General features: G+C 44.8%; 3 protein-coding genes across 6 annotated transcripts; all 3 read right to left on the bottom strand.

The window, feature by feature from the left end:
- Positions 1-33,692: 33,692 nt before the first annotated feature.
- LOC106574445 (augurin-B-like) lies at positions 33,693-40,882 on the bottom strand. Of its 2 annotated transcripts, none has more exons than XM_014150343.3 (4): positions 40,614-40,878; positions 37,787-37,834; positions 37,040-37,200; positions 33,693-34,272 (listed from the first exon to the last, which is right to left on the bottom strand). In XM_014150343.3, exons 1-4 carry the CDS (start codon positions 40,801-40,803, stop codon positions 34,123-34,125), a joined length of 549 nt encoding a protein of 182 aa, XP_014005818.1. In that variant the 5' UTR covers positions 40,804-40,878; the 3' UTR covers positions 33,693-34,122. The 2 variants fall into 2 exon arrangements, with proteins under 2 accessions (XP_014005818.1, XP_014005819.1); XM_014150344.3 differs by having other exon boundaries at positions 34,148-34,272; positions 36,973-37,200; positions 40,614-40,882.
- Positions 40,883-54,638: 13,756 nt separating this feature from the next.
- On the bottom strand, positions 54,639-117,299 carry LOC106574449 (cytoplasmic protein NCK2). 3 transcript variants are annotated; one of them, XM_014150346.3, is made up of 4 exons: positions 116,918-117,299; positions 75,046-75,287; positions 56,258-57,012; positions 54,639-55,976 (listed from the first exon to the last, which is right to left on the bottom strand). In XM_014150346.3, the coding sequence occupies exons 2-4, from the start codon at positions 75,269-75,271 to the stop codon at positions 55,782-55,784; spliced, it is 1,176 nt and encodes a 391-aa protein (XP_014005821.1). In that variant the 5' UTR covers positions 75,272-75,287; positions 116,918-117,299; the 3' UTR covers positions 54,639-55,781. The 3 variants fall into 3 exon arrangements, with proteins under 3 accessions (XP_014005821.1, XP_014005822.1, XP_014005823.1); XM_014150347.3 differs by lacking the exon at positions 116,918-117,299 and adding an exon at positions 102,544-102,776; XM_014150348.3 differs by lacking the exon at positions 116,918-117,299 and adding an exon at positions 95,321-95,700.
- A 1,324-nt stretch (positions 117,300-118,623) lies between these two features.
- LOC106574460 (diphthamide biosynthesis protein 3) lies at positions 118,624-119,572 on the bottom strand. The gene is made up of 3 exons (XM_014150355.3): positions 119,361-119,572; positions 119,199-119,273; positions 118,624-118,986 (listed from the first exon to the last, which is right to left on the bottom strand). The coding sequence occupies exons 1-3, from the start codon at positions 119,466-119,468 to the stop codon at positions 118,912-118,914; spliced, it is 258 nt and encodes an 85-aa protein (XP_014005830.1). The 5' UTR covers positions 119,469-119,572; the 3' UTR covers positions 118,624-118,911.
- Positions 119,573-144,179: the final 24,607 nt, after the last annotated feature.

Genomic DNA, 144,179 nt, shown 5'->3' with positions numbered 1-144,179 from the left:
TCACAAGGTTAAGATTTGTATGAAAGATACTTACAATTCACAGCAGACAGTATTTGCTGTAAAAACAGTTATCTTTGTGGGGTCATCTCTCCCTGGTACCTTATAGAACAGAAACATTAACTCTTGCTCTGGAATGTGGTCTCTTTAGGTTTTATCACCCAAAAGACATTGTAAATCTCATGTCCGTATTATCTCCCAGAGGCCCATCCTCAGTAAAACACACACAGATGAGAGTTCTAACAATCCCTTATTCTGTTGCATAAAACAACCATTTGATGCAATAAAAGTATTATAACATAATCTTGTAATTTCCACCATAATGTTGAGGAGTGTGAGTAGGTGTGGGCTGATGTAGGTGGGCGTCTATTTGAATAAATCCATTGAATATACACCATCACAAAGAAATTCATTAGTTTAGGCAGGTCCTAAGAAACAAGACAAATAAAATGTACTTTCAGAAGAATATAATGGCAAATTTTGAGTTGAATTATGTTATTTGTCTGTGCAGCCTATGGGGCTGCATGGCTGCGCCATCGAAATGAAATCAATAGTTTGTTATTTTGTTCATTAAACAGTCAAGACACACTTACATTCCCCTGCCCTGATCACAGTCAACAAATGTTCTATAGTAAGAATATAACGGAATATGACAATAAAATATTTATATTTTTCCCACACAACTTGAATGTCATGGAAATGTGTGGAACCGCTGTCATATAACAAAATTGGGATATTTGGAAACAGAACCCTTGCCCACATTTTGCTGAGTTTGTAGGTGCTTGTATGTGCCTTAGAATCCGCTCTTTCAGCTCATGTAAAGAAATTAAAAACCTAGATGATCCTTTGTTGGCTGATTTTGAAAAAGTTTATTTTTTTTAAATCCATGTTTAACCTTTGTTTCCTACCCTCACTCCTCTTTGTTAGATATCATGCACATTGATTGCCAACTCCTCGCCAACTGCTTTTTGTTATAGTAGCAGCAGACAGCTATCTAAATAGGACTCTAATCATAGCAAGACACGCTCAACATTAATGTCTAACAAGACATTGTAGCCTCTCGCTTTTTGCCACTCCAGGAGAAGAGGCACAGCGGAGCGGCATGTGTAGTTGCTCATGGGCTCATCTGGAAAAGAGTGGCTGTATGGTGTGTGTGTAGCTGAAGATGCTCATTCACATTAAGCCATCATTCGTTGGCTAAATATTAGGCCTAATAATGCAGTAGTTTAAAGGGACAATCAGCAATTGAAACAATAACAAAGCGTTTGGTAAAGAGCTGAGGGATGAGGCTCGAGAAATGTAATCGCTCTCAAATTCATAGATAGAGCTATGGCTCCAAGGACTGACCATCCATGATATCACAATTATAGCTGAAGCGATAAAATGGAAAGGTTATTTCCGATTGATCTGATCTCTGCAGCGTTTGCCGTGAATGCAGTCTCCGCTAACATGGGAACATTGCCTTTAACTTAAATTAAATCACGCTATAACGCTAAACTTCCGCAATACGGAATGAATAGAGCACCATGCTTTACAGTGTTTAACATTTAATTTGTTTACAAACATTGGAGTTAAACAAGCTTATATTTAGGGTTCTGATAGGGATATGACAGTTGAGCTAAACTCATGCGGCATTTATAAATTATATTCTGTAAGAGCCAATGGGTACAAAAATGGATATAGCAGCTGCTGATTGCCCCTTTAAGTTAGAAACATATGCATATTAACCCATCAATAAATATAAGGGCCTTTAAATATTTACCTGTCAAAGTCAAGAACAAATATGAGATTCCTGTGACAACAGACAAGAACAGCTCAAGGACAGAACTACATACATTGAAAGGAGAGAATAAATGCATTACAAGCATTTCTGTGACACTGTGATTGATAAGGACAAGTTTGATGTCGGACAACAATTAATTGTTCATGATTTAATGCGTACCAAAGCCGGTAAAATGAAAGGGGACGTTTTATTCTGAGGCGTTGGCGGGACTTGTAAACATAATACAGCAATCATTACTACCTCAGTTGGCGGAAAAAAAGTACAGGCTTTGTTACAGACAATACCTTTCAGATACAGTACCAGTCAAAAGTCAGACACCTACTCATTCAAGGGTTTTTCAAAAAAAAAATACTATTTTCTACATTGTAGAATAATAGTTAAGACCTCGAAAAACGATGAAATAACACATATGGAATCATATAGTAACCAAAAAAGTGGTAAACAAGTTCTATATTTTATATTCTTTAAAGTAGCCACCATTTGCCTTGATGACAGCATTGCAAACTCTTGGCATTCTCTCAACCAGCTTCACCTGCAATGCTTTTTCCAGCAGTCTTGAAGGAGTTCCCACGTACGATGAGCACTTGTTGACTGCTTTTCCTTCACTCTGTGGTGAAACTCATCTCAAACCATCTCAATTGGGTTGAGGTCGGGTGATTGTGGAGGCCAGGTCATCTGATGCAGCACTCCCTCACTCTCCTTCTTGGTCAAATAACCCTTACACAGCCTTGAGGTGTGTTGGGCCATTGTCCAGTTGAAAAACAAATGATAGTCCCACTAAGCCCAAACCAGATGGGATGGCGTATCGCTGCAGAATGCTGAGGTAGCCATGCTGGTTAAGTGTGCCTTGAATTCTAAATAAATCACTGACAGTGTCACCAGCAAAGCACCCCCACACCATCACACCTCCTCTCATGCTTCACGGTGGGAACCACACATGCCAAGATCATCCGTTTATCTACTCTGTGTCTCACAAAGGCACGGCGGTTGGAACCGAAAATCTCAAATTTGGATTCATCAGACCAAAGGACAGATTTCCACCGGTCTAATGTCCATTGCTCATGTTTCTTGGCCCAAGCAAGTCTCTTCTTATTATTGGTGTCCTTTAGTAGTGGTTTCTTTGCAGAAATTTGACCATGAAGGCCTGATTCACGCAGTCTCCTTTGAACAGTTAATGTTGAGATGTGTCTGCTACCTCTGTGAAGCATTTATTTGGGCCATTTCTGAGGATGGTAACTCTAATGAACTTATCCTCTGTAGCAGAAGGAACTCTGGGTCTTTCTTTCCTGTGGCGGTCCTCATGAGAGCCATTTTCATCATAGCGTTTGATGGTTTTTGCGACTGCATTTGAAGCAATACGGAAAAGTTCTTGACATTTTCCGTATTGACTGACCTTCATGTCTTAAAGTAATGATGGTCAAATTTACTTTTAACAAGGCACACCTGTTAATTGAAATGCATTCCAGGTGACTACTGTCAAGACACGACACTACCTTTATGAAGCTGGTAGAGAGAATTCGAAGAGTGTGCAAAGCTGCCATCAAGGCAAAAGGTGGCTACTTTGAAGAATCTCAAATATAAGATATACACTACTGTTCAAAGTTTGGGGTCACATAGAAAAGCACATTATTTCTGATCAAATTGAACAGAAATACAGTGTAGACATTGTTATTTCTTATCAATCTGATGTTATTTTAATAGGTAAAAATGTGCTTTTCTTTCAAAAACAAGGACATTTCTAAGCGACCCCAAACTTTTGAACGGTAATGTATTTTGATTTGTTTAACACTTTTTTTTGGTTACTACATGATTCCATATGTGTTATTTCATAGATTTGATTTCTTCACTATTATTCTACAATGTAGAAAATAGTACAAATAAAGAAAAACCCTGGAATATGTAGGTGTGTCCAAACTTTTGACTGGTACTGTATATAAGGTCGGCAAACAGTTGGCGGCATGCTAAATTTGTCAGGTTTTAGTCTTGGTATGAATGGGATACTATTGAAAAACCTGAAAATGTCAATCTGACAGAATGAATATTATCTATTCTACTGCTGCAGACAGAAGAAAACTGCTAGCCAGCGCTGACATATACAATCTGAACTCATCTTTCCAGCGTAGCATAATATACAACGCCTCTACCCACATTTAACTTCAGTATATAATCCTAATCCTGAGCTGAAGGTCCCAGGTCCTAAGTGCAGAAACAGAACATGTCTTGAAACTAATGAGTGATGTGATGAGAGTCAATCTGCCTACTCTCCATGGAGAAAGATCAAGAAGCATTACCCATCCCTTTACATACCACTCTCTCTTTTTAGCCAGTTATGTCTCCTACCCACTGGGCACAGATGTCAGTTCAACATCTGATTGACATTTGGTTGAGATGTCAGCTTAAGTGGCTTCAATATGAAATCAACGACATCTCACAATGTCATTGAATTTAGGTACAAATTTGGGTAAAAAAATGATGAAATGCCCTTACGTTGATGACTTTTTGCAAATCCTATCAGTTTTCCAAGTTGATTCAATGTCATCACATAGATTTTTTTTGCTTGAAATTACGTGGAAACAAAGTTGATTCGAACAGTGTTTGCCAGTGGGTAGTTAATGTTATTTACACTGTGACTGATTGGCAACTAGTGACATATGACTAGTTTTAACAGAAACCTTTGCTGTACTTCTGTCATTTACAACAGTGTTGATGGTGGCACCTTTGGAGGTAACATGCAATACATTGAGGACAGATATAACATCATGGCCAAAAAAGACACAGAAGTTAGCTGTATCTCAGATAGGCCTACACAAATGATGTACAGGTCTGTGCAGATTATTAGATCCTTCCGGAGAAGTGTTTATCATCTCAGGAACCACATCAATATCACAATCAAATCATCTGTGCAGAGCAGCTGAGTCCGTAGCCTATATCTAGAACGCACCCAGGAACATTGGTTATGCCCAGCATAGAACACTATTCTAGTAGTCGCTAGGATGTCAAACAATGAGATGTTGTCCTCATTTGTGTGTTATCCATACACCGTAGATCCATGACTCCTATCTCGTCACAGGATGTGGCCGATTGAAATAGAACGCCATTAAAACTGTAGTTCTATGATGTGACAGTCGATCATAGAGCCTCATAGAGATGCTGGATACACATCCCTTCAAATCTCTCTGAAGAGCTCCTTCCTGTCCATTTGCAGCCGATCTCCAGCACTAACCTGTCATCTTCACTGGCAATATATCAAACATGGACAGGCGCAGCTCTAATGATTTGACTGGTATACATTCCAACAACACTTAGCCAACCTACTCTTTTTCCTGGAAATGTATTTATTAGAGCATTATATAAGAGGAGGCAGGCCGGCGTTAATTGAAGGTGTTAGATGGATGATCTGCTGTGTTTGGATGAGATCAGTCAATGCAAGTGTCATGTATTGAGCCGACAGTATAATACTTGTTTTGTGTCAGAGTGTGGAGGAACAAAACCTTATCAACCGAGAGTAAAGAGAGAAAAACAGGGAGATGTTAAAGTAATTGGATGATTATGTAATCAGACAGTGGGTGTTCCGTTCCATGGCTGGGGAGAGGACAGGACGATGCCTCCACCAGACTGTTTAGAAAGTGTGTGTGTGTGTGTGTGTGTTGGTTCTTCTATCCTTGTGGGGACCTAAAATCCCGAAAGGTTCCCACAAGGATAGTGAAACAAAGAAAATTCTCCCTCGACAAAAGGCTATTTTAAGCTTAGGGGTTGGGTTTAGTGTTATAATTAGAGTTAGTGTAAGGGTTAGGGTTAGGGAAAATAAGATTTTGAATGGATATTAATTTTAGGTCCCCATGACAATAACATAATGTGTGTGCTTGTTTGCTTTTCCACCATGCTGCTCCAAGACACTCGTACAGTAATCAACATGGATTAGTTATGACAGGGCTGAAGAGAATGCAGCCAGGAGCCTATTATAGCTCATTTGACCACCTGCTCTGATTGTACACTACATAACCAAAAGTATGTGGACACCTGCTTGTCGAACATCTCATTCCAAAATCATGGGCATTAATAAGGAGTTGGTTCCCCCTTTGCTGCTATAACAGCCTCCACTCTTCTGGGAAGGATTTCCACTAGATGTTGGAACATTGCTGCAGGGACTTGCTTCCATTCAGCCACAAGAGCATTAGTGAGGTCGGGCACAAATGTTGGCCAATTAGACCTGGCTCGCAGTCAGCGTTCAGGGCTCTGTGCAGGCCAGTTAAGTTCTTCCACACTGATCTCAACAAACCATTTCTGTATGGACCTCGCTTTGTGCACGGGGCAATTGTCATGCTGAAACAGGAAAGGGCCTTCCCCAAACTGCTGCCACAAAGTTGGAAGTACAAAATTGTCTAGAATGTCATTGTATGCTGTAGCGTTAAGATTTCCCTTCACTGGAACTAAGGGGCCTTGCCCAAACCATAAGAAACAGCCCCAGACCATTATTCCTCCTCCACCAAACTTTACAGTCGGCATTATGTATTGGGGCAGGTAAAGTTCTCCTGGCATCCGCCAAACCCAGATTCGTCTGTCGGACTGCCAGATGGGGAAGCGTGATTCATCACTCCAGAAAGCGCATTTCCACTGTTCCACTGATTTTTATGCGCTACATGCTTCAGCACTCGGCAGTCACGTTCTGTGAGCTTGTGTGGCCTACCACTTTGTGGCTGAGCCGTTGTTGCTCCAAGACGTTTCCACTTCACAATAATAGCATTTACAGTTGACCGGGGCAGCACAAATTTGACGAACTGACTTGTTGGAAAGGTGGCATCATATGTCGGTGCCACGTTGAAAGTCACTGAGCTCTTCAGTAAGGCCATTCTACTGCCAATGTTTCTCTATGGAGATGGCATGGCTGTGTATTCGATTTTAAACATGTAGCTGAAATAGCTGAATCCACTCATTTGAAGGTGTTTTGACATACTTTTGTATACTGTATATAGTGTAGCTAGCTACAATAACCTAATGAGGGGATAGTTACTCAGTGTACTGAACTTCATGATCAACCCTGTCCAATCGCATGAGTATCTGGGGGTTATTTTGTTACTTTTAAACGTGGTAAATGCAACAGCTGTTGTTTCTGAAGAAAATACTACATATGGGCTGCAGCGGGTCTCGGGGGCCCATCCGTGTACCTGTCTGTTTACCTTAGGCGATCCCTCCGCACACAGCATGTTTGGGTGACTCTTCAGTCTGTCTCTCTAGGCTCATCTAGACACCCATGCTTGCTGCCATGTTTCTTGACCCCTAGAGACCTCAGGCCCAGAACTCTCCATTGGGAGACTTCCTTCCAGTGCTAGACTGACACTGCACAAAGTACCCCTGTATCAATATCAAAATAATTATTTTAAGCAAAGCCTCTTGTGAAGATGCAACAATTGATATGGTCGGTGGTCAAAATTCTGAATGATTTCTTATGAAGAGCCCTCCTGGCAAAGACAAAAGGAGTATGGATTTCAGTAAATCTGTGGAACAGTAGTGTACTAAGTTTATCATTCAATGAGACTCCTTTCCTGAATTCCACCGGTTTGGCCACAAATGTAATGAATAAACAATCACTATCAGGTATGAAGGTAAGACCCAGATACGTCAAATTAGCAATGGTTTAATGTTCCAACAGGGGCAGGCAATAGACAAGTCAAGGCAGGCAGGGGTCAGTAAACCAGAGGAGGCAACGGTACCGGACGTCAGGCAGGCTCAGGGTAGGCAGAGGTCAATAATCCAGAGGTGGGACAAAGGTACAGGACGACAGGCAGGCTCAGGCAGAGTGGTCAGGCAGGCAGGTTCAGAGACGGGACAGGCAAGGTTCAAAACCAGGAGGGCAAGAAAATGAAAGACTGGAAAAAGCAGGAGCTGAGAACAAAAGCGCTGGTTGACTTGACAAACAAGAACTGGCAACAGACAAACAGAGAACACAGGTATAAATACACAGGGGATAATGGGCGACACCTGGAGGGGGGTGGAGACAACCACAAAAACAGGTGAAACCAATCAGGGTGTGAATCACACATACACAGAAACCAAAACAAATACTTTCAAAGGAATGCACAGAAACACAGTCACAGAAGAAGTGATCAAACAATTCTCTGGCCTACTTTACAATCCTGTAGTGCAAAACTGCCATTCTTGAAACAATTGCATATGGATTGCATTGTCTTGCAATCAGTGTGGCTCAAGTTGGCTTGTGTCCACTGTCAATCAACAACAGATTCCTCAATCTTTGCTTCTCTTTGACCACGTCTTAAACTTATTCGTCTTTAGATCTTTGTATGAGTAGTTTCTCAACATTCACCTATAAGTTCATTTAGGGTGACTTCTCAAACTGTGGAATGTTTCTACCATAAACGTGAGATTCTAGAGCCATATAGGCCTTCTTCTTCAGTCTTGTGTTGTCCTTGAATAGGGTTTATTCTCCCATTTTCGTAACACGTTGCTGGTCGAGACACTGTTCAGTGGGGCATTAGTCAAAATGACAAGATTACAGCGCAATGAGGAGTCGATATTAAAGCAAAGTCTTCTCTGAAGGTGAGCTGCTGCTTTGCAAGTCAAGTTAAGAACGCTTCCAGTTGGATACAGTAAAAAATATAGGACAGACAAGATAGGAGGAATTAATTTGGATTGAATTCATCCCTCATAATTTTGACTGAAGCTTTATATAAGGACTGCCTGTTTTGATCGAGGTAGGGTGTTAGTGATACAAAATGTCCTGGGAAAGGTGATAAAACACACCAAAAGGCTTATGGTACACAGACTGTTACCCTCAAAAGGGTAATCACATTTAGGTTCAGAAAGGCCAGTGAACAGCATCCAGACTGTCCACATGGTGTCTGGACAGGTGCTGTCCCAAACCATAGACATTAAGCACAGTGGTGTGAACACCATATCATCTAATCCTCATTGTCCTGGAGAGGTGAAGGATTACGTTGCCTTTTAATGAGGTGATCTTCTGATTTGGTGCCAGAAAATATTGAAAAGTATTTTAAAGAGCGGTAATTCCTGGATTAAAACGGTAACCCATGAGAGGTCTTGGGCCTGCTCCAAAACGTAGCCTAGGTTAACAAGGTAACGGCTGGGTTTGTTCAAGATCTGGTTGACAGAACATAACACTAATGTGACAGGGGAGGATAATCTCTGAGGGTACGTGTCTGAGGCTGCATCAGTGTTCCCTATCACATTGTTAACCATAATTCCTTATATTCCTAACACTCATCCGAACACAAAATACATCAGTAAATAAAGGTTGAGACTCAATGGTTGTAACATCATCCCTACAACATTATTCATAGACACGTGCTTCAACCTTTGTTTTAAGGGCACAAGGCAAGACCCAGATGCAGGCACGGGAGGCAGATGGTTTGAGTCTGATATTTATTATAATCCAAGGGGTAGGCAAGAGAATGGTCGTGGACAGGCAAAAGATCAAAAACAGGTCAGTCCAGGAGGTACAGAGTGGCAGGCAGGCAGAAAGGTCAGGCAGGCGGGTTCAGAGTCCAGACAGGCAAGGGTCACACACACGGGAGGACTAGCAAAAACAAAGCAAAGGAAAAAGCAGGAGAACAGAATAACACACTGGTTGACTTGACCAGAAGGGAACACAGGAATAAGTACCCAGTGAGGAAAACAGGTGACACCTGGAGGTGGGCGGAGACAATCACAAAGACAGGTGAAACAGATCAGGGCGTGACATTTGTAATGTATTCCAGGGCAGTGAACAGACGTTTTGGGGGGTATGTGCTCCAAAAATAGAAGGTCCCCCCCCCCCCCCCCCCCAAAAAAAAAACACGGCCACAGACTCGTTGAGTAATTAATACTTTGATTATTTAGTAGAAGTATTGAGGAGCAGTGAGGTTAAAGGTCACTTCAGGGATACAGATGCTCCTCTACACTATCCCTAAATAAGACAGTAATGAGGGCAAATGAATAGAATACTGTGAGAAATACTGTAGCATTCAATCACTATACCCTATATTAATATAATGTTGTTAGCAAGCAGCCTCACTAGGCTATCATATGCTACAGCTAACAAAATGGCTAGCTAGATTACTGGATTAGTCCCAAAAAAATTACACATTGTGATTTATCACCAATGCTATTAAATAATAACTTCATAATCTAATATCCATAATCTTTTAACTTCACTAGTATAATTTTTGAATAATATAATTAGTAATAACTCTAGCTATAGTTATGTAGCACGTTGGTTGATTTGCTTAACATAATTAGAATATTTATTGTGTAGGCAAATTATTATTTGTCATATAAACATGATGATGATGATCATACACTATTTCATATTCATGATATATAGAGCTGGCTGGCAAGTGGCTTGTGTGGTTATTTTTAGGGATGCACGATACATCGGTGAACATATCGGAATCAGACGATATTAGCTAAAAATGCCAACATCAGTATTGGTCGACGCAAAACCGATGTCAAAGCTGATGTGCATACCTATATAACGAAGGTACATGACGTAATGACGCCACGTAAAACTGTGTGCTATACGTGCAACACAGCGTTCATAACCTAGCCCACAATGTCTGCTGTGTGGATCGAGCAGTCAACAAGTCAAGCAGTCATTTGAAAGAGTAACAACATTTCAGCGAGACAACTCAAAGGCGAAATTCATTAAAGCCAAGAAAATGGAATTCATTGCCCTTGACAATCAACCGTTCTCTGTCGTGGGTGATGTTGGCTTTCGCCGACTGGTCGAGCACCGGTTAACACTACCAAATACGCTTTTTTTCCGATGTTGCCCTACCAGAGTTACACAGTAATAGCGTCACTGCTATTATCTTCACGACATACTATGGAACGCTGTTTGGGTCTTTGCGTGTTAAAAAGATACCATAGCACTGTCAAAGCTGTCCAAAAAAGTCAGCAAACAAACACCGGCCACGATTGATGTGTTTACAATACCGCGCTGGTAGTAAAGCATCATTTGTTCGACCACAACTTCTGGGGTAGCTAGCTTTAGCTTGGTACCTTGCTAGCACCAACACAACCAGCCTGAAAACAATGACCAGTAGAAACTGCAGTCATTTTCATTATTCTTAGCAATGATTTAGGAATCCTTGTGAGTAAGTATTAGCTGGGTTGACACTTGTTGTTTGCCTATTGAAATTGAATTTCAGTTAATGAAAATAAATAGCTAGCCAGCTACTTAACCCTGTTCCCCAAAGCAAACATTATAAGCAGCCAGCTAGCTTCATCTGGCTAGTGAGGCTCGACCGGACCGGGTTATGTGTTGTGAAACTAGTCACAATAAGGATTAGTCACAATAGTAGAATTTGCTTTTTGCCTTCAAAATAAAAGTATGTCACTGACAGTGATGCAAATGAATACAAATAGTAGAATTATGCCATACTTTTATTTTGAAGGCTAACCGCAAATTCCAAATAGTGTTATTTGACACGTCAAATAGTGTTAAATAGTATATTTTTTTTGTCACGCAACGACCCAAACGGCGTTCCATAGAAATCCTGGTTGAGAATGAAATGACTGAACAAATGAACAACGAAACAGCACTGCAAGTAAGTGAAAGAAATAGGTTTTGATTATGTTTTACTGGTAATAGGGACATACATAAATGCCAACAAAAGAACTTTTTGGTCAGTGTGGTGTGTGTGTGTGTGTGTGTGTGTGTAACCTTTATTTAACTAGGCAAGTCAGTTAAGAACAAATTCTTATTTACAATGACGGCCTACCCCGGCCAAGCCCGGACGACGCTGGGCCAATTGTGCGCCGCCCTATGGGACTCCCAATCACGGGCTGATGTGATACAGCCTGGATTCGAACCAGAGACTGTAGTGACTCCTCTTGCACTGAGATGCAGTGCCTTAGACCGCTGCGTCCATGTGTGTGTGTGTTAACTATTTAACTGTACTAGAATGCTTAACCTCTATGGGCTAGGTGGGACGCTTGCGTCCCACCTACGTAACAGCCACTGGCAGCCTGTGGCGCGATTTTCAAAACCTTAAAAATCCTATTACTTCAATTTCTCAAACATATGACTATTTTACAGCTATTTAAAGACAAGACTCTCGTTAATCTAACCACACTGTCCGATTTCAAAAAGGCTTTACAACGAAAGCAAAACATTAGATTATGTCAGCAGAGTACCAAGCCAGAAATAATCAGACACCCATTTTTCAAGCCAGCATATAATGTCACCAAAACCCAGAAGACAGCTAAATGCAGCACTCACCTTTGATGATCTTCATCAGATGACAACCCTAGGACATTATGTTATACAATACATGCATGTTTTGTTCAATCAAGTTCATATTTATATCAAAAACCAGCTTTTTACTTTAGCATGTGACATTCAGAACTAGCATACCCCCCGCAAACTTCCGGGGAATTCGCTAACATTTTACTAAATTACTCACGATAAACGTTCACAAAAAGCATAACAATTATTTTAAGAATTATAGATACAGACCTCCTCTATGCACTCGATATGTCCGATTTTAAAATAGCTTTTTGGTGAAAGCACATTTTGCAATATTCTAAGTACATAGCCCAGGCATCACGGGCTCGCTATTTAGACACCCGGCAAGTTTAGCACTCACCATAATCATATTTACTATTATAAAAGTTTGATTACCTTTTGTTGTCTTCGTCAGAATGCACACCCAGGACTGCTACTTCAATAACAAATGTTGGTTTGGTCCAAAATAATCCATCGTTATATCCGAATAGCGGCGTTTTGTTCTTGCGTTCCAGACACTATCCGAAATAGTAAAGAAGTGTCGCGCGCATGGCGCAATTCGTGACAATAAAATTCTAAATATTCCATTACCGTACTTCGAAGCATGTCAACCGCTGTTTAAAATCAATTTTTACGCCATTTTTCTCGTAGAAAAGCGATAATATTCCGACAGGGAATCTCCTTTTCGGCAAACAGAGGAAAAAATCCCAAAGGCGGGGGCGGTCGGGTCACGCGCATAAGCCCAGTGTCCCTTGATCGGCCACTTGAGAAAGGCGATAATGTGTTTCAGCCTGGGGCTGGAATGACGACATTCTGTTTTTTCCCGGGCTCTGAGCGCCTATGGACGACGTGGGAAGTGTCACGTTAGAGCAGAGATCCTTAGTAAATGATAGAGATGGAAAAGAAGTTCAAGAAATGGTCAGACAGGCCACTTCCTGTAAAGGAATCTCTCAGGTTTTGACCTGCCATTTGAGTTCTGTTATACTCACAGACACCATTCAAACAGTTTTAGAAAATTTAGGGTGTTTTCTATCCATATGTAATAAGTATATGCATATTCTAGTTACTGGGTAGGAGTGGTAACCAGATTAAATCGGGTATGTTTTTTATCCAGCCGTGTCAATACTGCCCCCTAGCCCTAACAGGTTTTAAAAGGCCACAACATTTTTTATATCGGTATCGGTATAATTTCTTTTGGCAAGGAAAATATTGGATATCGGTCAAAAATGTAATATCAGTGCATCACCAGTTATTTTAGTAGGCTAATGTATGGTGGCTAAGCTAGCTATAGACTACCTGTGTTGCTGCTTCCCTTACACGTGCTACTCTTGGCTGAAGGGATGGAGTTGAGTCTGAGGGTCGGTGATGTCTTTCTGCTGCGAGTAGGCCTCTCAGCCAACCAGACCGGATATTGATGATGTAAATCAGCAAGTTAGCAGGTCACTTACCTTATGCTACTGTGGCAGTGGTGTTGATATTTAAACTAGCTACACAGCTAGTAGCTAGCTATACACTCGACCGGTGACCGCCTTTCAAATCGTACATGTTTGAATACCGGGCGCGGGGGAACCACAATGACAAAAGATGTTTACCAACAAACAAAAGAAATTGGAGTGGAAATTATACCACCGTCCAAAAGGGCACTTTGGAGACAGGAAGGGCAAAGGGACATGTGGTCTACACAGGTAGAGCCCTATCTGTGCGTGTGCCTGCTGTATTCGTTAGTAATGTAGATGCATTGAACTGTGTATATATAACACGATTCTGATGACAATTATTATTCGGACACAGAAGGCAAAGCTCAATGCAGATGACGAGGGCTCTCTATTGCATAAGATTGAATCACTAACTGGAGCCTCACAGAAGGAATAGAGATTCTACTGACCCATAGTTACTGTCTAGTTACCTCTAATATGTGGCTGTGGATATGAAACGGTGGCAGACAAAGAGCTCAAGATAAGGGTGCTGTTAATGGAATGGGTGTAATACTTTGGTAGCGGCACAATATCAGTCAGAGCCTGAAAAGATATCAGAGCTTTGTCTCCATGATAAGAGCAATCTGGATCTATTATATGATATCTAGTCTGAATCCTCTGGGTCATCATTATTAGTTAAATACAGAGGGTGTGAGCTGAGGGTGTATGTGCTTGCACTGAATGCACATGGAGATGAAGACAGTATGGGGAATGCGCTAGTGTATAAACTAATCATTAGTCTTAGCTTATACTCGTCACATTCTCCAATGTAATGTATTAGTACAAGAGGGGAAACAACACTTTCATAATCAGTCTTCCCCAGTAATATCAGCCGACAGAGGAGCCAGGGTTTGATTTGCTTTGCATTTAATGCAGAGTGATATAATTCATAATTCTGTTAATTGGTGGATAAAGAGTATGGATGGAGGGACACATCAGGGTTAAAGGTGATTCATCTTTATTTTTAAAGTGGATCCAACAGTGTTTTAGCAACATGAAATCTTATTAAAAATCTGTTCACACACAACCCCAGGAAGAATATGACACCTACATTATCTGACAAGCGAGCGCTTAAGATATGGTAGTTTTCGTGAATTCATAGAATCTTTGGGAATGACGTATAGTAAGGCATTTGTGAAAATTCTATAGCAATATAGAGTGGGAAAGCGCCCGTGCATTTGGACAATTAATAGACACTGCAGTAAATAAAACCTAATAAAAAACATCTGTCTTGTCCAGGACAGGAGTCTAACCAATCAGAGCTACAGTAGGCCTATATGCAAATAAGCCATTTTGAACTGGACTGTGTGTTTACAGGCAGTAGCAACAGCACGACTTTAGATCACTAAAATGTATTTGCTAAAAGCCACAAAATACACCTGAATGGATTTCTGCAAATATGCAAATACCTCTGGAGTCCTCTTACATTTGGGAACTTTGCGGTCCTACTGATCAAACGACCATGAAAAGGTAGGCTCTCCGACTCAGCACATCAACAAAATCAACAACTAATGCTCGACAGAGCAAGATGAGCTAAAATCTAACGAGGGAACATTAGATTCACCCTCTCAAACTTTTTCAGCTAGTTGGCCTTCTGCAGCTTGCCTCCCACATATTTACAACTGAATGGAAACTTGCCAGCCTGCCCGCCCATTTGATCAATGCCAAATACATTTAATTGTCAACTAAGAGACATGCTAAGTGTGGATAACAGTCATTCAAGTTCAGCTAGCTAACCAAATGACACCTGCACCACCAGCTGTAGCACCGAAAAATGATGAGGGTAAAAGGTCGGTCACTCACACACTCCTCCAGTGACATGACAGGCTCCATGTTTTTAGCTTGCTAAATAAATAGCAAGCTACATAAATAGATACGTTAGCTCAGGGGTGTCAAACTCAATCAGTGCATGGGCCATATTGAAAAAACGACATTATTCGTGGTCCAGACGTAGCCTATTTGTTTTTACAAAAAGAACTTGCAACTGTGACCCAAACTGGCCATTGTTGTATTAGAAAAAATATGTCCCTTTTATAATGTCTACTTAAGTACATAGGTAGCTGTATAGCATTTGAACATATTGAAACAAAAGAAGAGATAGATAATGTGTTCAGCCTTTGCTGCTATGCTTGCAGAGATACATCATATGCTGCGACCCTAAACAAAAAAACATTTAATAACTCTAAATAACAAAAAAGTAGTTATAGGTTGTTGTAACATTTATACATGTTTTACATTTTTTGTTATTTAGCATTGTTATTTAGCATTTTGTTATTTAGCATTGCTGTATGGTGCACTCAAAATGTATTGTAGTTGAGTAGCCAGCCTAGGTTATTGCTCAAATGTTGCTGTAATAGACCAACATGTTTCTCCTTTGCTTGATGTTTTGTTGCAGGTTTTTTTTATATATAATTAATGTCAAGCTTTAAAAGCCGAAGCCAGACTGCAACATTTTAGTAGCCTAGCTAGGACTGTGGCATGTGTCTGTACACATTCCCCCCGCTGCACGCTGTAAACCGGACACACAAAAGCAGCGCAATTGAAGTTGAATTGCAAGTGTGTCAGGCTGTATATTCATGAAGTAGATGACTCAACTGTTGACTCATTTATACTCACTTGTGTGTCCTATTCGGCCCGCTGGCCTTGTTTGAAACATGTGCGCTAGCCTATTAGCCATTACTGTATGACTGACTTGTGATCATTGCCCTTGCTAGTTTGAGTGTATAGGCATTCCTCGCCTTAGTTGTACAGTTGAAGTCGGAAGTTTACATACACTGAGGTTGGAGTCATTAAAACTTGTTTTTCAACCACTCCACAAATTTCTTGTTAACAAACTATAGTTTTGGCAAGTCGGTTAGGACATCTACTTTGTGCATGACACAAGTCATTTTTCCAACAATTGTTTACAGACAGATTATTTCACTTAGAATTCACTGTATCACAATTCCAATGGGTCAGAAGTTTACATACACTAAGTTGACTGTGCCTTTAAACAGCTTGGAAAATTCCAGAAAATTATGTCATGGCTTTAGAAGCTTATGATGGGCTAATTGACATCATTTGAGTCAATTGGAGGTGTACCTGTGGATGTATTTCAAGGCCTACCTTCAAACTCAGTGCCTCTTTGCTTGACATCATGGGAAAATCAAAAGAAATCAGCCAAGACCTCAGAAAAAGAATTGTAGACCTCCACAAGTTTGGTTCATCCTTGGGAGCAATTTCCAAATGCCTGAAGGTACCACGTTCATCTGTACAAACAATAGTAAGCAAGTATAAACACCATGGGACTACGCAGCCGTCATACCGCTCAGGAAGGAGACACGATCTGTCTCCTAGAGATGAACATACTTTGTGCGAAAAGTGCAAATCAATCCCAGTACAACAGCAAAGGACCTTGTGAAGATGCTGGAGGAAACAGGTATAAAATAATCTATATCCACAGTAAAACGAGTCCTATATCGACATAACCTGAAAGGCCGCTCAGCAAGGAAGAAGCCCCTGCTCCAAAACTGCCATAAAAAAGCCAGACTACGGTTTGCAACTGCACATGGGGACAAAGATCGTACTTTTTGGAGAAATGTCCTCTGGTCGGATGAAACAAAAATAGAACTGTTTGGCCATAATGACCATCGTTATGTTTGGAGGAAAAAGGGGGAGACTTGCACGCTGAAGTACACCATCCCAACCGTGAAGCACGGGGGTGGCAGCATCATGTTGTGGGGTTGCTTTGCTGCAGGAGGGACTGGTGCACTTCACAAAATAGATGGCATCATGAGGCAGGAAAATGATGTGGATATATTGAAGCAACATCTCAAGACATCAGTCAGGAAGTTAAAGCTTGGTCGCAAATGGGTCTTCCAAACGGACAATGACCCCAAGCATACTTCCGCAGTTGTGCAAAATGGCTTAACGACAACAAAGTCAAGGTATTGGAGTGGCCAACACAAAGCCCTGACCTCAATCCTATAGAAAATGTGTGGGCAGAACTGAAAAAGAGTGTGCGTGCAAGGAGGCCAACAAACCTGACTCAGTTACACCAGCTCTGTCAGGAGGAATGGGCCAAAATTCACCCAACTTATTGTGGGAAGCTTGTGGAAGGCTACCCGAAACGTTTGACCCAAATTAAACAATTGAAAGGCAATACTACCAAATACTAATTGAGTGTATGTAAACTTCTGACCCACTGGGAATGTGGTGAAAGAAATAAAAGTTGAATAAATCATTCTCTCTACTATTATTCTGACATTTGACATTCTTAAAATAAAGTGGTGATCCTAACTGACCTAAAACAGGGAATTTTCCCTAGGATTAAATGTCAGGAATTGTGAAAAACTGAGTTTAAATGTATTTGGCTAAGGTGTATGTAAACTTCCGACTTCAACTGTATGTACCAGTGTACCAGGCCAGCTGTGATGTACAACCTGATATAAATTTTTTGGGGACCATCAGCAAATGTATTGATGAATTATATTAATCATGCATTGAACTGCGTCCATCTATTCTGCCAACAATGCCTTACTGAATGTCAGTGAATTTTGACTCGGTCACAGAAGACTGGGGATGTGTCCCAAATGGCACCCTATACCCTTATATTGCACTACTTTCCCACGGGGCTCTAGTCAAAAGTAGTGCACTACATATATACAGAATAGGGTGCCATTTAGGACGTGACCTCTAACATTATGCATTGTGGGAAAACATGATCAAACCCTCCTGCTAAATGCAGTCTTTTAGTTTCACCTCAAAAAGTCTTAATTCATATCCACATGGTAAATGCTAACTAAAATTGTTGACTGTAGTTTCTGACCACGTTACTGTGCAAACCAATTTCAAGGTGAGAAAAGATAGCACTAAAGCTGTGTTTCTATCCATTCAGACTAAAGGATGGAAGTAGAAAGGACAGTAGGAAAGAGAAGGAAGAGGGTTCATCTTTAGAAGAAAACTGAGAACATCAGATCTCCATTACATAGAGAAGGTAGGTGAGGAGATGCTATGATTTTGGGAATCAGTCTTTTTTTGTGTTTTTTTTTCTGGTTTTCATATAATCATTTTCAATTGAAACACTTTTATTTTGCTTTAGGTATTCTACAAATAGATGCAGTATTTGTATTTGTTCTTCACCCCCGAATGACTGGAGTTATATTTCAAATTAATATTTCTCACATTCTTAATACAAATAAAAATAAAGCCAGAGATAATGTATTATAATCTATTTATTCCAATATAATGAGGTCAGGGCTCACTAGATATCCCTAACAGAGATACAGTATCAATCTCACAGTGACAGTGGCTAAATAAATGATAAAAACTATAAATGAACAGAGGGGGGGATGGCAACACACCAGATATTGCACTGCGGTTGAGAGAGTTGGGCCAGTAACTGAATGGCCACTGGTTCGAGTCACTGAGCCGACTAGGTGAAAAATATTCTGATGTGCCCTTGAGCAAGGCACTTAACCCTCATTGCTCCTGTACGTCACTCTGGATAAGACCGTCTGCTAAATGACTCAAATGTAAATGTAAATTAATCACTAGACGCTGTTAAAGATGTGTGACAGGAGGAAAAGATAACTGTTAATAATTGTTTAATCTTTCAGCAAACAAGTCAGAGATAATAGACATAACATTGTTTTGGTGCACAGGGGAAGCAGGACGCTGGCAAGATGCCAGAACAGCCAAGGTTGGGTCTAGCAAAATATTTCAGAATTCGTCATTTATGTCCATTCTGTGTCAACTTCATTGATTTTGATTGCTGACAACTGTCTGGTAACCACTACCACTACATTCAAGCTGTCTTCCCGATAAACTGAATGTTTTCTCAGAAGTGGGATTCTGTTGAATATCATATCAAGATAAAATAACGTGTATTCAACACAAGGGTAACACTGATTTCCATGGAAATGACCACTCAGAGCCTTATAATATGACACCTGATTGCAGGGGTTCACATTTAAAGGTCATTTCCGATTGAGCCGACATATGCAGCGTTTACCGTGAATGCAGTCACTGCGACCCCGGGAACATTGCCTTTAATTGTCAGTCGCGCTATAAAGTGGATTAAATTGAGCCTGAAGTCATCAATCGGACCTCCCCTGTCATGAGACGTCTTATAATTCGGCATCAATAATAACTGAAAATGAGATCAATTCAGCGTACTGCAGGCCCTCTCAACTAACTAGCTCTACAAACCTTTGAGTCCCCTCTGAATGGCTCTCTCTTCTGAGTTTCACACATTTAGTCACACTGTTGCTGTAGGACAAGGCAGATGAGGTTTCTCCCCTCTCTCCACTTCTTCCAAATCCCCCTCATATCGCTATGTGACTATTGGTGCATATTCTCAGAGCAGGAGAGGGGATAGTTTAGAGATTCAGATTGTAAGTGGATTGGCTGTTAGTTAACTTAATAAGCCACTGTTCTTCCAGCAATAACAACACATTGTCCAAATTGTCCTGTTTTCTAACTGTTTGCTTGGCTATGCCCTTAGATTTCTTTCACAGGAAACAGTTTTTTTTCCATGGGTTTGTGCTGCATGAGAGTTTACGACGTTGTTCTGTTCCCTTAGCCTCTCTTTGTTTTTGCTTCTTCTTATAATTGTGTGTCTCTCCCATCATCTCTGTCTGCTATTTCCTGTATTCCTTTGGTAATCCTCTAACACTTTGTAACACTGCCGACATCATGGAATTCCTATTCGATTTTTAAAAATATATCGAGGCATTGTTGAGAATGTAAGGGCTATTAGTCAAGGGCCATGACCTTATCATGCTGTACCAGTGGAGATAAACCCCTGGTGGGTACATGTGGCGCATGGGGGAATCGTGTAACATAATACATAATACCTTTACACCTTATTTGCCACGGAAAGAAAATGCCACGCCAAAATGCCACGCCATGCCATAAGTTCAACATTCTAAATATGTCTGAAAAGGAAAAGTTTGGGCTGGTACACCTGGTGTTTGACTGAGAGTGTTCCTCTCTTTATCTCCTATAGGTGTCACACCTGCTCCCACTCTTCCCCCCCCGTCGCTCGAGGGTGCCAGGCTCCCTAGCATTGCGCACTCCTGCCATCATCATTACGCACACCTGCCATCATCATTACGCACACCTGCCTTCCCCCCTTCACGCGCATCAGCGATTATTGGACTCACCTGGACTCAATCACCTCTGTCATTACCTTCCCTATATCTGTCTGGTTCCCCTGTTCCCTGCTTCTGCATTGATTGTCACATGTCCTTGTTCACCCGTGTGCTGACGCTGTTATTGTTACCTGTCTGTACCTCATTAGATGTTCAACTCCCCGTACCTGCTTCTCATCTCCAGCGTCGGTCCTTACAATAGGGACAGCTCTTCTCCTATAGAAACAGCTCTGCTCTAACACATTCTCTCATGTTGCTCTACACCTCTCCACAGATTGGCTATTACCACCCCCCCCCCCCCACACACACACACACACACACACACACACACACTGCGGTACTCTATCACGACTATCTCCATGGAGCATTAGGAACATCATGAGACTGCTGGGCGTAACCTTATCACATTAACACCTATGGAGATGTGGTGAAGGGTACGAAGACACAGATTGCCAAGATATGAATGCATACACATCCTTGCTGCTGCAGCAATGCTAACCTAACCTCTCCAGAGTTGAGAGTCTGAAAGCAATAAGACCTGAAACATTACTTTCTTATTTCTTCTGGGTTTTGAAACAGTTTCAGGGTCCAAGCGGCATTAGCAGCATGTGGTTGAACACATGAAGACTGACAGTCTCGCATTAAGACTAGTTGGTCCAGCAGCAGTGAGAGAGGAACACAGGCTGGGGAGTTGTGTGGGTCTTATTACCATCAGGGGGAAGGCTAGTCCATGTCTTGTCTGCCAGTTATCTGTAATAAAGCTGAAGGAGCCTTGTTCAATGTGTGGTGGTGCCACTGAGGAGTGAGAAGAAGAAGAGGGTCAGTCTCATAATACAGTGCATTCGGAAAGTATTCAGACCCCTTCACTTTTTCTACATCTTGTAACGTTATAGCCGTATTCTAAAATGGAACAAATTAATGTTTTCCTCATCAATCTAAACACAATACACCATAATGACAAAGTGAAAACAGTTTAGTAGAAATGTTTGCAAATGTATAAAAAACTGAAATGCCTTATTTACCTAAATATTCAGACCCTTTGCTATGAGACTCGTAATTGAGCTCAGGCGCATCCTGCTTCAATTGATCATCCATGAGATGTTTCTAAATTCAAATCAACTTTTATTGGTCACATACGCATATTTAGCAGATGTTGTAGCGAAATGCTTGTGTTCCTAGCTCCAACAGTACAGTAGTATCTAACAATACATACAAATCTAAAAGTAAAAGAATTGAATTAAGAAATATATAAATATTAGGACGAGCAATGTCGGAGTGGCATTGACTAAAATACAGCAGAATAGAATACAGTATATACATATGAGATAAATAAAGCAGTATAAAAATTATTAAAGTGACTAGTGTTCCATTATTAAAGTGGCAAGTGATTCCATGTCTATGTACAGTTGAAGTCCGAAGTTTACACACACCTTAGCCAAATACATTGAAACTCAGTTTTTCACAATTCCTGACATTTAATCCTAGTAAGAATTCCCTGCCTTGGGTCAGTTAGGATCACCACTTTATTTTAAGAATGTGAAAGAATAATAGAATAATAGTAGAGAGAATGATTTCTTTCAGCTTTTATTTATTTCATCACATTCCCAGTGGGTCAGAAGTTTACATACACTCAATTAGTATTTGGTAGCATTGCCTTTAAATTGTTTATCTTGGGTCAAATGTTTCGGGTAGCCTTCCACAAGCTTCCCACATTAAGTTCAATGAATTTTGGCCCATTCCTCCTGACAGAGTTGGTGTAACTGAGTCAGGTTTGTTGGCCTCCTTGCTCGCGCACACTTTTTCAGTTCTGCCGACAAATGTTCCATAGGATTGAGGTCAGGGCTTTGTGATGGCCACTCCAATACCTTGATTTTGTTGTCGTTAAGCCATTTTGCCACAACTTTGGAAGTCTCTGTGGGGTCATTGTCCATTTCGAAGACCCATTTGCGACCAAGCTTTAACTTCCTGACTGATGTGGGAAGAAAGATGCATATGCAGAAAATAAACCCATACAGTATGTTACCATACCGTATTTGTCACGCTCTGACCTAAGAGAGATGTTTTTTCTCTGTTTAGTTAGGTCAGGGTGTGATAGGGGGTGGGCATTCTATGTTGTTTTGTTTGTATGTTTTGGCCGGGTATGGTGTCCAATCAGAGGCAGCTGTCTATCGTTGTCTCTGATTGGAAGCCCTACTTAGGCAGCCTTTTTCCCCCTTGGTTTTCATGGGTAGTTGTTTTCTGTTTCGTTGTATTTACCTGACAGAACTGTTGGCTGTCATTTTCTTTATTTTGTCTAGTGTTCGTTTTCATTAAAATATAACGATGAGTACTCAACACGCTGCCCCTCTATATGACGCCCGTTACAGAACTACCCACCACGATTGGATCAAGCGGCGTGCCCGGGCAGAGATGGATACCAGGTCGACGGAGGATTGGATGGAAAGGACAAACTGGACTTGGGGCCCGGTAATAGACAGGTATCGTAGCCTACCGGGGAAGAACGAGAGGCAGCCCCCCAACATTTTTTTGGGGGGGCACACGGGTAGTTTGGCGGGGTCAGGGGTGAGACCTGAGCCAACTCCCCGTGCTTATTGTGGTGAGCATGTGCCTGCCCCTCGCACTCTCCCTCCAGTGCGCCTCCATAGCCCAGTACGTCCTGTGCCTGCTCCTCGCACTCTCCCTCCATTGCGCCTCCATAGCCCAGTACGTCCTGTGCCTGCTCCTCGCACTCTCCCTCCAGTGCGCCTCCATAGCCCAGTACGGCCGGTGCCTGCTCTGAGCACCCGGTCCTCAGTGCATCTCTCCAGTCCGGTGAGATCTGTTCCAGCTCCACGAGAAAAACCTCCAGTGATAATCTATGGTCCGAAACCTGTAGAGATGATCCATGGCACGAAGCCTCCAGAGGTAATCCATGGCCCGGAGCCTGTAGGGATAATCCATGGCAAGAAGCCTGTAGGGATTATCCATGGTCCGGAGCCTGTAGGGATAATCCATGGCAAGAAGCCTGTATTGATGATCCATGGCAGAGAGCCTGCAGCAACGGTCCCTAGTCCGGAACCTACAACGACGCTCTCCAGTCCGGAGCCTCCGGCGACGCTCCTCAGTCCAAAGCCTCCGGCGACGCTACCCAGTCCGGAGCCTCCGGCGACGCTACCCAGTCCGGAGCCTCCGGCGACGCTCCTCAGTCCGGAGCCTCCGGCGAAGCTACCCAGTCCAGATCCTCCGGCGAAGCTACCTGTCCAGATCCTCCGGCGAAGCTACCTGTCCGGAGCCTCCAGCGACGCTCCTCAGTCCGGAGCCTCCAGCGACGCTCCCCAGTCCGGAGCCTCCAGCGACGCTCCCCAGTCCGGAGCCTCCAGCGACGCTCCCCAGCCCGGAGTCTTCAGCGGCAGGTATTTACCTGACAGAACTGTTGGCTGTCATTTTGTTTATTTTGTAAAGTGTTTGATTTTTCATTAAACTTCAAGATGAGCACTCAACACGCTGCGCCTTGGTCCCCTTTATATGACGCCCGGTACAGTATTTTAGGGTATCCGATAGTGTCACTGTGATATTTTTTTTACCATAAAACAACAGTACAGTCCATTATTGTAATCATATTATGGTAATTGTAAAGAATGGATGAATTAAACTCAATAAGGGCAGATGGGGTTTGTATTTTACCGTAATTGCATGGAATTGGTGAAAGCAGGTTGGCTGCTAGGTAATGTGTTTACATATTACAGAATATCAATGAATGCCAGTTTGGAAGCCTTTGCTAAGGCCTCTAAAACGGCAAGTGCTATAAAATACCACATTTTGGTATTCCAAATTGGAGGTGACTACAGGGCAAAGGACATGGCAAATACTCAACCATTAAAGGTTTGAGACTTGCTGCCACTTCAATCTGTCCCCAATACACATTTAATTGTTGGGGCAGTTCTACCGCATATCAGTTAAATTGGTACAGCACTCTCACTAATGGGTAGCACAAATGTAGCTTCTTTCTGGCTCATTAAAAAAGGTTAATGAGCCAGAAACAACCACAAAATTACTTATTATAGTCACAAAATAACTTATCTTAAACCAATTTCTTTGGAATTAACGGTAACAGTAACTAACAGGCTGCCAATAAGTTACCGTAAAAACAAGTTACAGTTTTTACAGTGTGGTCAAACGGTTTTTGGCGCTCCAAAAATATGGTACAGTACTGTATTCTGTGGAGTAGAATTAAAGTACCCTTTTGAAATACAGCAATTATTTCCCTGCCCACAACATTTTCCCACAATGCATCATCACTCACAGTATGCTAGAGTATACTGTAGTGCTTCACAGTATTTTACTGTTGATAAATGTAAAAATGTACCATGTAGATCACAGTTTTTCATTACAGTGTAATATTCAGATGTCTTTCAATCCTATCACTCAGAATAGTTTGAAAAAGTAGCCAGTTTCCAATCCAACAATGCCGTGCAGATACTGTAATGTACTGTTAAACCAAAGTTTCTTTGGAATTTACGTTATCATTTACTGTTTACGCCTAAAATCACCCAGAGTGCATTGTCATTTACGGCAATTTACTGAACATTATTAATATGATACTTTATTGATAGTTTTATTGTATAATACTGTCAAAACAACAAGACAGTTTTACAGTGTGGTGGAGAGAGAGGTGGTGCGGTAGGGTGTTAGAAGTGTTGGGGGAAGTGTTGCACTTTGCATGTAAAGTGGGGGAGTGCTGCAGGGACCTGTATAGAGACTGAAAGAGAATAATGATGGCGATAGGAAAGGTAGTTGAGGACACGGGTAATCGAAGGGCAACTATTTGAACGTACTGTGACCTGGAATGACTTATGATCCAATCTATGACGTCTCAGACAAAGCGGAAAGGGTTAATTTCTGCTGGGAGGTGATGAGAGCACTTTGTACACTCCACCAAGACCTGAAGTGTGAGGATTATTTCACCCTGTCAGTCCCGAGACCCCAGCAAAAACCACATTTATCTGCATGTCCAGCCCTTATATTTAGACTCACAATGAAATGTTTTACCATTCTATTTTCAAGACAACCAGGGCTACAAGTAGGACATAAAACTAGTTGACATAAACAGTTGGAATCATGAGTTTTATTGACAAATGTCAATAACAAACCCTGATAAAAAGGAATTGATGAATGCTGTAAGTACAGAAATTGTTTTAATATCCAACTAGTCATTTACAACTGTGTTGAGTTGAGTTTGTGACAGCATCAATGTACGCTAAATTACAGTATTATAGATACTATGTCCTGGGATTTACTATTATCTTCTAGGTAAAAGTGTCATAGAGCAAATGTGTGCGTGTTCGTGAGAGTCTCAGCTTTTCATAGATAGCCTTTAATAGTTTGTAGCTCAAACCATTCAGACTCTATAGACGTTTTTGTAAAAAAGCATCAAGCATCTGCCCTTGTCTCACAAACACAGCTCTAGCTCAGCCCCTGTTAATCACACAGACTAATGGTACCAACGGATGCGGAAGAAACAGACAAATCAAATGTTACAACCCAGAAGTCTGCTCAAACGCACAATGTTTAAAATGAGTTACAAGTCAAAAATGTGCTGGCATCGTGGGGGGACTCATTGGGTTAAGGACAATTTAATATTTTATTTAACTAGGCAAGTCAGTTAAGAACAAATGTATTATTTACAATGACGGCCTGCCCTGGCCAAACCCTAACCCGGACAACGCTGGGCCAATTGTGCGCCTCCCTATGGGACTCCCAATCACGGCCAGTTGTGATACAGCCTGGAATCGAACCAGGGTCTGTAGTGATACCTCTAGCCCTGAGATGCAGTGCCTTAGACCGCTGCACCACTCAGGATCTCAATGTAGTGTTTGAACATCTCTTGTAATTTGAGGTTTGCTAGTGCATTAAAAAGGTATTTGGTGAAGCAGAAAGAAAGTTCACAAACAGTGAAGGTGCTGTCAAAAGGTTTCCAGACAAATATGTCTATTGTTTAATAGTTGGTTTTAAATTCTCATAGTTTGGATACAAACGAGTGACAGACTCTGTCTCATCAAGATGACTCAATCGATTTTGTGCCACAATCATGAGATTACCTTTCTGAAACAAAAAAACATCAGGACTTCAAATTTGTTTGGTTTTCCTGAAATTCAAAACATCAATCCCTTTTTTGTGAAATGAGTCTGATGCCTAATTTTAAAGGTCACCACTGTTATTGTCTTTATGATCGACTGAACAAGACTATAACATAAGATATCACAAATCATGCAAAAGACAACTTTGTTGGGACAAACTTCATATTGCTTCTGATAAATTACATTTTATATTGTTGGGACAAACTTCATATTGCTTCTGATAAATGATATTTTATATGGTATTTTTTTAAGAGATACTATAAATACAATATTTTATTTAAAGAATAAATGACTAAAGAAAAACGTTCATGTCACTTGAATAGAGGTATGCCTCATATTCCTGTTACCTCTGGTTTCCATGTCTGTATTCCGCCCAGAGCATCTAAGTGAATATGTTCACAGCATATGCCATGTACAGAGATGGCATCAGGAGGCCAGGGAGTCGGTGTAAGTTTAATTAAACGCTGAGGTGGTAGCTAGGCATGGCACTGGGCTGCCCTTCAGCTATAAGACAAAGTCACTCACACTACAACTTTCTCCCATGCTCTGGTGAGAAAACAAACCTCAAGACGGACCAGTAGAGGCCAAAGAGCACCTGTGTGACCATTATTGTTTATGATTTTGTTTTAGATTACATTAGAAAACGTTCTTATCCTCTATTATTTCCCTCTATGGATTGAAAGGTCACATTTCGTCATTCTCAGATAATTCTGGAGTGTCATTAAAAATTCCCTGTTAGTCAATGTATACGTGACTGTCCTCCTCCATCGCTGTTGGTAATTTAGTGGCCGGTCTTCAGTACATACAGCATAAAAGCCAGACATGACAGGTATCTCTCTGAGGGGTTGGAACATGGCTTGTCAATCACACAGAGAGGCTTTGGTGTGAGCCCAGGGGAATACTGGATGAATACTGGACGTGAAAAGAGAGAGGACGTTTAAATCTCTTCTGTTTCCTCTTTGGCTTCGAAGCAGCCCCGGCCTGGCTTCTGTCTTAAGGTCCTAGAGGGCAGAGGGTGATTTAGTTAGAGTAGACCTTTCATGCAGACATACAGTATGTAGGCTATGTCTTTTGAGTCATGCCTGAAGACACAAGTTTATGATGAAAGTGATTGTTTTCGGGAGACGTTGGCCATTTAGGATGAAAGCCTGTGACAGAGGTTTAGGGATTGTTGTAGAACTAGTTCTGTCTGACGAGACATGACAGAAACATCATACCCACTTTCCCTTTTCCTCGTCTCACATGTCAATAAGCAACACTGATCTTGGCTGATTATTCTCCAGTGTCATGTGACCATGTCACCTGTAGCTTCAGGGAAGTGCTTTCATCAAGTTCTGCCTGTCCTGTGTGGATTAGGATGATGCATAAGAACCATCTATCTGGACCATCATAAATTACACACTTCAATTTGAGCTATTGTCATTTTTCTAAGTGAAATAAGTTAGAGGAGCTGGGATCATAAGAAAATATATTTTATATATGCAAGCATCCTCTACCATGGGGGGGGGGGTTGAGAGAAAATGACACTCATCCCTCTGAAGTAGATTATCTGTCAATGGAGCTCCTACTGTAGTTGTTCTAATTTGTCTGTTTGAGGAGCCAGATTCTCGCCCCAGAGGGGTTTTACTTCATAGCACGTGGTGCAGAGAGGAAGTGCTTAGGCTGTTAGCAAGCTGTGCTGGAATCAGACAAGCCTTGAATGACATACATTTTCAAACACATCTACGTTGACTGAACCCTTGGGCCTACTTACATTATCCTTGATAGAAAAAAATGTATACCAGTGTTCTATTTTTATAAATTACAGGAAGCATGTCAGTGACACTCGCAACTATATTGTGTTTAATTAGTGCATCATAAACATGTGTGTGTGTGTGTCTCTCAGTGTGTGTGGCATCAGTTTCATCAACACTAATCAACTTAGTTAAAGTAAAGATTCACCCATTTTGAATGTTACATCGTATTTGTGCATCTTTGAGCTATTCGCCATGCAAGCAGGCAGAAATACAGCCCGTCTGATGCGTCATACCGGCTGATTTTTGCCTGCTTGAACGGCATATCGCTCAGATACATATGAAAACATGAAATGCACCGGGAATCGATAGAACACAAATACGATACAACATTCCTTTAACCACCACATTTCTACCGCTTCTCCAATTTCATCACACAAATCTATAATATGATGGAATGTTTGAAAAAAAAGATAGGGTCTAACAAGTAATTCTATATTCCGATGGCTTGTTTCAAAATGAATATAAAATGACTTGGTAGAGCCTATATTCCACACAGTAATTAAACACTCCAGTCTCCAAGTGTCTTACTAGTATTTATCTACAACACCTGCCTCTTAGACCTCTACTCATGAGACGGAGAGCTATTGAGCCCTCTGGCTCAGCCCTTGTTTCCGCTCTGGAGCCTATGGCCATAGAATACACATCCTCCACTAAGCAAAGTGCTGATAAACAAACACAGATCAATTAAATGAATCCATGACCCCCCCCCCCCCCCAGAGCTATGGCTCTGAAAGAGCATTTGTCTAATGAACTGAAACTGTCATGTAGAAGCTATGTTGTGCTGATGGGCTGAGCTGTTTGCTGTGGTGTATAATGTCCCAGAGTCATGCATCCAAGGCCATTGATTAAATAATAGTCAACATGACATTTTTTAAACCTATAATCCTTAGTTGCTACATCAATTTTTTTTGTTATAAATTAATGATATATACCCATTGATTGTCAAATAATATAACATAAATGACTAATGAGCTTAGTTCAACTCTCATACCCCATCAGAACCCAAACTATAAGCTTGTTTTACTCCAATGTCTGTAAACAATGTAAACAACACTGTATAGCATCAAAACATGTTTAAAACTAAAATGTTAATACCATGAATAGTTAATCCACAGCTTTGTCTATGAATTTGAGAGTGGTTATGTTTCTCCAGGCCCATTCTTCCGCTTTTTACTAAAATAGAGTCAGGGAGATACTTTGTTATTGTTCCAATTAAGGATTCTAGCTTTCAGGCAATATATTCTCCTTGAGGTCTCTCATTCTTTTACAGCAGGTTTCCAGTTGCATGCGTTCCAATTCTGGTGTCACGTCTACTCCCACTTCACCCCTCCGGCGCTCAACGTCGCGGGTCCACTAACAACCGGTCCTGGCAATCTAAATTGAGCACACCTGGCAACCATCATCGCGCACACCTGCTCCCCATCGTTACGCACACCTGGACTTCACCACCACCCTGATTACTCTCCCTTCATATAGCCCTCAGTAAGTCTCACTCATCAGACAGGATTGTTTTTTTTTTTTTTTTGGTTACGTTTAGTACGCGGCTTCGGTTTTTAGCATTAACGGCATGATTATTCTATAAGTCACCTTGTGTTTCCTGACTCCCTGCATATATGTTACATCTGATCCTGGTAGTGGATACCCACAGGGATGAAGGTTTGTATTCTCACCCAGCACTAACATACCTGATTCAACGAATCAACAAGCGCCTTGATTAGCTGAATCACTTTCGCTGGATGGACAGGATTAACAAGTGTGTATGCTACAGTTTGCCATGTACTGTGTATTTAAATACTGTATTATCGACAAACCTCATTGTAATTTCTACTACTGTACATTGCATTATTGTTACACTTTATACTGCACGTATAGATTGCATATGGATTACTGTTAGTGTTATTTAGTTTAAGTGGATTCGTTGTGACGTATCTAGATTATTATTATTATTAAAACATTTTGTTATTTTTGTTTTGTGATATTTTACTGCATTGTTAGGAGCTAGTAACGTAAGCATTTCGTTGCACCCGCTCTAACATCTGCTAAACTGTGTATGTGACCAATAAACGTTTATTTGTCATGCCAATGCCACTTCATGCGCAAATAAATCATTCAACATGGAAAATGTTCATGTGAAATATTGCGAACCTCAGTGTCAGTTTATAAATACAATTTGATTTATTCCGGCAGCATGGAAATAGGTTATTGGATCTGCGCTGTGCGGAGGATAAGGTGTGTGTGTGAGCCATTAGTGTAGGTTCATATATATATATATATATATATATATATATATATATATATATATATATGCACATGGACAGGAGGTGTGTGTAAGGGCAGGGGAAGAAAATACACAATTCCCAGATAATAGCCTGAATGTTCTCCTCTGACAGCCATAACAGGATGATAAGTCAAACTATTTAATCAACATTTCTCAGAATTGTTCATTGTATCTAGAAAGAAAAGCAATCAAAGTATGGCTGATTAAGTTTCATGGTCAGAAGGTATAGAAAAATAATATTCTATATACTACAACATGAGCAGAGAGTCCTTTTTTTTTTTTGAAGGCAGAAAATGGACAAAGGAAAATGACATTGACCCATGGCATAGTGTCCACTTGCTGTTCCTGGGTTCCAAGCAGCCCTGAGGGATGAGATGTCTCTCTCTGCCCAAGCACTTTGACACCTAGTAACCAGAGCCATTACGCCACGAAAAACACATCAGCTTCCAGCCCACAAGATCCCCCTTAGGCATTCCACAGAGAGACCATGGCTCTCTTGTTGCCCTCTTAAAAAGCACAAGTGTGCATCCCAAATGACACCCTATTCTCTTTATATTGTACTACTTTTGACCAGAGCCCTATGGGGGGGAATAGGGTGCCATTTGGGACCTACTCTTGGAGGCGACGTCATCCTATAGCATTCACTAACCTATCTAATTGAACTTTTTCTTTATTTTCTATTATGCATATTTAATCATCTTCTCTCATATTGGGTGACTTGGCCTCCTGAGGGAATCCATAGTGATCTGTTGATGGCCTGTGGGCAACAGAGCAAGAAATAGAAGCAGAGTAGAATAACAATGATAGAGAGATCCTGTGTCCTAATAATATTTCTGTATTTCTTAATTCCATTATTTTACTTTTAGGTATGTGTGTAGTGTTGTGAATTGTTAGTTATTACTGCACTGTTGGAGCTAGGAACACAAGCATTTCGCTAAAGCCGCAATAACATTGCTAAATATGTATATGCGACCACTCAAATTGGATTTGATTCGGAGGAACGGGGGAAACAACATAAAAAGTCTATGGGAAGGGAGTAGACCTGCTGAATGCAGTTACTCATGGGTTTTTATGATGGCCACAAATAACTGTTATTATGGTGTCCTAGATTTGTTGGTCACATGATGTCTTTCCTTATGGTTTGTATTGCTTTTATCTTTTTGGGGCATCTGTATGTTTATCCAAATAATGCAGATGTGGCAGATGTTTGTGTATATTGCACATTTTATGTTTAGGTTTTCAATATATCACCAACTGTTTCTGCATATTGGTTAAAGTAAATATTTGCGCTCAATTACTTTCCTTAACTGATCAAATGCATGGTAAATAACGTACGTTTCTACACCAGACTAAACGTTTCTCTATGAACATAACTCCAAGTTGGACTTGGCCTCATCTCTCATATGTGTGATTTCTAGCGCCCCTCTCTGGACAACATCTGAATAATACGGCACGGAGCAGAATGGAGGAGGATCAGAGACGCATGTTGCTCATTCCAACAAGGACGTGTGATAAGTGGAAGTGACACTCCATGGTGTTTTATGGAATCAAAACATTGAAGTTAGTATGGATTTTATCACCCACATGTACATTATTATTCAAATCTATGACAGATCAACTTGTTTGTGTTATAAATTAGAGGCAGGAAATCTAACTGCCTGCATGCGATAAGGCTGATTTTTGTGAATTAGAAAGATGGGAAACAGTGATGTGTGAATGTAGCTATTCTCAGACGAAATATTCTGGCTTCTGTCCCTGTGGTGAGCAGAGAGCAGGGAGTGGTGTAGTGTTGACAGAGATGTAGTTTTGACAACATGGTATACAGCTTATTTCAGAAATGACTTTTTGTAGCAGGTTAGGAGAACTTATGAGATGTAAGCTAGGGATCTGAAAGCAATAACATAAGGCTCAGAACTTTACTCCCGGTCCATACTGCTGCTTGTGTACAAAGTTGTGCCCCCCCCTTCAGATTTGTGTGTGTGTGTGTGTGTGTGTGTGTGTGTGTGTGTGTGTGTGTGTGTGTGTGTGTGTGTGTGTGTGTGTGTGTGTGTGTGTGTGTGTGTGTGTGTGTGTGTGTGTGTGTGTGTGTGTGTGTGTGTGTGTGTGTGTGTGTGTGTGTGTGTGTGTGTGTGTGTATACACACAGCTACTGCAAAATGCAATAGTTCACTACAAGACTATGTCTTATCTGTAAGAGACTATGGACATGAACAAATCACTGACAGATATTCCATTGTGCTTCAGAGTGGAACATTTATCATCCACTGTTGCTAGTTTCTGACTGTTTGACAGTTGTATAAGGCAGCCCCATCACAGGGAGCAACTCAAACAACTCAAACACAACACACTTTAATTACACAATAGCGGCAGGAACCTTCCCAATCGGTCAGTGCTATCTGGGAACATTGGGATGTCCCAACTCAACAATGAAGTTGACATTTTAAATGGTTAAGGTAAGGGTTAAGGTTAGGGTTAGGCAAGGGTTAAGGTTAGGGTAGGGGTTAATGTTAGGGTTTAGGGTAGGGACATCCCAAGGATCCCGGATAGCACTAACTCTTCCCAATCCTAGAAAAAATCAATTTCAGTGGGACAAACCACAGGTTAGAAGGGATAGAACTCTCCCTAGTTTCTCTTCTCTTTTAACCTCCGTCTTTTTCTTCCATTAAACTGTTGACTGTGGTTGGTGCTGCCATCTCCTCAGCTTGCTGTGTCGCCCCCCGTTTGCAATTATTTCGCCACATTTTTTTTTATTTTCTGCGTCAGTGTAGGGATAGATTGGCATCCAATCTACAGGCTGGTTGAGGTACTGCCTGTATCTGTACGGTCTGCTGGTTCACCAGACACTGGACACAACATGTACAAGAGTCATGAATTATTAAAGGTTTTGACTGTCTTTATTTAGTTATTCAGACAGATCAACCCAATGCATTGTGGTCCCATCACAGCATGTACATCAGCAGGTCTCAATCTCCCAGACAGCAAAGGATACAATGTAGAGACAGTGAAACCCAATCCATTGTCTGGGACAAGCATATATTAGCTCCATTTCTTGCATTACAGAGAAATCTACATTACTGTATGTGTGCAGAATAGCATCAGAGGGATAAGTTGCAGAAGGCAGAAGAGGGAAGCACTTATGTGATTGGGACAGTTCAGCGATTTTACAAAACATATTTGTTTCCTTCATTTGAAGTAGTCTAAGGGAACACACATCTTAATATGTAAAAGATCAGAACTATCCCTTTACTCTCATGTGATTTTTATGTTGAGACAGAGAAGCTGAGTAAATCACAGCGGGCCAATTAATAGTAGTCATAATTGACATTGGCGCCGTGTCTGTAGGAACCGGGGTCCTGGGGCCCGATGGGGGCATTCTCGTCATAATGGTGCTGGCGACCTTGGTCTGACGACCGGGCCAGGTCCATCCAGTAGGACAGGTCAGTCTCAAGCCTCTGTGGGATGGACAACAAGAGATTAAATGTTAATGAAATCAAGCTAGAAGACTCGTGAACATGTTTGAATGAGAGTGAATAGACAAGGTGTTAGAAGAGGTAGTGTGTGTATTTGTGACAGCTGCAGATGGAGAGATCCATCTCAAGGACAACTGGAGATACAATGAAATAATATCATAGCAGATGCTTTGATCCAAAGACTTGCAGTACAATGAGTGCATTTTTATATATATATATATATATACATATATATATATATACTTTTGAACGGTAGTGTATATATATATACTACCGTTCAAAAGTTTGGGGTCACTTGGACATATTCTTGTTGTTGAAAGAACAGCACATGTTTTATCCATTAAAATAACATCAAATTGATCAGAAATACAGTGTAGACGTTGTTAGTGTTGTAAATGACTATTGTAGCTGGAAACAGCATATTCTTTATGGAATATCTACATAGGCATACAGAGGCCCATTATCAGCAACCATCACTCCTGTGTTCCAATGGCACGTTGTGCTAGACGCCTCACAAGTCCTCAACTGGCAGCTTCATTAAATAGTACTCAACGTCAACAGTGAAGCGGTGACTCTGGGATGCTGGCCTTCTAAGCAGAGTTCCTCTGTCCAGTGTCTGTGTTCTTTTGCCCATCTTAATCTTTTATTTTTATTGGCCGTCTGAGATATGGCTTTTTCTTTGCAACTCTGCCTAGAAGGCCAGCATCCCGGAGTCGCCTCTTGACGTTGAGACTGATGTTTTGTGGGTACTATTTAATGAAGCTGCCAGTTGAGGACTTGTGAGTCGTCTGTTTCTCAAACTAGACACTAATGTACTTGTCCTCTTGCTCAGTTGTGCACCGGGGCCTCCCATTCTTCTTTCTATTCTGGTTTGAGCCAGTTTGCGCTGTTCTGTGAAAGGAGTAGTACACAGCGTTGTACGAGATCTTCAGTTTCTTGGCAATTTCTCACATGGAATAGCCTTCATTTCTCAGAACAAGAATAGACTGACGAGTTTCAGAAGAAATTACTTTGTTCTAGCCATTTTGAGCCTGTAATCGAACCCACAAATTGCTGATGCTCCAGATACTCAACTAGTCTAAAGATGGCCAGTTTTATTGCTTCTTTAATCACTACAACAGTTTTCAGCTGTGCTAACATAATTGCAAAAGGGTTTTCTAATGATTAATTAGCCTTTAAAAAAGAAACTTGGATTAGCTAACACAACGTGTCATTGGAACACAGGAGTGATGGTTGCTGATAATGGGCCTCTGTACGCCTACTGTATGTAGTAGATATTCCATAGAAAATCTGCTGTTTCCAGCTACAATAGTCATTTACAACATTAACAATGTCTACACTGTATTTCTGATCAATTTGATGTTATTTTAAAGGACAAAAAAACGTGCTTTTCATTCAAAAACAAGGACATTTCTAAGTGACCCCAAACTTTTGAATGGTAGAGTATACAATGTATGACCCCAGTGGGAAATCAACCTAAAGTAGTGTAAAGATGTTTGTATAGATGAGGTTTTGGAAGGGATAATGTGTCTGAGTTGTAGTATGACTGGCGTTAGAGGGCAACCTCACGTTCGTCTTGAATAATTAACTGACACGTTTTCTATTGGGCATTTCTGAAGTCAGGGGGCTTTATGTGGCTAGACGGTTTGGACAGGTCTGCCACTGTTGGACGATGGCCGCAGATGTGAGAATAATATTATGGTCCCTCATCGACTGATGTTGGAGCTGGGATGAACTGACATACACACACACACACACACAGGGGGCAGCTGCTGAGCCCGCTAGGAGACAGGTGTCACAGATACCGACATTAACCCAATCACACAGCCTCGCTAACTGCTATAAAAAAATATCAACACACACCTTATAATAGAGCTGTCTGGACAGTGGAGAGAGGTTACACACACACACACACACACACACACACACACACACACACACACACACACACACACACACACACACACACACACACACACACACACACACACACACACACACTTTCTAATAGAACTGTCTAGTGGCGGAGTGGTTGCGTTGTGTTGCTAAGACATTGCTGTAGACGGGAAGTCATGTCTCTGTACAGCCTGTGTGAGACTGAAGCAAACACAAAGACTGACCTTTTCATATGTTCACCTATCATTCCTGTAAATGCCACCATGTGACTTATACAAGGATGGAAAAATAGTCAGTTTCTATAACCATATTAAAGTGAACTAATTCAGATTCGATTAAAGGTACAAGGAACATAACTAGGAACATAATAGGAATGTGCTTGTACTGTGCTGTACATTCTTCCTGTAAGTCAGTTATTTGTAATATCCCATGGAATTGTATATTTAAGCAATAAGGCATGAGGGGGTGTGGTATATGGCCAATACACCACGGCTAACGGCTGTTCTTCCGTCGTGCCTGGATACAGCCCTTAGCCGTGGTATATTGGTCAGATACCACAAACAACCGAGGTGCCTTATTGGTATTATAAACTGGTCACCAACGTAATTAGAGCAGTAAAAATACATGTTTTGTCATACCTGTGGTATACGGTCTGATATAACACGGCTGTCAGCCAATCAGCATTCAGGGCTCAAACCACCCAGTTTACAATACATGATAGTATATGATGCAGTTGTAGTTTACTAGATCAGATTACTGTAAGGACTGTAGGAATGTTTTACTGACCAATTGGTAAAGCATCTGTGTGTGCAGAGTCCAGTGTCCAGAAGGGTGCAGTGTGCAGTGCACCTACCGCCTCGTCATAACCCATGTGCATAAACTGCATGATCCATTGCTGCACATCTGGCCTGCTGCGGTCCCAGATGTTCCTCTTGGACCTCCGTAGGGAGGTCAGGAACTCTTTGGCCTTGGAGGGGGTCACCGCCACCCCCACAGGCTTCGTACCTCCGCCCACTAAGGAAATACAGGTGGGAGAGGTTAAGGGTCAAGGTGCGGATGTAAAGCAGTCAATAACCACACCTGTTTGCCTACAGAAGGCAGGGGAAGTGTGTAGGGAGCAGGGGACCTGTCAGTGACTGAGAGATTGAGTGGTTCTGACCGACCAGCAGCAGCCAGGACAGACAGGAGAGGAGCCTAAGGCTGCATCAGCGCCACTCTATAAATATCAACGGGTGTTTTTAGATTATTAATAAGACTCGTAAAGCCATCATCATCTGAAACTGTCACTTATCAATCCAGGCACTCATCCCACAGAGGACTGCGTGTGTTGTGTGCCATGGAGGTCTGTCTGAACTTGGCAGGGCTATTCCAAGCTAGACAAGTGTGAAAAGTTTACTGCCTGAGGTGGATACGTCGATAAAGTTATTAAAAAATATATATATATATTTAACCTTTATTTAACTAAGCAAGTGAAAGGTGAATTGTTTTCCTGACATGTATGACGCAGACATGTGGATGTAGTGTGGCTCAGTGTAGTCAGTGTGTGTGTCGTCTCAGCTGTGAGACGTTTCTAATGAAAAACAGCCATAATCCACATTACCATCTCTTTTCTTCAGTAGTCTGTGGAGCTTGCTCTCCGCTGTGCCATCTGTTGGAGACGCACAGACAAAAGAGGTTAAATAAAGACAAATCAGATATATTGTACTTGATCTAAACATCACATCAGTTTGTATCAACTGTGATATCATTATTATGAAAGACGTACACTGAGTTCACAAAATATTTGTATTGAGTTGCACCCCCCTTTTGCCCTCAGAACAGCCGCGATTCGTCTGAGCATGGACTCTACAAGATGCTGGCCCATGTTGACTCCTATGCTTCCCATGGTTGTGTCAAGTTGGCTGGATGTTTTTGGGTGGTGGACCATTCTAGATACACACGGGAAACTGCTGAGTGGGAAAAACCCAGCAGTGTTGCAGTTCTTGACACACTCGCCTGGCACCTACTACCATACCCCGTTCAAAGGCACTTCAATCTTTTGTCTTGCCCATTCACCCTCTGAATGGCACACATACACAATCCATGTCTCAGTTGTCTCATGTCTCCTCCCCTTCATCTACACTGATTGAAGTGGATTTAACATTTGACATCAATAAGGCTTTCATCTGGATTCACCTGGTCAGACTACTCTATGTCATGGAAAGAGCCGGTGTTCCTAATGTTTTGTACACTCAGTGTATATTATTATTATTACGCCCTATGACAGAGAGTTCATGTAAAGAGTATCTAAGAAATCTAATACTGAAGCAGCTCTGTTTGATAACATTTATGTGTTACAGTTCTCCTATCAAGACATGAAACCTTTAGTATACATATATTAAAAAAAAGGTTTTATCCCTCCCTTCATACCCATTCACCACACAAATACTTGAAAAACACTCCAGTTATCAAAGTATTACCAAAGCAACCCAAACAACACATTAGAAGGTCCGTTGGACAACAATGAGATTCTGGCCCTGGGATTTCTATTTTTCAACCAGTGTTATGCAGGATGAATACAAACTGCAAGCTTCTAATAGAAATGAACAGCTCAGGCTCCGCTCTTCACAGCTCTGACTGGGTTTTGACGACAGCCGTTCTGAACTCGAGCACCGCGTGTGACAAGAAGTTACCCCCATCCTTCCTGGTAATTGGGCAACTTTAGCACCTTTTTGGTTGTCTGAGTGGAGGAAATAAATGATGAGGACTCAATGTATTTTGAAAGACGAGACGTTGAGGATTATAATAAACACCGCTTGATGTCAAACAAGCAAGTCAAACATCTGTGAGTCCAAATGTGCACTTCACATCTCCAAATCATAAAACTCTTGTCATATGCTATGTCAACATTTATGATCACTATGTTTGATGTACAGTTCTAAGATGGCATATCATCATACCCTGGGTTGTCCTGAACAGAATGAGCCTGTTTGTTCATTTTGAAGAGCACTCCTTTCAATGCGCACCACAATTCTGTTTCTCTGTATTGCCTTGTGAAAGCCGTAACACTGTAAGAGCATATTTTATCATGTTGGCAATAGAACACACTTTTAAATCATGCTCACCTGACCCAGGTTGAGGTTTAGAACGGCCCGTTTTAGGATTGCGTAAACAACAACAGTAATTGTGTGATGGCAGGGACGCAGGGTTGTGTTCCAAATTAAACAACTACAACTATGCTTGCTCTAGTTCCTCAACGGCACAGCTAGCAGAGCTATAAAAAAAAAAATAAAACATTTAATTGTAGACTCTTCTTAGAGTCATGAAAGTGCATTGGAATGACTTAGGAACTGTGCACACTTTGGAGAGGTGTGTGACCACTTGGAAACACCAGTTAGACCTCTCACTCAAATCATTTAAATGTTTTTGTCTTATGTTGCACCTACCCCACATTCTCCAGAAATATTATCATCATGTCAGAGTATATCCAGAGTATTTTCAGATTTCGTTTTCAACAAATATGGGGAAAAGTACAGTAAAATGGACATAAAATCAACAGTGTAATGTTTGGATTCAGTCTTGTGTCAGGTGTGCCCAACTTTGGTCTAATCGTGTTCCCATTATCTTCAAACTGTTCCAATTCAGTTGTTACCATGGTTATGCATATGCTTTTCATATTTATTCTGTAAGAAACATTTCAATGTAGCCCTATCCATATAGGCCCATTCCCACAAGTGTAAAGGGTAATGGACTTGTTGTGTAAATGTAGTTCTTTAAATGCAGTGGGGTCTGGTTTGATATTCGATGGCCGGTTAGAGGCAGTGAGCGGCGACCTTCTTCCTCTAGCTAGCAGACAGTAGACAGTAGACAGTAGGAGGGTGATATTCGCGGACAAACAATGTGACACGAGGGTGTGAAATCCTCCCTCCAGGAGCTGTGGTTTGGTTTGACCTCCTTTTGTCCTCCACACACAAATACTTCCATCCATCTCTCTCTCCCCCTTTTTTTTACTCTCCCTCTCGCTATTCTCTTGGTTTACCTCTCCTTTTTTCTCCCTCTCTCTCTTTTAGCCATTATTCTTCCTCCCTGTGAGCTTCAAAAATCAAAGCTTCCTACAGAGCATCCAAGATGGTGGCTACAAGGCGGATAGAATAGCCACGGAACTCTTTCAAAATCAGATGTCACACTTGTCCTCAAGAAGAAGAAAGAAATCCTGTCTCGGCCGATCTCAGCAATTTCTAAAAAGAGTGAGATGGGAAAATATATCGAGACAGGCGTGCAGGCACCCTTTTCCAAATCTCTATTCTACGTAACAATTTTGTCACGTGGCAACATACTATGACATTTGAATGCATCAACCTGCAAATTTACAGTATTCATGTGATGGGTCAGTGAGTGCACTCAATCACAAATGTACAATATGGATGTGAGTGACGGAAGGGTTTTACCTGAGTGAGCGCAGTAGGAGAGGAAGGCAGTTAGCAGTAGAGCCTGCAGACAGAGGGTGTGGAAAGCCATGGTCTCCGTCTCAGTCCCAGATGTCTCTCTGAGTCTCGGGAAGCAGTGGGTAGAAGAAGCGGGAAGAGAATCGGGAGCAGTGAAAGCAGGAGTCTCCCCACAGGCCCAGAGAACAAACATTCCTCCCTGGAGGAAAAACCTGCTTGTGCCGGTTCAGGAATGTCGTAAAAGGAAGACCCAGCCAAACAGAAGCACTCGGTCGTTCTCTCTCGTTTAATGTGTGGGTGATATGTTGGTTGGATGGGTAACGCTTTCTTTGGATAGTCCATCTGTAGACGCTCTACAGACGGTCTACAAGCTATCAGTAACACTTCAACTAACCATCTACTAACCACAACCTTATCCTAGCCCTAAACCTAACACTTACCCTAACCGTAACCTTAGCCTTTACCCTAACCCTTATTCTAAACCTAGCCCTAACCATATGAAGCAGTTGCTAATCAACAGATAGTTTGTTGATAGTATGTTTAGGGCTCCCGAGTGGCGCAGCTGTCTAAGGCACCGCATGTCAATGCTAGAGGCGTCACTACAGACCCTGGTTTGATTCCAGGCTGTATCACAACAGGCCGTGATTGGGAGACCCATAGGGCGGCGCACAATTGGCCCAGTGTTGTCCGGGTTAGGGTTTGGCCGGGAAAGGCCGTCATTGTAAATAAGAATTTGTCCTTAACTGACTTTCCTAGTTAAATAAAAAAAATCTAAAAATGACCATCTGTACAGATGGACTTTTTGGACTATCCAAATAAAGTGTGACTGAGCATTGCTACATCTAGAGTAGTGTCCGTCTAAGATATTGTGCTTTCTCTTACTGAGATAATTTGATGTTTTTCTGTCAAATGTCTTTACACAGAAAGTGGAAATTGTAACTGTCAAACATCTGTCAAGCCTGATCAATGATGTCATAGAAACACAGAAAAATGTCCTCAAAGACAACACAGAAAACCTCCATGTCATATTTCTTCCACACAGTCAGCAGTAAATGATAGTTTTCCTGTGTGCTTTTTTCAGACCAAGTAGTAACTTAACAAATAGCATCATGATGCTGCAATCCACAAATCTGGGACCATATTTCTGGAACGCCGCTCAAGGACGTTTTCCCCTGGGGCATGTTTCCATGCAGAAAGAGCAAAATATCTCAAGGGAAGGACAGATGTTTCTGAACATGAAAAAACACATCCCCACAGAGAAAAAAAAACCTTTGAATTTAATTGAATTTCCTTACTTTACTTTGAAATTTGTCAACGCCCCAAGATCATGGAGACTAGTCCTCTCTACACAGGTAGGGGGCAGTACATTTCATTTTAAATTGTTCCAATTCTGCACCCTTTTCCAAGTACCAGTCAAAAGTTTGGACACACCTACTCATTCAAGGGTTTTTCTTTATTTGTACTATTTTCTATATTGTGGAATAATAGTGAAGACATCAAAACTATGAAATAACACATATGGAAACACGTAGTAAAGTGTTAAACAAATCAAAATATATTTGAGATTTGAGATTATTCAAAGTAGCCACCCTTTGCCTCGATGACAGCTTTGCAAACTCTTGGCATTCTCTCAACCATCTTCATGAGGTAGTCACCTGGAATGCATTTCAATTAACAGGTGTACCTTGTTAAAAGTTAATTTGTGGAATTTCTTTCCTTCTTAATGTGTTTGAGCCAATCAGTTGTGTTGTGACAAAGTAGGGGTGGTATACAGAGGATAGCCCTATTTGGTAAAAGACCAAGTCCATATTATGGCAAGAACAGCTCGAATAAGCGAAGAGAAACGACAGTCCATCATTACTTTAAGACATGAAGGTCAGTCAATACAGAAAATGTCAAATACTTTGAAAGTTTCTTCAAGTGCAGTTGCAAAAACGCTATGATGAAACTGGCTCTTCTGAGAACCGCCACAGGACAGGAAGACCCAGAGTTACCTCTGCTGCAGAGGATAAGTTCATCAGTTACCATACTCAGATTGCAGCCCAAATAAATGCTTCACAGAGTTCAAGTAACAGACCAGTGACGACCCATCATTCATTCTGTTTTGAGCCCCATATTTTTAGGCTTGCCTGTTTTGCTTGTTATCTTGGTATTAATATGTCACATATCAGTTTGCAAACAATATTACCAAAAAATTATTTAATTAAGGCCGCATAAATAAAGCCGCATCTGGGGTGGCAAGGAGCCTAGTGGTTAGAGCGCTGGGCCAGTAACGGAATGGTTGCTGGATCGAATCCCTGAGCTGACAAAAATCTGTCGTTCTGCCCCTGAACAAGGCAGTTAACCCGGCAGGCCGTCATTGTAAATAAGAATTTGTTCTTAACTGACTTGTCTGGTTACATTTCATTATTTTTTTTTTAAATACAAACATGATCTGTTTTTTGCTTTCTTGAGTAAGGCAGCTCCAAAATGCAGGTGTTTCAGCCTAGGTCAGTGCTTTCTGTGGTGGTGGGGCAAGCCAGCAGAAAATACAGAGCATTGCACCTGATTGGCTGAGATTTCTGTCACTCATGGGACAGTACGTCACCCCCAATTCTCAGGTTAGAGCTCTAAAAATGTTTCCCCTTGGGTTCTGCCATAGAGTTATATTAGAAGTGCCAATCCAAGAAGGCTCAAGGTCACCAAAGCCCCTTATACCACCCACCACTGTGACCTGTATGCTCTAGTCGGCTGGCCCTCGCTACATATTCGTCGCCAGACCTACTGGCTCCAGGTCATCTATAAGTCTATGCTTGGTAAAGCTCCGCCTTATCTCAGCTCACTGGTCACGATAACAACAACCTCCCGTAGCACGCACTCCAGCAGGTATATCTCACTGGTCGTCCCCAAAGCCAACACCTCCTTTGGCCGCCTTTCCTTACAGTTCTCTGCTGCCAATGACTGGAATTAATTGCAAAAGTCGCTGACGCTGGAGACATATTTCCCTCACTAACTTCAAACATCAGCTATCTGAGCAGCTAACCGATCGCTGCAGCTGTACATAGCCCATCTGTAAATAGTCCACCCAATCTACCTACCTCATCCCCATATTGTTTTCATTTACATTTCTGCTCTTTTGCACACCAGTATTTCTACTTGCACATCATCTGCTCATCTATCACTCCATTGTTAATTTACTGAAATGTAATTACTTCGCTAATACTATTTATTGCCTTACCACCTCACGCCATTTGTACACACTGTATATAGACTTTCTTTTTTTTCTATTGTATTATTGACTGTACGCTTGTTTATTCCATGTGTAACTCTGTGTTGTTGTTTGTGTCGCACTGCTTTGCTTTATCTTGGCCAGGTCGCAGTTGTAAATGAGAACTTGTTCTCAACTAGGCTACCTGGTTAAGTAAAGGTGAAAAAAAAAAGGTCATTGGCTACAGATAAAATGAAGTCAAATGACGTTATATGTACAGTAGCTTTGATTGGACTGATCATGTCCACATCTTACTTTCAAAGTCTTAGATTACAGTCATCATCATACATCAAGTCGACTACTAGCAAATCCTTTTTAATCCTTGTCATATGAAGAGAAATAATGAAGAGAAATTATAGATAAAACGTATCGGTGTTCATCGGCCATAAAGACTGAGTCATTTGGAAGGAATCAGTGGCTAACTGCAAGTAGTGCAAAGCAATTAGTAACAGTAGCCTGCTATTCATTGGAGTGGCTGCATAAATGATGTAATATGCAAGGGAGATATGTATACTGTAGCTAAGAAAATAATACTAAGTGTATGTTGTGTAGTAAGTTGTTAGTAGCCCATGTGCCTCACCCTAATTATTTGGTCTATTTTCACCTCTTAATTTCGCCTAACGTTACTGTTCTGGCTCGGTGGTGCTGCACATGTAGCCTATAACCTGTTTTTGAGAAATTAAATCATCTAATATTGTAAGAGGTTTCAATATCTGCTTATATGCTTCCTTTATCTGACTTGGTGTACAGGGAAAATACTGTAAGAGCGGCCCATGTTATGCATTCTGTCGCTGTACATTTCAAAAGTGCTGAACATATAGTTATATTGACTTCGTCCGTCGTCGTTCGCTCATTAATGTCTTAATCGAAATTACGGAATACCTCTTATCCGCTCATTGTTCCCTTAAGCCATAGTTTGTACATCTCAATTGTCAGTAGAAACCACATTTGTTTAAGCAAGTCAGCCATATTAGCTATGTTTTTTAAAGGCAGTAAACGAGACTGAATGAATTGTTTTGCTGCCAGACAAGACTCCGCTGATAGCCAGGTGTAGCGGTGGTAAGGATTCACTCCATGGTGCGAAAAAGAATGATCTGCTGTTGGGACAACTTTAACAGTTTGTGGGCACTGCTTGTTGCTGTTATAGCGCAATTAATGTATTGTTTAGTGTTATATTTAATGTTGTGTAGTGTCTTTGCTGGCATGAATAAAAAAAATGTACATGGTAAAATCACCACTGTAACAGACATCTCAACATCAACTGTTCAGAGGAGACTGTGAATCAGGCCTTCATGGTCGAATTTCTGCAAAGAAACCACTACTAAAGGAAACCAATAATAAGAAGAGACTTGCTTGGGCCAAGCAATGGACATTAGACCGGTGGAAATCTGTCCTTTGGTCTGATGAGTCCAAATTTGAGATTTTTGGTTCCAACCGCCGTGTCTTTGTGAGACGCAGAGTTGGTGAACGGATGACCTCCGCATGTGTGGTTCCCACCGTGAAGCATGGCGGAGGTGGTGTGATGGTGTGGGGTGGCTTTTCTGGTGACACTGTCAGTGATTTATTTAGAATTCAAGGCACACTTAACCAGCATGGCTGCCACAGCATTCTGCAGCGATATGCCATCCCTTCTGGTTTGCACTTAGTGGGACTATCATCTGTTTTTCAACAGCACAATGACCCAAAACACACCTCCAGTCTGTGTAAGGGCTATTTGACCAAGGAGATTGATGGTGCTGCATCAGATGACTTGGCCTCCACAATCACCTGACCTCAACCCAAATTGCTCAGCATATGTGGGAACTCCTTCAAGACTGTTGGAAAAGCATTCCTCATGAAGCTGGTTGAGAGAATGCCAAGAGTTTGCAAAGCTGTCATCAAGGAAAAGGGTTGCTACTTTGAAAAATGAAAATATTTGTTTAATACTTTTTTGATTACTACATGATTCCATATGTGTTATTTCATTGTTTTGATGTCTTCACTATTATTCTACAATGTAGAAAATTGTAAAAAATAAAGACAAACCCTGGAATGCGTAGGTGTGTCCAAACTTTTGACTAGTACTGTAAATGTTTCCATACTTTTGACCAGGTCCCATAGGACAATAAAGGGAATACGGTGCCATTTGAGATGCACCCTCAGGAATCGCCCAAAACATGACGGTCAACCAAGATGACACCACCATGTTTAAGACATACTGCAACCTCGTCCTTGTCTGCTCTCTGCTGAAGGTAGAAGAGCTGTTAAAGGCATTATAAGTGAAATCAATAATTGGATATATTACCATCAGTTCTCTTTCTCTTCGGTGCTGATGGGGATAGGAGGCATGGCAACAATGTGCTCTGTTATTGTTGTGTTGAATACCTCATTGATCCTCTCTGCAGGTTGCAAATCAAGGAATGCTGTGTTTGTTAGTGTGGCATTGTGAAAATGTGTCAGTGTCTATTCCAGATTATGGACAAACCATCTTTGTCCTTGTCCCTTGGAGACATGGAACAGCTACTGGTCTATTTCTTATTGTGGTGTACAGACACTATATCAAAAGTAAATAAAAAACACAGGACAACTTAAAAACAGGACAAGACTCACCTCTAAGCCTGTCGTCTGTCTCAATCCCAATATTTATTTATATACTCAATAAAATTGTTCACAAGAAAAAAAATCCCCTCCAGCAAAGCGTATGACTACAATATATACCATGTTTGTAATACACACTAATTGGCTACCAGTCTGTTGTTGGTAAATATATATCATTGTCTATGGGATCAAATATTTCTCTTTACCTTGTTAGTAAAGTAGATCTAATACATTTACCAACGCAAGCATTTGATCACATTCCATTGTTTACTAGGGCAAGATGAAATGAATGAAAGTATTTCCCTGCGCTTCAAAGCAAGCCATCCTTGACTGGGCGATGTTCAGTTAATGGTAGATTAGGCTTTCAGGGAGCCACTGCTACACCAACTGACATGACGATACGGCAAACATCTGTCAGCGTGCAGACTGACTCCTCCTTAAGAGTCAAGACACACAGAGATCTCAGCTGCTGTGGCATGCATGGGAGTCACACGACAGATCCCTCTGTCTGTAAGGCACATACACGCAGGGGAGATTCCCCTTGTGCTTAGCATGTGATAATCTGTGAATAGCATTATAAACTGGGATGGAACACACCTTAACCTTGGGGTTTGAATGGTTTGCCCGGCACATACCCTGAGAGTGAAAGGATCAGTCTGCATTCCTGACTGTGCTCCTGCGAGAGGAAGGAACACCTGTACTCAGCGCAGACCTGGTCTTTGCTGTGAAACAGGGTTCAGAGAAAAGTCAGAGAGATGGGCGAAAATATCTCTCCCTCTCTCACTGGGGGAATAACTAACACTTAAGCCTTGTAGATTCTGAGAAATAGGAGAAAGGTCACGCTTCATGAGATGTGTACATAACACACAGCATCTCAGTGCTCCTTTGGTGTGTGATTTCTTAGAACTGGCAGCCGTAGATAAGTGTTTAGGTGTACTGTGTATCTATGAGGATGACACACACACTACACCATCTTAACCTGACACCATCTCTACATCCACCTATCCTATCCCCTCCGTCCATCTGTTACCATGGCAACTGGGGGAGGGCTTCTTCTTTAAAGTGTGTGTTACTGGTAAAGTTTCCCCCCATGTTGCGTGAACATCCCGCACGCCACTACACAGCATGCCCTATGCCCTGCCACCACAGGACACAACACAGCATGCCCTATGCCCTGCCACCACAGGCCACTACACAGCATGCCCTATGCCCTACACCACAGGCCACTACACAGCATGCCCTATGCCCTACACCACAGGCCACTACACAGCATGCCCTACACCACAGGCCACTACACAGCACGCCCTATGCCCTACACCACAGGCCACTACACAGCACGCCCTATGCCCTACACCACAGGCCACTACACAGCACGCCCTATGCCCTACACCACAGGCCACTACACAGCACGCCCTATGCCCTACACCACAGGCCACTACACAGCACGCCCTATGCCCTACACCACAGGCCACTACACAGCACGCCCTATGCCCTACACCACCGGCCACTACACAGCATGCCCTACACCACCGGCCACTACACAGCATGCCCTACACCACCGGCCACTACACAGCATGCCCTATGCCCTACACCACCCACTACACAGCATGCCCTATGCCCTACACCACCCACTACACAGCATGCCCTATGCCCTACACCACCCACTACACAGCATGCCCTATGCCCTACACCACCCACTACACAGCATGCCCTATGCCCTACACCACCCACTACACAGCATGCCCTATGCCCTACACCACCCACTACACAGCATGCCCTATGCCCTACATCACCCACTACACAGCATGCCTTATGCCCTACACCACCCACTACACAGCATGCCCTATGTCCTACGACACAGCATGCCCTATGCCCTACACCACAGGCCACTACACAGCATGCCCTATGCCCTACACCACAGGCCACTACACAGCATGCCCTATGCCCTACACCACAGGCCACTACACAGCATGCCCTATGCCCTACACCACAGGCCACTACACAGCATGCCCTATGCCTTACACCACAGGCCACTACACAGCATGCCCTATGCCCTACACCACCCACTACACAGCATGCCCTATGCCACAGGCCACTACACAGCATGCCCTATGCCCTACCACCGCTACACGGCATGTCATATTCACTGCCTCTCTGATCTCTCTCAGCCAGCATGACATGCAGTTGCTGCCTGCCAGGGGAAAGAACACACAGATATGAAGAGGAAAAAAATACATTATTGGAGAATTCAAAAACACGTCCACATCACTTCTCTTTGAATCACTCAATAGTAAGTTACAGTCATCTCTGGTATGTGGATTTGCATAGGGTCGATTACACGGATTAAGCCTAGTAAGCAAGTTATTTTTAGTCCAAGAATAAACAAAATCTGTTTTCAGGAAACTAGACCCGAGCAGTAGGTTTAAGCACGCCAGGATTCTGACAAACATGTTGATAGCTGCTGCACGATTGTACTTTTCCATGAATCAATTGTTTAACAACTTGAACTTGTGCACCAAGCACATCTTTTGGGAGGAGAGCTTTGCATGCAACGGCTGTTCCAGACAAGTTTAAAGAAACAGACTATTCACAAGAAGTCAAGCTCCAGGGCCCTGGGAGTTTAATTGGGTCGTAGAAAGGCAGTTTCACACACAGAACGCATACAGATTTATTGTTCATGGACACAAAACAGGGCAAAGTCAAGTGTATGAGAGACCTGATCTGCTGTCAACATGTGTTCTCTGTCTATCACACATACAGTACTGAGCATCAGATGTCCTCCATGCAGAGGTGCGAGTCAATATATGTCTTTTCCAGGGTCCTCTGAGGACGTAGAGCAGGCCTCTATATACCATTTACACTACCTGCATGCAGTAGAGAGATGTTGGTTCTAGTTCTGGTCCCGTAATCATAAAGAGTAGGATCGTCTCAGAGTAGGAGTGCTGATCTAGGATCAGTTTTTCATTTTAGATCACAATTCATTAGATTACATGGACAGGGGGGCCTGATCCTAGATCAGCATTCCTACTCTGATCTAGGCTCAGGTCCCCCTGTCCATATACTCTTATTCTTTTGGATCTAAAAAAGGCAAAACTGATCCTACACCAGTTTTTATATACATCGTTGTTGTTGTTGTGGTTCTGGTTCCTCACTCCTCATCAGGGTCGGACAGCTCATAGCCCAGGCGGCTGGCGGAGGGGAAGTGAGCCCAGAAGGTTCTGGAGAGGCCTTCATTCTTCTCATAACCAGCGTGCTCGCGCAGAGCCTCCACCCAGCTGAAAAAGTCAGAGGAGGTCAGAGCCCAGTTGGGCATGCTGCGCTTCTCACGCCCCACACCTGCTGCTGAAAAACCAATGAGAGCACGAGAAGAGAAGAGGACGTCAAAAGGGAACCAATCAGAGGCTGAGTGAATGATACTGCACTTCACTAAGACTGGACACATGACACAACTTGACATGGATTGATAGCTGTTTACGACATACATTATTGTCAGTGTAATACACAATCAATACACAATCTGTATTTATTGATTATACATGTGTGTTTGTGACAGTGATAGAACCGCTGTACGGAACCTTTGCTAAAGGGCGGTCTGCCTCACCAGTGGGAAAATCTACACCGCAATTTTCCCACTTCCCAGCCTCCCTGCTACACCAACCATAACAGCCTCGTTCATTTCTCAGTGTTTACCTCTCTGTCACCCCTTCACTACAACCTGAGCTTAAGCCGCATTCCTTTAACCAAAGTCAATAAAATACCTTGTAAAAAACGGCTTGTCTTCGAATTGAAACCAAAGCCCCCGTTGAGCATCTCAGGCTTATGGTTGATTAAAGACCAGTCTGGAGCGAGGGGCTCCGGACGTCCCCTAAGACCAGAGATAGGCCTCTCACTGTGGGGTGGTGGGAGAGAGAGCCAGGTCCACGCTTGGGAAGCAGGCTAGGACAACAACACTCCACAAGCTCCCAACTCAAACATAACAACGGTGTGAGTGAGAGACTACAGGAATATGATAAGGAACACCATCGTGTAGTGTGGAGGCACCAAGGAAGTCTTCTCTTACCTCTCTCCTCGTCTCTTGCTGTGTGTGTATATACACTGAATGTACAAAACATTAACAACACCTTCCTAATATTTAGTTGCACCCCCCCCCCATCCTTTTGCCCTCAGAACAGCCTCAATTCGTCAGGGAATGGACTCTACAAGGTGTTCCACAGGGATGCTGGCCCATGTTGACTCCAATGATTCCCACAGTTGTGTCAAGTTGGCTGGATGTCCTTCGAGGGGTGAACGATTCTTAATACACACGGGAAACTGTTGAGCGTGAAAAACCCAGCAGCGTTGCAGTTCTTGACCAACTAACACCTGTGCACCTGACACCTACTACCATATCCTTTTGTCTTGCCCGTTCACCCTTTGCATGGCACACATAGACAATCCAGCTATGTCTCATTTGTCTCAAGACTTCTTTAGCCCATCTCCTCCCCTTCATCTACGCTGATTTAACAAGTGACATCAATAAGGGATCATAGCTTTCACCTGGATTCACCTGGTCATCTATGTCATGGAAAGAGCAGGTGTTCTTAAAGTTTTGTTCACTCAGTGTATGTCTTCAAGCTATAGCTGCACAACTCAAAATATTGAAATCAACATGGCTAGGGCTGGTTTGATTGATTCCAGCCCCATCTTGGTAACCCCTGGTTACCCAGTCTCCCAGTAACACACACTCACCTTTGCCTTCTTCTCCTGCTGTTTCCTCAGCCCCTGCGTTAGAGGGAGAAAAGACAAGAATTACTCAGACTGAAGGCACCCTATGGGTCTTCATGGTGACTCACACAGCTCTGTTGACAGGTGACTTGTGACAAAACAGAGATAAAGTGAATTAGTCTAGTTAGCGTTCTCAGTATTAAAGTGGATTTTATTGTACCAATCTCTCTTTCTCACTAGGATTGACGAGTGCTTTTTAAAAAAAATCTCTGTCTATCAACTCCCCCCCCCCCCCCCCTCCATCTTTGTCTCTATCTCTGACATTGCCCAACACGCTGGGCAGGCAGCAGCAGATTAACAGACGGGGGTGTTGCAGACAGAGAGAGAGACGGGGGGAGTGAGGTGGAAAACAGGGGATGAAGAGGATATGGAGTGGCTGACTGACTGCTAAGTGCCGCGCCTGGCCCTGGACTGCTCTGACTTTCAGACATTCACAGCCTTTATTAAATCTCCTCAGAGGATGGGAAGGTCGCAGCAGATCAATGAAGAAGGAAGTAAAGGCCAGTGTAGAAACAGAGACCTGGGTACAACTACTATTTCAATACATTTCAACATACTTTATCTGGGCTTGATTGAGCTTGCCTGGCACAATAGAACCGATAGAATAGTCGGAAAAATACAAACCCTGCCCATCTGGCACTCCAGGCAGACCGAAGCAAACGCTAAACGTATTCGAAAAATGTTGAATAGTATTTGGACCCAGGTCTGGGAGGATACATAGAGGAGGGGAAAGATAAACGCTCAGCTTGGTCAACAGAGACTAGAGAGAGCTGAGCACGGTAGGCACACAGTGTGATACTTCTACGGTCTCAATGAAAACAAAAGAGGGAGAGAGAACGCGAAAGAAGGGAATGAACTATGACTTGTCTATTCTGACCCACATAACCCACAACCAGATGCTTTTCATAAAAATAAAAAAACGTAATTTCCACTCAATCAAATATCTCGGAGTGATGTTGTGACAAAAGCTCTATGTCTCTGAATAGCCAAAACTGCACATGCATTATGTAGTCAAGGCACGCAGGAAGAAGCTCTTTTCAATTAAATATACAGTATTGTGGTGTGTTGAAGAAATGGTACCAACTGTCCTTATACCAATACAAAGAACACTGTATATCATAGGAGGGCATCCGTTTCATTTGAAAGAAAAACCTTCCTCATATTCCACAATAAAATCCAGGTTGACAGAAAAATGTGTGACTGTAAACAATGTAAAGAGATATGTTGAGTACTAAACTTCATATTTGGTGCATCGAGACAGAACCCAGTAAAAAGACTATAATCAATACCTGTCTTATGTGTTGCTGTTGACTGTAGAAATGTCGGAAGGTTACATTCCTAGTGAACTAATGGACAACATTCCCTCAGGGGAAACAAACTGACTGACTGTCTGGCTGGCTGCATCTCCAATGTAATTAGTTCCAGTTGACGGTTTCTGAGAGTTGCTCCAGACTGGAGTAAGAGACAACAGCAGGCCAATAACAGTCTCATTCAGATGTAACGTTCAACATCTCAATAGTGGAGGATTCCTCTCTCCATCTCCTCTTATCCATCTACAGCACAAAGAGCTGAGAACCCAGTAGAGAGGTAGTGAACTTTTCTCTTTCTCAGTTCTTTCACATCAGCCCACAGAGATATTGGAGAGATGAACTGAAGAGAGGAGGCCGCCACCACTTCAGACTTGAGTTTCATCCGAGTACACTTCACAATCCAATACTACCCTTATGCGCAAAATAGGTTACAATGACGTTGAAGAGATGTCTTGTGCTCACCGGGACCTTTTGGATGCCTTCAGGCTCTCACCTCTGTGGAGTGCTAAACAGGCTGACTTACCTATTAGAGAGAGGAGAGCCAGCAGGACGACCCAGAGCAGCATTGAGACACAAAGACGAGGCATGCTTTTGCACTGTGGTAGGCCGCACGAAGACAGAAACACAACCACAAACTGTGAGATATTGTCACAGCGTTTACCCCCCACAGAGTTTTGCTTGTTCTGTAACATCTTAAGGTTTCTCTTGGCGAGAAGAGTTGTGTCAGAGAACAACAGAAGAACACAACAAAGGTGGTTTGAATCAAGTAAGAAGACTAAGAGCTACATTTAACATTTTGAAGGTACATTTCAGGATTTTGCAGCAGGTGCAATGTTGGCATTTTCCTCAGTAACAAGATAAGTCACCCAAAACAAAATCAATAAACAATCTTCATTTCCACTGATACAGGTATCTGGTGCTGGATCTGGGCTCTTGGTCCTCTTGCTCTGGGCGTGTGTGTATGTTCAGATATACCCAGACCCTGGATGAGAGGACAGATACAGTAAACAGAGCTGTCCAGGATATGTTGGTCCTTCACACTTCAGATCCAACATGCCATATCTTACCTCCGAACCAACCGCCCTCTCTTTCCTACCCGGGTCTCCACTTCTCACACCTGAAGCAGGCATGTCAACGGACTGAAAGGCTTCCTTTGTGGACGAAGGGGGAGACGGAGGAGGGAAATGTCAACACTCTCTTACCCCTCACCAACTAGGTCCGATGCAGACAAATTGTACCCGCCTAGATAACTTACCATTGTTTATGTTCCCGAGTATGGCAATCAAGTACTGTTGCAGGAAATAGTATTTGTCAGTTAAATTCGTCCATTAATTTAATAAAACACAATTACCAATCATTCTTTCATGTACAGTAAAACGTTCGATCAATACCTGCACATCTTGATCTTAAAAGTGACAAAAGCTCATAACCTACATTGATTTTGTAACCCCCATAAAGAAAATGTATGCATGTGTGACGTCGGATAAAAGCGTCTGCTAAATGGCATACATTATATTATTAGAAAAAACAAACTATACAAACACTACATGGTCTTTCACATACTGTAACTTAGAGCCAAGGATTACGTTCTCTCTTGGCTCCGCTTTATGTACTTCTACACTGTCTCAACCACAGACGACCACAATGGAGGCCTCAAATACAGTCCACATTTACCTCCGTTTGTCCCTGAGGAGTTGTTCAGGAGCATTACGTCTCGGCAAGAGACAACATGGCTACCATGGGTTAGGTTGTAAGGTATCAGAAGCAGTGTCTGCTTCCCAAATGACATCCTATTACCTAAATAGTCCACTACTTTTGCCCAGGGCCCATACAGTGCCATTTGGGACAAACCATATTTGGAGACAAACCAGATCTCATGCCGTATCAGGATTAAGGAGAGGCATTCCAAACGTTCTGATAAGACGGAAAGGAAGCAAGCACTTTTGTGGTTACCTAAGCTCTTGCATCAGGATGGGCCTTCAGGTCCTGAAATGATGAAATCCTACCTGCAGTAATATTGCCATCTGTTGGTAGAAAATGGTAAATACAGAAATGCAATTTGAATGTATTCTAATTGAACAATCTTTTAAAAAGGTGAAAGGGAATAAAATGACACACTGCAGACAAATGTGCAACCAGAAAGCTTATTTCAGCAAAACTTTTAATTGAACAAAAGTATTTCAAATCCTCAGTCACCACACCGTCTTGGAGTACAGTACCTTTTAGCTGCATCTAAATACATATAATATTCACCTTATTCTTCTTTTTAAATATACATACACAGCTGAAAACAAGATTTAAATAACAGTGCTCAGTAACATTAAGACATAGTTTTTCATTTTTAAAAAGGAAACAAATTTTGAACAGACGTTTTCCTATCGCTCTTGAATCTCCATTCTCGGTCAGCGACGTTTTCACTCGGACGCTGAGGAAAGCGGTGGATTGGAAGAGAACGTTAGGGGCACATTTGAGCAGTATGAGGGTGTGGCACATGGTCGCCGGTATACATCCACAGACATTCAACGCCCAGCTTCCTGACAGTGTCCATTCCACATTACACCTACAGAGGGCGTCCTTTCATTACCTGGTAAATACAGAACAGTACCATTTGTGGTGCCTTTCTTTCTGGTACAACAGTCTTTATGGAAATGGTAATACTACTTCCTGCAAGGGACGGTTCACTCGATAACGACAGACAAAGCAACAAGACCTGCTGGAGACACGCAAAAAGAGAAGAGCTGTTTCTCTCCTCCCGTTTGTCTTTCCCCAAAATCAAAGGTCTCCAGTGATAATGTGATGTCACGGTCAACACATGAAATATTCACTTTCATAGTGTATGTAGCTGTTGTGAAGGAACCATTGACTGTAAATCCCCATCAGTGCTCACTCCAAAAACCTAGAGGCACCGGCAGGGCTATACTAGGAGATGGAGTTGTCAGCCAAGGCAAAGAGCGGGTGCTTACAGACGGTCCCTTACTGAAGCTGTTCTCTGGACACTTCTGGACAGGACTCACTGTCATTATTCTGAAAGGAATCTGATCTACGGTGGCCAACATGTACCATTTGAGTCTCTCTCTGTTTTCTGTTGAGTTTATGGTGACTGTTAGCTCCTGTATTGAAGGGGCATGGGCAGACCTGTGGATATTGCTGCGCTCAATCAGTCAGTGGCAAGTCCAGTAGTAAGGCTTGTTGTTAGGCCAGGCCGAGCACCGGGGTCCAGAGTGTGTGTGTGTGTGTGTGTGTATGCAAATGTATGAACGCATTTGTGTGTGGTCACAGCAGCGGTTTGACCAGGTAGAGTTTGTCTCCATGTTCGCTGGTGAAGATCGGGGCTTTCTTGTAGTGCTCCACCAGTTCGTCCATGCTGCTGAAGCGTCTCTGGCCGATACAGTAGACGCCGTCCGCCAGCGCAACCTTGAAATGCTTGTTCTTTCCCATCGCCTTGAGGGACACGGAGAAATCACTGGGCTGGGAGAGAGAGCGAGAGATAAGCACGGATGATTAGTGCCATGGAGTTTAATTCTTAAGCCACTAGAGGGGGCCTTAGTTATACTGTAAAGTCCACCCATCCCACTGAATAATGTACGATTTGCCTTCAAGACAGCTTTACCAATAAAAACAGCTCAAAATACAGTATGATAAAGCTATCGTAAACCATAGAGTACATTATTATATAAATAATCTGAGACACAAAAATCAACTGTTCTCCCCCCATTTCCACCAATCACAATACTCTATCGACCACTCACCGATGATTCGCTGTCTCTGACCAGGAAGTCTCCCTGACCTCCTCTCTCGTTGAGCGCACACTCTGCCTGATGCCTGGTCACTCCCCCATAGTACCAGTCCTTCCCGGCAAACTTTCCCACGCGGGCCGGCCCTGTGTAGTTGATGTGGGGCGGGTGGGGGCCCGAGCCCATCCCACCCCCGGGGGCCGGATCGTCGCTAAGGATAACCACATAGTTCTTTGGCACCAGGCCCACCTGTCCACGGGCGTTCCGACACCGCCACCACTCAGGGTCGTTCTCCGGTTTCTCCAGCACCTCCATCACCTCGCCCTTTTCAAAGTTCAGCTCCTCGTCGGTCACAGAGCTGAAGGGGTACAGTGTCTGAACAGTGTGGAGTGCCCTGATGGTCCCGTTGGTCACCCCTCCCGACCCTGCCCCCTGTCCTGGGTAACCTCCGCTTAGGTCCCCCGAGACGGCCTCCTCCTCCCCCTCCTCCAGGACATAGTTAGAGGGGAACCAGCCTACCCGACCTTCAGAACTCCCTCGCCACCAGCCGTCGCTACACTTCTCCATGACAATGACCCTTGACCCCTTCACCAGTGTCAGCTCGTCTTCCCGCTCCGCCGTGTAGGCGAACTTGACCAGGGCTGGGATGCTGAGGTCGTAGATACGCTCGGCGCTGCTACCTCCGCCGCCATTGGATGGGTACTCTGCGTCCGTGCTGGGCGTTGGCGAGGCATCGCGGGCACTCGTCTTCCTCTTTGTCTTCCCCAGGCCTTAGAGGGAGAGGCAGAGAAATAACTTAGTACAATAGACAAATATTTATACCACAAATTGAAGATCACCGCAGTAGTTCCACAACAGAGCAGAATAATATAGTAATAAGTCCCTCAACATATTAGGTTAAAAGTCCTGAGGTGAAAATGGCTCCAAACAGAAAGCCCTACGTGGTCATTGAGATTGAGTAGGCAGCTACGCTACTCCAAAAACAGCCTTCAAGTGAAGTGCAGCAGCAAGCTGAGCTAATTAGCTCCTAGTACTGCTGGTAGAGAACGGTCCGGGGTTAGGAGGTCACCACTTCTCTTTGAGGCTGCAGCCAGGGAGGGAGGTAAACACTTCAGATAGGGGGGAGTGAGGGGTTCTGGGTAATTAGTGCTGGAAGGAAACTGGAGGTAAGGCCAGAGGAGAGACGGGGGGGGGGGGGGGTAGGGGGTCTGGGTAATGATAGGCGATGTTAATTCCTCTCAGGCAGCTACTGACCAGACCACTGAGCAGGAAGGCCGTTTAGGAGACAGGAAACGCAGATCGGATGACACCGAGGTGGTCGGGAGGGTGGACAAGTTCTGCATCCCAAATTGCACCCTATTCCCTACACAGGGCTCTGGTCAGAAGTAGTGCACTATGTAGGGAATAGGGTGCCATTTGGGACACTACATATGGCGTGTTCGGTTGGCTCTCTTGCTGGAAAATATTGACCTTTAACCTCGTTCAACAACAACCCCCCCCAAAATCGGTCCCCCACTGTAAACTACTCTCGTGAAATTAGGCTCCTCCTTTCACTTCAGACTCTCAATCCCTCGAACTCCCTCTGAACATTGGCACATCTATTTAAGACAATATAGAGAATCACTCATGCAAGCAGAAGGAAGAGGATCATTGCCGCTTAAAGCCTTGTGTCAGAGAGAATTAACCTCAACCCTCTCAGCCACTCCCTCACAGCCAGGTAGGGGAGCACTCCGAAAGGTCACCAACAACCCCTTTCCTCCACCCCCCCCCTCCTCCTCCACCCCACCCAATCTCATGCATGAAACAAGGCGGCTTTCTGACCTTCTGTGTTCTTGAGGCTTAACAGGCCTTCTGCTCCGACGGAGCACGCAGCCAACCAGGGAGGCTGTTTGTTTTGAGTGTACAGCAACACCCTGTTCTTAGCAGCCTTACAAGAGCGCGCAAACCTGAGATGAGATGGGCTGCACACGGGTTTGTAATAAGCAGGACGCAGCCAGCACACACACACACAAACACTTTTATTCAAATGTGGAACTCATCTCACAATGACAAACACACCTGCTCATCACATCGCTTACACGTGCCCAGTTACACACAACACAGATAACACCATGACACAAAGCCGGTGGGACCTAAAAAACATGATTAAATCATAGACCTCTCGGTCTCCCATAATAGTACTACCCTCATGAAAAGAGCATATCTTAGACCGAACCAGTTATGTCAAAATACATATGTCACTCACTGAATACGCCTTTATTTAACCAGGTAGGCAAGTTGAGAACAAGTTCTCATTTGCAACTGCGACCTGGCCAAGATAAAGCAAAGCAATTCGACACATACAACAAGTTACACATGGAATAAACAAAACATACAGTCAATAATACAGTAGAACAAAAGAAAACAAAAAGTCTATATACAGTGATGGGATATGAGGTAAGTTAAGACAAATAGGCCATGGTGGCGAAGTAATTACAATATAGCAATTAAACACTGGAATGATAGATGTGCAGAAGATGAATGTGCAAGTAGATATACTGGGGTGCAAAGGAGCAAGATAAATAAATAAATACAGTATGGGGATGAGGTAGGTAGATAGATAGGCTGTTTACAGATGGGCTATGTACAGGTGCAGTGATCTGTGAGCTGCTCTGACAGCTGGTGCTTAAAGCTAGTGAGGGAGATATGAGTCTCCAGCTTCAGAGATTTTTGCATTTCGTTCCAGTCATTGGCAGCAGAGAACTGGAAGGAAAGGCGGCCAAAGGAGGAATTGGCTTTGGGGGTGACCAGTGAGATATACCTGCTGGAGCGCATGCTACGAGTGGGTGCTGCTATGGTGACCAGTGAGCTGAGATAAGGCGGGGCTTGTAGATGACCTGGAGCCAGTGGATTTGGAGACGAGTATGAAGCGAGGGCCAACCAACGAGAGCGTACCGGTCGTAATGGTGGGTAGTATATGGGGTTTTGGTGACAAAACGGATGGCACTGTGATAGACTGCATCCAGTTTGTTGAGTAGAGTGTTGGAGGCTATTTTATAGATGACATCACCGAAGTCGAGGATCGGTAGGATAGTCAGTTTTACGGTGGTATGTTTGGCAGCATGAGTGAAGGATGCTTTGTTGCGTAATAGGAAGCCGATTCTAGATTTAATTTTGGATTGGAGATGCTTAATGTGAGTCTGGAAGGAGAGTTTACAGTTTAACCAGACACCCAGGTATTTGTAGTTGTCCACGTATTCTAAGTCAGAGCCGTCCAGAGTAGTGATGCTGGACGGGCAGGCAGGTGTGGGCAGTGATCGATTGAATAGCATGCATTTAGTTTTACCTGCGTTTAAGAGCAGTTGGAGGCTACGGAAGGAGAGTTGTATGGCATTGAAGCTCGTCTGGAGGTTAGTTAACACAGTGTCCAAAGAGGGGCCAGAAGTATACAGAATGGTGTCATCTGCGTAGAGGTGGATCAGAGAATTAGCATTTACACACACGCAAGAGCAACATCATTGATGTATACAGAGAAGAGAGTCGGCCCGAGAATTGAACCCTGTGGCACCCCCATAGAGACTGCCAGAGGTCCAGACAACAGGCCCTCCAATTTGACACACTGAACTCTATCAGAGAACTAGTTGGTAAACCAGGCGAGGCAATCATTTGAGAAACCAAGGCTGTCGAGTCTGCCAATAAGAATGTGGTGATTAACAGAGTCGAAAGCCTTGGCCAGGTCGATGAATACGGCTGCACAGTAATGTCTCTTATCGATGCCGGTTATGATGTCGTTTAGGACCTTGAGCGTGGCTGAGGTGCACCCATGACCAGCTCTGAAACCAGATTGCATAGCGGAGAAGGTACAGTGGGATTCGAAATGGTCGGTAATCTGTTTGTTAACTCGGCTTTTGAAGACCTTAGAAAGACAGGGTAGGATAGATATAGGTCTGTAGCAGTTTGGGTCTAGAGTGTCTCCCCCTTTGAAGAGGGATGACCGCGGCAGCTTTCCAATCTTTGGGAATCTCAGACGATACGAAAGAGAGGTTGAACAGGCTAGTAATAGGGGTTGCAACAATTTCGGCAGATCATTTTAGAAAGAGAGGGTCCAGATTGTCTAGCCCGGCTGATTTGTATGGGTCCAGATTTTGCAGCTCTTTCAGAACATCAGTTATCTGGATTTGGGTGAAGGAGAAATGGTGGGGGCTTTGGCGGGTTACTGTAGAGGGTTTTGGGCAGTTGACCGGGGTAGGGGTAGCCAGGTGGAAAGCATGGCCAGCCGTAGAGAAATGCTTATTGAAATTCTCAATTATAGTGGATTTATCGGTGGTAACAGTGTTTCCTAGCCTCAGAGCAGTGGGCAGCTGCTCTTATTCTCCATGGACTTTACAGTGTCCCAGAACTTTTTTGAGTTAGTACTGCAGGATGCAAATTTCTGTTTGAAAAAGCTAGCCTTAGCTTTCCTAACTACCTGTGTATATTTGTTCCTAACTTCCCTGAAAAGTTGCATATCACGGGGGCTATTCGATGCTAATGCAGAACGCCACAGGATGTTTTTGTGCTGGTCAAGGGCAGACAGGTCTGGAGTGAACCAAGGACTATATCGATTCCTAGTTCTACATTTTTTGAGTTGGGCATGCTTATTTAAGATGGTGAGGAAGGCAATAATACACCCTCAGAGTTAAAATGACGAGAAGACAGCCCTCGTCTCCATGAAATCAGCCTCCATCATGACACAAAAAGACCAGTGGCAGCGTCACAGGGAAAACGGCGATAAGAAGCTGCTTCTGTTTCAGCCTGGGGGGTGGGGGAAAAAAGTGAGCGATTTGGGAAACAATGACCTTGAGAGGTGAGGGGAGCGGGGGAACGGAGGATGGTGAAATACCATCACTTAGCCCCTGTCACAACTATTCCCCATCAACAAGCCATTCCACCCCTCACATAAACTGTGAGGAGGAGGCACCGCCACTATTTATAGCTTTCACAGATGTAAAGGAAAAAGGCTAACATTGGTTTTACATATTGGAGAGTACTGGGCCGTTGTTTTACACGGTAGGGCCGATGCCATTTCAAGGGGTTGTCGAGCAAGCGGCAGGCAGGCAGGGAGATTAGCATTTACACACACACACACACACAACTTTTCTAAGAGATGATACGCACATATACCTTCCTTCCTCAGCAAGCTCTGACAGCTGGTCCATGACTTTCATGCTCATTCCTCTGCAGCATGCAACAACAAACGAGGCCCTCTGTGCTGCGCTTACACACCACAACGGTAACGACACACTAACTCACAGTCGCCCCCACTAAGCAACGCTGCGATGACAGTGACAACACTAATTAGACAACAACAAGCGCTAATGGGAACATGAAAGATAATCAAAAAATAAGTAGGCATAAATCGTGAGGAAGTGCCTTGAGAACCTAAAGCACAATTGGCCCAGCGTCGTCTGGGTTGGGGGGGTGGGGCTTTACTTTGCTCATCGCGCTCTAGCGACTCCTTGTGGCAGGCCGGACGCCTGCACGCCGACCTCGGTCGTCAGGTGAACGATGTTTCGTCTGATACATTGGTGCGGCTGGCTTCCGGGTTAAGCAGCGCGGTTTGGCGGTTCATGTTTCGGAGGACGAATGACTCGACCTTCACCTCCAGAGACCGTTGGAGTTGTGGCAATGAGACAAGATCGAAATTGGGGATAAAATTTCTGAATAATAATAATAAAAAAAAAAGTGTGGCTACCCCGATCAACTGGGCCCTCACCAAGCCACCCCTTCAACTGGGCCCTCACCAAGCCACCCCTTCAACTGGGCCCTCACCAAGCCACCCCTTCAACTGGGCCCTCACCAAGCCACCCCTTCAACTGGGCCCTCACCAAGCCACCCCTTCAACTGGGCCCTCACCAAGCCACCCCTTCAACTGGGCCCTCACCAAGCCACCCCTTCAACTGGGCCCTCACCAAGCCACCCCTTCAACTGGGCCCTCACCAAGCCACCCCTTCAACTGGGCCCTCACCAAGCCACCCCTTCAACTGGGCCCTCACCAAGCCACCCCTTCAACTGGGCCCTCACCAAGCCACCCCTTCAACTGGGCCCTCACCAAGCCACCCCTTCAACTGGGCCGTCACCAAGCCACCCATTCAACTGGGCCGTCACCAAGCCACCCCTTCAACTGGGCCCTCACCAAGCCACCCCTTCAACTGGGCCCTCACCAAGCCACCCCTTCAACTGGGCCCTCACCAAGCCACCCCTTCAACTGGGCCCTCACCAAGCCACCCCTTCAACTGGGCCCTCACCAAGCCACCCCTTCAACTGGGCCCTCACCAAGCCACCCCTTCAACTGGGCCCTCACCAAGCCACCCCTTCAACTGGGCCCTCACCAAGCCACCCCTTCAACTGGGCCCTCACCAAGCCACCCCTTCAACTGGGCCCTCACCAAGCCACCCATTCAACTGGGCCCTCACCAAGCCACCCATTCAACTGGGCCCTCACCAAGCCACCCATTCAACTGGGCCCTCACCAAGCCACCCATTCAACTGGGCCCTTACCAAGCCATCCATTCAACTGGGCCCTCACCAAGCCATCCATTCAACTGGGCCCTCACCAAGCCATCCATTCAACTGGGCCCTCACCAAGCCATCCATTCAACTGGGCCCTCACCAAGCCACCCCTTCAACTGGGCCCTCACCAAGCCACCCCTTCAACTGGGCCCTCACCAAGCCACCCCTTCAACTGGGCCCTCACCAAGCCACCCCTTCAACTGGGCCCTCACCAAGCCACCCCTTCAACTGGGCCCTCACCAAGCCACCCCTTCAACTGGGCCCTCACCAAGCCACCCCTTCAACTGGGCCCTCACCAAGCCACCCATTCAACTGGGCCCTCACCAAGCCACCCATTCAACTGGGCCCTCACCAAGCCACCCATTCAACTGGGCCCTCACCAAGCCACCCATTCAACTGGGCCCTCACCAAGCCATCCATTCAACTGGGCCCTCACCAAGCCATCCATTCAACTGGGCCCTCACCAAGCCATCCATTCAACTGGGCCCTCACCAAGCCATCCATTCAACTGGGCCCTCACCAAGCCATCCATTCAACTGGGCCCTCACCAAGCCATCCATTCAACTGGGCCCTCACCAGGCCATCCATTCAACTGGGCCCTCACCAAGCCATCCATTCAACTGGGCCCTCACCAAGCCATCCATTCAACTGGGCCCTCACCAAGCCATCAATTCCACCAGGCCCGAGGCGAGTCACAGCGTGGACCCATACAGCTGACTCGTCGATGCTTAACGATACGCTCTTAATTTATGTTCATTAAGAAGAACAGGCCAGGGACAAGTGCAGGGAAGCAATGTAGAGGACCTGGGGACAACTGTTCAATGTAACACAATGGTGATTGCAGAGTAACACTAATCATGTACGGCTACTGCAGTGGTACTAGAGTGAGAAAAGAAAGTCATTCGATGAGAAGTGATTGCCAAGCTATTCAGTATCAATCCCAGATATAGGCCCATTTCATGGGCTGACGAATGGAACAGGCTGTGCTTAGTCAGAATGTTCTCCTTGCAATATAAAGCTCAGATGGTCTCCGATAACAGATAATTGGTCCACCACCCACCATGCTATTAAGTAGCAGTGTGATCCACAAGAAGAATGTGAGTCCAGGTGGTCCTTAGTGTCTGTCCTTCTCTCTCTCCTACCACCCTGTCTGTCTCTCTCCCCCTCTATTTCTCCTCCCACCCTGTCTGTCTCTCTCCCCCTCCCTCCCTCTCTCTCTCTCCTCCCACCCTGTCTCTCCCTCTCTCCTCCCACCCTGTCTCTCCCTCTCTCCTCCCACCCTGTCTCTCCCTCTCTATCTATCTCTCCTCCCACCCTGTCTGTCTCTCTCCCCCTCCCTCCTCTATCTCTCCTCCCACCCTGTCTCTCTCTCTCTCCTCCCACCCTGTCTCTCTCCTCCCACCCTGTCTCTCTCTCTCCCCCTCCCTCCTCTCTCTCTCCTCCCACCCTGTCTGTCTCTCTCCCCCTCCCTCCCTCCTCCCACCCTGTCTCTCTCTCTCCTCCCACCCTGTCTCTCTCTCTCCTCCCACCCTGTCTCTCTCTCTCTCCTCCCACCCTGTCTCTCTCTCTCTCCTCCCACCCTGTCTCTCTCTCTCCTCCAACCCTGTCTCTCTCTCTCCTCCCACCCTGTCTCTCTCTCTCCTCCCACCCTGTCTCTCTCTCTCCTCCCACCCTGTCTGTCTCTCTCCTCTCTCTCTCCCTCTCTCTCCCTCTCTCTCCTCCCACCCTGTCTCTCTCTCTCCTCCCACCCTGTCTCTCTCTCTCCTCCCACCCTGTCTCGCTCTCTCCTCCCACCCTGTCTCTCTCTCTCCTCCCACCCTGTCTCTCTCTCTCCTCCCACCCGGTCTCTCTCTCTCCTCCCACCCGGTCTCTCTCTCTCCTCCCACCCTGTCTCTCTCTCTCCTCCCACCCTGTCTCTCTCTCTCCTCCCACCCTGTCTCTCTCTCTCCTCCCACCCTGTCTCTCTCCTCCCACCCTGTCTCTCTCCTCCCACCCTGTCTCTCTCCTCCCACCCTGTCGGTCTGTCTCTCTCCCCCTCCCTCCCTCACCTCCCACCCTGTCTCTCTCTCTCCTCCCACCCTGTCTCTCTCTCTCTCTCCTCCCACCCTATCTCTCTCTCTCTCTCCTCCCACCCTGTCTCTCTCTCTCTCTCCTCCCACCCTGTCTCTCTCTCTCTCTCCTCCCACCCTGTCTCTCTCTCTCTCTCCTCCCACCCTGTCTCTCTCTCTCTCTCCTCCCACCCTGTCTCTCTCTCTCTCTCCTCCCACCCTGTCTCTCTCCTCCCACCCTGTCTCTCTCCTCCCACCCTGTCGGTCTGTCTCTCTCCCCCTCCCTCCCTCACCTCCCACCCTGTCTCTCTCTCTCCTCCCACCCTGTCTCTCTCTCTCTCTCCTCCCACCCTATCTCTCTCTCTCTCTCCTCCCACCCTGTCTCTCTCTCTCTCTCCTCCCACCCTGTCTCTCTCTCTCTCTCCTCCCACCCTGTCTCTCTCTCTCTCTCCTCCCACCCTGTCTCTCTCTCTCTCTCCTCCCACCCTGTCTCTCTCTCTCTCTCCTCCCACCCTGTCTCTCTCTCTCTCTCTCCTCCCACCCTGTCTCTCTCTCTCTCTCCTCCCACTCTCTCTCTCTCCTCCCACTCTCTCTCTCTCCTCCCACTCTCTCTCTCTCCTCCCACTCTCTCTCTCTCCTCCCACTCTCTCTCTCTCCTCCCACCCTGTCTCTCTCTCTCTCTCCTCTCACCCTGTCTCTCTCTCTCTCCTCCCACCCTGTCCCTCTCTCTCTCCTCCCACCCTGTCTCTCTCTCTCTCCTCCCACCCTGTCTCTCTCTCTCTCTCCTCCCACCCTGTCTCTCTCTGTCTCTCTCTCTCCCCCCACCCTGTCTCTCTCCGACTACCCTGTCTCTCTCCCCCCACCCTGTCTCTCTCCTCCCACCCTGTCTGTCTGTCTCGCTCCCCCTCCCTCTCTCTCCTCCCACCCTGTCTGTCTCTCTCCCCTCCCTGCTCCCACCCTGTCTGTCCCTCCCCTCCCTCTCCTCCCACCCTGTCTCTCTCCCCCAACCTGTCTCTCTCCCCCTCCCTACTCTCTCTCTCCTCCCACCCTGTCTGTCTGTCTCCCCCTCCCTCCTCCCACCCTGTCTGTCTCTCTCCCCTCCCTCCTCCCACCCTGTCTGTCTCTCTCCCCTCCCTCCTCCCACCCTGTCTGTCTCTCTCCCCTCCCTCCTCCCACCCTGTCTGTCTCTCTCCCCTCCCTCTCCTCCCACTCTGTCGGTCTCTCACCCCTCCCACCCTGTCTCTCTCTCCCCCTCCCTCCTCTCACCCTGCCGGTCTCTCCCCCTCCCACCCTGTCTCTCTCTCCCCCTCCCTCCTCTCACCCTGTCGGTCTCTCCCCCACTCCTGTCTCTATGTCTCCTCTCACCCTGTCGGTCTCTCCCCCACTCCTGTCTCTATGTCTCCTCTCACCCTGTCGGTCTCTCCCCCACTCCTGTCTCTATCTCTCCTCTCACCCTGTCGGTCTCTCCCCCACTCCTGTCTCTCTATCTCTCCTCTCACCCTGTCGGTCTCTCCCCCACTCCTGTCTCTATGTCTCCTCTCACCCTGTCGGTCTCTCCTCCACTCCTGTCTCTATGTCTCCTCTCACCCTGTCGGTCTCTCCCCCACTCCTGTCTCTATCTCTCCTCTCACCCTGTCGGTCTCTCCCCCACTCCTGTCTCTCTATGTCTCCTCTCACCCTGTCTGTCTGTCTCGCTCCCCCTCCCTCTCTCTCCTCCCACCCTGTCGGTCTCTCCCCCACTCCTGTCTCTCTCTCTCTCCTCTCACCCTGTCGGTCTCTCCCCCACTCCTGTCTCTCTCTCTCTCTCCTCTCACCCTGTCGGTCTCTCCCCCACTCCTGTCTCTATGTCTCCTCTCACCCTGTCGGTCTCTCCCCCACTCCTGTCTCTATCTCTCCTCTCACCCTGTCGGTCTCTCCCCCACTCCTGTCTCTCTCTCTCTCCTCTCACCCTGTCGGTCTCTCCCCCACTCCTGTCTCTCTCTCTCTCTCCTCTCACCCTGTCGGTCTCTCCCCCACTCCTGTCTCTATGTCTCCTCTCACCCTGTCGGTCTCTCCCCCACTCCTGTCTCTATCTCTCCTCTCACCCTGTCGGTCTCTCCCCCACTCCTGTCTCTCTCTCTCCTCTCACCCTGTCGGTCTCTCCCCCACTCCTGTCTCTATCTCTCTCCTCTCACCCTGTCGGTCTCTCCCCCACTCCTGTCTCTATGTCTCCTCTCACCCTGTCGGTCTCTCCCCCACTCCTGTCTCTATGTCTCCTCTCACCCTGTCGGTCTCTCCCCCACTCCTGTCTCTATCTCTCCTCTCACCCTGTCGGTCTCTCCCCCACTCCTGTCTCTATGTCTCCTCTCACCCTGTCGGTCTCTCCCCCACTCCTGTCTCTATCTCTCTCCTCTCACCCTGTCTGTCTGTCTCGCTCCCCCTCCCTCTCTCTCCTCCCACCCTGTCGGTCTCTCCCCCACTCCTGTCTCTCTCTCTCTCCTCTCACCCTGTCGGTCTCTCCCCCACTCCTGTCTCTCTCTCTCTCTCCTCTCACCCTGTCGGTCTCTCCCCCACTCCTGTCTCTCTCTCTCTCCTCTCACCCTGTCGGTCTCTCCCCCACTCCTGTCTCTCTCTCTCTCCTCTCACCCTGTCGGTCTCTCCCCCACTCCTGTCTCTGTCTCCTCTCACCCTGTCGGTCTCTCCCCCACTCCTGTCTCTATGTCTCCTCTCACCCTGTCGGTCTCTCCCCCACTCCTGTCTCTATCTCTCTCCTCTCACCCTGTCGGTCTCTCCCCCACTCCTGTCTCTATCTCTCCTCCCACCCTGTCTCTCTCCCCCTCCCTCCTCTCACCCTGTCGGTCTCTCCCCCACTCCTCTCTCTCCTGATGAGACACTTCACTTAAGGTGTGGTATGAGACTAATGAATCACTTGCCAACAACTTTTGCTTTATTCAATTTTCATAAAGCTGATTTTCTTCTCCATGCCTCGGACTGAAATTAAATTCCAGCACAGGGAGGATATACTGTAAACAGATACCTAGTCTACCTATATCTACCCTACAATCACTGATGAATATCAGAGTAAGATGATTATCTGAGGTTTGCCGGGAACTCATTTTCTCTTAATTCATTTTTTTCCCTTCTGCATGATGGCTGGGAAAGCTGTGTGGGTGCACTTAGAGGAAGAGAGGGATGGAGGAAGATGGAGAGAGGAGGATCGTGCGGTAGGATGGAGCGAGTAGAGAAGGAGAGTGCTCGTCTCCCAGACAACACTAGTCGTTTAACTCTACACCCCTCTACGGCTCCGTCACTTGTCAAATCAAGCCTTAGCCATTCTTGTCTGAGCAGCAATTTCTCTGTCTGTTCTACTATCCTCCGATCGCCCATCACAGACTCAATTCCCTTGACAACTCTCTTCAATCAGATAGGAAGAAACTTCAGCAGTATCAGCATCTGGCTCGGAGTAAAGCAGAGCACCACTTTTTGTCAAACGCATTTCACAAGTTCCGGACAAGTACAACGTAGTTTGATCTATATATTAGGACTGCAACACGATCAGCTTGACAAATTTTAAAACGCTAACATTTAGTACTGACCGGCAACGCTCTGGTTAACTACAAGACACATCGTCTACCCTAGCTGAGCAGCATACTACATTTGGGCCCCTGAAGTTGTAAGCAAAGACAACGTGACCATATACATCGCATGGAATCAAATCAATCCGTAACAATGTCCAACTGCCAGCCCTGAATGGTTGAACACCGGATTGACAGAGCCAGTGGCCAACTGGCCTATAGCTTTTACAGTGGCCTGAACACAACCCTCATTTACACTGACATTGTGACAGAGAACATGTCAAATCAAATGAGGCTAGCCCACCAGAATGAGGTCTGCAGAGTGCCAAGACTCAAAGAATGTAGCTAATCAAGAGGAAAGGCCTTTAACCACCTTGTTTACAGAATCACTGATAAGCAAGAGTCATTAAATGTAAATGTGAAATTAACAAAAAAATATCTTCATCAAACAACACAATTCATCTACTTGACTGCCTTAGGTCAACCAATTTTAATTAGCCACATCTTCGAACAAACATTATTTATTTGTCATTGTGAACTGGGTGGTTTAAGCCCTGGATGCTGATTGGCTGACAGCCGGCGAATATCAGAATAATACAACGGGTATGAAAATACGTTTCTTTTTACTGTTCTAATTACGTTGGTAACCAGTTTAAAAAGTAGCAATAAGGCACCTCCGGGGTTTGTGGTATATGGCCAAAATACTACGGCTAAGGACTGCATCCAGGCACTCTGCGTTGCGTCGTGCTTAAGAACAGCCCTTAGCCATGGTATGTTGGCCACATACAGTTGAAGTCAGATGTTTACATACACCTTAGCCAAATATATTTCAACTTAGTTTTTCACAATTCCTAACATTTAATCCTAGTAATAATTCCATGTCTTAGGTCAGTTAGGATCACCACTTTATTTTAAGAATGTTAAATGTCAGAATAATAGTAGAGAGAACAATTTAATTCAGCTTTTTATTTCTTTCATCGCATTCCCAGTGGGTCAGAAGTTTACATACACTCAATTAGTATTTGGTAGCATTGCCTTAAAATTGTTTAACATGGGTCAAACGTTTCAGGATAGCCTTCCACAAGTTTCCCACAATAAGTTGGGTGAATTTTGGCCCATTGCTCCTGACAAAGCTGGTGTAACTGAGTCAGGTTTGTAGGCCTCCTTGCTCGCACACGCTTTTTCAGTTCTGCCCACAAATTTTCTATAGGATTGACGTCAGGGCTTTGTGATACCCACTCCAATATCTTGACTTGGTTGTCCTTAAGCCATTTTGCCACAAATGTGGAAGTATGCTTGGGGTCATTGTCCATTTGGAAGACCCATTTGCGACCAAGCTTTAACTTCCTGACTGATGTCTTGAGATGTTGCTTCAATATATCCACATCATTTTCCATCTTCATGATGCCATCTATTTTGTGAAGTCCCTCCAGTCCCTCCTGCAGCAAAGCTTCTAAAGCCATGACATCATTTTCTGGAATTTTCCAAGCTGTTTAAAGGCACAGTCAACTTAGTGTATGTAAACTTCTGACAGACTGGAATTGTGATACTGTGAATTATAAGTGAAATAATCTGTCTGTAAACAATTGTTGGAAAGATTACTTGTGTCATGCACAAAGTAGATGTCCTAACTGACTTGCAAAAACTATAGTTTGTTAACAAGAAATGTGTGGAGTGGTTGAAAAACGAGTTTTAATGACTCCAACCTAAATGTATGTAAACTTCCGACTTCAACTGTACCACACCCCCTCGGTCCTTATTGGTTAATTACCCAACTCGTGTTTGTTTAATGTCATGATTATTCAATAGCCCATAAAGAAACGTTAAGGTAGATTATAGTTTTAGTTGTTTTGAAAAAGGTTCCTGTTGGCAAGACTGTCTGTCTCCCAAATGGCACCCTATTCACTATATAGTGCACTACTTTTGACCTGAGCGCTGGTAAAAATAAAAAATAAAACGTAGCGCACTATATAGGGATCAGGGTGCCATTCTGAGGCATTCTGAGTGTGCCATTCTGAAGCACCCAATGTGAACTGTTCATTTAAGATGAACGGAGGACATTGAGTTGAGTTTCATCCTAGCTGGGTTGGCACCAGGTCATTCTCTGTGGGAAGGTGAACGGAGCCAACGTTTCCACAGGCAGAGCATTATACTGACTGGCACCCAATGGAGAGCTAAGAACACACTGGAAGCCTATCAGTAGCCGCAGCTCCAAACAGAAACGGAGGTCATTTGAATCGCTACAAAGGGCTGCAGTTGTGTTGGTAATTATAACACCTCAGTGGTTAGAGATGATTATGTACTGCACAAACCTGATTACTTAGGATAGAACACACACACACACACACACACACTTTATGACTAAATAAACATAGAAAATAAGTAGACCTACACTAGATATGATTCAAATCAACTGGTGACTGACTAAAGCAAATATTGCATCGCTTAGGTGATTCCACTGAAAACATGAAAGCATAACACCTGCCTTGGAGAAGGCAAACATGTCACTGGTTGAAGTAACCCTGGTAATAACCAATCAGAAAACAGATGGAGGTCCAGCCATACACATACAGGGGTTGTCCTTGGAGGAAGCCAAGGTTGTAGCAGGTTGTCTGGAGATGATTGGTTATTGTTCTGACATTTCTACTGATCCCCATTGGGGATGCAAACAATTCAATACAACAAGAACATAGCAGTTAGCAAGTTCACGTGTGGGTGTGTGGGTGTGTTCAAGGCGTGTGGGGTGGGTGGGGGGGTGAGTGAGTGAGTGAGTGAGTGAGTGAGTGAGTGAGTGAGTGAGTGAGTGAGTGAGTGAGTGAGTGAGTGAGTGAGTGAGTGAGTGAGTGAGTGAGTGAGTGAGTGAGTGAGTGAGTGAGTGAGTGAGTGAGTGAGTGAGTGAGTGAGTGAGTGAGTAGCCAAAAAGCTCTTGGTCTCACTACAGGCCTGACAACAGAGAACAAAGAGAGCTGTAGTGGGTATAGAGTGCCCCCTTTAAACAGTGTCTCCAGGTTTATATGAATTGATCAATAGCTGGATAGGTAGGGAAGAGTATGTGTCACCGTTAGCATCAGAAAACACCCTCAGGTTACTCACTATTTATACAACGGGTGGGGTCTAATCCCGGACGCCGATTGGTTAAAACCGCATTCCAGCCAGTGTTTATTCCACAAGTTACCACCGGCTAAAGCTATGACGTGGAAATGCCCATTTACTCTGTTCCATCTCACTGTGCAATCCACTGTCTCATCAGCCCAGCCAGACAATTTATACATTTGATCTCCACTATAAAAAGCATCTAGACATTATCTCCCATTTCTTTTAGACTAGCAATTGGTTTTCAATAGCGGAGATGTGTATAAAACTTGTGGTCTGTCTCTCTGACATTTGCAACATTATTTCAATATTGACATTTGATCTGCAGCTGTCCCATAGTAATGAACGTGTCGGGGTCGGGACGAGACAGACAGGCAGCATTTCTCAGCCAGTCGAAATCCTGAATCAGCATCATTTTTATGGACATATACAAAGAAATGTCAACAGAAAACAGGCCAAACAAAATGTAATGCAGATAGTTTGCAGTCTTTTCAGCTTCAGTTTGAAGTGATTGTGTTAGCTGTGTTGTTGGCTAGCTCCTCTGAACAACAGTGTCCTGACGAGAGAGCACATTTTCTATGTCAGGCGAAATGGTGCATCATTAGCTCATTGTTATGAATGTATCGAAATCCATGTCACTAGAAAACAGCTTAAACAAATGAAAATGCAGCCACTTTGCTGTTATTCTGGCTTTTTGACATGACTAAGTTAACCGTAGTTGGCTAGCTAGCAAGCAGGGGATAAGAACGTTGCCAGCCAGTATGACAATGGAACATTTAGAACGAACGACTGAGTCCCGTCCATAGATACAGAACAAAAAGACTTAACGACTGAGTCCCGTCCATAGATACAGAACAAAAAGACTTAACGACTGAGTCCCGTCCATAGATACAGAACAAAAAGACTTAACGACTGGGTCCCGTCCATAGATACAGAACAAAAAGACTTAATGACTGGGTCCCGTCCATAGATACAGAACAAAAAGACTTAACGACTGAGTCCCGTCTCTGTCAACCGAACCGATATAACGAACGACCTGCCGGCTTGGGTGGCAACCCCTAGATTTCTGTGAACAAATTAATCCAAATAAAGTTCATGAAAATATGTCAATCATTATTTGAATATGTTGGTAACCTGTTAAAAAGTGATAATGCCCTCGAAGCCAGTGTTTGGAGGATATATTGGCACGGTTTCCTGGCCCGAGACGATGTTTCACAACACCTGTGCCAATATATCCTCCAAACCCCGGCATCGAGGGCATTAACACTTAAACAGATATAGCATAAGCCTAAATAGTCTAATGCAGACCAGAGTCACATTCAGGAAGCAAATGTGTTGAACGTTGCACATAGAAATATCATGAATGGAGCCAACAAGATCTCTTATTCTGTCAGAGGTCTGTTCTACATGACATATTTCCACCTGAACGCTCCACGGCGACGCTGTTGGGAGTTGGATAGAGAACACAGTAAGTAGGTTATCCTCGTGATGAGACATAAAGGAGAGATCTGTGTAACCTCTGAAGTTTGTTATAGCCAATCCGCAGAGCAGAGCAGAGCAGAATGGCGCGCTGCCAGAGAGCAGCTTTAATTGATAGACACAACCTGTGTTCGCCTCTATCCTGCCAGAGGGATCCACACGGCAGGTCACTGCAAGTTGGTTACAAATGCATTCCACTGACACAGAGCAAACGGTGGATTGTTGAAGCGTGACGCAACCTTGGGGACATGCAACGAAGACCGACATCCTTTGACTGAAAAGGCATGGACATAAGCCAATGAAGACCATAAGTGTTTTAACATCCAAAACCCATCAGGGAGGAACAGCAGTGAACTATGTTTCCTGAGAGAGAGAGAGGAACGAAATCCAGCCATATTAAAAGACATCCCATAAACTAAAAATGGTTGGCTCTGGTTGCATCCGGTGTTACCAACAGCTGTCATAGCTTGGTTTTACAGTTCTTAACACTTAATACCATTCCCCTCCACTCAAAACCAGATTCATTTAACCCCCATTTTACCACACGTGCCCTTGAGGTTGCCATAGCAAACAGTAGGTGACCCAGTCAGACTGTCATGACGGAGGTCAGATATTGACCTGTCAGCTGTGGGCCAGAACAGCCGTCAAATGATCGATTATTTCCTAAACAGCACAACATGTGCCACATGTCCACGGTGAGCTATCCACTCTCTGCCTGCCTAGGGCTACAATCTATCTTCTCAATTTATCCTCACTAAACATTATGTAGATTATTCATCTGCGATGGATGATAGGGGAGATTAGAGATGTGAAAAATGTTTCCTGAAGTTCCAAAGCTCATTAATACACACACACACACACACACACACACACACACACACACACACACACACACACACACACACACACACACACACACACACACACACACACACACACACACACACACACACACACACACACACACACACCGAGAGAGCAAAAGTGAGAGCGAGAGTACAGATGAGTGTACAGCTAGCTGCATCAGATAAAGGAGTATTCAGGGACAGTAAATGCCATGGGCCATGGCCTGTTTCTCCTGACAGAGAGAGATTTACTACCAACTATACTCCCTGTCTCGCTCTCTCTTTCTCCCCCCCCCCTTACACATTCTAATTCTCTCCATCTCTCGGCCTTCAGCATAGGATGCATGGCTGATCAGAGACCCGGCGCTGGGAGCAGACGAGCAGCAGGTTGTTAATTGCATTGTCTGTCAAGACCTCTGACAACTAGGCAAAGCACTGGGAGAAATCCTCTTGGCTAGTTATCCTATTCTTTCAGTTCCAAGTCTCATCTATCTTGTGCATTTCTGATGCATGCGCCTTTCACTGATAACACTGAATGGCAAGCTTCCATCTCATCACAACTTCATTTCCTATTGCCCAGCATCACTCTTGAGTGTCGACCATTTAAATCTAAAATTGCATCACCTTGCCCTTTCGCTCCATTGGAAATGATCTCCAATTCTCTGTGAGTACGAACATCTTAGTATCTACCAACAGAGATTCATTCATTAGCCTAATAAGTGTGAGAGCTCTACCCGATCATTCCACAGTGAGAATTACCGGAGATCAGCTAATCCCAGCCGTTGTCCATCCAAGAAAATCTTTGTTCCTTGCACTTCATATTAAATTAGTTCTTACCTCCTCTGACCTGGGAAAAAGCTGCTTCAATACCGACATTTCTCCTGATCGATCACACCAGCTTTCCCTTGCCTGATAATGAATTGCTTAAGGGACGCCTCACAAAACACAACTCTTCTGTACTAAACATACTGTTTACAAATCACCAGCCTTGAGAAAACATTTCTAACAGGATAGTGTAAGTGTGTGAAGTAGTCAAGCATTTAATACACGGAGGTGAGACGCCTCTGGAGGCCCCCCTAGAAAACAGCAGAGAGAAGAAACCACGCACACACACACACACACACACACACACACACACACACAACTTAGAGATAGTGTGTGCCACACCGCCTCTGTGCGCCCCTAGAAAACAGCAGAGATGCCCTGTCCTACGCACACCCTCGTCCACCCACCTACACACTTAACCCAACTCACCGAGTGTGTCTTTGATGTTTTTCACCAGCGAGGCCTTCTTCAAGCTGTTCTTCCTCTCCACGTAGTTAGAGGGGACGTAGCCGGTCCGGTTGGAGGCGTTCCTCACCCTCCACCACGTCTTACTGTCATCCAGGAGCCACAGACGCTCGTTTTTCCGGATGTCCAGTTCCTGTTCCTGCTGAGCCGAGTAGTCCCACTTGGCTATAACTATCACCTCCTCCGTCATCTTTCATGGGGCCCCTCTGGAACAGAGAGACACACAGAGAGACACAGAGAGAGAGACAGAGAGACATACTGTTAGGTCAGGGTGGGGTTAACAGTAGGGCTGTGACGATGCCCTTTATCACCATATTCTTTACATGGGAAAAAAAATGAAAAAACACAAAATAAACTCTTTGGTCCTTTAATATCCTACTGTACATAAAATATTGTGTGCTATAGGTTGGAAAATAAATGCGACTCTGGATGATCACATAACGTTTGTTTACAACATTAGCTCCGTTTTCCTAAAGAAAGTAAATCTGCTTTGTGTTTTGTGTTTCAGACATAAAGAAGTGGATGGCTGCAAACGTTCTACTTTTAAACTCGGACAAAACAGAGATGCTAGTTCTAGGTCCCAAGAAACAAAGAGATCTTCTGTTGAATTTGACAATTAATCTGGATGGTTGTACAGTCGTCTCAAATAAAACTGTGAAGGACCTCGGCGTTACTCTGGACCCTGATCTCTCTTTTGAAGAACATATCAAGACTGTTTCAAGGACAGCTTTTTTCCATCTACGTAACATTGCAAAAATCAGAAACTTTCTGTCCAAAAATGACGCAGAAAAATTAATCCATGCTTTTGTTACTTCTAGGCTGGACAACTGCAATGCTCTACTTTCCGGCTACCCGGATAAAGCACTAAATAAACTTCAGTTAGTGCTAAATACGGCTGCTAGAATCCTGACTAGAACCCAAAAATTTGATCATATTACTCCAGTGCTAGCCTCCCTACACTGGCTTCCTGTTAAGGCAAGGGCTGATTTCAAGGTTTTACTGCTAACCTACAAAGCATTACATGGGCTTGCTCCTACCTATCTTTCCGATTTGGTCCTGCCGTACATACCTACACGTACGCTACGGTCACAAGACGCAGGCCTCCTAATTGTCCCTAGAATTTCTAAGCAAACGGCTGGAGGTAGGGCTTTCTCCTATAGAGCTCCATTTTTATGGAATGGTCTGCCTACCAATGTGAGAGACGCAGACTCAGTCTCAACCTTTAAGTCTTTACTGAAGACTTATCTCTTCAGTAGGTCCTATGATTAAGTATAGTCTGGCCCAGGAGTGTGAAGGTGAACGGAAAGGCTGGAGCAACGAACCGCCCTTGCTGTCTCTGCCTTGCCGGTTCCCCTCTTTCCACTGGGATTCTCTGCCTCTAACCCTTTTACAGGGGCTTAGTCACTGTCTTACTGGTGTTCTTCCATGCCGTCCATGGGAGGGGTGCGTCACTTGAGTGGGTTGAGTCACTGACGTGGTCTTCCTGTCTGGGTTGGCGCCCCCCCTTGGGTTGTGCCATGGCGGAGATCGCTGTGGGCTATACTCGGCCTTGTCTTAGGACGGTAAGTTGGTGGTTGGAGACATCCCTCTAGTGGTGTGGGGGCTGTGCTTTGGCAAAGTGGGTGGGGTTATATCCTGCCTGTTTGGCCCTGTCCGGGGGTATCATCGGATGGGGCCACAGTGTCTTCTGATCCCTCCGGTCTCAGCCTCCAGTATTTATGCTGCAGTAGTTTATGTGTCGGGGGGCTAGTGTCAGTCTGTTACATCTGGAGTATTTCTCTTGTCTTATCCGGTGTCCTGTGTGAATTTAAATATGCTCTCTCTAATTCTCTCTTTCTGTCTTTCTCTCGGAGGACCTGAGCCCTAGGACCATGCCTCAGGACTACCTGGTATGATGACTCCTTGCTGTCCCCAGTCCACCTGGCCGTGCTGCTGCTCCAGTTTCAACTGTTCTGCCTGCGGCTATGGAACCCTGACCTGTTCACCGGACGTGCTTTTTGCACCCTCGACAACTACTATGATTATTATTATTTGACCATGCTGGTCATTTATGAACATTTTAACATCTTGACCATGTTCTGTTATAATATCCACCCTGCACAGCCAGAAGAGGACTGGCCACCCCTCATAGCCTGGTTCCTCTCTAGGTTTCTTCCTAGGTTTTTGGCCTTTCTAAGGAGTTTTTCCTAGGGAGTTTTTCCTAGCCACCGTGCTTCTTTCACATGCTTTGCTTGCTGTTTGGGGTTTTAGGCTGGGTTTCTGTACAGCACTTTGAGATATCAGCTGATGTACGAAGGGCTATATAAAAATAAATTTGATTTGATTTGATTTTGTTTCCTTGCCACGATCCTAAGGAATCGTCCCTGCCCTAGTTAACAAGGCATTTAACACGCAAAAACGCACACACAGATGAACACCAGCAATACACACACATGAATAAAATGACAAGGTGAGCCGTTTCCGTGCAACCCTCGAAAAAAACACACACACACACACACTCTGAAGCCAATCTCAGAGGGATGGTGCCATCCACCACTATGGTCTGTGTGGGTCTAAGACTGACAGGGTGCAGGCCTGGACTTGGCACTCGCGTGTCTGTCACACAGCTGTTGTTGTAAGACATCTGGCAGAGCGGAGCCTCTCTGCCCTGTAATCCAGGCAGGCTGAGAATTACCGTGTGTGTGTGTGTGTGTGTGTGTGTGTGTGTGTGTGTGTGTGTGTGTGTGTGTGTGTGTCCTTCCCAACTTGTAGACTAAGCTGGGAGTTCACGCTTTGCTTCCAAACCACACAAGAGCCTCTCCCTTTTACCAGCTTCTCTTATTATTCTTAAATGTGCTGAATTATTCAGCGACACACTGAGCAGAGCACTGTTCTATGTTAAATGCATCTATACACATGCACGGCTTAGAGAGAGAGCGAGAGAGGAGAAAGAGTTAGGGCAGCCAGCACCTGCAGTCCTAATAAGGAATATATCAAACTGATCCAGGAGATATCTAGTGCTGCTGCACACTGAGGGTAAACAACACAAAGACTGGTGTCTATTCATGGAGAGAGAGAGGGGAGAGAGCGAGATGGAGGGAGGGAGGGATGGGAGAGAGAAAGATGGAGGGAGGGATGGGAGAAGAAAAAAAACGAGAGTGAGATATCAAGATGGAGACATTAGGGACATGGGGGGGGAGTAAAAGAGACGAGAGGGGGAGTAGAAAAGGAGACAGAGAGAGATGGAAAGAGAAAGAGAGAAAGCCAGAGAGAGAGAGAGAGAGAGAGAGAGAGAGAGAGAGAGAGAGAGAGAGAGAGAGAGAGAGACAACATGGAGTGATCTCTTGCTGGATGGTGTCTCCAGCCAGACTGTGTGTCAGAGAGATATTGCAGTGACAGGCCGTTTTTCCTTCCAGGGCCAGTCAGAGGTGCGCTCCCCCATCGCCCTGACGCCCTCCACAGGGATGAGGCTGTGAGTCCCCAGCCCTCTCACCCATCACCCTTCAGCGGGACGGCCTTGACAAGTCAGGGAGGGAGGCTGGGGGGGGGGGGGGGGGGGGGCTGGGTTCCAGGCGCCAAGCAAAAACGATAACGCACACACTTCAGAGCTGTCAGACTAACCACTGGCCACTTCTCCGCCAGACTGAGAGCGCCTTATTCACAGTTCTTTTCAACTCAGAGGGCCAGTTTTCCAGACCCAGATCAAACTCTCTGAATAAAAAGCATGCTCGCCTCGATTGAAAGTGCTCTTTAGTCTAAGGGTCCAGGAAACAAGTACATAGGGCTGCGAGGGTAGTCTCTTTACGGATTCGCTGTTATTTCTACAGCACATTGAGTTTGAGATGACTCGGTAAGGCTACAGTAAAGAACCTCAGTGACCCAGCAAGAGAAAGCCACTATTGTCTGAGAGTGATGATGTCACCCTACTGGAATTCTTTCCTCTCTCATCCATGACCGTAGGGCAGGAAGAGCCTGATAAAGGCTGTCAGTCATCAACTGACAGGGTTAAAAAGGCACAAACATGTTGAAGACATTATTTTCAAGCAGAAGTTGATTTTGGGCTTAATGCTGAAAACAGATATGCAAATTGCAGAGCCATAAAACATATTTACCTCAACGCACCGTAAATCCTTCGTTGCCTGCCAACATATTAAACCATCTTTATTGATTATAGTTTTAGTTACTCAACTAGACTTCTACCCTAAGCTCCTTTTCTTTAAAAAAAAACCTTTTGGGTCTTATCCCAAGCTTTGGGCATATAGAGGTAATTCCGTGGGAAGGTCAACCTACCGTAAGCGTGTACAAATAAAGTTAGGCATTTCCAAATTAAACCCTGGTCATAATTATCCTTAAGGTCTATATGTTGCAGTTCATTCTTTTGACCAGTTTAACTAGGAAATTGCTTGAATTTTCACCCTTACAGAGAAGGAGGCATTCATATTTCATGGCTTTTAGAAAAGGCTCACAGAGCTTGGTTTTTCCACTCACAGCTGTCCCCCAGTGTTAGTTATGAATATGAGGTGTTCATGAAGCAATACAGAACAAATGTAAGTGTCTTGAGTTTTGTTTGCGTGTTCTACTGTCTTGTAAATATATGATATTGTCACGATACTTAGGTGCCTATATGATATGTTTTGCGAATCTCACAATTCTACATGTATTGCGAGTCAATACTGTGATTTTATTACGATTCCACGGTCCAAACAGATTGCTTACCATATATCTGCTGCAGATGGACAAGAGACAGCCATGGGAAAACTAGTTTTGATGTAAATAAAAAAAGTGCTGAAAACAAATTGGCTCCCTATTTCAAAAAGAAGATAGCTTGTTCTCTATGAAGGAAATACATTGACATTTTGGTTCAGGTAGAGTCAACTAGCACAAAAAGAATATTGCGATAGTCAAAACGATACAGTATATCGCCAAAAATATCCTCGATATGTAACTGCATCAATTTTTACCCATCACTATTGATATGATATCTTGGCTTCAGAAGATTTTGCATTCACCAGATTTAGTGTGCTGGTTCTGAGAAGTATTCTTTAGACTTTCCCTGAAGCAATTGTTGATATCTTGAAATTGTTAATATCTTGAACATTGTTGATATCTTGAAAAAGTATGTGTTCTAGCTAAGATTCTCTTGCTAAATGTATGCTGAAATGCATTTCTAATACATGGCAGTACTGTTTTTAGACAAAAAGATCAACAATCTGTGAAAAGGCCTGGAGTGTCTTTTCAACTGAAAGCCCCCCAAAACATAGACTTCATTCAGTGTCCAGAAAAGTGGATTGGCAGTATAGGCACATGTACAGGGAACTGCCAAAATAAAGGAAACACTTGAGTAAATGTTGGATACAAATTATATTGAGAAAGAAAGAAAGAAAGAAAGAAAGATAATATATTAGGTTGTGGTGCCTGGCCTTGTACACTATATTCAGACTGCCTGTAATTATACTATCCTGAACTTCAAAATGTCAAATGCTTTATATTTTGATCCAAGAAATCTTTAAGATTTGAATGTCTATTTAAGACAACCATAATGGAGGGCGCAGCATCCCTAAAGGAGGGGGCAGCATCCCTAAAGGAGGGCGCAGCATCCCTAAAGGAGGGGGCAGCATCCCTAAAGGAGGGGGCAGCATCCCTAAAGGAGGGGGCAGCATCCCTAAAGGAGGGGGCAGCATCCCTAAAGGAGGGGGCAGCATCCCTAAAGGAGGGCGCAGCATCCCTAAAGGAGGGGGCAGCATCCCTAAAGGAGGGGGCAGCATCCCTAAAGGAGGGGGCAGCATCCCTAAAGGAGGGGGCAGCATCCCTAAAGGAGGGGGCAGCATCCCTAAAGGAGGGGGCAGCATCCCTAAAGGAGGGCGCAGCATCCCTAAAGGAGGGGGCAGCATCCCTAAAGGAGGGGGCAGCATCCCTAAAGGAGGGGGCAGCATCCCTAAAGGAGGGGGCAGCATCCCTAAAGGAGGGGGCAGCATCCCTAAAGGAGGGCGCAGCATCCATAACGCCCGTTTTTCCTCTCTAAAGCAAACATGGAAATGACAATCTTTTCAAAATTATCATTTTTGTGTTCAGCCTTTCCTTCGCATTGGCTATCCATGTTTCAGCTAGGTTGTCGTCTTGTTCCATCACCGCTCTGCTCTGTCTGTTCACACCCTGTTCAGCTCGGTGTGCAGTGGAACGCCAGCATAATGCCGTGGTAAGTTCTTCAAGAGATGTAATATTTCATAAAAAGGCAACAGATCATTGTAACCGTAAATAGAACATTGCTCACACCTTAATCATTGTCAAAACAGTTATGGTAGAGTATAGGAATCTGACAACATGGAGAAATAACTATATTGCGTTTTCTTCTCAGGAAGATGGAGACAAGCTGTCTGAGGCTAATTCAGCAGGGTTTGGAAGATCGTGACCTGCTCTGGCATCTCAGAAGAAGAGAACTGAAACAGAAGGTCAAGATCACACACACACACACACACACACACACACACACACACACACACACACACACACACACACACACACACACACACACACACACACACACACACACACACACACACACACACACAACTCACAATTTCTTATTATGCGTCTTGTGTATTTCCACAAATATAATACTGAACTGAGAGGACGGTTAAGCAAGTATTACTTAATAATAACTTTGAACTCTTTAATAGATCATTAGGGCACAAAGCATGCATTAACCAATAGCAGAGAGTGCTTATGGAGGTCAGGAGAGCAGAGATTGCCCTAGAGGGGATAGGACCAGGAGGCTGGGGAGGACGTGGACCAGTTTTCAGTGTAATTGCATAAATGTGCAGCAGGGTCGAAGCTGCCTGTAGCGGGTAGAGAGAGATTCCTAACGGGTTTAACCAGGTCCAACTCAGCCAATTCCTTCATCTCCATCTCACCCAGCTCTGTAATCCAATTTCAGGATCCTTTTTATTCGTCTGAGAACCAGGAGAGGAGAGAAGGGGAGGAGAGGGTGAGACTAAGAGAAAGATGGGGGGGGAGGTGAGAGAGAAGGATGGGGCGAGTAATACAAAGGGAGAGAGAGGGGGCAGAAAGACCGAGGGAGAAAGAAAGAGTGATGTCTTTCATTAGAGAAAGGAGGACCAATGATGATCAATGTGAAGACCAGGAGAGAGTCTGGAAGAGAGGTTCGTCATCATGCTACTGTATGACTCAGTATGAGAGCAGCAGAGTGCTATAAAGACAATGACCTCAAAACGGGAAACCTGTGGACCCAGACGGGGCTGCAGTGCAGAGCTTCCAGTACAGACTGGGTTAGAGGCTATAGGAGCAGGCAGTGCAGAGCTTCCAGTACCGACTGGGTTAGAGGCTATAGGAGCAGGCAGTGCAGATCTTCCAGTACCGACTGGGTTAGAGGCTATAGGAGCAGGCAGTGCAGAGCTTCCAGTACCGACTGGGTTAGAGGCTATAGGAGCAGGCAGTGCAGATCTTCCAGTACCGACTGGGTTAGAGGCTATAGGAGCAGGCAGTGCAGAGCTTCCAGTACAGACTGGGTTAGAGGCTATAGGAGCAGGCAGTGCAGAGCTTCCAGTACCGACTGGGTTAGAGGCTATAGGAGCAGGCAGTGCAGATCTTCCAGTACCGACTGGGTTAGAGGCTATAGGAGCAGGCAGTGCAGATCTTCCAGTACCGACTGGGTTAGAGGCTATAGGAGCAGGCAGTGCAGATCTTCCAGTACCGACTGGGTTAGAGGCTATAGGAGCAGGCAGTGCAGAGCTTCCAGTACCGACTGGGTTAGAGGCTATAGGAGCAGGCAGTGCAGAGCTTCCAGTACGGACTGGGTTAGAGGCTATAGGAGCAGGCAGTGCAGATCTTCCAGTACGGACTGGGTTAGAGGCTATAGGAGCAGGCAGTGCAGAGCTTCCAGTACAGACTGGGTTAGAGGCTATAGGAGCAGGCAGTGCAGAGCTTCCAGTACCGACTGGGTTAGAGGCTATAGGAGCAGGCAGTGCAGATCTTCCAGTACCGACTGGGTTAGAGGCTATAGGAGCAGGCAGTGCAGATCTTCCAGTACCGACTGGGTTAGAGGCTATAGGAGCAGGCAGTGCAGAGCTTCCAGTACCGACTGGGTTAGAGGCTATAGGAGCAGGCAGTGCAGAGCTTCCAGTACCGACTGGGTTAGAGGCTATAGGAGCAGGCAGAGTACGCAAGAGGGAGAGTATGTGGATGGAGCGACACAGAGGCTAAGCACGGTTCACAGTGCCAGCTGTGCTCTCTGCTCCCCCTTCGACCCCCTGCTGGCTGGGTGGCGTGTCTCAGCTCACCTAGGCCTAACCAGCCCTGACAGCAGGGACCATTGCCAGGTTACCATGTCATGCCATGCCAAGGGGAGGGCATGTGAGAAGTGTGGAACTAATAGACTCATTTGTGTGTGTGTGTGTGTGTGTGTGTGTGTGTGTGTGTGTGTGTGTGTGTGTGTGTGTGTGTGTGTGTGTGTGTGTGTCAGGGTTTCCGTTAGCCGGTTATAGCTGGCTTTTGGGCGATAAAAAAAAAAAAATACAAAAGCTGAATAAACAAAATTGGCGCCGGGAGGAGAAGAAAAAAATCCCATTGTGAAATAATGGTTTTTAGCCTATTGATTGATGGAAATTCTAGTTAGGGTTGCAAAGGGTCAGAAACTTTCCAGGAAATTTCCGGAAATTTTCCGAAAGTTTTCCATGGGAAGTTAAGCCCGGGAATTTGGGGAATTTTGTTTAAATTCATTTTTAAAAAGTTAGCTTATAACTGTGAACCTTTTTTGTGGGATACACATAAGGCAATTCTAGGTCTTGTGACATCTTTTGGTTAAACTATCCCCAATTCAATGGAATTGCAACCCTCAGCATGCACAGTGCATTCTTCCATCACATGTGCAGTGCACTCTTCCATCACATGTACAGCTGATTCTCAAGATCTTGCACACTAATGAGATGCTATTGAGCCCACACTACTACACTGTCTGAGCCAAGGACTACATGCTTTCTGGTAAGTTTTGATTACAATACTGTGTGGGCTGAATATAATTTTTTATGACATACATGATTTTTTGTTAACAGTAAATAGTAGCCTGCAGCAAAGTGTGTTTAAATAATTTCTAACTTGTTAATTTCTGCTAGTTAGTTTTTGCTACCATGTGGGTTTTAGCTTGCTTGAGCCTGCTAACTGAGGAGTGTTAATTCACCTGTTTCCATACATGTTTCATTTTAAAACATTTATCTTACAAAGGAGTTGTTTAATCTAACTGCTTAACTATTTATCTGTACATGGAATTGTATTTGTTTTTAAAAAAAACTAATTTCTATCTAATCTTTACAGGAAAATGCCACGGGCACTATCGGATGTATGGAGACATTTCACTGCAGCTAATGTAGAAGGAAAAGCTGTGTACATTTACAAATACTGTGCCAAATCATATGTGAAGAATGCAACAAAGATGCAGAATCATCTGGCCAAGTGCATAAAGTTCCCTCAGCGCTCACAACAAGCAACCTCTGACAAAAGTCCCTCTACTTCTATTCAAGGTGAAAATGATGAATCGGACACCTTATCAATAGCAACAGCTCATGGTCCTCCTGGAATCATTTTTTAGACTCAATGGAGGAACATAGTCAAGAGAAATTCTGATTAATGTCTTATTCGAGCTGTGTATGCAACTGGTTCACCTCTGGTGCTCACAGGCAATGTGTATTGGAAGAGATTTCTGAATGTTCTTCACCCAGCATACACCCCTCCAACGAGACATGCTTTATCTACTAATTTGCTGTAGGCAGAGTTCAACATAGTTCAAGTGAAGGTCAAGCAAATCATAGAGAAAGTAGACCGTATTGCCAGCATCTCTGATGGGTGGTTGAATGTTCATGGGCAAGGAATAACTAACTACATCATCTCCACCCCTCAACCAGTATTCTACAGGAGCACAGACACAAGGGCCAACAGACCCACCGGTCTCTACATTGCAGATGAGCTGAAGGCAGTCATCAATGACCTTGGACCACAGAAGGATTTGCACTGGTGACAGACAATGCTGCGAACATGAAGGCTGCTTGGTCTAAAGTGGAAGAGTCCTACCCTCACATCACACCCATTGGCTGTGCTGCTCATGTATTGAATCTGCTCCTCAATGGATACACTCTACAAGAGAGCTAAGGAAATGGTTAAGTATGTGAAGGATCATGAAGTTATAGCAGCAATCTACCTCACCAAGCAAAGTGAGAAGAATGAGAGAACAACATTGAAGCTGCCCAGCAACACACATTGGGATGGTGTTGTCATCATGTTTGACAGTCTCCTGCAGGGGAAGGAGTCTCTCCAAGAAATGTCAATATCGCAGTCTGCCGATATGGACAGCCCCATCAAGAGGATCCTCCTGGATGATGCATTTTGGGAGAGAGTAGTAAGCAGCCTGAAACCTTTAGCATTAGCCATTGCGTGGATTGAGGGAGACAATGCCATCCTGTCTGATGTTCAGACTCTGCTTGCAGATGTAAGAGAATAAATCTGTACTGCCCTGCCCACTTCACTGTTGCTCCAAGCAGAGGAAACTGCAGATCTGAAATACATCAAAAAGCGTCAAGACTTCTGCCTGAAGCCCATACACACCGCAGTGTACATGTTGGACGCCAAGTATGCTGGCAAGAGCATCCTGTCTGGTGCAGAGATAAACAAGGTCTATGGTGTCATCACCACCATGTCTCGCCACCTTGGCCTGGATGAGGTCAAGGTTCTTGGTAGTCTGGCGAAGTACACTTCCAAGCAAGGGCTTTGGGATGGAGATGCGATATGGCGTCATATCTCATCAGCCACCTGGTGGAAATGACTTTGTGGATCTGAGGCTCTTTCCCCTGTTGCCTCCATCTTCCTCCAAATCACACCAACATCAGCCGCCTCAGAGCGCAACTGGTCCTTGTTTGGGAACACACACCAAAGCACACAACTGGCTGATCAATACAAGGGTTGAAAGATTGGTGGCCATCCGGGCAAATTTGAGGCTTTTTGAGCCTGACAACGAGTCATCCTCAACAAGGTTGGAAAGTAACAGTGAAGAGGAGGCCTCAGAGTCTGATGTTCAAGAGGTGGACATTGAGGAGGTCCAGGGAGAAGACATGGAAGCCTGAGAGGAAGACAACCAAAGCTTTAGTTTCTGGACTAGCATTTTACAGATGTATGTTGAAAACATTTTAGGGAGATGCGATGGATCATTGGGGATCATTCCAAATTCCCTTTCTTTTGTTGTTCAGTGAAATCATCCCATGTGAAGAGTCAACTCATTTAATTAAAGTTCAATTTGTAACTACATTTATTTATTTATTTATTTCTATTGGAAGAATTTATTCATTTGCAATTCATTTGCAATTGTCTACTTATGATAAGGTAAAAGGTTTATGTTCCTGTCTCCATATGATATGGTAAATATATCCAATGCAACAAAAAAATAATCTACATTTAAATGGTATTAATATTAATTTGCATATATTTCCCGTTAATTCCCACGGAAAGTTTCCACCTCTGAATATTCCCCAAAATGTGCAACCTGTCACGGATCCCCCCCGGTACTGATGCTCATTCTGTTCACCGGCTTTCTAGGCTTCACTGAACGGGATTCATAATCATCAACCCCGGACTGTCTTGTCTGATTACACGCACCTGGTTCCCATTTCCGCTGATTAGTATGTTATATATGTGCCCTCTCTCGGTTATTGTTCCCATGTCCGTTGGTGGTGTGAGTACCTATGCGTTGGTGCTATACTATATGTTGTGTATTACGGGTATCGTCCCCGTGTAGGTCAACAAGGTTTACCCTCATTCTTTTGTTTGGGTACAGTCCAGTGTTTTTGTATACGTGTTTGTTTGGGGTGTATTAAAAAAAAATATATTGTGTTTTCCTGCGCCTGTCTCCAAAATCCTTTATACAAGCGTGACACTACCCTAATTCTACTCAATGTAAATACATTTGACTGGTCATGATTCTCGGTCTACAGGTTAATTTGCATAATTGAGTGGTATTAAATTGATGCGTGTGTACAGTATATTCGTTATGTATCATTTACAGCATACAGTCTGAACGGAAAATCTGTCAGACAGCGCGAGAGCTGCTGCTACTACAGCATCTCAAACAGTAAATACATAGGCTTCGGTAGGCAGGCTTCATCTGCGTGTCACACACCACTTTACAATGAGCTGGAGGCAGTATGCATATTTAAAACCTGAACGTTTTCCTACATATGAGACTTGCTTTAAATTAGCCTAGCCAAAAATCAGACCATATCCGTGGAGGCAATTATTTTATATCAACTTTTTCATTTTCCAGTAGCCAAATGCACAATCCTAGTCATATTAGCAACCAATGCTAGTTGCTGCATATTAGATCTCCCCTCTTTCTACATTTCTAAACGGATATTTCATTTCGGTTACTTGAAACCGCTTGCATGTACGGCGTTTTCCTGCTAATTGCATTGTGGAACGAACATTCGCGTGTAGCCTACTGCCTTGTGCGCATTGCTGCGTTTATAATGTGAAGAAATGCTAGTGTATCAACATTTTAAACCAAACGTTCTAATCTGTTGCTTTAAACACATAGGTTTTTTTCTACTGGTTGTATGAATTTGGAATCTATCATCCCACAACTGTCCCAGTCTGTTTGGAATTGGTCATTTCTTTCTCAACTAGCTGACCAATAGAACAGGTCAACTTTTCTACTATGGGGGGATAGTAGATTGACAGGCTAGTGATTTTGCTGTTCGTTACTCGTCTTGTTGGCTGAGGAAAAGTACATGTGGACAGGTATTCTAACACCTTCAAAGTGCGCATCAGAATTTGGCTAGAATGACCGCACATTGAATCCTATAGACTTGCATGTTCTGTTAATATGAATTACAATTACTTAAAATGTGATTTCTGTCATTCTGTGCACGTGGGTGGAAGCCCTAATCAGATTACGCACCCAATGCATATGGGTCCGGTAAATTAAAATGCCACCGGTCACATGTGAAACCCAGGCGTGTGTGACTGGAGACAGGTAGTCCCTAGGGTCCACTCATTCTCAACCGCTACATTAACTACTCTGTCATCCTCTGATCTCGACTAGGTATCCTACAGCAACCATGTCTGATGGGACACCAGAGTTGAAGTTCAGTCAACAACAAAAAAAACGATATCCTGGAGGCTTCAAGCACACCACTACTCCCCATACTCAGTTTAACCTATTTGAAGCAGCCGCTATTGAGCCACCCCTCAACCCCTGCAGATAGCCTAGAAGCCAGCTAAGCTTCTCTGGGCCTCTCTCAACACAGAGATGAATAAATCCTGTCCGAGGGCCACGGAGTCTGCTACCTTTCCTTATTGCCTTTGAATGAGTGCTACATTTACACTTTGCCTGGGAGGAACAAAAAAAAGAAAAACTGGAATGTGGTCCTGGAGGACTGGAGTCTGTTGCAGGGCCTCTGTCTGAACACCTGTTCCAACACTGGGCCTACAGCTAGAGTCTACAGCAGCCAAAAACACTGCACTGGGGGAGGGCAAAGAGAGGGATCATATTACATGTGAAAAAGAGAGTGGGGGGGAAATGATAGAAAGAGGGAGAAAAAAACCTAAAATATCCTCCATCCATAAAATGTCCATTGAGCATGAGGGAAATGACATTTAGTCAGGCTGAGTGTGCTGATGCCCAGACAGACAGGCTAATCCCCGTCGTCGTCGTCATAATAATAAATGTCCTTGGATGTGTCAGGCTGGGATGTGACTAATTCAGTTCTGCTCCGCTGTCCAGATGAGTCCACAATCCCGTTGAGGGGCTGACGTGTAGTTGTGGATCTTCAATATGAAGACGCAGATTCTTTGGCTAGCAGAATGAGTGTAGGTTACACAAATCAACACATCTGACATGAAATCACTCCAATTTGAAAAACAAAGACGAAGGCCTGCAAATGATCAAAACGTTTTGTTCTTCAAGGCAAAGGGGGGGGCGGGACGACGACTCTACGTGAGTGGGAATCAGCCGCTAGCCTACAAGTAAACTGTACGATTTACACAAAACAGGACTTGTACCACATCCAAAACGCTCGTGATAAAAGTTTGTCGATTTGGCTTACGTCTGCGTAGTAGAACGTTGTGCACTAGCTTGTGGCTTCCCAGTCTAGGAGAGATGCAGAGAGCCGGGTTCAACCACGCTCTGGTTCAAAGAGGAGCAGACAGACAGGTGCACAACGGTGTGCTGCTGCTGCAAGCCGCAGGCTTAAGTGTGGATGTGAAGGGTAAGTGTGTGCAGACTGATGTTCAGCACATTAATAAAAAGGTTGTTGGCATGAGTGTCAACAGACAAAATAACTATTCTGGGAAGGGCCAGAGTCAGGACTCATGTAGGCTAGTCCACTAAAACCGTTCCCCTCACGTCCCAAAACGCCATACTCTAGGGACATGCCTGCTAATGTAGGGAAGGCTAGTCGTGTCACACACACACACACACATCCAAGCACCGATGGAGGCGTTGAGTGGTTCATTACTTTGTGCAGATAGGTCTGCTGCTCTCTGAGCCAGAGACTACTCCAGCACTGAGAGACTCAGTGAAGCATTAGAACAGGTCTAATTGGACGGTAAAATGCATTCTCTATCGTTCTCACGTGGTTGAAAGTCTATGGGCTCTTATAGATTGATATCATACTACAGATTTAAAAATGGTTGTTTTATTCGACATTCATGTGAATACAAATTTAAGTGTAGGCTATTTCAGTGCTGGCTTACAGTGACTGAACTGGGAGCTGTCCCTATACTCACTGCTGCACCACGAACACTGCTCCCAAACTGCACTTCCCTACGACAGACAGAGTCTGGTTGGGTTTTGACCTGCTAAAATCACTACATTTCCCCATGCAGTTGAGACCCGGAGACCAGCCTGTTTTAAAGAATACTTATTCCTCAATGTGATGGTCCAACAGCATTCAGTTCCACCCAGCCCACAGTAACATGTTGAATGGACTTTTTTAAAGGTCAACGTTTATACTACAGCTTCTCTCCTTCCATCTTTTTTTTCCCTCTCTCTCTCTCTCCCTCCCTGCAGAGCAATTTCTTAATTGAAGTGAGGTTCGGTTTGGCTTTTATAACCCATAAATGTCTCTGAGCACACCCATTTGCCTTTCTCAGTTGTGGTCTATTAAAGATATGGATCTCACTACCAGCTGTAATAGGAAGGTCTTATCTGTTGTTCTCGGTTCTCGCCGATTCGCTTTGAATTTTTAAAGCCTGTCCTTGAATAAGAGGAAGGCCAAAGACTGCAAATTAACAGATGCATTGTCTGATTGTAATTGTTATTATTTTATTCATCATTTTCCTTTAGGGGCTACATTGTGGTGTTTTGTAATATTAGTTTGTCGAGGCTGTTTGATCAGACACAGCCAACATATCGCAACACTAGGCTGGTTCAAGACGATTTTTATTTAACTAGGCAAGTCAGTTATTAAGAACAAATTCTTATTGACAATGACGGCCTAACCCGGCCAAACCCTAATCCAGATGACGCTGGGCCAATTGTGCGCCGCCCTATGGGACTCCCAATCCCGGCCGGTTGTGATACAGCCTGGAATCGAACCAGGGCCTGTAGCACTGAGATGCAGTGCCTTGGACCACTGCGCCACTCGCAGACTGACGAATGTTTTTGTTGCTTTTTAGTGTCCCTGTCGATCTGTCAGCACCTGCCTGGTTAGCACTAGTCTGTAAAGGCTGTTTGTGTTATGACAGCTCCCACTGTGCTCTCTGGACCTGAGGTCACCGAGGTCATGTCTCTGACTTCCTGGGTGCAGAGGTCCCCCTGTGTTGAATCCAGTCACTATCCGTCTCCCCAGGGTCGTCTCCTCCCCTCCTCCGATGAATCCCTTCCATCCAGGGTCAAGTCTTTCCCAGCAGCTGGTTCACAGCAGACCAGAGTCACATGGTTGACCCTGGGCCAAGAGAGCACAGTGCAAACTGACACCAAGGCACTGTTTACACAGGCAGCCCAATTTGGATATTTTTTCCAGTAATTGGTCTTTTGACCAATCACATATCTTTACACATAATATCTTTTCAGAGCTGATCTGATTGGTGAAATGGCCAATCAGTAAAAAAAAATGTAAAAAAAATTGTGCTTGGGCTGCCTAAACGCAGCCCGCTAGTATCAGAAGACAGACCAGAAGAGGCTGGCTGACACACATTGGCTGCTATAGGGCCAGGCCTATCCCATGTTGGCACAACTGTGGTCTAAAACAAGCATACACACTTTCATTAGACCTCTATCGTAATATCGAAGAGGCACAGAACAGAAAAGAGCCCGAGATGAATAGACATATTTCTACATCTATTATCTCAAAAGAAACACAACGATACTAAGTGCTTTAATAGCTTTGCTTGACACAGAAAGAAACACAGTTTGATCTCAGTAAGTGTTGGGGAATGTTCACTTGCCTGCTTCCTTAATGACAAAGATCCTTTGGTAGGAGTGAAAGCATTGCTGCCAAGAGGCAAATCAATTCTAAAGCTGAGGACATTTGTTTGCATGCCAGCCAGCCGCCAGCTCCTCTGTGATCAATCTCACTGTGCCTTGTGTTGATTTTACAACCCAGCCGATGCCATTTCCCTCAACCACAATAGAATGGACAGCGTTCCAGCTCGTTTGAGGAACAGAATGTCTGTGTCATTGTACAGTGCTGTTAAAACCGCTGCCAAACCCAAATAAGTTGACCTTGGACTCTGTCTTATATCGTGCTCTAGGGTAGCAGAGGGGGAAGGAGGATTCGCTCCATCTCTGTCTCCCACTCAGAGTCACAGCATCCCTATGATTTCTTTACACCGGGACCAAAAACCAAGACCAACAGCTTGTCATGACCATGTGGCCTGACCAGTTATAGTTGCTAAAAGATGGCTAATCCGGCTATCCTTTGAGGTTGAAAGCAGCAGTATCCCCTTAAAAGGTGGTAATCCAGTGACATAAACGGAGTTTACTGTTATTCCACTGTGAGGCTTAACAAGCATAAGCCATTCAAATTGCCACTGACTGTGGAGAAATGATTTTACACAAAGAACAGAACAAAATTATAAACAATGTGTCAAGTGTTGTGTCCCATGTTTCATGAGCTGAAATAAAAGATCACAGAAATGTTCCATAAGCACAAAAAAAACGTATTTCTCATCCCTGTTTGTGAGCATTTCTCCATTGCCAAGATAATCCATCCACCTGCCTGGTATGGCATATTAAGAAGCTATTTAAACAGCATTATCATTACACAAGTGCATTTTGTGGTGGGGACAATAAAAGGCCACTAAAATCTGCCGGAATATCCACCAGAGCTGTTACCAGAGAATTGAATGTTAATTTCTCTACCATAAGCCGCCTACAACATTGGTTTAGAGAATTTGGCAGTACGTCCAACGGCCTCACACATGTAACCACGCCACACCAGGACCTCCACATCAGACTTCTTCACCTGCCTGATCGTCTGAGACCAGCTACTTGGATAGCTGATTAAAATGTGGGTTTGCACAACCAAAGAATTTCTGCACAAACTGTCAGAAACCATCTCAGGAAAGCTCATCCGCGTGCTCGTTGTCTTCACCAGGGACTTGACCTGACTGCAGTTTGGCGTCGTAACCGACTTCAGTGGGCAAAAACTCACCTTCAATAGCCACTGGCAAGCTGGAGAAGTATGCTCTTAACTGAATAATCCTGGTTTCAACTGTAACGGGCAGATGGCAAACAGTGTGTATGGCGTGTGGGCGAGCAGTTTGCTTATGTCAACATTGTGAACAGAGTGCCCCATGGTGACGGTTGGGTTTTGGTCTGGGCAAGGAATAAGCTATGGACAACGAACACGTTTGCATTTTATCTATGGCAATTTGAATGCACAGAGATACCATGATGAGATCCTGAGGGCCATTGTCGTGCCATACCGCACCAAGTTTTCTTCCAGCTTGACCCACTTAACTATAGCCTGGTTCCAGATCCGTTTGTGTGTTTGGCTTTACAATGACCATACGTGATTGGCAAGACAGCATAAACAGATCTGGGACCATCAGGCTGCCATTAACCATGGTAAGTAGGGCTGCACTATATGGGCAAATAATCAAATTGCGATTTAGATCAAAACACTTGGATGAACTGTTGTAATCATATAAATAAAATGAGTTCTCTGATTCTATGGTTGGTGTTGTTTGGCATGACAACTAAATGACAAAGCCAGGTACAGTAGAAGTTTATGTGACAGGGTAGGAACCAAAGTGTTGGTCAGTGTTACAGGGTAGGAACCAAAGTGTTTGGTCAGAGCTTCCCAGGGGACCCTTATTACATTTGAATGTTACATTCATGGCACTTAAAACAATTGCAGCCTCATGCAATATGGATATTGCACATGTCAATATTGCAATTTCAATTAATTGCGCAGCCCTAAATGGTAAGCATCACTTAATTTCACTATTAGCCTACAAAATGTTAATTTATGTAAGAGATGGAGTGCATAGGAGCCTATCAGACCCCAATGATGTTGACGAGTCCCACATTTCAGATTTCACCCAAGCCATTTGAGGACATGTGAAAACATCGGTGGCTCTGAGAAAACAGCCATTTAATCCCAAACAGATCTCTGCAGGCAGCTGTGGGAAGATTAGCATTGCCAAACCACAGTGTGTGTAGCCTGTTGGGATGACAAACAGTTAGGAGGATTGTAGGGTAAAAATAGAATGGGGGCCTAGGGGTTAGAGGTCAGGGGTCATAGTGTTGAGGAGAGACAGGAGAGTCCCAGTGGCTGTCAGAACCATGTAGGCTCGTCAATAAAAATAAAAAAAACACCCTTTTGGAAGCTTTAAAAAAAAGTTTTTTTTCAAGATGAAAAAAAAAACTAAGAAGAAGAGAACAAACATGTCCACAAAAATCATCCAAGTTTTACTGCCAGGGCTCCAAGTACAAAGAAGAAAGGATGTAAAAACAGCTACAGTCAGTGGGTGCTTGGCCAAAAATCCTCACCCCCCCCAGCTCTTTCCTCTCCTCCTCACCATCCTCCCCTTTTCGCTTTCCCTGAATGCCCCGGAGTGTTAGTCTTTGATCTGAAGGAGCTGCCCGCAACTTGTGACGCACAGAGCATTATTGGCTCTGGAGTACATCATGCTCCCTGTAACTGTCCTTCCTCAGTCTAACTCTCCTCTCTGACACGGACGCAGGCAGAACTCATAAGCACAGCACTCATAAGCACAGCACTCATAAGCACAGTGTCCGGAGGTTGAGGATGGAGAAACCGAAAGCAAGATGGCACAGCAGAGGTGTGGAGTGATGAGGACCGTAGGGAGGACTAACGCTAATCTTGAATTATTATTGAAATGTGGTGTGCTTTCTGGTGCCACGTGACTGCCGTAGCATCACCCAAGCGGGCGCTTCATTTTGGTAATAGTGAAGGAGTAGCTAGCCTAGACCTACTCCGGAGTCCATGAACTGCACTGGCTGAGCTCAAACTTCAACCGAGTCACACAGAGGGGAGGCAGGGACAGCGAGACACCTTGACACAGACCAGCTTTGCTTGCTCCTCCCCCTTATGACCACTTTCCTCTGATGACCGCTCAAGCCAGGAACTTTCCTGACCCTCTCATGACCTTCCATCTCATGAAAGATGTTTTTTCTAAATTGCTTGTCTTTTTTTGTTGCTTTAAAATGCTTTGAGATTATTTTAATGAATAGCACTTTAAAAAGTGTATTATTATTATTATTATTATAAATAATAAACAGAGCCTTGCACAGTCAATGTTATTTGCCCTCAATGGCAGAGCTCTCTCTGTCTCCCTCCCTCCACACTGTGAGACTCTGACCCCAGTACCACCGCAACGGCATTAAAATAACTCCGTCCAAGCTGCTGCTGCAAATGCGTTTTTATGACTAAAACAGGTCCCTTTTGGAAGCGTTTTTTGGTTGTCGTTTGCCATAACTCAACACTACATAAATGATTGATCATAGATTGATGTGGTTCTCGAAACATTCCAACTTCTCTCCAGGCATTGTAATGCAGAACTATGTTTCTGTAACACTCCTGACTTCACCTGGCTCGTGGTCTGAGTTGCCGAGTCTAAGGACAGCATTGGTACTAGAAGCAGCTAGAAGAGGATATATACACAAGGTCTAAATACATGTGGCGATGAATAGTGAACAAACCAGTTAGAATTATTAATACATTGTACTTGAGAGATAAAAACTCATTTAATACAAAATCCTTCAAACCTTTTCTTAAAAGCCTACTTTTTTTACCTCTGTGCTTATCGACTTCGTCCAAAGCTCCTTAAGTCGTCTTCTGCTCAGTTTAACAGGGATTCATGGATATGGTACTGCTGCCCTTCGTGATGATAAAGTCCAACGATTACTACTCTGGGTTATGCAGATGACTGCAGTATTCCGCCACATTCAAATCAGGCTCCTGCAACATAGGGGAGAGCAACAGGTGTGCTCCTTCCACACAAAATAGGAACGCCCATATACCATGAACATGCACACACACACACGTTGATTGAAAGAGCAAAGGAAATGGCTCCTTAATTCATCAAAACACTGAACACAAAGTGTGTGCACGGTCTCTTTCAACCTCTCTCAGCAGCATGTGCTTCCAGTGCTCCCTCTCTTCCCCTGAACCTCTAGGTCGACGGCTGGTTTCAGTTAGCGCTCACAAAGATGACCTGCTGCAGTAGCAGCTAGCTAAGCACCTGTCAAAACAACTGGGCATTCCTCCTCCTCCAGATGGCCTTGACTACAGGCTCTCATTCATTCATTCTCTACTGTACAGTTGAACAAGTCACTCATCTGGGACACGGACCTAGTTCCAATTCCAAGCCACAGACCTTGAATGGACCACTCCTCAGGGAAAAAAGGAGAACTTGTAGGTACCCTTCGGCCCCTGCTTTAAAAGGGGGTATTTCTTCTGTCCTTGCATGTACACTGATAAGCTAGTGGTCAGTACTCCTTTTAAAAATGTCAGCGTATTTCCCTACGACTCAAAGCATCTGCATGTTTAATCCACACTGACACCATTAAAAGTAGATCAGACCCACGGTCAGATCATTACTGGACCTACAGACAGACAGTTGCGGTGGCCTATGAGATTGCAGATCGTGACTATCAGGGAGCTACGTGGCCAATGGCAGCCAGGGACATAATGAAACACTCCATAGAACATTCACTTGTGAACATACAGCCATTTACAAGCAAGGACCAGGGGGAGCCGGGGCCTGTCGGACGGCAATAATTACCCTGAGAGAGACTGGCACGGATACAGCAATATTCTATTCAGTCCCATCACAATAAATCCCTAGCCTAGCCCCGAGTGAAAAGATGGGCTGTTGTGCAAGAAAACAAGCATCTCCCGTGAGGTTGTATAGCATGTGTGTGCGCTGTCGGCAGATCCAGAGCTTCACACAACATCTCTTAAAATGCAGCTGTTCTCCCGAAAACATGACCGAACCCCCAAGTGGCAGAAGCTAGGCCAATCGTAACTGTTCCCAGAAGCTGGGCCAATTCTAACTGTTCCCTCCTTATCTTGTGATTCCGCAACAGATCTGAATCACATTAGAATGCTATTATGCTATTAGTTCCATTTGTGCAATTGCTGATTGTTAATTGGAGTAATAATTGGTTTAATCTTGCAATCCAACTACTATGCAGAAACAGACGGACAGAAGACAGTCTTTCTACACCCATAGAATGGGGCGCCCGAGTGGCCGTGCAAGAGGCGTCACTACAGTCCCTGGTTCAAATCCAGGCTAAATCACATCCGGCAGTGATTGGGTGTCCCACAATTGGCCCAGCGTCGTCCGGTTTTGGCCGGGGTAGGCCGTCATTGTAAATAAGAATTTGTTCTTAACTGACTTGCCTAGTTAAATAAGAGTTAAATAAAATAAAAGAACATTCCAGCATTACTCTTCTCATTACTTAATATAAGAGAAAGAGAGATAGGTTTTTCTTAACTACCAGGTTCAATCCCCAATCTCATTAAAAGAATAGAACTCAAAATGTAGGCCTCTGCTCTGCCCCCTCTCAGATTCATCATTACCTCCGCCTTCCTTTTCAATTACTGTAGATTCTTCCCCAGAGAGTGAGCCATGTTTATCCTGGCTAAGGACGTCATTTAGGATTTCTTTTAATGTCAAGTTCTTGGTCATTTTTCCTCTCCGTCTTTCTCTCTCTGCCTCTTTCTAACACTCTCCCACTCACAATGTCTGTTCTGGAAAAGGTTGTGTCGTCCAACTGAATACGAGCCCATTTGTTGCCTGCAACTTGGAATAGCCATATTCTTGACGAAAAAGTAGACTGTGTGAGATGTCACTTTAAGCAAATAGGCTACACCAGGCTAAACACTACAAACTTGTGACTCAGTTTCTGTCTGTTTGCTCGGTGTTCCTAATACGACCAGTGTCACAGTGTTGCCCCAGAGCCACATAGGGAGGTTATGGGGAGGTGAAGAGGAAGTCTTGCTCTGTGTCGTTAGCAAGACAGTCACAGCTGTAACATTCAGTTCCTCAAGGATTTACAATGTTTGTCCCCTCAAGCTGGATTTACAATGTTTGTCCCCTCAAGCTAATATCTCACATCACAACATCACACATCACAACCCCACACAATATCACACAACATCACAACCCTGCACAACATCACACAACATCACAACCCCACACAATATCACAACATCACAACCCTGCACAACATCACAACCCCACACAACATCACAAACATCACACAACCCCACACAACATCACACAACCCCACACAACATCACACAACATCACACAACATCACACAACCCCACACAACATCACATCACACAACCCCACACAACATCACAACATCACACCACACAACATCGCAACCCCACACATCACATCACAACCCCACACAACATCACATCACACCACACAACATCGCAACCCCACAAAACATCACATCACACAACATCACAACATCACAACCCCACACAACATCACAACATCACACATCACATCACACCACACAACATCGCAACCCCACACAACATCACATCACAACCCCACACAACATCACATCACAACCCCACACAACATCACATCACACAAAATCACAACATCACACAACATCACACAACCCCACAACATCACAACCCTGCACAACATCACAACCCCGCACAACATCACAACCCCGCACAACATCACAACCCTGCACAACATCACACAATATCACACAACATCACAACCCCGCACAACATCACAACATCACAACCCTGCACAACATCACACAATATCACACAACATCACAACCCTGCACAATATCACACAACCCCACACAACCTCACACCCCCGCACAATATCACACAACCCCACACAACCTCACACCCCCGCACAATATCACACAACATCACAACCCCACACAATATCACACAACCCCACACATCACAACCCTGCACAACCCCACACATCACAGCCCTACACAAGATCACCACACAACCCCGCACAATACCACAACCCCGCACAATACCACAACCCCGCACAATACCACAACCCCGCACAATACCACAACCCCGCACAATACCACAACCCCGCACAATACCACAACCCCGCACAATACCACAACCCCGCACAATACCACAACCCAGCACAATACCACAACCCCGCACAATACCACAAGCCCGCACAATACCACAACCCCGCACAATACCACAACCCCGCACAATAGAAATGTATTTCTCAATGTTTCTCCTCACTAGTTGAACAATAGGTCCAGGTTGATGTGAAATGTTCCAAAAACGGGGAAAGAGAATAGAGAGTACAGATAATTGGAGGCAGAAGAGACGCCCTGACAAAGGGAGCAGAATGAAGTGATATACAAGCCGGAGGACACAAGTAACAACTTATTACAGAGAGGAACGTAAACACTGATCATTCAATTAGCCTATTGGCTGACAGGGTCAGGGGTAATATCAACAGTTAAACAGTTGCTCTCAGCCTATAAAAGTCCATTCAACTCAAGATTATCCATTCCAATTACTCAGATGATTTGTTTGATCTTTCTATTTTCATTTTTGATATTTTAAGCATAGCCTAATATATTCAGGAGTTTTGTAGTAGCCAATCCTAAGCGAAATAAGGAGTTTTCATTCATAGAGATCACACTGTCATTGATTGTTATTCAAAGAGGACAAGATTAGCATGGTATGTTATTAGCATAGTGCTAGTGATTCAGGCTCCTTCAGTAGTCAGTATGGACCAGGGAGCTGCTGTTACTGCTGCTGAGTGGGAGGCAGTGCTAGGAGTATACACATCGTGGCCTCGCGGTACCCACACAGTGACGGCCTGGTCTGTACATCTGCATCAGAGGGTAAATTAGAGTGCAGGAAGAGTCACGGCACACAGAGAGAGAGACACAGAGAGAGAGAGACACAGAGAGAGACACAGAGAGAGAGAGAGACACAGAGAGAGAGAGACACAGAGAGAGACGGAGAGAGAGAGACACAGACAGAGAGACAGAGAGAGGAGCTGGTCCTGCTACAGCCGTTGATCTGGCCTTGGCCCGCAGTGCCAGGGTGCGTGAGGGACGAGTGGTGTGTGTGTGTGTGTGTGTGTGTGTGTGTGTGTGTGTGTGTGTGTGTGTGTGTGAGTGTGTGTGTGTGTGTGTGTGTGAGTGTGAGTGACTGCCAACTTACCATCTAGGTCTAATCATCCGACAACGCTCTCTGACAACCCAGCGCCGTCACTGGTGGGAGACGGATTATTCTCCCGAATTCTGAAATAGACGACGGAGCTCAAAGCCACACTAAAACGGTGGACTGACTCACACATGCACGCGCACCCTCCTACGCACACGCGGCGAGAGCAAGGAATGATGTCATCTTTGGCCATAGTTTTTGCCTGCCCGCTTGGGTGTTTTGGAGCAGCCAAATATCCCCGCTATGCCCAACTTGCTCTCGACAACGGCCCTAGATCAGATGAAGCATATCGTGGCTTTTAACTGCTGACTGATGGTCAAGCCCTGGTAGAGCAATAAGACAACCACAACCAGAAGCATCCACTGGGCCTTTCAGTGCTGTCAGTTACAGTCATGGGCGACAGGTTCCCTAACTAAAAGACACGAAACAATGAATCCTTGGTAATTCAGATAGACATGAATCCTTGGTAATTCAGATAGACATGAATCCTTGGTAATTCAGATAGACATGAATCCTTGGTAATTCAGATAGACATGAATCCTTGGTAATTCAGATTGACGTGCAACAGCATGGACGAATGATGGATGGATGGGTGAGAGATGGAAGGAGGGAGGGAGGGAGGGAGGGAGGGAGGGAGGGAGGGAGGGAGGGAGGGAGGGAGGGAGGGAGGGAGGGAGGGAGGGAGGGAGGGGAGGGAGGGAAAAAAAGACGAGCGAGGGAAAGAGATAAAGAATGCTTTTAAAAGCCTTATCAGAGCGAGGATGCACACAGTAATTGCGTTCCACTTGATTTGCTCAGAGGGGCCTGATGACACCCACACACGTGCACCTCAGAGTGAACCCATCCCGTGGACTAGCTCGCTGCCTGCTGCGTTAAACACTGGTTTTGTTCCCTCTTTACGCTAATCTCTGTTATCGGTCTCTGCCAAGCAGGCTGGAGAGCTGAGGGTTTCAAATGAGACCACATTCAATCAACACACAGTCCATATTTAGACTGGGTTTCTCTCTCGTGTGATCTCCATCTTCCTCCACAGGTCTAGCAGAGAGCGATGATGAGATAGTGAAGCCACCAGAAATGGAAAGTTGCGGGATCCATCATGTTCGCAGAACGGCTCTTTCCAACAGACAAGAACTGATGACATCGGCTACCGCTCAAACATGGAGATTAAATATGCATGATAGCGTGACTGAACAGGCCTATCAGGTCAGCTGTCTGGAGGGAATGGGAGGGAAGAGATCTATGACCTAAACAGGAAGGAAGAGGGGTCAAAGGTTACCACCATAGCTAGAGACTGTGCCTTTGGGAGCCTCAGGGGCCAAGAAATGTCCCTCTCACGATACAGGAACTACAGGCTCTCTGGAGACTGTCACTGGCTATTGGAGCAGCAAAGACACCTGGACGTGCATATTAATATCATATTAGCATAGGCATGCATGCTAACTAAAACCATACAGTTAACGGAAGAGGCCTGGGAACCTGTACTTCCTGTGTCGTGACTGGGTCCATACATGTTAAAAGAAGAGGTAGAACGAGGATCGGAACCGGAAGGAAGAGCTCCACCGTCTCTCTTTGAAAGTCTATTGACCAAATCAAATCAAATCAAATCAAATCAAATTTATTTTTATATAGCCCTTCGTACATCAGCTGATATTCTCAAAGTGCTGTACAGAAACCCAGCCTAAAACCCCAAACAGCAAGCAAAGCATGTGAAAGAAGCACGGTGGCTAGGAAAAACTCCCTAGGAAAAACTCCCTAGAAAGGCCAAAAACCTAGGAAGAAACCTAGAGAGGAACCAGGCTATGAGGGGTGGCCAGTCCTCTTCTGGCTGTGCAGGGTGGATATTAAAACAGAACATGGTCAAAATGTTAAAATGTTAAAATGTTCATAAATGACCAGCATGGTCAAATAATAATAATCATAGTAGTTGTCGAGGGTGCAACAAGCACGTCCGGTGAACAGGTCAGGGTTTCAGAATTCACCTGCGAAATGGTGATTTTGTCCAAAGCCCCGGAAGTAATGCTGCTCGTTACCTCACGCATCCTGTTGTATCATGACAGATCTACGGTACCGTTTACGAAGGCAGGTGCATGTAAAAATGTCTGACTATCCCCCTCGGTCTCAGCTACACCCTCCACTTGGCCTCGTCATCCTAAATGCCCTAAACTGCCCCTTCAGACTCCGCTTTCCTCAAATTGGATTTCCAGAGAAGTCTCTGGCTCCAGATCGTGGGCTGCATACTGAGAGCTTTAGAAGGTCCTTTAGACAGTGTGACAACGTTCACGTCTGCTGCTAGAGCACATACTTTTAGTCTTATTGGATGTATAACACGTCTTATTTCCCCAGTGGACGAGAGAGAGAGAGAGAGAGAGAGAGAGACAGAACACTGCAACAGTCTGGTTCACCCCAAGGCTCTCATTCAGTAGTGAGGAGAGAGTCTGGGCCTGATATTCAGAAACAATGTTTCTGTGCACTCACTGTCTGGTGGGGGAAAGGGTTTGCAGGGAGCAGACACAAAGAGCAGAGAAAGTAGCCTCATTCAAAGAAAACCCATCTTTATTCTATGAAAAGAAGAACATGGAGACGGAACAGCAAAGCGAACAAAACAACTCAAGGCCTGACCAGAAAGAGCAAGGGAGCAAGATCCTGCCCTTCTGAATTGAAGATCCTGCCTTTCTTAGAAACCAGTAGGAATAGACATATTGACCTGTCAACAACAGCAAGCTCTCTTACATAAACCAATCCTTTCCAATAAATAAAAAAAATATATATATATATATATATATATATTTTATTTTTTAACATGACCAACCTTTCAGAACCACTTCTCAGTTCAAATGTGGTCCCGACTCCTGTTCAGCCTGTCCACGGATTGTGCCGTATCGCTCCCTGCTAGCTGGTAAAAAATAGCACTGTAACAAGCTTCTGTTGGGAAAGAGCTGCTCGGAATGGAGGTTTGAGTGGAGAGAGTGGATAGAGAGAGTGGAGAGAGGGAGAGAGAGACAGGGAAAGAGGGTAAGAGGAGAGAGAGGGAAAGGGAGAGAGAGAGACAGCTGTAGAACGTTCTAGAGGGAATAGTCACTCCACAGTTAGACTCAGAGGGGCAGGCTCTGCCTCACCCTACCCTGCTGCCTCTTGACAGTGAGGCATGGTGGCATGCAAACAGAAACATAACTAACTATTTAGTTACAGCCTCAAAAATGTAGGTCAAAATGTAATCTTGTTGTCTGTCCGATTTTGCTTTTTCCATGGCCAAAATGATACAGTTGTAGTGTATTGTTCTATCACACTGTTAGTGTCTTGAACACAGTAGGCTGTTAGAGCCATCAGTTAACATACCTACAGAACAATGTCCCCAGTTTTAATTTTCACAACAAGCATCCCGCCTGCTCATGAGGCCTTCCGGTAAAGGTCACAGGCTCAGGACTCATCGTGATCGAATGGATAGTTTGAGGTCAGGCGCAGGTCACGACGTAGGCCTATTCTAATCTATGACAAGCCTGCGGCAAAGTATTTTTCTTCGCCCTTAGTCACAAAACAACAACCATCTAAAAGTAGTGTGTGCTGTCAATTGCTGCATCTGAAAAGTGAATTTGCCATCCCAGTGGTTCAAACTTCAGAAGAGCATTGAGCCAGTAATCACAATTTTGCTGGTTGGAATCCCAGCGCCGACTAGGTGGAAATCGTTCATTCAATGTTCCCTTGAGCAAGGCACTTAACCCTCATTGCTCCTGTAAGTTGCTCTGGTTAAGAGCGTCTGCTAAATTACTAAAATGTCAAATGTAAGGGTAGTGCTACAATTCCAGCAATGGCTGCTAAATCTCTGAAGAATTTTGAGCAAAAGGGCTTTTAAGTGGCGAGAAAAGTAATTATGATGAGTGCTATTAGCGTATTAGCCGAAACTTGAATTGTTATGAGGGGTAGTTAGGAAGATTATGCTTTTCAGATCCTTTAAGCTCATTCAAAATGACACAGCAGTGGAATCTAACATCCCGCCTCCACAACAGTTAGCCTAAAACAAGCTCCAACAGGAAAAGCCATTGCGAAAGTCCACATGAATCTGTGCAATTGGCCATCATAGCAGGAAGCTGTGGATGCCTCCGCTGGACAGAGATTGTTTTCGTGATGACCGGAACCTGCCTGACGTTCCCTGGAGGAAGAGGAATCCCTCATTTGACCGTACACAGAAGTCAGTTTGGAGTCAAAGACGCTGTACTCCCTAGGATTCATCAAATTAACCTGAGCCTGAGAACCTGAACTGAAAGATCTGGAGCTCGAAGCATTTCTGTTGCCAGTATACTGGGTAAGCAGAGACTTTGGCCGTCTGACTGACAGGCATCTTCAGGTTCTCATTGATCTCTCCCATGACTGAAATCTGCATGTTTCAAACCCTGATTTACGTGAGATAACAAAATAGATGTTGGGGAATTCATCTTGGCCCAATTTCTGAAAAAACTCTAGTCACTCTTCCAGGTACGAACTAAGATGTTGAGATTTGAAGTGATTGTGGTGGAAATTTGGCATCCACTGCACATCCTGAGACTGTTGTGATAGCAACCACCTGGTGTTCAAATCTGTCGTTCTGAGCTGAGGTGCTTAGAAAACAGAGACAGTAAGAAACTGTGAAATCTATATTCCAGTGGAAAAGTTGGACAAAGCAGGTAATATTCAAACATCTCACATTGGTGGAGTCGTGGGCTCATTACTATTCGCCTAGAAACAGAACAGAGGCCGTTTCTCTCGGAGAATCGCAGATGGGAAAATCATCCATTTCACAAACATACCGGTGGAAGATAGAACTGTGGAGACGAGGCAGACGAAACAGATGGAGAATTTTCAAATGACTTCTTATCAAAACATATGACATTTCCACCACCACATGAAAGTAGAGGAAACCGTGCAAGCTAGCAACGAGGTTCCCAGAGCACCGTAACCTACCCATGAGCCAACTTCTCGTGAAAATATTTTTATTAGCTCAGACCAATTAAGGAATAACGCTTCTGAGGTCAGCACATCTTAATGAGATCAATTGCCAAGCGTGCCAACTGCCAACCCTTCAATTTTATGAGACAACCCAGTGTCGTTTGGGTAACTGTCAGATTTTATTAGACAGGACATTTCTACAAGGGCTGTTTCTCCTCTCCCTTCGCTTTTCTCACTCTAAATCTCTCTCTCCCCCTACCTCCCTCTCGGTTTCACTTTGTCCCATTTAGCATCGACAGCCAGAGTCACAAGTGACAAAAGTGTTCCGTGACAATGACAATGATCTGGTGACACCAGGCTCTGCTTCACTGATAGGATTGCTCTTTGACCTCGGAGTGTAAAATCCCTACTCTGACAAAACCACTCTGACATGCACACTCAACGCAACAGAAACATTTCTCTGCATTATACTGTGCTCCTGTTGCAGTTCACATTACCACGGTAATCTCACTGTCATCCAGCCTGTTTCGAGGCCTGCTCTAGTCTAGGTCAACACAAAGAAGCGTACAAACTGGAAACTGCATGGGGTGTGTGTCTATTATCTGCATATGGCTTACTTAGTTGATGGATGATGCCCGTCATACACACTAGTCTACGTTGTTAGGCTCCATAACATCCTCTTTCACGTTGACTCTGATTCACCGGAGAGTTAATGTTGTAGATTCCCCTTTTATCTTGGAATCTGCTCCCCTCGAAAAAGGAACAACCATTTCTTGTTTGTTGAGAGGTTCCCTCTCCTGTTCTGTTCTGTGTTTCATCTCTAGATGAGTCTCTGTCTTGGCAAACCTGAACACGCAACGCTGTGGCCCTGTGGGACGCGGGAATGGCATCCTTATGTAGCCGGCGCATGAAGGCACTCAGAGTTTGGTGTCAGGAAAACAACCTCTCACTCAATGTCAACAAAACAAAGGAGATGATCGTGGACTTCAGGAAACAGCAGAGGGAGCACCCCCCATCCACATCGAAGGGACAGCAGTGGAGAAGGTGGAAGGTTCCTGGGCGTACACATCACAGACAAACTGAAATGGTCCACTCACACAGACAGCGTGGTGAAGAAGGCTCAACAGGGCCTCTTCAACCTCAGGAGGCAGAAGAAATTTGGCTTGTCAACCAAAACTCTGACAAACCTTTACAGATGCACAATCGAGAGCATCCTGTCGGGCTGCATCACAGCCTGGTACGGCAACTGCTCCGCCCACAACCGCAAGGCTCTCCAGAGGGTGGTGCGGTCTGCACAACGCATCACCGGGGGCAAACTACCTGCCCTCCAGGAAACCTACAGCACCCGATGGCGCAGGAAGGCCAAAAAGATAATCAAGGACAACAACCTGGGGTGGCAGGTAGCCTAGTGGTTAGAGCGTTGGACTAGTAACCGAAAGGTCAAATCCCCGAGCTGATAAGGTCAAAATCTGTCGTTCTGCCCCTGAACAAGGCAGTTAACCCACTGTTCCTAGGCTGAATTTGTTCTTAACTGACTTGCCTAGTTAAATAAAGGTAAAATATATATATTTTTTTTTTAAACACCCGAGCCACTGCCTGTTCATTCTGCTATCATCCAGAAGGCGAGGTCAGTACAGCTGCATCAAAGATGGGACCGAGAGATTGAGAAACCGCTTCTATCTCAAGGCCATCAGACTGCTAAACAGCCATCACTAACTCAGAAAGGCTCAGACCCAGTCACTGTCCACTTTAATAAACGGATCACTAGTCACTTTAATAATGTTAAAATATCTTACATTACTCATATCACATGTATATACTGTATTTTATACTATCTACTGCACCTTGCATATGCCGCAAAGGTCATGGCTCATCCATATATTTATATGTACATATTCTTATTCCATCCCTTTACTTAGATTTGTGTGTATTAGGTAGTTGTTGTGTACTTGTTAGATTACTTGTTGATATTGCTGCACTGTCGGAACTAGAAGCACAAACATTTCGCTACACTCACATAAACATCTGCTAACCATGTGTACGTGACCAATAACATTTGATTTTGATTGGAAGCATAGGTACCATGATGTGTCACAGAGGTAGGTAATGACAACCAATCTCAAAACATTGTCTTCATTCAGGCTTAAGAGGGCAGACCAAAGATATAGATGCAAACGCGTGCGTACACACACACACCCACACTGCAGTTAGGCTATTTAAGCTACACTGATGCCTTCACAATCCAAAAAGTGGCCTCCCCTTGACAGCCCTTTGGTCTGCCTACGCACTACAGCCCAAAGATTTCCTGACCGGCTTCGACCAGAAGCCAAGTAAATCCAACCTCTGCCTTTTTGTTATCCGTCTACAAGCAGAAACCCCCTGATAGGACCCTTTCACACGATAAGAAAACAGCAACAGTGGTGAGGATTTTTTTCCCAACACAATGTTCTCTTCCAGCATGTAGCTCTCAAGATCACAAGCATCCCAAGGCTTTAGGCCTATTTTTCAAAGCTCGCAATATGACAAACCCAGTCGTATTCACGTACACCAACACATGCAATGTCTATGCTTGCCCACATGCACTGTGTCTATGCTTGCCCACTTCTGGATACTGGAAATATCCCTAGCTACTGGAACTGGGTTAAAAACTCACCCAGTAAACAATCCTCATAACGAATTAGCAACACGGCTCCTCGCCAACTAGTGTCACGTTTTACAGCTACCCTAAAATTTAGCGTGCTACCAAGTTCCCACAGACTGAATCAAAGACTGGTTCAAACGGTGTTCTGAAAGATAGCAGAGAGATACTAGAGGAAGGAGTTCAACTTCCTGTAAGAAGCACTAGAGAATATTTTTGTTGGGCAGCCCCCGCAGTGACTCTTCTTATTAACACTATGCAAAAGCTATTATCGTCTTCTCAGGAATTCTGCCTTCTCTGTGTTGATCTCACAAACCCCCATTGTCACACCTCTGAGAAGCAGAGGTTCTGTTGAGATTACATCATGTAGATGTTATATCTGATTGGAAGTTAACTTTACAGTAATGCTATTGGTCAACAACTCAGATTTTGAATCCAAACAACTCAGATGTTATAAACGGTCTTAGATTCATTGTCTCGTTCTCTTTTTCGTTCCTGACCTGCTGTGGTGAGATTCTCTCTCTCGCTCTCTCTCTCTCTCTCTGATCATGCTTAGAAGTGCCTCATAATGCTTTGTAACTTAAGCTTTACGCATTGTATAATGTACTGTTTATTCTTACAGTCATTAAATACACTTAGAATTCCATTCTCATGACCATTCCTTGATTTTAGACAGCTAAAAGCATAATATTTGCACATGGTCTACATAGCACCTTGCATATTTCCTAAATCATCTTTATGGAGTCAGATATACTTTTTAATAGATTCATTGCATGCGAGGTACATACAAGATAGCGTATGCATACATATCAAATATTACCACACTACATTCTCCAAGGTGAAGGACAAGTGGAGAGAGAATAAGGAAATACAATATCAACACCAGGTGAAGTGACAAGGTCCGGTAACTAGTGTTACACTGCAAACCATGTAAATGCTCCATCTTTTCTCCATTGCAAAGGGGTTCAAGTGGGGCCACACAGAAGTATCCTACTACTTACTGCCAGGGGCACTAGCAGTTCTGCATCCAACTCGGCTAGACATATGCTCCCAACGTGAGAGTCCGGGAGGTGCGTCAGCCCTCACTACCAAACAGAGCGGATCATTGTGCCTCCCCTGCCCATGCCTCCTTCTCCTGTTCAGAGGTTACAGCATGCTATTGGGATCATCTCTCATGTGATGAAAGAAACCATGTTTGAGAGCGCTAGGGTAATCAAATGCCCTGAGCATAATCTAGACTACCATAGAGTTAGTTCTGGGTCATACTGACCAGGATGTGGCTCAGCCTGAGGTTTTCTTGGATTCACTGGTCGCATCCCAAATGGTACCCTATTCCCTATTTTTTTTGTTTCACCTTTATTTAACCAGGTAGGCCAGTTGAGTACATGTTCTCATTTACAACTGCGACCTGGCCAAGATAAAGCAAAGCAGTGCGACAAAAACAACAGAGTTAAACAAACAAAACGTACAGTAGAAAAGAAGAATAGAAAAATCTATGTACAGTGTGTGCAAATGTAGAAGAGTAGGGGGGTAGACAATAAATAGGCCACAGAGGCGAAATAATTACAATTTAGCATTAATACTGGAATGGTAGATGTGCAGATGATGATGTGCAAGTAGAGATACTGGGGTGCAAAAGAGCAAGAGGGTAAGTAATAATATAAGGATGAGGTAGTAGGGTGTGCTATTTACAGATTATCCTGTACACAGCCAGAGGTCGACCGATTATGATTTTTCAACACCGATACCGATTATTGGAGGGCCAAAAGCCCGCCGATACCGATTAATCAGCCATTTTTTTATTTTTTGTGTAATAATGACAATTACAACAATACAGAATGAACACTTATTTTAACTTAATATAATACATCAATAAAATCAATTTAGCCTCAAATAAATAATGAAACATGTTCAATTTGGTTTAAATAATGCAAAAACAAAGTGTTGGAGAAGAAAGTAAAAGTGCAATATGTGCCATGTAAGAAAGCTAACGTTTAAGTTCCTTGCTCAGAACATGAGAACATATGAAAGCTGGTGGTTCCTTTTAACATGAGTCTTCAATATTCCCAGGTAAGAAGTTTTAGGTTGTAGTTACTATAGGAATTATAGGACTATTTTTCTCTATACGATTTGCATTTCATATACCTTTGACTATTGGATGTTCTTATAGGCACTTTAGTATTGCCAGTGTAACAGTATAGCTTCTGTCCCTCTCCTCGCTCCTACCTGGGCTCGAACCAGGAACACATCGACAACAGCCACCCTCGAAGCAGCGTTACCCATGCAGAGCAAGTGACGTTTGAAATGCTATTAGTGCGCACCCCGCTAACTAGCTAGCCATTTCACATGGGTTACACCAGCCTAATCTCGGGAGTTGATAGGCTTGAAGTCATAAACAGTGCAATGCTTGAAGCATTGTGAAGAGCTGCTGGCAAAACGCACGAAAGTGCTGTTTGAATGAATGCTTACGAGCCTGCTGGTGCCTACCATCGCTCAGTCAGACTGCTCTATCAAATCATAGACTTCATTATAACATAATAACACACAGAAATACGAGCCTTAGGAAACTATCACGTTTATTCTTTCAGTGAAATACGGAACCGTTCCGTATTTTATCTAACGCGTGGCATCCATAAGTCTAAATATTCCTGTTACATTGCACAACCTTCAATGTTATGTCATAATTACATAAAATTCTGGCAAATTAGTTCGCAACGAGCCAGGCGGCCCAAACTGTTGCATATACCCTGACTCTGCATGCAATGAACGCAAGAGAAGTGACACAATTTCTGGATTTATTTTAGCTAAATATGCAGGTTTAAAAATATATACTTCTGTATATTGATTTTAAGAAAGGCATTGATGTTTATGGTTAGGTACATTCGTGCAACGATTGTGCTTTTTTCGCAAATGCGCTTTTGTTAAATCATCCCCCGTTTGGCGAAGTCGGCTGTCTTTGTTAGGAAGAAATAGTCTTCACACAGTTTGCAACGAGCCAGGCGGCCCAAACTGCTGCATATACCCTGACTCTGTTGCAAGAGAAGTGACACATTTTCCCTAGTTAAAAGAAATTCATGTTAGCAGGCAATATTAACTAAATATGCTGGTTTAAAAATATATACTTGTGTATTGATTTTAAGAAAGGCATTGATGTTTATGCTTAGGTACACGGAGCAACGTGCGATTATATGCAACGCAGGACAGGCTAGATAAACTAGTAATATCATCAACCATGTGTAGTTAACTAGTGATTATGATTGATTGATTGTTTTTTATAAGATACGTTTAATGCTAGCTAGCAACTTACCTTGGCTTCTTACTGCATTCGCATAACAGGCAGGCTCCTCGTGGAGCGCAATGTAAAGCAGGTGCTTAGAGCGTTGGACTAGTTAACCGTAAGGTTGCAAGATTGAATCCCCGAGCTGACAAGATAAAAATCTGTTGTTCTGCCCCTGAACAAGGCAGTTAACCCACCGTTCCTAGGCCGTCATTGAAAATAAGAATGTGTTCTTAACTGACTTGCCTAGTTAAATAAAGGTGTGTAAAATCGGCGTCCAAAAATACCAATTTCCGATTGTTATGAAAACTTGAAATCGGCCCTAATTAATCGGTCGACCTCTAGTACAGGTACAGTGATCGGTAAGCTGCTCTGACAGCTGATGCTTAAATTTAGAGAGGGAGATATAAGACTCCAGCTTCAGTGATTTTAGCAATTCGTTCCTGGCAGCAGAGAACTGGAAGGAAAGGCAGCCAAAGTAAGTGTTGGCTTTGGGGATGGACAGTGCAATATACCTGCTGGAGCGTGTGCTACGGGTGGGTGTTGCTACAGGGACCAGTGAGCTGAGATAAGGTGGGGCTTTACCTAGCAAAGACTTATAGATGACCTGGAGCCAGTGGGTTTGGCGACGGATATGTAGTGACGGCCAGCCAACGAGAGCATACAGGTCGCAGTGGTGGGTAGCATATGGGGCTTTGGTGACAAAACGGATGTCACTGTGATAGACTACATCCAGTTTGCTGAGTAGAGTGTTGGGGGCTATTTTGTAAATGACATCGCCGAAGTCAAGGATCGGTAGGATGGTCAGTTTTACGAGGGTATGTTTGGCGGCATGAGTGAAGGAGGCTTTGTTGCGAAATAGGAAGCCGATTCTAGATTCAATTTTGAATTGGAGATGCTTAATGTGAGTCTGGAAGGAGAGTTTACAGTCTAACCAGACACCCAGGTATTTGTAGTTGTCCACATATTCTAGGTCAGAACCGTCCAGAGTAGTGATGCTAGTGGGGCGGGAAGGTGTGGGCAGAAATCGGTTGAAGAGCATGCACTTAGTTTTACTAGTATTTAAAAGCAGTTGGAGGCCACGGAAGGAGTGTTGTATGGCGTTGAAGCACGTTTGGAGCTTTGTTAGCACAGTGTCCAAAGAAGGACCAGATGTATACAAAATGGTGTCGTCTGCATAGAGGTGGATCAGAGAATCACCAGCAGCAAGAGCGACATCATTGATATACACAGAGAAGAGAGTTGGCCTGGGAATTGAACCTTGTGGCACCCCCATAGAGAGTCCCAGAGGTCCGGACAGCCCTCCGATTTGACACACTGAACTCTATCTGAGAAGTAGTTGGTGAACCATGCGAGGCAGTCATTTTAGAAGTCAAGGCTATTGAGTCTGCCGATAAGAATGAGCTGATTGACAGAGTCGAAAGCCTTGGCCAGGTCGATGAAGACGGCTGCACAGTATTGTCTTTTATCAATGGCGGTTATGATATCGTTTAGAACCTTGAGCGTGACTGAGGTGCACCCATGACCAGCTCGGAAAACAGATTGCATAGCGGAAGGTACGGATGGATTCGAAATGGTCTGTGATCTGTTTATTAACTTGGCTTTCGAAGATTTTAGCAAGGCAGGGCAGGATGGATATAGGTCTATAACAGTTTGGGTCTAGAGTGTCTCCCCCTTTGAAGAGGGGGATGACCGCGGCAGCTTTCCAATCTTTGGGGATCTCAGACGATACAAAAGAGGTTGAATAGGCTAGTAATAGGGGTTGCAACAATTTCGGCGCATAATTTTAGAGAGGGTTCAGATTGTCTAGCCCAGCAGATTTGTAGGGATCCAGATTTTGCAGCTCTTTCAGAACATCAGCTGTCTGGATTTGGGTGAAGGAGAAGCGGGGGGGGCAAGTTGCTGCAGGGGGTGCTGAGATGTTGGCCGGGGTAAGGGTAGCCAGGTGGAAAGCATGGCCAGCCGTGGAAAAATGCTTATTGAAATTATCGATTATCGTAGATTTATCGGTGGTGACAGTGTTTCCTATCCTCAGTGCAGTGGGCAGCTGGGAGGAAGTGCTCTTATTCTCCATGGACTTTACAGTGTCCCAAAACTTTTTGGAATTATTGCTACAAGAAGCAAATTTCTGCTTGAAAAAGTTAGCCTTAGCTTTCCTAACTACCTGTGTATATTTGTTCCTGACTTCCCTAAAAAGTTGCATATCGCGGGGGCTATTCAATGCTAATGCAGAACGCCACAGCATGTGTTTGTGCTGGTCAAGGCAGTCAAGTCTGGGGTGAACCAAGGGCAGACCCTGAGCATTAAAGTAGTATTAAAGCTCTGTCTCAGTAACCGCTGGCACAGGAGTTTACTTTATGTGCTAGATAACATTTACCTCATGTAAAAGGAAAGTCAAAGTTTCCTCCAATACTTTAAAGTACCATTACTCTCACTCATCCTTGTTCCTGGCATTGATGATTCACTGCACAGCGATGAAATATTAAAAAGGCGACTTTTTCCACGTCGACCTCTAATACAAAAATAACTTATTACAGACCTCCATCAACATCACTCTTCTTCTCGTTCTGCTTCACCCAACTGTTGGGGAAATAAAGCAGAGTAGAGGGAGGCCTTGTTATGGATAATGGCCTGCCTGATTGTGCTGTGAGCTGGCTTGGATTGGTCAAGGACTTTGCACTACGCAAAATTTGCAAGCCAGTTGAGTGTAATTGCTTTGCTACAACTATGTAGTTAATGAAGTTCAATATTGCTCTTGGGAGTTGGAACCAGTCCATTTTGTGATACATGTGCCGTCTGCTGTAGCCTGTTAAATTGACACATTCTGAACTAGCTGAACACTTAACTAGACTGTGTGCTAATATCAGTCAAGAGGCAGCAAACGTCATTCGAGAGTAGGCGTTTTTAAGAGTTTTACAGGCAATTAAAACGCTCTGCAATGAGACATTTCAAACATGGAGCTTGGATATTATTTTTTGGCCATGCAGGTTCACTTCGGGATACGGTAGAAACACATGACTCTGCAGTACTACAGGAGATTAAATGTATTCCCAGATTTCATTTTCACAGTTTAAAGGGATAATTGGGGATTTTGGAAATCTACTTCCCCAGAGTCTGATGAACTCGTTAATAAAATGTGTATGTCTATGTGTCTAGTATGAAGGACGTTAGACGTAGTGTCGCGAGCTATTGCTAACTAGCATTAGCACAATGACCAGGAAGTCTATGGGTATTTTCCACTAGTTAGCAATTGTGCTAGTGCTGGTTAGCAACTTCCTTCAAACCAAACACAGAGACATACAAATTGTATCCACTAGTTAACTTGACTCTGGGGAAGTACATAAAGGGCCCCATTGCCAAAATCCCAAAGTATCCTCCTGAGAGTCATATCATTATTTATGTTTAAAAATACTATGATTGACCAAGTTTAACCATAATCATTTCACAATTATTCTAGCCTACACTCATTGGCCTGGTTGCCAATGCATGTCGTTCAACAACTAGTCAGTCTACATCCAAAGAATCATTCTCTCCATTTATAGTTTAGACTGCTATTTTGATTTGTTTTTAATAGCAGCGTGAGAACTGAAGCAGAACCGTTGGAATGCATTTAGAGAGTCAAATGATGTTACCAGCGACATTTTGCACCACCCTATGTGGTACATAACTAATGCATGACTTATTGGATTTCAATTATCCATTGCAGCAGACAGATGAAAATAGTATGTCTGTGAAGGATATTACTATTCTCTAAGTTAGACCTGCGCAGGTAGAGGAAATAATAAGCAGCGAGAACTGAGAGAGTGAATTTCTGGTATCTAGCACAGGTGCAGAAGCTCCTTGGCTGCGTTTTTTCCCTTAGCCTTTTGATCAATCAGATCAGCTCTGAAAAATATATTATGTGACTGGTCAAAGACCAATTAGTGGGAAAAAAATATCAGAACTGGGCTGCCTGTATAAATGCAGCCATAGCGGTGCAAATTTTGTCTCCTATACAGAGCCAGTTAAGATCGAGACTGACTGAACAGACAACGAGGTTAGTATAGGTTAGTGCTTCCTAAATGCTGGTCCGGAGGACAAACTGCATGTTTGTCTCTCCTTTGTGTTGACATAGTTGTGGGTTCAAAAAATAAAATAAAATTGTTTTAAACATTGTATGTCTAAATTAGGTAAGCGGTGGTCGGTGCCATTAAAGATGAGGGAGTTAACAACAAAAACATTATGACCATAGACTTATTTCTATTACAGCATATTGGATGACTATCATTCAAATTCCATTCACCCAGTTCAACGTATCATCGATAGGTTTAGGCTACTACATGATACTCTAATTTTCCCTATACCCATCATGAGGTTGCTACAAACTAGCCTAGGAATTAAAGTTTACAACGTAGGTGCACACAGTTTGAGAGAAAGATTTGAGGTGACAGACAGTGACACATTCAATACCGCCTTGCACACTCTTGCCAGCATCTATCTTATCAAGGGTGTAATCAGTCCAATAGTTGCAAACGAGAGTTTCTATTGGACAAATTCAGGTATGTTAATCCCCGTTTCATTCCATTTAAGAAACGTTTTCAACAGAATCGTCAGAATGAATACACCACTGATCACACAAACACAGTTCACTTTCATAGCAGCCACGTTGTATCCTTCTCGCATCTATGCACTCTCCTCCTCTCACCTTTTCCCTTCGCTTGTGGACTTCAACGCACAACACATCAGCTGTATGAGACCAGGCGAAAAAACCTTTACAAGCCAAACCATATCATAACCTCTACACACAGCCTACATTGTTGTCACCATATTAGCTAAAGTAACGTCATAGTCAACATAGCTAATAGAACTAATACGTTAGCAAACCCGCTACAATCATGAAGTAACGTTACAAAGTACAGTCAGTAAGCAGTTCAGTAAACAGTTTAGCAATAAATTAGTAAAACCAAAAGTTTACCTTGACTTGGCTATGACTATCTGTTGGATAGTCAAAGCCAGCTAGCTAACATAGTATCCCTGGTTGCGCTGGATGTATAAGTAGGCTAAACTAGCATTTTTAGCTAAGTAGGTGAAAGTGAGAAAAATACAAAATATAGCTTTCTCTAGCTTTCCTTCATTTTTAACAAATTAATTTGTTCAAAACTGTTCAACTATTGTCTTTCTCGCTCTTTGAATCAACTACTCACCACATTTCATGCACTGCAGTGCTAGATAACTGTAGCTTATGCTTTCATTCTCTGATCCTTTGATTGGGTGGACAACATGATAGGTTGGAGGACGTCCTCCGTAAGTTGTCATAATTACTTTGTAAGTGTATGGAAGGGGGTGAGAACCATGAGCCGCCTAGGTTTTGTATTGAAGTCAATGTACCCAGAGGAGGATGAAAAATAGCTGTCCTCCGGCTACACCATGGTGCTATCCATCAATTATTTGGTGACGTGAATATATTTAGTATAGTTTTTATCTAAAAAGGATAACTTTACTATTTTGATGAAATTCACTGGAGGAGGATAGTCCTCCACTTTCTCCTCTGGGGAGCCTCCAGTGGTTTAGGTGTGGCCAAAGAAAATGTAGACGTAATATCTGAAGGTGTTCATTGCACGAAAAGGTTTGAGTCCCATCTTGCCTACACCTCTTGGGCTTGCAGCGCCAACACCCTCTGACATCGAGAGAATAATGGTTGTCTTCTTCATCGCCACTGTTTCAGGTTGTTACAGTTGAGCAAAAACAGGTACACCACACCTTATCATGCCCATCAAAAAACTATCACCTCACAATAAAACAGAAAGGCATAGGCAGAATGTATTTTATTTTATATATTGGGTGTGTAGTTAAACTATTACACTGAGCATGTATGAGCACGTTTTACAGGGGGAAAAAACATTAATGCTCATTGCAAATAGGCCTACATGTTGCTCACCAAGACCGTCTAACTACAGTATGTAAACAAATGTACCACGAAAGAAAATCGAGGCAGTGATTATTCAAGAGATAATGTTAAAGTTTGAAACATAACTAATACAATGTTGCAAAAGCGCAAACACTCATCTCTGTCGTAGCCTACCAAGAGGCAATTGGGCTATTGTATTGTACTGCCATGGACAAAGCCACGGAGGAGATAGAAAACCGCATGGACAAACACAACAATACTATTTTACTTTCTCGGCGCCGAATCCACGAGCCTTATTCTAACTGTTGTATTTTATAATCTTCAAACTAAAAATCTGAATCTGCTCGTAATGGTGTCATTAACCAAAACCCACAAATGCCAGTCATCACCAACTGCACCTCCCGTCAAGCAAGCAACCATAACTTTGCGCTCAGTTCGTCAGCGTTTCGTTGTGTTCTTACCTTGGTTGTTTCTCCAGTTGAATCGGATTATCAGGTCGGGAATTTGCAAAAGTAGTCTTCTATATTCACTTTCGAGGTCTAAAAGTTGACGTTTAAAAACCAATATGCTTGGTTATCTTTTAACGACGTCTTTTTCTTTTTTTTTCGCAGGCCCTTCAACTCGCTGGGTTGCTCGTCTCCTCCTCTACCTCCAGCTCAACCAACTGCCTTAAAATGTGACGTCACGCCTGCCAAAAGAGTGGGTAGGGAGCACAGAGCACAACACAATTATTGTACATACATTACATCACATTTGCATTGTCTTGTATGTCTATCCCTCTCAGCAGAGCAAATGACTGTTTGTGACTGATTATCACACTTCACACAAAGGATTATCGTCACATGAATGATGACTATTTTCCTCCAGATGTGAGGGAGTAACGATACATAAATGCCATCCACACAAACATCATGGACGCTACTGCTCAGTGCTCTAACTCTCTCTCCCTCAGCAGTGACCTGCTCTGTGAGGCTCCTCTGACTGAGCGCTGGCGTGTTTGCCAATGCCTGCCTGCCGTTGCTGTGGCCCCCCTGATGAGAGATGCAGTTAGACGTATTGACTTGTGCTCAGCTTCCTCCCTCGCCACAGCATCAGCCACAGAGCTGACTGGATATTGGATAAATAGACAGGCAGGACTTTCAATATCAGGTGAAGGACACCATCATGTTCTCTCCCTGTATGTGTCCCAAATGGCACTCTATTCCCTACATAGTGCACTACCTTTGACCAGAGGGCCCACAGGGCTCTGGTCAAAGGTAGTGCACTATATAGGGAATAGGGGGCCATTTGGGATGCACAGCTCCTCTCTCTGACAGGTCAAGCCCTGCTGTGAACGAGCTGGTGGTGTGAGACAGTAGCTACGCTGTCACAGTATCAGTCAATATTCTAATATGGTTACATGGGTCTTTGGAATGAGTCATTTTATTGTATTGGCTGAGGGACGATTCTGTACTCTTCCCGGATTTAAAGAAATGGACTGGTGTAAGAGAAGTATGGTGGGAACTTGCGTGCTAGACCCAGCTTATGCCAATTCAATGTTGTTTTTTTAATCCATGAGGGGGAGAGAAGGGCAGGTAAATAGGGAATTGTAATTCAGCCATTTGTTCATCCATAACATACACATCATAATAAACAGCCAATATGAATAATTCATGTTTCTCGTATGACTCATAGATTAAAATGTAAGGGTCAAGAAGATCACTGCCTCACACACAACCACCAGAGCCAAATCCTTTTGTTATAAATCATGGCATTCCGAATGGCAGAGCACTAAACTGTTGAAATATGTACAAGTAAAGGGTATGTAAGGCTACGTATGTAAAGCTACGTAGGATTGGCCTAAGCATAGGCTAAAGAGTTTCCACCATATTTCTTACACCAGCTCATTCCTTTTAATTGAAACAATCTCAGAAATCCCAAGGATAGTATCTGTAGGTTAGAATAGAGAGAAGTCTATACAGCCATTTTCCCAACGGCACCCTATTTATTCCCTGTATAGTGTACAGTAAGTAGGCCTGTATTTTTCCTTGAACATCTGCCCCCCCTGCTGTTCAAACAGAAAAACTACAAGCAGTTAAGAAAATAAACGGTATTCACTTCATCCTGATTTAATCTTGAGGAATCAACAAAAATGCATAACATGTTTATAAAAAAGGGAGTGAAAGACTTAAAAGAATAAAGAATTTATTTAAATACGTTGTGCAAATAGTAGTAGTTAGGGTCCTTTATGTGACTCTGCAAAATCAAATAGTAGTAGTTAGGGTCCTTTATGTGACTCTGCAAAATCAATGCCAGGAACATGTGAATGAATGCTGAGAATCCTCCATCCCAGACCTCACCAGTGAAGCATATCGTTCATAATGTGTCTTTGTGTTGTGTGAAAGCACATACAAATGCAGCAGGGTCCACTTTTACTGATGGGAGATGAGAAAATGAAGGGGATGTGTCATCGCTGTCAGGATGACTGAGTCAGTTGCAATCTGCTCTCTGTAGTTGGTGCTTCGATTATCTCCCCAGACATAAATTCCTCCTGGTGAATTGAGGTGAATAGAGAAATAGATTAGTCATCATGAACACAATAGTTATAATATCAGAGAAAGATAAATCTATTCAATGACAAGTAGCTAGTAGGGTGGGGCCACCAATAGACTAGTCTCGCGAGGCCTCCTAATTCTCGTTTACTCGATCAGAACGTGAGAAGCCGAGACTATCGATACACCAACATCAAAACGGAGAACCAACCTTGTCGTAGATTACTTTAACAATGAGCGAGCAGCTCGGACACGTCGCTACTTCTTCACCATTTTCCAAATCCTCCTGCAAGTAGAGAGATTAAATACAACAACCATCACAGGCTAGTTGGCACAACGTGACTCGCAGGGGATCTTCTCACGGTGGACTTACTTTGGTTATGGCAAATCTGTCGCCACATGGGCAGGGAAAATAGTATGTCTCGTCATCCTCGTCATATTCAAAGTCCTCGATCTCAACTTCGTCGTGAAAGACCGACATTATGAGAGTAAATTATTTAATTCGTACCCAGCTAGCTAACTAGTTGGTGACATTCCTCTGTTTCGCGAAAGTGTGACGTACCATATCTGCGCGGTCGCAGATCATCGCGTCATTAAAAGTAAACATGACCACCAGGGGTACCATAGCGTTCTCTTTGGTTATACTCCTACGGTGCATTCGGAAAGTATTCACTATTTTTTTCACATTTTGTTACGTTACAGCCTTATTCTAAAATTAAATGGTTTCTTCATCAATCTACACACAATACCCCATAATGACAAAGTGAAAACAGGTTTTAAGATTTTTTTGCAAATGTATTAAAAATAAAAAACAAAAATACCTTATTAACATAAGTATTCAGACCCTGAATACAGGTGCTTCCAGTGCTTCCAGTTTCCATTTATCATCCTTGAGATGTTTCTACAACTTGGAGTTCACCTGTGGTAAATTCAATTGATTGGACATGATTTGAAAAGGCAAACACCTGTCTATATAAGGTCCCACAGTTGACTGTGCATGTCAGAGCAAATACCAAGCCATGATATCAAAGGAATTGTCCGTAGAGCGCCGAGACAGGATTGTGTCAAGGCACAGATCTGAGAAGGGTACCAAAAAATGCAGCATTTAAGGTCCCAAAGAACACAGTGGCCTCCATCATTCTTAAATGGAAGAAGTTTGGAATAACCAAGACTCTTCCTAGAGCTGGCCGCCCGGCCAAACTGAGTAATCGAGGGAGAAGGGCCTTGGTCAGGGAGGTGACGAAGAACCCGATGGTCACTCTGACAGAGCTCCAGAGCTATTCTGTGGAGATGGGAGAAACTTCTAGAAGGACAACCATCTCTGCAGCACTCCACCAATCAGGCCTTTATGGTAGAGTGGCCAGACGGAAGCCACTCCTCACTAAAAGGCACATGACAGCCCACTTGGAGTTTGCCAAAAGGCACCTAAAGGACTCAGACCATGACAAACAAGATTCTCTGGTCTGATGAAACCAAGATTGAACTCTTTGGCCTGAATGCCAAGTGTCATGTCTTGAGGAAACCTGGCACCATCCCTACAGTGAAGCATGGTGATGGCAATATCATGCTGTGGGGGTGTTTTTCAGCGGCAGGGACTGGGAGACTAGTCAGGATTGAGGGAAAGATGGAACAGAGCAACATACAGAGAGGTCCTTGATGAAAACCTGCTCCAGAGCGCTCAGGACCTCAGACTGGGACGAAGGTTCACCTTCCAACAGGACAACGACCCTGAGCACACAGCCAAGACAACGCAGGAGTGGCTTTGGGACAAGTCTCTGTGGAGATGGGAGAATCTTCCAGAAGGACAACCATCTCTGCAGCCAGAGCCCGGGTTGAACCTGATCAAGCATCTCTAGAGAGACCTGAAAATAGCTGTGCAGTGATGGTCCCCATCCAACCTGACAGAGCTTGAGAGGATCTGCAGAGATGAATGGGAGAAACTCCCCATATACAGGTGTGTCAATCTTGTAGCGTCATACTCAAGAAGACTCAAGGCTGTAATCGCTGCCAAAGGTGCTTGAACAAAGTACTGAGTAAAGGGTCTGAATACTTATGTAAATGTGATATTTCAGTTTTTTTATTGTGTGTAGATTGATGAGGGGGAAAAAAACAATGTAATCAATTTTAGAATAAGGCTGTAACATAACAAAATGTGGAAAAGTCAAGAGGTCTGAATACTTTCCGACTGCACTGTATGCCAATTTTCCCAATTGGGACTTTGAATGAGAATAGAATGGTGAGCGTGATCCACTAATGTATATCCTGATAGAATTCACAGATGTCACACCTGACAAAAATAAATCGATGGGAATTGAAGGTTTTTGTCTCTGCAACACCTCCTGTGTGCAATAATTCATTGGATAAACGCTTTAACTTATCGATGTGAACGTTACCTAGTTGCCTAACAACGTTTCTGGGTTAAGTCATAACAGATTAATAAGCACCTGCCTGCACAGGGAGAGAGAAAAAATACATTGTTGAAACGCATATGAAGTTGAATGTTTTCTTCTTGTTTCAAATTCTAGGTTGAGTCATGGGGTGAATGCAAGCATTCAAGAAGAAAATACCGTTTTTTCAAGGACACAAAGTTCATATATAGGCGGTAAATTAGAATTAAACAGACCCTCAGGTTTGGCTACATGCTTTCACCATTACTCCTACAACTTGTCTTTGCCCACCAGCTGGTCAAAGGGTTATGTTTCAGCGACCTTTAATCCCCAAAGGACATATGATCTCGAACACATTACCCACAATGATTTAAGTCAACCCAATTAGAAACTTAATGTCAGCACTGTAGTCCCACAAGTTTCATCAGAATGTCTTCCAGTCAGAGAATGCCATGGAGACCTATTCTCTGATGAGTGAGGAGTGACCTCACTCAGTCGAATGTACCAGAGATTTATGGCCTCCGCTTCATATCTGTATAAAGATACGACCAGATGGATCAGGTGATGTGGAAGAATTAAGGAATGAATGGATACATTTTTATTTATGTCCCCCCATGTTTGTTTGTCCCATTATTCAGCTACAGCATTATTCGATTATTGGAGCATTTCTAGGAAGCAAGGCTTTGTGGGAGGAACAACAGCAACAATTTTTTTTTATGAGATAGCTTATGTAGTACTAGCATGTGAGAGTGACACATTTTTAGGCCTTGCTGCCCCCCCCCCCCCCCCAAAGAAATGATTTGACCTAATCGTATCAGCATTGCTTTTCAGGATTATTTTGATTTGGGATTCTCCCCGGATCTGACATGGTCTTCCTGTAGTAATCACATATACACACACATTCAGCAGTAATCAGCAGTGAGATTTGACAGGTTCCAGGCGCTACAGGCTTTACATCACTTCTCTATACAGGTCAAAGTACCATAGACCTGGGGAACAGATAAACCACTCTTCCACTTCTTGGATTTCTCACCTTATCAAAATTATGATTCTGTGAAATGCTCATTTGGGATCTGGATTGGGCACAATTACATTTTCTAGGCCTAATTCTGAAATATCTTGAGAATTCCCTTACTTGGAATTGGTTAGAGGTAATGAATGTGATTTTAGGCTGTTGAGCATGCTTGTACATCACATTAATGTACAAGCATGGCCTTCCCTGTAGCTCAGTTGGTAGAGCATGGTGTTTGCAACGCCAGGGTTGTGGGTTCGATTCCCATGGGGGGCCAGCACAGGAAAAAAATAAAGTATGAAATTGTATGAAATGTATGCATTCACTAATGTCAGTCACTCTGGATAAGAGTGTCTGCTAAATGACTAAAATATAAATGTAAATGTAATTAAGGTGCTGAACTACTTATCCAACAGAGCCGTGTGCGTGCCTGCGCGTGTGAATTAACAGGACCTTTCTAGGGTATGTTACATCACATGATTAAAAACCCAGTTACTCATGTTTGATTTCCTGGAATCATCTGTGTGTCACGTAGCATCTTCCAAGTACAACCTATTATGCTATTTGATTCTGGGAAGTGTTGATGGAAGATCACCAGTGCACAACGCCCTAAGAGATTTGCTGCCAGAGTGAAACTATGAAATAAGACGATTCATGTTATGCGGCTGGATGGAACTCGTGAGGAAGGATGAACACATGAATAAGGGAAACAACAAGAGAACCAGCCTCATGTGATCATAAGTCGTAAACAACAAACACTGAGAGGATAATTGCATAAGCAGAGTCAGCAAGGGTGAATTAAGTGGATTTGTCAATTAAGGCTTCAGAACGCTCGACTATGCTCAACGGAAAAACATCATCCCAAGTTCTAAAAGGGATGAGTATACACATGATAGGCTGAGATTCAATTGGGACACTTTGAACTTATTTTTCCAGCAAGTGAAAGTTGACTTAGTCTGTATCAGTATTGTGAATTATTGAATGTTCAGGCAGCTGGTCAGTGGTTGCCATTCATCACCGTATCACTGGTTCTAGTGGCCTAAGTGTTACGTAAACCCAACATGGGTTTCTTTAAGGAAATTCAATATACTGTGGTTTATCTGTATGTTGTAACAAACTCTTTTTTGACCAGGAAAGTAGACTGAGAATGCATTCTCTTCTAGACCTACAGCAATGAGCAGGGGAGAAGTTGCAAGGGGAAGAGAAAGGTTGAATAAGTGAATTGGAAGCATTACCATTGGCTCTAACCTGTAGCCGGCAGGGAATCTAATCCAATTAAATTCTGTTTAGCTAAAAATCAAATTTGTGCTCCCATTTGTTACATCAGCTCTACAGAGACGTTAATGCTAATACAAAGGGGGATGCCATTGGATTACCGCTGAAAAGGATAGTTCAGATGAGGGAACAAAGGCTTCACACGAAATGGCACCCTATTCCTTGTACACTACATGAATTTAACCAGCGTAACCTCGTCTCCAGGCTAATTGCTATGGAGCCGGCTGGTGGACAAGACTAGACACAGGCTCGCATAACCCCGTGGCCCTAGAAAGGGATATCTGGTGCCAATTAGGATTCACCCAAGATACACTGGCGGTCACGGATCTACAGAATCACCAACTGAACTGTATTACATGGCTGCCTGTATCACAAGGCTCTAGACTAGGAGGCAATTCCTACTCATGTTTACTACACATTTTGTGGTCCTCTGTAGCTCAGTTGGTAGAGCATGGTGTTTTCAACAGCAGGACAGTGGGTTGATTCCCAGGACCACTTGTATATAAAATGTATGTGTGCATGACTAAGACGCTTTGGATAAAACTGCAAAATGTCATATATTGTTATTATATTATTATAATATAATAGATAATAATATAATGTTAATATATGCGATTTTTATTATATATTATGATATTATCTTCATTAGCAAGACATAACCAGGCAGAGTGAATTACATGGGTTAACAGGTTTCACTGAACGGAGTCCACTCAGTCCACATGAACTCATTTAAAAGCAGCATTTTGAAGAATTCAAGAATATTCTAGAATTTGCTCATGTGATTTTAGTTGATTTATTGCTGTTGATGACTCCTGCCTGTCTCTTGTCTCTTTAAAGAGTGCTTATTGACAGATCCTTGCATTCCTGGCCCCTGTCCCTGATCAGGAGACCATCCTCTGGCGTCCAGGCAAAGACGTCTTTATGGGCATGATGACTGTACAACATCTGCGCACAGTCCATATGTTGTACAGTCAAGGTAAAAAACAACAACACTGACCCTGTTTGGATGGCGGAGAATGTGTCTCACTCAAGTTGTGTCTCACAACAAGTCAAGTTACTATGAGCCTTTGCACTCCAAGTCCGACATTTTTATATAGAGAGTACTAATGGAAGAACGTGGTCAATGACAAGTACCAATTTACCTTATTCTTCTATTTCTCTCTAATGAAAAGCCATTGGACAACGGGGTGACATTAATGGAATTTATTAACTCTTCCTTAACATTAACCACTACAAATTGGCCTCAGTTTACTTACAATGTTGACAGATTAGTTTTTGATTGACTTAAGTCAATTATAAGTGACAATACTTTACCTTATCTGAACTGAGGTCCTGTACAAAAACAACCACTAGTCCCTAGTCCCCTAGGAAAGTTGTAGGGCTGGACCAGGGTCCGTTTTTTGGACCGGGTCTAACTGTTAGTAGAATGCTTGACATACAGTGAGTATATGAAACATTAAGAACACCTATTTCCATGACATAGACTGACCAGGTGAATCCAGGTGAAAGCTATGATCCCTTATTGATGTCACTTGTTAAATCCACTTCAATCAGTGTAGATGAAGGGGAGGAGACAGGTTAGAGAAGGCTATTTAATCCTTGAGATACTTGAGACGTGGATTGCCCATTCAGAAGGTGAATGGGCAAGACAGAACATGTAAGTGCCATTGAACGGGTATAGTAGTAGGCGCCAGGCACACCGGTTTGTGTCATCTAGGGGGGGGGAGTGTTACAATTCCTAATGTTTGGTATACTCACTGTATGTTTATCATCAGAAGAACAGCGCACTTAGGCAGTGGGTCATGTAAATATCTGGGGAGTCAGTCCTTTGATTTGGCTACCCCTGGTCTGGTGAGATGAGTTTTAAGTGGCAATGGGATCAGGGGAGTTACTGTAGCAGGGGCTCAGGCCCCTCAAGTGTGCTGGCTGGCCTCTTGAGCGAGTGCGTCAGAACACAGGCTGGCATGCACTCCAGTCACCAACATAAAAGACAACTGTTGCGGAGCTCCAAGTCCACCTGACCTGATCCAACTAACACTTACCAAACTCACTTTTCCTTATAGCTTTGTGAGAGCCTATTAGTTTAACATTGCTTGGCTAGCCAGAACTGTTCAGGCTTGAGTCTTCTGAGAGAAAGCTATTCCTCACTTTGACTATAAAGAGGTGATTGTCAGACCAACTGGTTTAACAAGACGCCCATGGCCAGATTCCCGGACACAGATAGATTAGGCCTGACTTTGAAACATGTTCATTGGAGATTCACCATCAAAGGTGTTTTAGTACAAGAATACACATTTAGAAAAGAGGGTTCCTCAAGGGTTCTTTGGGAAAGGTGATGGTTTTATGTGGAATCATAATGACTAAAGTAACCATTTGGCTCATTAGAATATTTTGGGACGTGGTTTGCTCACAGGTCTTTTTGTGCAACTGTGTGTAAGAGTGTCTTGCGTCAATTGAGAACTGTTGTCTAAATGAAGGTTTCTCAATTCTCTCCTTAGGAATCCCTGGCTGTTCCAGAGCTAGCACAGCTGATTAAACTAGTCAATTAACACCTGGAAATGTAACAATATAATATGGTGTCAGAAAAAATTATAATATATGGCTCTTCAAAAGGTTATTTGTAGAACCTTTGAGATGAGGAAAGGTTTTTATAGAACCATTCTCCATAAAGAATCCTTGAAAGGGGTTGTAACGGTCGTTGTAAGGAGTGGACCAAAATGCAGCGGGTATATTGATCATCTTCTTATTTATTGAAGGAAAAACACTTAAACAAAACAAACGACGAAAACAGTCCCGTAAGGTGCACAGACTATACAGGAAACAACCATCCACCAACACAAGAGAAAACTAACCCACTTAAATATGGCCTCCAATTAGAGACAACGACAACCAGCTGCCTCTAATTGGAGGTCATTACCAAAATCCCAACATAGAAATAGAACACTAGATAAACACATAGAAATAGAAAATGTAGAACATAAACCAAAAACACCGAAACACACAAAACAAACACCCCCTGCCACGCCCTGACCAAACTACAATAACAAATAACCCCTTTTACTGGTCAGGACGAGACAGGGGTTCTATACACTGCGTGCACAATTATTAGGCAAGTGAGTATTCTGATATTATCATTGTTTTATTCACATTTTCGAACTCCAAACCATATAAACTTGAATGCTTATTGGATTTAATCATTTTCAGGTGATATGTATTTGTGTAATGAGGGAGTGTGTGGCGAAAGTGAATAACACCTTATATCAAGGTGTGCATAATTATTAGGCAGCCTCATTACCTCAGGTAAAATGGGCCAAAAAAGACATTTAACTGACACTGAAAACCCTAAAACGTATTCCAGAACTGCAACCTACCTGGAGTGTTCAGAAGTACAAGGTGTAAAGTGCTCAGAGACATGGCCAAGGTCAAGAAGACTGAAACAAGACCACCACTGAATAAGATTCACAAGTTAAAGTGTCAAGATTGGGAAAATAAATACCTGAAGACAGATTTTTCAAAGGTTTTATGGACAGATGAAATTAAAGTGACTCTTGATGGACCAAATGGATGGGCCCGTGGCTGGATCAGTAATGGACACAGGGCACCACTTTGAGTCAGGTGCCAGCAAGGTGAAGGAGGGGTACTGGTATGGGCTGCTATCATTGAGGATAAGGTAGTTGGACCTTTTCGGGTAGAAGATGGACTGAAACTCAACTCCCAAACCTACTGCCAGTTTCTGGAAGATTCTTTCGTCAAACAGTGGTACAGGAAGAAGTCCTCAGCATTCTAGAAGGCCATGATCTTTATGCAGGACAATGCTCCATCACATGCATCTGTCACGTCCTGACCATAGTAAGATGTTATTTTCTATGGTAGAGTAGGTCAGGGCGTGACGGGGGGTGTTTTATGTTTTTCTATGTTTTCTATATCTATGTTTAGTTCTCGTTTTCTATTTCTATGTTGTTTTTTGGGATGATCTCCAATTAGAGGCAGCTGGTCCTCGTTGTCTCTAATTGGAGATCATACTTAAGTAGTTTTTTTTTATCCAGCTGTGTTTGTGGGTAGTTATTTTCTGTTTAGTTATCTGTTACCTGACAGAACTGTTGGCTGTTTGTTATTTTGTCTTTAGTATTCTGAGTTAAAATAAATATTCACTATGAGCACTCAACACACTGCGCCTTGGTCCCCTCTCTACGACAGCCGTTACAGCATCCAAGTACCCCACTGCTTGGCTCGCCAGCAAGGGCCTCAAAGATGCCTGAATAATGACCTGGCCCCCTTCCTCACCTGACTTAAATCCTATTGAGAACTTGTGGGCCCTTCTCAAACGTGAGATTTACAGTGATGGAAGACAATACACCTTTTTGAACATCATTTGGGAGGCTGTGGTTGCTGCTTCAGCGAAAATTGATCGTGAACAGATCAAGAAACTGTCAGACTCCATGGATGGAAGGCTCATGGCAGTTAATGAAAATAAGGGTGGCTATATTGGTCACTGAATATTTTTGAAAGGCCAAAAATGTTATATAATTGTCATTTTGTGTTACTTATCTGTTACACTTACTCTAAAAATTGAGAATAAACAAGTGAGTTGAGAGAAATTATTTTTGTAATTTAGTTGCCTAATAATTCTGTACACTAATAGTTGCCTAATAATTGTGCACACTTATATATTTCCCTGAGAAAGACAACTCACTTTTCCTTTGTTAAACATTCAGATTTGAGGTTCAATAACCTTTTGGATTGACTGAGAGCATTGTGTTTGTTCAACAATAAACTTAATCCCGAGGAATACAATTTGCCTAATAATTGTGCACGCAGTGTACAGCACCAAAAATTCGAATCAAATCACGTTACAGTATTTGTCACATGTGCCGAATACAACCGGTGTAGACCTTACCGTGAAATGCTTACTTACAAGCCTTTAACCAACAAAGCCATTTTAAGGAAAATAAAAGTGAAGAAAATATTTATGAAATAAACTAAAGTAAAAAGAAAGTAACACAATAAAATGCAAATATGGTGGTGCAGCTGTAAAAAAAAAAATGGAGGATCTGAGGACCCATGCTAAATCTTTTCAGTCTCCGGAGGGGGAATAGGCGTTGTCGTGCCCTCTTCACAACTGTCTTGGTGTGTTTAGACCATAGTTTGTTGGTGATGTGGAAACCAAGGAACTTGAAGCTCTCTACCTGCTCCACTACAGTCCCGTCGATGTGAATGGGGGCGTGCTCAGTTCTCCTTTTCCTGTAGTCCACAATCATCTCCTTTGTCTTGCTCGCATTGAGGGAGAGGTTGTTGTCCTGGCACCTCACTGCCAGGTCTCTGACCTCCTCCCTATAGGCTGTCTCATCGTTGTTGGTGATCAGGCCTACCACCGTTGTGTGGTCGGCAAACTTAAAGCCTGTGTGGAAGCACCTGCTTTCAATATTCTTTATATCCCTCATTTACTCAAGTGTTTCCATTATTTTGGCAGTTACCTGTATATGAGCGCTGCCAAAATGCAAAGTACATACTACACTGAGGGGTCATTTAGGAGCACTTCACTAGCCTGGTCCCAAATCTGTTTATGCTGTAGGTGTTGACAAGACAGCACGTCACTGCGAAGAGATAGGCCGGCAGTCACAACATGTCCTCACTCAGTCACTCTCTTTAATTTCTTCAATAGATGTTTCCAAGACCAAGGAACTGTCTCGAGTCATACGAGTCTACACACACTGTCTCTCTCCCAGTTTATCTGTGTCAGGACATTAACATTCCCCTTATCACATTAAGTCCAGGCTATGTTTGGAACCACACTCATGGTTTGGGTTGTCCCCAGGATCATGAGTGCTAGATGACGTTCAAAAATGAAGAGAAATATTTCACTGCACCCAGGACCTTTTGCCATACACTTTATTGGAGTGAATGTCACAAGGCAGAGTGGAATTTCAGAATGTGGGCCAACGACCTTCATTTGATAATGAGACACATCATTTTTACATCACGTCTGTTCATGAAACAGCTCTTAATGGGTTCCGTATGACTAACAAAGAATTGGACCGTAAAATGTGATTATTGTTGGATTGAATATGTTGTAAAAAAAAAAAAATCCCTTCAGTTTGGATTAGGGTCTCTGGAAGCATTTTATGTAATCATATGTTTGTGTTGGAGTTAAACCAACCCGTATAATTATCATTAACCCATGTTCATATTGTAAAACCCCCAACATAAACATTACATAGGCAAACACAAACCACAAAGGGCTTGTTCAGTATGCTATGAGCAATGTAACAATAAACGGATTACTGTGATGCGTGCAAATTGTGTGTTCATTGACGATGGGTGCAAGGTCCCGCCCCCCCCTCCCCCCAGAACTCTGTGAAATACCATGTGAGAGGCAGCCAAAACCCACAGAGGACATATGCTGAGGATCTCTGTTCCAACCAGGAGAGGGAGGGAACGAGGGAGGGGGAGAGGGGGAGAGAGATACACCAGACTGCGTTCTCTCATCCCCCTGGAAAAGTATTACCCCGATCGCCTACCCTACAGTACCACATCCCCTACACCTCCCATTATACAGTACCACATCCCCTACACCTCCCATTATACAGTACCACATCCCCTACACCTCCCATTATACAGTACTACATCCCCTACCCCTCCCATTATACAGTACTACATCCCCTACCCCTCCCATTATACAGTACCACATCCCCTACCCATCCCATTATACAGTACCACATCCCCTACCCCTCCCATTATACAGTACCACATCCCCTACCCATCCCATTATACAGTACCACATCCCCTACCCCTCCCATTATACAGTACCACATCCCCTACACCTCCCATTATACAGTACCACATCCCCTACCCCTCCCATTATACAGTACCACATCCCCTACCCCTCCCATTATACAGTACTACATCCCCTACACCTCCCATTATACAGTACCACATCCCCTACCCCTCCCATTATACAGTACCACATCCCCTACCCATCCCATTATACAGTACCACATCCCCTACCCCTCCCATTATACAGTACCACATCCCCTACCCCTCCCATTATACAGTACTACATCCCCTACACCTCCCATTATACAGTACCACATCCCCTACCCCTCCCATTATACAGTACCACATCCCCTACCCATCCCATTATACAGTACCACATCCCCTACCCCTCCCATTATACAGTACTACATCCCCTACACCTCCCATTATACAGTACCACATCCCCTACCCCTCCCATTATACAGTACCACATCCCCTACCCCTCCCATTATACAGTACCACATCCCCTACCCCTCCCATTATACAGTACCACATCCCCTACCCCTCCCATTATACAGTACCACATCCCCTACCCCTCCCATTATACAGTACCACATCCCCTACACCTCCCATTATACAGTACTACATCCCCTACACCTCCCATTATACAGTACTACATCCCCTACCCCTCCCATTATACAGTACCACATCCCCTACCCCTCCCATTATACAGTACCACATCCCCTACACCTCCCATTATACAGTACCACATCCCCTACCCCTCCCATTATACAGTACCACATCCCCTACCCCTCCCATTATACAGTACCACATCCCCTACCCCTCCCATTATACAGTACTACATCCCCTACCCCTCCCATTATACAGTACCACATCCCCTACCCCTCCCATTATACAGTACTACATCCCCTACCCCTCCCATTGTACAGTACCACATCCCCTACCCCTCCCATTATACAGTACCACATCCCCTACCCCTCCCATTATACAGTACCACATCCCCTACCCCTCCCATTATACAGTACCACATCCCCTACACCTCCCATTATACAGTACCACATCCCCTACCCCTCCCATTATACAGTACCACATCCCCTACCCCTCCCATTATACAGTACCACATCCCCTACACCTCCCATTATACAGTACCACATCCCCTACCCCTCCCATCAGACAGTACCACATCCCCTACCCGTCCCATCAGACAGTATCACACCCCCTACTCCACCTCTCCCATCAGACAGTATCACACCCCCTACTCTACACCTCCCATCAGACAGTATCACACCCCCTACTCTACACCTCCCATCAGACAGTATCACACCCCCTACTCTACACCTCCCATCAGACAGTATCACACCCCCTACTCTACACCTCCCATCAGACAGTATCACACCCCCTACTCTACCTCTCCCATCAGACAGTATCACACCCCCTACTCTACACCTCCCATCAGACAGTATCACACCCCCTACTCTACCTCTCCCATCAGACAGTATCACACCCCCTACTCTACACCTCCCATCAGACAGTATCACACCCCCTACTCTACACCTCCCATCATACAGTATTACACCCCCTACTCTACCTCTCCCATCAGACAGTATCACACCCCCTACTCTACACCTCCCATCAGACAGTATCACACCCCCTACTCTACCTCTACCATCAGACAGTATCACACCCCCTACTCTACCTCTCCCATCAGACAGTATCACACCCCCTACTCTACACCTCCCATCAGACAGTATCACACCCCCTACTCTACACCTCCCATCATACAGTATTACACCCCCTACTCTACCTCTCCCATCAGACAGTATCACACCCCCTACTCTACACCTCCCATCAGACAGTATCACACCCCCTACTCTACCTCTACCATCAGACAGTATCACACCCCCTACTCTACCTCTCCCATCAGACAGTATCACACCCCCTACTCTACCTCTCCCATCAGACAGTATCACACCCCCTACTCTACCTCTCCCATCAGACAGTATCACACCCCCTACTCTACACCTCCCATCAGACAGTATCACACCCCCTACTCTACACCTCCCATCAGACAGTATCACACCCCCTACTCTACACCTCCCATCAGACAGTATCACACCCCCTACTCTACCTCTCCCATCAGACAGTATCACACCCCCTACTCTACCTCTCCCATCAGACAGTATCACACCCCCTACTCTACCTCTCCCATCAGACAGTATCACACCCCCTACTCTACCTCTCCCATCAGACAGTATCACACCCCCTACTCTACCTCTCCCATCAGACAGTATCACACCCCCTACTCTACCTCTCCCATCAGACAGTATCACACCCCCTACTCTACCTCTCCCATCAGACAGTATCACACCCCCTACTCTACACCTCCCATCAGACAGTATCACACCCCCTACTCTACCTCTCCCATCAGACAGTATCACACCCCCTACTCTACACCTCCCATCAGACAGTATCACACCCCCTACTCTACCTCTCCCATCAGACAGTATCACACCCCCTACTCTACCTCTCCCATCAGACAGTATCACACCCCCTACTCTACACCTCCCCTCAGACAGTATCACACCCCCTACTCTACCTCTCCCATCAGACAGTATCACACCCCCTACTCTACACCTCCCATCAGACAGTATCACACCCCCTACTCTACCTCTCCCATCAGACAGTATCACACCCCCTACTCTACACCTCCCATCAGACAGTATCACACCCCCTACTCTACCTCTCCCATCAGACAGTATCACACCCCCTACTCTACCTCTCCCATCAGACAGTATCACACCCCCTACTCTACCTCTCCCGTCAGACAGTATCACACCCCCTACTCTACCTCTCCCATCAGACAGTATCACACCCCCTACTCTACCTCTCCCATCAGACAGTATCACACCCCCTACTCTACACCTCCCATCAGACAGTATCACACACCCTACTCTACCTCTCCCATCAGACAGTATCACACACCCTACTCTACCTCTCCCATCAGACAGTATCACACCCCCTACTCTACACCTCCCATCAGACAGTATCACACCCCCTACTCTACCTCTCCCATCAGACAGTATCACACCCCCTACTCTACCTCTCCCATCAGACAGTATCACACCCCCTACTCTACCTCTCCCATCAGACAGTATCACACCCCCTACTCTACACCTCCCATCATACAGTATCACACCCCCTACTCTACCTCTCCCATCAGACAGTATCACACCCCCTACTCTACCTCTCCCATCAGACAGTATCACACCCCCTACTCTACCTCTCCCATCAGACAGTATCACACCCCCTACTCTACCTCTCCCATCAGACAGTATCACACCCCCTACTCTACCTCTCCCATCAGACAGTATCACACCCCCTACTCTACCTCTCCCATCAGACAGTATCACACCCCCTACTCTACCTCTCCCATCAGACAGTATCACACCCCCTACTCTACCTCTCCCATCAGACAGTATCACACCCCCTACTCTACCTCTCCCATCAGACAGTATCACACCCCCTACTCTACCTCTCCCATCAGACAGTATCACACACCCTACTCTACCTCTCCCATCAGACAGTATCACACCCCCTACTCTACCTCTCCCATCAGACAGTATCACACCCCCTACTCTACCTCTCCCATCAGACAGTATCACACCCCCTACTCTACCTCTCCCATCAGACAGTATCACACCCCCTACTCTACCTCTCCCATCAGACAGTATCACACCCCCTACTCTACCTCTCCCATCAGACAGTATCACACCCCCTACTCTACCTCTCCCATCAGACAGTATCACACCCCCTACTCTACCTCTCCCATCAGACAGTATCACACCCCCTACTCTACCTCTCCCATCAGACAGTATCACACCCCCTACTCTACCTCTCCCATCAGACAGTATCACACCCCCTACTCTACCTCTCCCATCAGACAGTATCACACCCCTACTCTACACCTCCCATCATACAGTATCACACCCCCTACTCTACCTCTCCCATCAGACAGTATCACACCCCCTACTCTACCTCTCCCATCATACAGTATCACACCCCCTACTCTACCTCTCCCATCAGACAGTATCACACCCCCTACTCTACCTCTCCCATCAGACAGTATCACACCCCCTACTCTACACCTCCCATCAGACAGTATCACACCCCCTACTCTACCTCTCCCATCAGACAGTATCACACCCCCTACTCTACCTCTCCCATCAGACAGTATCACACCCCCTACTCTACCTCTCCCATCAGACAGTATCACACCCCCTACTCTACACCTCCCATCAGACAGTATCACACCCCCTACTCTACACCTCCCATCAGACAGTATCACACCCCCTACTCTACCTCTCCCATCAGACAGTATCACACCCCCTACTCTACACCTCCCATCAGACAGTATCACACCCCCTACTCTACACCTCCCATCAGACACTATCACACCCCCTACTCTACCTCTCCCATCAGACAGTATCACACCCCCTACTCTACCTCTCCCATCAGACAGTATCACACCCCCTACTCTACCTCTCCCATCAGACAGTATCACACCCCCTACTCTACCTCTCCCATCAGACAGTATCACACCCCCTACTCTACCTCTCCCATCAGACAGTATCACACGCCCTACTCTACACCTCCCATCAGACAGTATCACACCCCCTACTCTACCTCTCCCATCAGACAGTATCACACCCCCTACTCTACCTCTCCCATCAGACAGTATCACACCCCCTACTCTACCTCTCCCATCAGACAGTATCACACCCCCTACTCTACCTCTCCCATCAGACAGTATCACACCCCCTACTCTACACCTCCCATCATACAGTATCACACCCCCTACTCTACCTCTCCCATCAGACAGTATCACACCCCCTACTCTACCTCTCCCATCAGACAGTATCACACCCCCTACTCTACACCTCCCATCAGACAGTATCACACCCCCTACTCTACCTCTCCCATCAGACAGTATCACACCCCCTACTCTACCTCTCCCATCAGACAGTATCACACCCCCTACTCTACACCTCCCATCAGACAGTATCACACCCCCTACTCTACCTCTCCCATCAGACAGTATCACACCCCCTACTCTACCTCTCCCATCAGACAGTATCACACCCCCTACTCTACCTCTCCCATCAGACAGTATCACACCCCCTACTCTACCTCTCCCATCAGACAGTATCACACCCCCTACTCTACACCTCCAATCAGACAGTATCACACCCCCTACTCTACCTCTCCCATCAGACAGTATCACACCCCCTACTCTACACCTCCCATCAGACAGTATCACACCCCCTACTCTACCTCTCCCATCAGACAGTATCACACCCCCTACTCTACACCTCCCATCAGACAGTATCACACCCCCTACTCTACCTCTCCCATCAGACAGTATCACACCCCCTACTCTACCTCTCCCATCAGACAGTATCACACCCCCTACTCTACACCTCCAATCAGACAGTATCACACCCCCTACTCTACCTCTCCCATCAGACAGTATCACACCCCCTACTCTACACCTCCCATCAGACAGTATCACACCCCCTACTCTACCTCTCCCATCAGACAGTATCACACCCCCTACTCTACACCTCCCATAAGACAGTATCACACCCCCTACTCTACCTCTCCCATCAGACAGTATCACACCCCCTACTCTACCTCTCCCATCAGACAGTATCACACCCCCTACTCTACACCTCCCATCAGACAGTATAACACCCCCTACTCTACACCTCCCATCAGACAGTATCACACCCCCTACTCTACCTCTCCCATCAGACAGTATCACACCCCCTACTCTACCTCTCCCATCAGACAGTATCACACACCCTACTCTACCTCTCCCATCAGACAGTATCACACCCCCTACTCTACACCTCCCATCAGACAGTATCACACCCCCTACTCTACCTCTCCCATCAGACAGTATCACACCCCCTACTCTACACCTCCCATCAGACAGTATCACACCCCCTACTCTACACCTCCCATCAGACAGTATCACACCCCCTACTCTACACCTCCCATCATACAGTATCACACCCCCTACTCTACCACTCCCATCAGACAGTATCACACCCCCTACTCTACACCTCCCATCAGACAGTATCACACCCCCTACTCTACCTCTCCCATCAGACAGTATCACAACCCCTACTCTACCTCTCCCATCAGACAGTATCACACCCCCTACTCTACCTCTCCCATCAGACAGTATCACACCCCCTACTCTACACCTCCCATCAGACAGTATCACACCCCCTACTCTACCTCTCCCATCAGACAGTATCACACCCCCTACTCTACCTCTCCCATCAGACAGTATCACACCCCCTACTCTACCTCTCCCATCAGACAGTATCACACCCCCTTCTCTACCTCTCCCATCAGACAGTATCACACCCCCTACTCTACCTCTCCCATCAGACAGTATCACACCCCTACCCTATCTCTCCCATCAGACAGTATCACACCCCCTACCCTAAACCTCCCATCATACAGTATCACACCCCCTACTCTACCTCTCCCATCAGACAGTATCACACCCCCTACTCTACACCTCCCATCAGACAGTATCACACCCCCTACTCTACACCTCCCATCAGACAGTATCACACCCCCTACTCTACACCTCCCATCAGACAGTATCACACCCCTACCCTATCTCTCCCATCAGACAGTATCACACCCCCTACCCTAAACCTCCCATCATACAGTATCACACCCCCTACTCTACCTCTCCCATCAGACAGTATCACACCCCCTAATCTACACCTCCCATCAGACAGTATCACACCCCCTACTCTACACCTCCCATCATACAGTATCACACCCCCTACCCTACCTCTCCCATCAGACAGTATCACACCCCCTACTCTACACCTCCCATCAGACAGTATCACACCCCCTACTCTACCTCTCCCATCAGACAGTATCACACCCCCTACTCTACCTCTCCCATCAGACAGTATCACACCCCCTACTCTACCTCTCCCATCAGACAGTATCACACCCCCTACTCTACCTCTCCCATCAGACAGTATCACACCCCCTACTCTACCTCTCCCATCAGACAGTATCACACCCCCTACTCTACCTCTCCCATCAGACAGTATCACACCCCCTACTCTACCTCTCCCATCAGACAGTATCACACCCCCTACTCTACCTCTCCCATCAGACAGTATCACACCCCCTACTCTACCTCTCCCATCAGACAGTATCACACCCCCTACTCTACACCTCCCATCAGACAGTATCACACCCCCTACTCTACACCTCCCATCAGACAGTATCACACCCCCTACTCTACACCTCCCATCAGACAGTATCACACCCCCTACTCTACCTCTCCCATCAGACAGTATCACACCCCCTACTCTACACCTTCCATCAGACACTATCACACCCCCTACTCTACCTCTCCCATCAGACAGTATCACACCCCCTACTCTACCTCTCCCATCAGACAGTATCACACCCCCTACTCTACCTCTCCCATCAGACAGTATTACACACCCTACTCTACACCTCCCATCAGACAGTATCACACCCCCTACTCTACCTCTCCCATCAGACAGTATCACACGCCCTACTCTACCTCTCCCATCAGACAGTATCACACCCCCTACTCTACACCTCCCATCAGACAGTATCACACCCCCTACTCTACCTCTCCCATCAGACAGTATCACACCCCCTACTCTACACCTCCCATCAGACAGTATCACACCCCCTACTCTACCTCTCCCATCAGACAGTATCACACCCCCTACTCTACACCTCCCATCAGACAGTATCACACCCCCTACTCTACCTCTCCCATCAGACAGTATCACACCCCCTACTCTACCTCTCCCATCAGACAGTATCACACGCCCTACTCTACCTCTCCCATCAGACAGTATCACACCCCCTACTCTACACCTCCCATCAGACACTATCACACCCCCTACTCTACACCTCCCATCAGACAGTATCACACCCCCTACTCTACCTCTCCCATCAGACACTATCACACCCCCTACTCTACACCTCCCATCAGACAGTATCACACCCCCTACTCTACCTCTCCCATCAGACAGTATCACACCCCCTACTCTACCTCTCCCATCAGACAGTATCACACCCCCTACTCTACCTCTCCCATCAGACAGTATTACACCCCCTACTCTACCTCTCCCATCAGTCAGTATCACACCCCCTACTCTACCTCTCCCATCAGACAGTATTACACCCCCTACTCTACCTCTCCCATCAGACAGTATCACACCCCCTACTCTACACCTCCCATCAGACAGTATCACACCCCCTACTCTACACCTCCCATCAGACAGTATCACACCCCCTACTCTACACCTCCCATCAGACAGTATCACACCCCCTACTCTACACCTCCCATCAGACAGTATCACACCCCCTACTCTACACCTCCCATCAGACAGTATCACACCCCCTACTCTACCTCTCCCATCAGACAGTATCACACCCCCTACTCTACCTCTCCCATCAGACAGTATCACACCCCCTACTCTACCTCTCCCATCAGACAGTATCACACCCCCTACTCTACACCTCCCATCAGACAGTATCACACCCCCTACTCTACCTCTCCCATCAGACAGTATCACACCCCCTACTCTACACCTCCCATCAGACAGTATCACACCCCCTACTCTACACCTCCCATCAGACAGTATCACACCCCCTACTCTACACCTCCCATCATACAGTATCACACCCCCTACTCTACCTCTCCCATCAGACAGTATCACACCCCCTACTCTACCTCTCCCATCAGACAGTATCACACCCCCTACTCTACCTCTCCCATCAGACAGTATCACACCCCCTACTCTACCTCTCCCATCAGACAGTATCACACCCCCTACTCTACCTCTTCCATCAGACAGTATCACACCCCCTACTCTACACCTCCCATCAGACAGTATCACACCCCCTACTCTACCTCTCCCATCAGACAGTATCACACCCCCTACTCTACACCTCCCATCAGACAGTATCACACCCCCTACTCTACACCTCCCATCAGACAGTATCACACCCCCTACTCTACACCTCCCATCAGACAGTATCACACCCCTACCCTATCTCTCCCATCAGACAGTATCACACCCCCTACCCTAACCTCCCATCATACAGTATCACACCCCCTACTCTACCTCTCCCATCAGACAGTATCACACCCCCTACTCTACACCTCCCATCAGACAGTATCACACCCCCTACTCTACCTCTCCCATCAGACAGTATCACACCCCCTACTCTACACCTCCCATCAGACAGTATCACACCCCCTACTCTACCTCTCCCATCAGACAGTATCACACCCCCTACTCTACCTCTCCCATCAGACAGTATCACACACCCTACTCTACCTCTCCCATCAGACAGTATCACACCCCCTACTCTACCTCTCCCATCAGACAGTATCACACCCCCTACTCTACACCTCCCATCAGACAGTATCACACCCCCTACTCTACCTCTCCCATCAGACAGTATCACACCCCCTACTCTACCTCTCCCATCAGACAGTATCACACCCCCTACTCTACCTCTCCCATCAGACAGTATCACACCCCCTACTCTACCTCTCCCATCAGACAGTATCACACCCCCTACTCTACACCTCCCATCAGACAGTATCACACCCCCTACTCTACCTCTCCCATCAGACAGTATCACACCCCCTACTCTACCTCTCCCATCAGACAGTATCACACCCCCTACTCTACCTCTCCCATCAGACAGTATCACACCCCCTACTCTACCTCTTCCATCAGACAGTATCACACCCCCTACTCTACACCTCCCATCAGACAGTATCACACCCCCTACTCTACCTCTCCCATCAGACAGTATCACACCCCCTACTCTACCTCTCCCATCAGACAGTATCACACCCCCTACTCTACCTCTCCCATCAGACAGTATCACACCCCCTACTCTACCTCTCCCATCAGACAGTATCACACCCCCTACTCTACACCTCCCATCAGACAGTATCACACCCCCTACTCTACACCTCCCATCAGACAGTATCACACCCCCTACTCTACACCTCCCATCAGACAGTATCACACCCCCTACCTCTACCTCTCCCATCAGACAGTATCACACCCCCTACCCTAAACCTCCCATCAGACAGTATCACACCCCCTACTCTACCTCTCCCATCAGACAGTATCACACCCCCTACTCTACCTCTCCCATCAGACAGTATCACACCCCCTACTCTACCTCTCCCATCAGACAGTATCACACCCCCTACTCTACACCTCCCATCAGACAGTATCACACACCCTACTCTACCTCTCCCATCAGACAGTATCACACCCCCTACTCTACACCTCCCATCAGACAGTATCACACCCCCTACTCTACCTCTCCCATCAGACAGTATCACACCCCCTACTCTACCTCTCCCATCAGACAGTATCACACACCCTACTCTACCTCTCCCATCAGACAGTATCACACCCCCTACTCTACCTCTCCCATCATACAGTATCACACCCCCTACTCTACACCTCCCATCAGACAGTATCACACCCCCTACTCTACCTCTCCCATCAGACAGTATCACACCCCCTACTCTACCTCTCCCATCAGACAGTATCACACCCCCTACTCTACCTCTCCCATCAGACAGTATCACACCCCCTACTCTACCTCTCCCATCAGACAGTATCACACCCCCTACCCTACACCTCCCATCATACAGTATCACACCCCCTACTCTACCTCTCCCATCAGACAGTATCACACCCCCTACTCTACCTCTCCCATCAGACAGTATCACACCCCCTACTCTACCTCTCCCATCAGACAGTATCACACCCCCTACTCTACCTCTCCCATCAGACAGTATCACACCCCCTACTCTACCTCTCCCATCAGACAGTATCACACCCCCTACTCTACACCTCCCATCAGACAGTATCACACCCCCTACTCTACCTCTCCCATCAGACAGTATCACACCCCCTACTCTACCTCTCCCATCAGACAGTATCACACCCCCTACTCTACCTCTCCCATCAGACAGTATCACACCCCCTACTCTACACCTCCCATCAGACAGTATCACACCCCCTACTCTACCTCTCCCATCAGACAGTATCACACCCCCTACTCTACACCTCCCATCAGACAGTATCACACCCCCTACTCTACCTCTCCCATCAGACAGTATCACACCCCCTACTCTACCTCTCCCATCAGACAGTATCACACCCCCTACTCTACCTCTCCATCAGACAGTATCACACCCCCTACTCTACACCTCCCATCAGACAGTATCACACCCCCTACTCTACCTCTCCCATCAGACAGTATCACACCCCCTACTCTACCTCTCCCATCAGACAGTATCACACCCCCTACTCTACCTCTCCCATCAGACAGTATCACACCCCCTACTCTACACCTCCCATCAGACAGTATCACACCCCCTACTCTACCTCTCCCATCAGACAGTATCACACCCCCTACTCTACACCTCCCATCAGACAGTATCACACCCCCTACTCTACCTCTCCCATCAGACAGTATCACACCCCCTACTCTACCTCTCCCATCAGACAGTATCACACCCCCTACTCTACCTCTCCCATCAGACAGTATCACACCCCCTACTCTACACCTCCCATCAGACAGTATCACACCCCCTACTCTACACCTCCCATCAGACAGTATCACACCCCCTACTCTACACCTCCCATCAGACAGTATCACACCCCCTACTCTACCTCTCCCATCAGACAGTATCACACCCCCTACTCTACACCTCCCATCAGACAGTATCACACCCCCTACTCTACACCTCCCATCAGACAGTATCACACCCCCTACTCTACACCTCCCATCAGACAGTATCACACCCCCTACTCTACCTCTCCCATCAGACAGTATCACACCCCCTACTCTACACCTCCCATCAGACAGTATCACACCCCCTACTCTACACCTCCCATCAGACAGTATCACACCCCCTACTCTACCTCTCCCATCAGACAGTATCACACCCCCTACTCTACACCTCCCATCAGACAGTATCACACCCCCTACTCTACCTCTCCCATCAGACAGTATCACACCCCCTACTCTACACCTCCCATCAGACAGTATCACACCCCCTACTCTACCTCTCCCATCAGACAGTATCACACCCCCTACTCTACCTCTCCCATCAGACAGTATCACACCCCCTACTCTACCTCTCCCATCAGACAGTATCACACCCCCTACTCTACCTCTCCCATCAGACAGTATCACACCCCCTACTCTACCTCTCCCATCAGACAGTATCACACCCCCTACTCTACACCTCCCATCAGACAGTATCACACCCCCTACTCTACCTCTCCCATCAGACAGTATCACACCCCCTACTCTACCTCTCCCATCAGACAGTATCACACCCCCTACTCTACCTCTCCCATCAGACAGTATCACACCCCCTACTCTACCTCTCCCATCAGACAGTATCACACCCCCTACTCTACACCTCCCATCAGACAGTATCACACCCCCTACTCTACCTCTCCCATCAGACAGTATCACACCCCCTACTCTACACCTCCCATCAGACAGTATCACACCCCCTACTCTACACCTCCCATCAGACAGTATCACACCCCCTACTCTACACCTCCCATCAGACAGTATCACACCCCCTACTCTACCTCTCCCATCAGACAGTATCACACCCCCTACTCTACCTCTCCCATCAGACAGTATCACACCCCCTACTCTACCTCTCCCATCAGACAGTATCACACCCCCTACTCTACACCTCCCATCAGACAGTATCACACCCCCTACTCTACCTCTCCCATCAGACAGTATCACACCCCCTACTCTACACCTCCCATCAGACAGTATCACACCCCCTACTCTACCTCTCCCATCAGACAGTATCACACCCCCTACTCTACCTCTCCCATCAGACAGTATCACACCCCCTACTCTACCTCTCCCATCAGACAGTATCACACCCCCTACTCTACCTCTCCCATCAGACAGTATCACACCCCCTACTCTACACCTCCCATCAGACAGTATCACACCCCCTACTCTACCTCTCCCATCAGACAGTATCACACCCCCTACTCTACCTCTCCCATCAGACAGTATCACACCCCCTACTCTACACCTCCCATCAGACAGTATCACACCCCCTACTCTACAACTCCCATCAGACAGTATCACACCCCCTACTCTACACCTCCCATCAGACAGTATCACACCCCCTACTCTACACCTCCCATCAGACAGTATCACACCCCCTACTCTACCTCTCCCATCAGACAGTATCACACCCCCTACTCTACCTCTCCCATCAGACAGTATCACACCCCCTACTCTACCTCTCCCATCAGACAGTATCACACCCCCTACTCTACACCTCCCATCATACAGTATCACACCCCCTACTCTACCTCTCCCATCAGACAGTATCACACCCCCTACTCTACCTCTCCCATCAGACAGTATCACACCCCCTACTCTACACCTCCCATCAGACAGTATCACACCCCCTACTCTACCTCTCCCATCAGACAGTATCACACCCCCTACTCTACCTCTCCCATCAGACAGTATCACACCCCCTACTCTACACCTCCCATCAGACAGTATCACACCCCCTACTCTACACCTCCCATCAGACAGTATCACACCCCCT

This window comes from Salmo salar, chromosome 16, assembly GCF_965601325.2.
Source record: "Salmo salar chromosome 16, fSalSal1, whole genome shotgun sequence".
Taxonomy (NCBI): domain Eukaryota; kingdom Metazoa; phylum Chordata; class Actinopteri; order Salmoniformes; family Salmonidae; genus Salmo; species Salmo salar.
The sequence above is the reverse complement of the archived record's forward strand: the minus strand, read 5'-3'. Positions and strand labels throughout refer to the sequence as shown.

Bases quoted from the DNA above. Each gene is read 5' to 3' on its own strand.
- LOC106574449 (XM_014150346.3), bottom strand. From the start codon at position 75,271: ATGACGGAGGAGGTGATAGTTATAGCCAAGTGGGACTACTCGGCTCAG. The intron at 57,013-75,045 runs GTGAGTTGGGTT...TCTCCCTCTAAG, and splicing joins AAACATCAAAGACACACTCG to GCCTGGGGAAGACAAAGAGG. The intron at 55,977-56,257 runs GTGAGTGGTCGA...TCTCTCTCCCAG, and splicing joins TCAGAGACAGCGAATCATCG to CCCAGTGATTTCTCCGTGTC.
- LOC106574445 (XM_014150343.3), bottom strand. From the start codon at position 40,803: ATGTTTGTTCTCTGGGCCTGTGGGGAGACTCCTGCTTTCACTGCTCCC. The intron at 37,835-40,613 runs GTAAAACCCTTC...CGTCTCCAACAG, and splicing joins CTCCTACTGCGCTCACTCAG to ATGGCACAGCGGAGAGCAAG. The intron at 34,273-37,039 runs GTAGGTGCACTG...TCCATCCCACAG, and splicing joins ACATGGGTTATGACGAGGCG to AGGCTTGAGACTGACCTGTC.
- LOC106574460 (XM_014150355.3), bottom strand. From the start codon at position 119,468: ATGTCGGTCTTTCACGACGAAGTTGAGATCGAGGACTTTGAATATGAC. The intron at 119,274-119,360 runs GTAAGTCCACCG...CTCTACTTGCAG, and splicing joins ACAGATTTGCCATAACCAAA to GAGGATTTGGAAAATGGTGA. The intron at 118,987-119,198 runs GTTGGTTCTCCG...TCAATTCACCAG, and splicing joins TTAAAGTAATCTACGACAAG to GAGGAATTTATGTCTGGGGA.